The sequence below is a fragment of the Lissotriton helveticus genome, chromosome 4_1 (genome assembly GCF_964261635.1).
Source record: "Lissotriton helveticus chromosome 4_1, aLisHel1.1, whole genome shotgun sequence".
NCBI lineage: Eukaryota > Metazoa > Chordata > Amphibia > Caudata > Salamandridae > Lissotriton > Lissotriton helveticus.
Genome location: NC_136063.1, coordinates 671,226,916 through 671,371,094, shown reverse-complemented (window position 1 = coordinate 671,371,094; position 144,179 = coordinate 671,226,916).

Genomic DNA, 144,179 nt, shown 5'->3' with positions numbered 1-144,179 from the left:
CGGGTCAGTCTTATCAGCGGGACCGGTAAATGCGGTCTGTGTGGCTGAAACTCCGCGGAGTGAATGCGGAGTTGTAGGGAGGATGTGTAAAAACAAAAAACAGACTGGGTAACGAAGTGTATGGGTTTGGGTGTGGGAAACGAGGGTGGCCATCTTGGAAAGGGGATTGGGAACGAATCTTCCTATTTCAATGAAGTGGCACAAACATAATGACGATATCTAGCATGGCAGCAGGACAATGTCACAATGCATCAACAAATGCCCAAGGGCGGCATTATAAATAGCAGCTTAATTCGGTCCGGTCATTAAGACCAAAAGGTTTCTGTGATTGTAGCCTGTACATCCAGGCTGTTTCTCTCTGCAGTAGTATCTTGTTGTTGTCTTTACCTTCTCTTGGTTGGATGATTTCAAGAACCAAATATTTGAGTTGGGATATATTATGATTCGCTTCGTTAAAGTGAAGTGCAATGTTAGATTTCGAATTCTTGGTCCTGATATTGGACTTGTGTTCGTTCAGTCTTGTTTTTATTTTCCTACTTGTCTTTCCCACATATGTTTTGCCGCATGGGCACTTCAGAAGGTAAATTAAATTGGTCGAGTCGCATGTGGCATCAACAGACAATTTGATGTTAAACCCTCTCATGGGGTGGCAGATCGTATTACCTTTGATCACATTGTTGCAATTACTGCAATGATAACATGGTCGAGTTCCAGTATGGATGGTGGATGTGTTCGCATCAGCGGGCTTAGATAGGATTTCCTTGAAGTTCATTGGCCTAGTGTAGGCAAAGATCGGGGGATCGTGAAAGAGATTACCAAAATCCGGTTCTGATGACAATATTCGCCAGTGTTTCATGATGATCTGTTTGTACTGGTTGCTTGAGGTTGAATACCTTGAAACCAATACCATTCTCTGGCTTTCTTTTTTGGGTTTGCTGGTTAAGGCCTCAGTTCTTGAAATATTGGATACACGGTCCATAGCGTCTTTAAGGATGGTTTCAGGATATCCTCTCCGTTGGAATCTGGATGACATGTCAATGATTTGGTTCCTTCTGATGGTGGGATCAGAAACGATCCTGGTTACTCTTAGCATCTGGCTATAAGGTAGATGTTTCTTAAGGGAGTCACGATGGAAGCTGCTGTACAGTAACGCATTGTTACGATCTGTGGATTTCCTGTAGAGATCCGTCTGTATGCCTTGTGGGGTTATTTGAATAAGCACATCCAAGAAGGCAATTTCTTGGTGGTTAATGTTCCAGGTGAAATCTATTCGGTCGTCCTTAGTGTTAAGCCAGAGAATGGTATTGGTTTCAAGGTATTCAACCTCAAGCAACCAGTACAAACAGATCATCATGAAACACTGGCGAATATTGTCATCAGAACCGGATTTTGGTAATCTCTTTCACGATCCCCCGATCTTTGCCTACACTAGGCCAATGAACTTCAAGGAAATCCTATCTAAGCCCGCTGATGCGAACACATCCACCATCCATACTGGAACTCGACCATGTTATCATTGCAGTAATTGCAACAATGTGATCAAAGGTAATACGATCTGCCACCCCATGAGAGGGTTTAACATCAAATTGTCTGTTGATGCCACATGCGACTCGACCAATTTAATTTACCTTCTGAAGTGCCCATGCGGCAAAACATATGTGGGAAAGACAAGTAGGAAAATAAAAACAAGACTGAACGAACACAAGTCCAATATCAGGACCAAGAATTCGAAATCTAACATTGCACTTCACTTTAACGAAGCGAATCATAATATATCCCAACTCAAATATTTGGTTCTTGAAATCATCCAACCAAGAGAAGGTAAAGACAACAACAAGATACTACTGCAGAGAGAAACAGCCTGGATGTACAGGCTACAATCACAGAAACCTTTTGGTCTTAATGACCGGACCGAATTAAGCTGCTATTTATAATGCCGCCCTTGGGCATTTGTTGATGCATTGTGACATTGTCCTGCTGCCATGCTAGATATCGTCATTATGTTTGTGCCACTTCATTGAAATAGGAAGATTCGTTCCCAATCCCCTTTCCAAGATGGCCACCCTCGTTTCCCACACCCAAACCCATACACTTCGTTACCCAGTCTGTTTTTTGTTTTTACACATCCTCCCTACAACTCCGCATTCACTCCGCGGAGTTTCAGCCACACAGACCGCATTTACCGGTCCCGCTGATAAGACTGACCCGGTGAGTTGGATAAATCCTATTTTCCTTACAACCAGCGAACCGCGATACTTAATAGTGATTTAGCGCTCCATTTACCCCACGGGGGACTGTTAGCTGATTGAGCCGCTTTCCCGCTGCTCGCGAACCTTGTTACCAATCAATACCTGCTCTCGTGTTAAAACTCGAGCATTCTGCCGCCCTCGTTATTAAACCTATTTGATTAAGCCAGCATTACTCACTGTCTTATCATACCTCCATTTTTTGGTTTCACGTTCCCCCACTCAGGCTCCTCACACCATCATCTCGTTATTACGTTTATAGCCTGCTTACCTCACGTTTTGATGCATGTTGAATCAACTTTGAAGTGTATTACATGTTTGTATATCTTTTCTAAATGATATTGATGAGGCCATATATCCTCTTTGTTTTAGAGCTCCTTGAGAAAGGACAACATTGTCCGAAATGCATCGGAGCCATGTACAATTTCAGTCGTTATGAATGAATGGATGGTCTGCTAATTCATATGAACTCAATATGATTTATTGCAAAATTGGATTAAAAACTTACCTGCTACATTCAACTATGGAACTTTATTGATTACAGTTGCCTGGAAATCACTGTGTTGTCTCACCACACACAGTTCCACATAAGTGTGCCCACCACAGGGATGCGCCTACACCTCCGTAGCGCACTCAACTCTTCAATTATTCCAGGACGTACCTGAACAGTTATGCCGCCTGTAGGAGCACCTTAACCTTGATACTTTGTTCAACCTTCCTCAAACAAACTTTAATATATAGCTGTGCGCCACGCCCATTTCACTTGGTATACTTTCCCCCACTGTTCGCGGGGCGGGCAGCACGCACCCTACAGCATGCAGTACGAAGAGATATCCAAATCCACTGAAGCACGGGCAGAAACCCTAGCTTTTGACACAGATGCCACAGAGAGGATATACGCCTTGATTAACGATGATCTAACACAAACTGCGACCAGCAGAACGAAGGAACAATGCGTCAAGCAACTGCTTTACCTTTCAAGACGCCAAATTAACCAGAAACTACACGCAAACACCTTGATAAAATACCATAAGGTACTCCGCATTCCCCGTGGCCTACGGATCGCATTGAAACCGTCACTCTGTAAAAACTCCAAACAATTCATAGAGAGATGGAATGCAATTCTCAATAAGTGCAGCCTTGACTTGATTTTGCTAATAGTGGAGGAATTATCTGGCATATTAACTGATCTCACCCAGGAGATCACAACTCTTGAAAGTGAATTAAAAGAACTGAGTACCCCCGAAGAACTGAAAACTACACTAGAAGAAATTTCTGCTCAACTGGACAGACATACAAGAGAGATAAATGAGAGGAAGATACGCAAATTTCGACGGGACACCCTGGATTACAAGCTAGGGGAGGTATATACATGGGCTGACGTTTATGCGCAACGCCGGAGAAACAAACCTTTTAATCCCAACACAGATACCTCATCCTCAGGGAGTGACAACACCAACAGACCACCAAGAAGAACACCTGCAGGACCAACTACGTCTGCACAAGCATCTAGTGAAACACCTACAACTCAAAACCTCGACCTAACCTCCACTGAGTCTTTTTCAGGGGAAGGCACAGACAAAATCGCAGACCCTGACGGGGGAAGAGAGCTGGAAAAAGGCAACGGAGAAACTCAACAACCTCAGAAGCCCAACAAAAAAACCAGGAAGCACCGCTAGTGATCAATATCTCGAACACTATCCTGACTGAATATGAAACCAAGATTCTGCAAAAAGGCATGACTTTCGTTCCCACCAGTGACACCAACCTCCTTGAATTGGATGTCAGCACATTCAAACTTACAAGGAAACTTCGTCTCAAACATTTCTTTGAAAAAGTTTTAGACCCTGTCATCAATCCAAAACCTGATGAACTTCTGGGCTTACGACCCTCTAGCACGTTCATACCACCAGTCAGTCACAAGAGTATCGACACGTTCGAAACTTTAGTGAAACAAGACATCTCCAAAATTAACTTTCGTAAAAGAACTCACAAAAATATCACGACTAAAGACATGGACACACTCAGAAATATTGCTAAAAATCCGGCGATAAAATGTGTGAAAGCTGACAAAGGAGGCGCTCTTGTCATCCTCAATACGGATCTCTACAGACAGAGAATCACAGAACACGTGATGGATAGGAACATCTACTTACCTTTAGACGGTAATCCCACGCACGAGTATAAAAAGGAATTAGTGTCTATCGTTGACAAAGCCACCATTGATGGAGTTATTGAAGAAAGAACAAAAAGATACTTAATTGTCGAACATCCACGGAGCCCGTCAATCACCATGCTCCCGAAGATACATAAAAACCTGCTGGATCCACCATTTCGCCCAATCGTGTCCACCAGAGGCTCAATTCATGAGCCCACTGGCAAATTCATCGATCGATATCTGCAACCAATGGTTCAATCTTTACCCAGTTACATTAAGGACACCACACAACTGCTCAACAAATTATTGCAATTGAACTTTGTTGAGAATGAGAAACTGATACTTTGCACCGCAGATGTTAGAAGCTTGTATACCTCCATCCCACATGAAGGAGGCATTAACGCGGTGGAACAAGCCTTGCTTTCGTCAGGAATTAGTGATTCCATGAAACCTTTCATCCTCGAACTGATGGTATACACCTTGTACCATAGGTACTTTGAACACGACCAAACCTGGTACTTACAAATGTCCAGAATGGCTATGGGGAATTGTGCGGCTCCTACCTATGCGAACCTGTACATGGGTAACTTTGAACATAGCCACATTTATCAGAACAGAACATGGATGGACAACCTCAAACTCTACACACGCTACATCGACGACCTACTTTTCATTTGGAAAGGCTCCCAAGAAAGTCTAGAACGGGCCTTAACGGACCTTAACACTAAGGACGACCGAATAGATTTCACCTGGAACATTAACCACCAAGAAATTGCCTTCTTGGATGTGCTTATTCAAATAACCCCACAAGGCATACAGACGGATCTCTACAGGAAATCCACAGATCGTAACAATGCGTTACTGTACAGCAGCTTCCATCGTGACTCCCTTAAGAAACTTCTACCTTATAGCCAGATGCTAAGAGTAACCAGGATCGTTTCTGATCCCACCATCAGAAGGAACCAAATCATTGACATGTCATCCAGATTCCAACGGAGAGGATATCCTGAAACCATCCTTAAAGACGCTATGGACCGTGTATCCAATATTTCAAGAACTGAGGCCTTAACCAGCAAACCCAAAAAAGAAAGCCAGAGAATGGTATTGGTTTCAAGGTATTCAACCTCAAGCAACCAGTACAAACAGATCATCATGAAACACTGGCGAATATTGTCATCAGAACCGGATTTTGGTAATCTCTTTCACGATCCCCCGATCTTTGCCTACACTAGGCCAATGAACTTCAAGGAAATCCTATCTAAGCCCGCTGATGCGAACACATCCACCATCCATACTGGAACTCGACCATGTTATCATTGCAGTAATTGCAACAATGTGATCAAAGGTAATACGATCTGCCACCCCATGAGAGGGTTTAACATCAAATTGTCTGTTGATGCCACATGCGACTCGACCAATTTAATTTACCTTCTGAAGTGCCCATGCGGCAAAACATATGTGGGAAAGACAAGTAGGAAAATAAAAACAAGACTGAACGAACACAAGTCCAATATCAGGACCAAGAATTCGAAATCTAACATTGCACTTCACTTTAACGAAGCGAATCATAATATATCCCAACTCAAATATTTGGTTCTTGAAATCATCCAACCAAGAGAAGGTAAAGACAACAACAAGATACTACTGCAGAGAGAAACAGCCTGGATGTACAGGCTACAATCACAGAAACCTTTTGGTCTTAATGACCGGACCGAATTAAGCTGCTATTTATAATGCCGCCCTTGGGCATTTGTTGATGCATTGTGACATTGTCCTGCTGCCATGCTAGATATCGTCATTATGTTTGTGCCACTTCATTGAAATAGGAAGATTCGTTCCCAATCCCCTTTCCAAGATGGCCACCCTCGTTTCCCACACCCAAACCCATACACTTCGTTACCCAGTCTGTTTTTTGTTTTTACACATCCTCCCTACAACTCCGCATTCACTCCGCGGAGTTTCAGCCACACAGACCGCATTTACCGGTCCCGCTGATAAGACTGACCCGGTGAGTTGGATAAATCCTATTTTCCTTACAACCAGCGAACCGCGCTACTTAATAGTGATTTAGCGCTCCATTTACCCCACGGGGGACTGTTAGCTGATTGAGCCGCTTTCCCGCTGCTCGCGAACCTTGTTACCAATCAATACCTGCTCTCGTGTTAAAACTCGAGCATTCTGCCGCCCTCGTTATTAAACCTATTTGATTAAGCCAGCATTACTCACTGTCTTATCATACCTCCATTTTTTGGTTTCACGTTCCCCCACTCAGGCTCCTCACACCATCATCTCGTTATTATGTTTATAGCCTGCTTACCTCACGTTTTGATGCATGTTGAATCAACTTTGAAGTGTATTACATGTTTGTATATCTTTTCTAAATGATATTGATGAGGCCATATATCCTCTTTGTTTTAGAGCTCCTTGAGAAAGGACAACATTGTCCGAAATGCATCGGAGCCATGTACAATTTCAGTCGTTATGAATGAATGGATGGTCTGCTAATTCATATGAACTCAATATGATTTATTGCAAAATTGGATTAAAAACTTACCTGCTACATTCCACTTAGGTCCACACCACTTGAGTCAAGCTATCCAGGCTGATGAAGGCTGATAGCTAGAAACCGGTCCTTGGATGCTTGATTCCGGTCTGGGAAAGACTTGGCTTGGTACTCCACACCACTTAGGTCCTGCAGGGTCCCTTCCTTGTGCCACTCTGGTGATTACGTTGATTTTCAGGTTGTTTTACCTAAATAAAGAGGCACTCGCGGGGTATGAGCTATCCATAAATGTATTTTAAGTTAAACTCGGGCAGACAAACGTGTTTCATCGTAATGACTTGCTCAGTGTCATCCGAACTCCCGGTAGTGCCATGTTAATTACACACACTCAATTCATTGCAATAGAAAAGAGACACCTATTGTTCAAACTCCTGTTTTCAATGTGAAATGTTGCACTATTTTGGCATAGTCTATTACTCACACAATGTAATTAAAACACCCAATGGTAAAGACATTAAAATATGTCTACATACTCCCACGTATTCCCCTCAGATTAGCTGGCACAGAAATGTGTTTAGAGATCCCTGTTGCTATTATGTTTGCTCGCAAAATGACGGGGGACCAGATATGCTGCATCCTTATTACTGATGGCCCGCATATGCTCTAAAATGCGGACCTTAGTGGGATGTATAGTACTCCCTATGTATTTTAACCCACAGGGACATACTAAACAGTAGACCATATATGATGAAGTACAGGTCAAAAATTTGGTAATTTTTTTAGGTTTATCAAGACCTGATATTGTGTAAGACAATGTTTTCACAGTCCTGGCACACGCCTTACATTTTCCGCAAGTATAAAAACCCTTCAATGTGTTTAAAGAGATCACCGCTTCTTTTTCAAGGTGAATATCCACCAAATCATACCTGAGAGACCTAGCCTTGCTGAAAGGTGATAACGGGTGAGCTGGTATATCATGACTGATGACTTGGTCAGTTTTCAATATATGCCAGTTCCTCCTCATAATATTCTGTAAATTGGCTGCATTTTCAGAAATGGATGTGATCATTCTGAATTTGTATTTGTTATCTTTCTCTTTAGGAATAGATTTGAGCAGATCTTGCCTAGAAGACAAATTAACTTTTCTCAGGGCTTCATCTAAACTCTGCTTACTGTAGCCTCTCTCTTCAAACCTCGCTACACTGTCTTTGGTGGCTTGTTTTAAAATTATTATCCTGGGTATTATTTTGTTTGATCCTCAACAGCTCGCGTATCGTATACTGTTTATAAGTTTGTGGGGATGGTTACTGGTTGCATGTAATATAGAATTTCCTGCAGTGGGTTTTCTATATAGTCTCGTGCCCAGAGTTCCCTCCAAAACATACACTTGAAGGTCAGGAAAATTAACCAGGAATACGATCAACAACCAATAACCAGAGCGGTAAGCCTTTTCATGCATATGGGTGGCAGAGACATTTAATAGCGGCAGTGCGAGGGGGCACAGAGGCAAAGGTAGCTGTAAACAACGCTACGGGAGGGATATATTTTGTGAATGGGAGCGCTGCGTAGCGCCCCTTAACATTTTTAAAAAGCGAGCACTTGGAGATTCTGCAAGTGGAGGGGTAGAGTCTGGAACACAAACAACTACTCTACACTCCAAGTACAGAGCGCTGGAACGCCTATACGAGAGGGAAATCAGAAAGTGGTGGGAGGCAACCTCCCTCCAAAGTTACATCGATGAGAACAGGGTTCCGAGGGGACTCCGCATTTATACCGTGCCGGCATATGAAAACCCTGACCCCCAATTATTGCAGGAGTGCGTGGAGCACACTGCACAATCGAGTCAAGGCAAGCTAGTCATACTTGTACGCTTTGCGTGGAGTGATAGAGAAAAAGTCCTCCATGAAATTTGCAAATTAGAGGAAGAAATACTACAGGATGTGGACAAAGAAAAGCAAATGGAATTAAAGGAATCAATGAAAAAAAGGCTCAAAACTTACGAACAGAAAAGAAAACAGCGCAAACAGGAAAAGTATGAGCAAGATGAAAGGCATTATGCCTTGGGCAGAGTACTAACATTCGCAAAAAGATTTGATGTGCCCAGGACGGAGCTGTTAATGAGACGCAAAAGCAAGATAATGGAGTCAAGGGACACCTCAGAGTCATATGTCACTGACACTGAGGCATCAAATGAAGACTCAGGAAGCGCAGAAGCAGGACAAAGTAACAAAACTCCTTTTTTCGAGGAATTTCGGCTGATATGCCAATCTTGGCTGAAAGGAGCAAGAGGCAAACCACCAGATGCAAAACAACATGGCAAACAAGGAGAGGAGGAAGAGGGTGCAAAAGGCGGCAGATCACCACCGGTGACAAGGAGCAAACGCCTGAACAAAAGGAAGTAAGATCAGAAACCCTAGCCATTGTGAGTCTAACACCTATGATTTTAACAAAAACAGAGCAACAGGTTTTAAGGCTTGGCCTCGCGTTCTGTCCAAGTAGAAAAATAGAATATGCACAGACACGTATTGACCTATTTAAATTCACGCGCAAATTAAAATTGCTCAAATTTATCAAGCTAAAACCCATCATAAGTCTCCCAAAGAGAACAACTGGTGCGAATTCAAAACCAACCGATATTCTCATAGGTAAGGACTTGGCTACAATGCACACCTTGGCAAGCCTGAGTATGGAGGAAGAAGCCACGAGTAATGCGGTGGTGAACACACAACAAGTTTTCTTAACAGGTATTAAGCAATGCAGCAAAGTGAGCCCTTTCAAACCAGTTTCCGAGTTCCTGCCTCAATTGCCCAACGATGCTGTTGACATATTCGCTGAGGCAATGAATATCAAGAATAAATGAGGGGGGGAGCCCCTCTTGGCTTCAGCAAAAAAATGGCTTTCAGGAAGTGTTTTAAGTATAAGGCGTGCACTCATGGATTGAATTGCACACATTTGAAATTTTTTTTTATAAATATCCTCATGATCACAGGCTTTTAAAGTTGTAGTTCAAGTTTTGTGATCTACATGATACAATGTCCCTGTGAAAAGATTTATATAGGTAGTACAACTGTACCTGTATTCAAAAGAATATTGCAACATTGGAGAGCAATTGTCAACCAGGAAAAAACATATCCTATTGCCAGACATTTTCAAACTCTTCAACAAAGTGATCCCGCAGGCTTACAGTACAGTTGTATAGCCAAAGTACCCAGAAAGAAGAGAGGGAGAAATAGGGAGAAGGAACTCTGTAGACTGGAAATATATTTAATACTGGAGTGTGACAGCATGGATGATGAGTCAGAATGAACAATAATGAAACAAGAACAAGTAAGCACATTCAAGTACAATTTATTTTCGAGTCTCTAGTTGGATTTTTATTTTTTGATTAAAAGCGAAGGGAATAGTGAAAAGAAAATTGGCAAAGATGTTTTAGACATAGCACTTTATATTTAATGTAATACAGTGAAAAACTCTTTTAGAAACCATTGGTGTAATGGTATGGAAGAAGGAAGAAGGGAAATGAGGAAAGAAATGTGAATTTGTATGCAAAGTATATAATTTAATATTTTAAAGTGTATTTTGTAAAGTATATGATGATATTTATTGTGGTTTTATATATAAATAATATATGAGAGAGCACTTGCACTTTATAATTATCTAGTACTGTAGACAAGAATACTGGTATTCATTTAAGTGAAATTGAAATTAGTATACTTAAGCACTAGCACTTTTTCTAAGAGAGTACTGTATTGACAAGAACGTTAACACTTTTTTGTCGATTAGTTATTTATAAAGTAATTGTCTAAATTAAGCACTAGCACTTTGAAATGTTAACACTCTTTGCTGTATTAATAATTTTATATTGGTATTGATGAAAACAAGTGAAAACAGCCAAATGGCATATTCAAATAGAAAGAAAGAACGTTATTCTGAAATTGTATGCAAGTAATTAATTTTGCTGTTTAGTGTAAAGAATTCAGAATGATTGCCTAAATGAAACAGTTCTAGATTGGAGATTTTTTTTATTGTTTTAAACTGGTTTTAAATCAAATGAATAACTGGGAAGAGGTAGATTGCCTTGTATAACTCGTATTCTAACATGTTCTAAAGATGGGGCCCGTCGGGACAGTGCAATAATCCCCAGTTCACAAACAAACTTTTGTCCTTCACTTATGTCAATATTTGTAACGAGTATTTTATTGCGCTCCTACATCTTGAACAAGGTAGCGTCAAGCCGCCGAAATGCGTAGATGTTGTCATTTAAAATAAAATAAATCTGAGTGATTATTTATATATATATATATATATATATATATATATATATATATATATATATATATATATATATATATATATATATATATATATATATATATATATATATATATATATATATATACAACCAGAAAACCTTCTCCGATTCAAGAAAAGAAATCCGGGCCACTTGAAGATGCAAAGTGCGTTTTATTAGATGGCTCTCTCGACGCGTTTCGCAGGTGAAACCTGCTTTTTCACGAGACGGTTTCAAGCGACTCGTTTGGTTGGATATATATATATATATATATGTTTGTCCCAATGCCTGCTCGCACATTTTGAAGCAGACTTCAACATGCTCGGGTCTCTTGTTTGAAGTGTTTATTGTGTCAGCCACATACATTTAGGTAGTGCGTTTTGACTGTACCAGCTGTGTCTATATATATATTTCTATGTATGTATATATTTCTTTGCTAAAAGATAGTCGGACTCCGGAAGCCCAAAAATATCACCTCCTCTGTCCCCAACGTCAAGGAACACCTAGACACTCCTTGATGCTTCCTGATGTTCATTGGCAGCAAAAGAACCTCAACAACGTGTTTCGGCCATTAACCTTGGTTACAATGCGGAGAGGAAGCTGACATGACCATTTACCACATCATGGTCACTGACATCAACAACAGACTTGTGCTACAAATAGTGTGAAAAATGTTGGCAGCAGCCACCACCTTAGAATGTGTACAAATACTAAACAGTGAATAAGCACATGTAGATATACTTATTATACAGCATCGTTGGATCTGGACATCTCTTCTGCCGAGTCACCCCCAAACCTTTCACCTTTTTCCTTCCATTTCTTTGCTGAATTTGTTTTAGGTGGCCTTAGGATTCTGGGAAGTTTGCCTTTGCTAATCAGTGGTAAAGTGCATGTGATTTCTCCTTTAAACATGGTAAGATTGGCTTACACTTGTTTAGCCTACTTAGTTTACTTATAGGTCCCTCGTAGAGAGATATATGATATACCCAGGGCCTATAACTTAAGTGCTACGAGTGACCTGGCAGCACAAACTGTGCCACCTAATCAAGTAGCCCATTACAACATGTCTAAGGCCTGCCATTTCAGCCTAAATGAAATTGTAAACTACCAAATCAGCAATATAACCCTATTGACAAGTCTTGATATCCCCTTTCATTACATTTAAGTCACCTCTAAGGTAAGGGCATAATGCATTGCAATTAAAGGCGTTGGACATGTGCTTTGAAGATTTACTTGTCCTGATTGTTCTCTATTGTGAGGCCCACCTGTCCCACAGATTAACATTAGGTTGCCCTATTATGTATAATTGGGTTGCCTTATTACATTTGAGAAGGGCTAACTTTTGATTGTGGACAGATGAGAATTTCATGTTTGATATCTATGAGATTTGATTTTAAAATCCTCTGGTAAAGTCGTGTTTTAAATTACTATTTGGAAAATACCACTTTTGAAAGTTAGTATATTCCAACCCTCTGCCATTTGTGCCTGGTGCTTCCCTTGGGTCACATGACTGGGTGTACTTGGCAGTTAGGATTTTTTGTACTCCTACTAGAGAGTCACACAATAGAGGTAAATGTGCCATCGACTGACAGGATGGGGGAGGCAGGCACAGACCTATTTGCAACTTAATACGCTGTGCTCTGACTTCACACAGAGGGTTTGTCACCACTGCATTGTTCATACAGCGAGCTTGGAGCCAAGGCAGTGGAGTCAGGAAACTTCTAGGACTTCAAAGAGAAACCTCTAGAAACATATCCTACTTCGGGAGACACCAGGGATGAAAATGAGGCTCTCAGGCCCACTCTTGAGTTCACATACAGGACCTGCAGAAGGACTCTCAGGGGACTGCCTGCTGCTGTGGCCTGCTGAATACTCCACAAGACTGCTTTTCTGCATCTGGAAGGGCTGCTTTGATGCACAGAATGTGACTTGAACACTCAAAGGCCTGCCCTTCTGCTTGAGGCATGCTTTTTCATCTGAACCCAGGACTACCACAATGACTTCAAGGGATAGTTTGCCGTCCTTCTGTTCAGAGCCACAGGTTTATGACAAGCTCCCACCAAATTGAACCAGTACCTGGACCCAACCTGAGTGAGTCCTAATCCCCCAGACTGGTACTCTCCGGTCCTGGAGCCCTGATAGTGGTGCTAAATGTGCCCTGATAGCCAAAATACAACACTTGAGACTTAACAATTTTGACTGAAAACGTTTCTGAGAAATGAGGGAAGACTAAGTCCATCTTGTTTTTTGATGTGCCCCAGGTGCATCGCTGGTTGGCCTGACTTTGTGGGAGCTCCTGCTATGCTTTTTCCACAGCGGAAAATCCTGTTCAGAGTAAGTGTGGGCGAAATTTGCGAATTCTCGTTCCGCGAATTCACGCGAAAGCGAACTCGCAATCTGCAAAATTCGCGAATTCGTGCGAATTTGCGGATTTTTTTTGGGTGTTCGCGAGGATTTTTGCCAGTTTGCGAGGGCTTTTTACAAGTTCGGGAACGCAAACTTACTTGTGTGGTCGCGACCATGTTATTTCTACTTGTCCAGCCTGTTTGCGACCCTGTGGTTCATCGGGGCCACCCTCCAGTTCTTCACTGCCACCTTCTGGTTCATCACAGCACCCTCTGGTTCACCCCTGTCACCCTCTGGTTCACCACCGACACCCTCTGGTTCACCCCTGCCACCCTCTGGTTCAGCACTCACCACTGCCACACTCTAGTTCATCACAGCACCTTCTGGTTCACCACTGTCACCCTCTGGTTCACCCCTGTCACCCTATGGTTCATAACAGCACTCCCTGGTTCACCACTGCCACCCTCTGGTTCACCCCTGCCACCCTCTGGTTCACCACTGCCACCCTGTGGTTCACCACTGCCACTCTCTGGTTCATCACTGCCACCCTCTGGGTCACCCCTGTCACCCTCTGGTTCACCCCTGCCACCCTCTGGTTCAGCACTGTCACCCTCTGGTTCACCACTGCCACCCTCTGGTTCACCACTGCCACTCTCTGGTTCACCACTGTCACCCTCTGGTTCATCACAGCACCCTCTGGTTCACCACTGTCACCCTCTGGTTCACCCCTGCCACCCTCTGGTTCAGCACTGTCACCCTCTGGTTCACCACTGCCAACCTCTGGTTCATCACAGCACCCTCTGGTTCACCACTCTCACCCTCTGGTTCACCCCTGTCACCCTCTGGTTCATCACAGCACCCTCTGGTTCACCACTGCCACCCCCTGGTTCACCCCTGCGACCCTCTGGTTCACCACTGCCACCCTGTGGTTCACCACTGCCACTCTCTGGTTCACCACTGCCACCCTCTGGTTCACCCCTGCCACCCTCTGGTTCACCCCTGCCACCCTCTGGTTCACCCCTGTCACCCTCTGGTTCACCACTGCCACCCTCTGGTTCACCACTGCCACTCTCTGGTTCACCACTGTCACCCTCTGGTTCACCACTGTCACCCTCTGGTTCACCCCTGCCACCCTGTGGTTCACCACTGCCACTCTCTGGTTCACCACTGCCACCCTCTGGTTCACCACTGCCACCCTCTGGTTCAGCACTGTCACCCTCTGGTTCACCATTGCCACCATTTGGTTCACCACTGCCACTCTGTGGTTCACCACTGTCACCCTCTGGTTCATCACAGCACCCTCTGGTTCACCACTGCCACCCTCTGGTTCACCCCTGCCACCCTATGGTTCAGCACTGTCACCCTCTGGTTCACCACTGCCACCCTCTGGTTCATCACAGCACCCTCTGGTTCACCACTGTCACCCTCTGGTTCACCCCTGTCACCCTCTGGTTAATCACAGCACTCTCTGGTTCACTACTGCCACCCTCTGGTTCACCCCTGCCACCCTCTGGTTCAGCACTGTCAACCTCTTTGTAATCCTATGTTTTTCTGAACTTTTGTTTGCTTTTTTTTTCTTATTATCTATCTCTACAATTTCCTACATCTATATTTTGTGTTTTTTTTAAACTTTTTGTTACTTTATTACCTACTTCATTTCTTTCGCTCTCTCTCTTGTTTTTTGTCACACCTATTCTTGTTTCCTTCTTCTTGTGCCCAGGACCATGGCTAAGGGAAACGACAAGGGCAAGGGGAAGGGCCCATCACCCCGTACCCGACTCCCTTGCGGGCGTTTGAGGGGGGAGGAAGTCCAGGCCAGGGAGATCTTCTCTGCGGTGGAGGTGGCCGCCTTGATGGTTTTTGTTCAAGTCCACCTCCCTAAGACCGTGGCAGCAGGTGGGCGGATTGCTTCCGGTTACGGCCTCCGGGAGCGTCGCCAGCTGTGGGAGAAGGTGTGCCGGGCCATGTGTAAGGAGTCTGGGGTCCGGTGCACCTACCAGCAAGCGACGCACTGGTGGACTGACATCCTGGACCGGGAGCATGACATGCTCGACCTGCTAGGATTGGAGATCCCTGGCCTTGGTAAGTTGCTATTTAATAACTACTTTTTTTTCTTCTGCTCTGTTATATTGCTAATCTATTTTTTTCCTGAAGAGTACGAATGCTGCTGATTCGATTACATTGCAGGTAAATTAATGTTTAAATAGCTTCTGTCATTGCAGGTGCTCGCCTGGTTATTGGCGTTGCTACTACGCTTACTTGTTTGCAACCTTTTAGTCATTTGAGAGCATTACTACGTAATGCTAAAGACAGTAGACTCAAGTCTAGTCCTTCTTTGTACTCCTGCTGCTGCCACTTTGAAGAGATAGTGGTGGATTGATACATTGAGTATAATATTTATTACTTGTTATAGGACATTTGTTAGTGGTCTGCAATCATGATGACGGACTGTGTCTGTCACGCGACGTCTCGTGCTGCTGAGTGATGGCAGTTGTAGTAGAACCTATTTGTTGTTGATGTAGTTAGTGAATTACATAACTTTCCTATTAGGCGGTCTGCGATGCCTGCAATACTGTACTACTATCCTCCTAGTTGACCAGATCAGATGCAATTGTTGTTAATTTGTTTCCCCGACATAATTTTAGATTGTGTTCAAAGAAATCAAATATTTCCAAAAAAACAATCATCCGTGTTGTGTTTCTTTATTTCATGATCACCAGCACCTCCCAGGGGAAAGGCGCCGGCGGCGACTGAGACTTTGGTGGCAGAAGGTGGACAGGATCAGTCCCTTGCAGGCTCTTCTGCTGGCCCCAGTAAGTTGTTCTATTGTTACATTAATACTTATACTTCCCTAACTTTTACAGCTCCTATTCATTACAAACTGTTTCCTAATAATTCTATGTTTTACAAAATAGTCTTTGATCTTCTTCTAATGTAGACTACTTTCTACATTCTTATCCTGCCTCTACCATCACTCTCTGTGCTACTACTATTTACGATTGTTAGTCGGTCTGTGTAGGTAGCTAAGCTTGCCCATTCGGCAAACGGTGTGAAACAAAACTCTGATAAAGCAAGAGCTCCAGGCACTGAGAGTTGTCCTCTGGGTTGCCCTTGCTGTCTATTCCAGTCTTCTTAATGTAAGTGCTTTGACAATTTCCAACAATTTCCAACAACAAAATGTCATTGTTTACACCAAGTAAAAGGTAGCAGTTGCCTTTTTGATTTGAGAGGAGCACATCTCATACCGCTAGTGTTTCAGGGACTATTCTGCACACAAAGAAGTATGGACAAGATAAATAGGACATTGTTGATGATAGGTGCAGTTCGACTTTCGACATACCTCAGTCCGAACAGAAGTTGAACCCCCAATCCCCTGACCGACTATCTAGTGTGTCTGACCAATGATTTTACGACCCAGAAGAACAGAAGAAGACTACCGCCGAGTCCCAGCCTATCTGAGTCACTGAAACATGACTGCCAAGTGCAGTAGTTCAAACCTTTCCCCTCACTCACTCATGAACAAAAACCACACAGTGTTTGTTAGTTTTAAAGTTTTATTTTAAATTAAGAAATGAAAACATTATTTCTTTATTTTTAATAGCGTAGTATTCTGAGCGAGCAATGGTGATGGATGAAGATGACGTTAAAGTTTAAACAACATTCCCATGAATGAAATTAGTATGACTCAAACTTAATATTAGTTAACAGACACATGAAATTATTAGAATAACTGTGCGGGAGCCCCCACCTTCTTTAAAGTACTTAAAGTACTGCTGGTGATGACTTACTAGTAGTTGGTGAATCGTCTGGCAGAAGGGCAATGGAATCTTCTTTCTGTAATGAGAAAAATGGTGCACGTTAAGCAAGCATTAATCAGTTGTCATAAGAAGAAGTGTAGCATTTAATGGAATAAGCATATAAAAGGTTAACACCCTCCCCAAAACCGTTTTTTTTAATCCCAGTAATAAAAAATGTGTTATGTAACATTTTCTTCCATTACGAGACAAAATAGGGGGTTGTGTATGGCATCTGAAAATATGACATGTTTTTCCTAGACGTCACAACATCTGATGCGGCACAGATGACCACCAGTGCTGGGGCCAGAAGTGCGGAGGGGTCCACTCTGGATGCTGCGGCGCCAACAGGAGGAGCTCGGGGGGAAGACTCAGCGGCGGCGGATGGTGGTAAGTTATTATACTCCTTACTTATTGAATTTTTTTTGAGTAGGCTCGCAAAGGAGTGTATGATGTACTGTACATTAGTACACAGTACACTAGTATAAGTACACTGTACTGTTAAGAACAGTTACTAATTTAGAACTACTTTTTGGGCTATCACGGAGAAGACAGTCAACCTTGACTTGTAATAGCATTAGCGGCGGTACTTCTCGGGTAACCAATGGCCCCCTCTATTTCACTTCAACTCAGCTGGCACATTTTTATTGTGAAGCCAAGTCATATCAGATGTAGTTTAGGGATGTGAAGAACGAAAAGTTAAAGAAGGGTGAAACAAAGGACGAGCGAGTCTTAATATTTATGACTGTAAAGAATGGTTTTGTTGAATGCAATTCAACATAAGAAGACGGTGGTTTCCAAAATATAATGAAAAGGGTGTTAGTTGGTTGTTGACAAAAATACATTTTGGTACGTTTGAGACATTAAGAAGAATCATAGATATACTTTGGAAGCCTGGATGTTATCTTCTTTATCCTCCTCATCGATAGCAGAGGTGTATGATGTAGTAGAGCAGACGCTGAGTGGATGAAGTATGGCCAGTGGCATACTTCATCCACTTTATCCCCACCTGCATGCACTGCTTAAAGTACTGCGAGTCTGCATCATCATGGCCTGTGTCTGTATTTCTTGTGTGAAAGCTGAGTGAGCTGCCATTATGGCGGCTACCACAAGTTCACGTACCAGTAATTTCTTTTGCAAAACAAGAGATGAAAAGTAAAATAGGCCTTTTTTTCATTACTCTCTGACTATGTATGTAGTAGTGAGTCCACCCATAGTGCTGCTAGTGGAATTCCTGAAACTCCCAGTAATGTTACAGGCTTACAAAGATGGCGGAAAGATACATGCCAAAATGTTATACTGTGTTTGCTACTTGCTGGTGTTACTGAGTGTCAACTTTCCGTTGAATTATTTTGACTTTATGTTAAAGACTATTGGCTACAGTATTTTTTATTCTTTCTTCATAGATGCTACTCCAAAAAAGCTCACCCGCAAGGAGATGGCTGTCTGGGCCAGGGCCCGTAAGCTGGAGGCTATTTGTGCCGAGTATCGGCGGTTGTGGGCTCGGGAGCATGAGGAGACATCAACCTCTACATCCTCCTCCACTGCCCCCGGCTCCACCAGCCAGAAGCCTCCAGCCAAACGTAGCCGTGGCCCAACAGCCTCCCGACGCCGCTGCACAGCAGCAACAAAATCAGCGCCCCCCCCCCTCCAGATCCTGGATGGTTCGTGTGCGCCGGCTACGTGCAAGAGTGGACTACCTGGAGCGGTTGGGAAAAAAACATCAGCGTCAGCTCCGGGATCTCCGCAAAGAGCTGCGGGACGTGCAGCAACAGCTTTCCAAACTACGCCACCGGAGGAAGTGACTGTCCCTTGCCCCTTTTTTAAAGACTGTTGGGGGGTGGGAATTGGTTGTTTGGGAAAGGGGACTTTTTGACTTTTGGACATTGGTTGGGTTGGGGGGGTGAGTTTGGGTAATTTATTTTATAGTTGTGCTGACAACAACATGAATATATATTTCTTAATAATTATTTTTCTTACTAAAACACAGTATACGCGTTCATATATTATTTTGTGTGGGGGTTGGCGGTGGTTACTGGACGTTTGTTTTCTTCAAACTTACCAGCATGAATGAAACATCTAGTCCTGAAATGTACCAAAATGCAAGTAGAAAATTTAGTAGCCCTACTATTGTACTTTACTAGTAGTACTGTCAGTCTCTGCTCTCCTCCCAACTTAGTTCTCCTAGCCCATTATTCTACTACCTCTCCAATATGCTTATCTTACCTGTGATTTGTGTTTGAGAATCGGGGTAGCCCCAGGGCTGGCTGCATTGCAAATGGTGATTAAGGTTGGTTGTTGACTTGAATCCTCGACGGATGCAATATCATTGTTGTGCTGGTAGCAGTAGTGGTACACACTGGCAGTATCACCATATGAAAAAAAAGGAAATGAAACATTGAGTGGCCTGAGCGTAGCATTAGAAACAGTACAATAGATAGTACGGTACAGAACAGTGCCCTAAATTGTAGCCTAAGCAGTGCCAACGTAAGGTAAGCATTAAGCATTTGATTGTTCACGTCGTGTAGGAGGAGGATGTTCTTATCAATCCACGATGGCGCACATGAACTTCTGTTTGTACTAATGATTTTGGTTATTTTGACCTTATCCTCCCCAGCAAGTGTGTGGAATTTCTTGTTGTTGTCAGTCACAACTCAATGAAATACCACACAGCCCGGGGGAAGAGGGTTAGGGTTTGAAAACTGGATGGGAATGGGGTTTTTTGGGAAAGTTTGGTAGAGAGGAAAACAACACAGCATGGACAGTCAAACAACAAATGAAGAGAAACAAATCTTTGGATTTGAAGATATTGATAAATCTTTTAAGGGACATAAAGGAAGTGCACTACTGCATGCCAGAAGTTGTTTACTAAATGGATGGTTAGGTTACTGAAAAGTAGTGCTACTACTTACTGCAACTTACTAGTAACTACGAAGAAACAAGTTGGCAGTACAGGGGTGAAGTCATTACGCAATTTCACTTGCCTCTCTGCCCTCAGAGAGAATAAACACTTAGAACATTAAATTAGTGTTAAACATAGCAAAGACGTATCAAATAGCTGGAGTGATGAATTTGAAGCAGAGATCAAACAAACGCACAGAGTCACACTCGTAGAAGTAAGTTCAAGTTCACAAGAATATCATTTAAAAGATAAGGAGAATTTTTGATACTGTTACTGTTTTTTGTAGTTGTCCCGTTGAATTTGTGAAGTTGATGCATCCAGTAATTCCTCTTATTCGCGGTACTCCTTCATTCCATCGGATGCTCCGTAGATCAATCTTGGTGACCAGACACACTGTCCACTGCCTGCCTGATGCGGAATTGCGGATCGCTAATTGTCAGGCTGAGTAGTACATCGATGGCACAGGGTAAAAGCCTGCCTGTAATTGTTGATGGAAAAACACAACAGTAAGTGATAAATACACCTCAGAGAATAAAATATATAAGGTTCGCTGTGTAGTGCAAAAATTACACTTTCAGTTTCAGAGATGACAATCCCCAAAATCTAGAACACCCCACATTACCCTCCTAGAAACGTGCAGAATACTGATGCTACCTCGCAGAGGCCTAATTTCAAATCGTGCCAAAACGCACTCAGGAAGTATGCCCAAAACCCCCCTTTCCCACCATGGATTTTCTTCAAACCACTTGCAATCAAAATTAGACATTCCCACAAGTGTTCCAAGACCACACCCAGTCGTAAAAATCTTGAACACCCCCAAACACATGCAATACAATACTGCTAACCCTAACGAGCCCTAAGTTAAGAATAGTGCCAAACGCTTTCTTCAACTAGGCCAAATCCCCCCTTCCCCACCATGGATTTTCTTCAAACCACTTGCAACCAAAATTACACATTCCCACGAGGAGTTCTCTAAGACTCCAGAACCCAGTTGCAAAAATCTAGAACACCCCCAAACACATGCAATACTGCTGCTAACCCTAACGAGCCCTAAGTTAAAAATAACCCTGGGCGAAGCACTACGCTACGCTACGCTCGCGGAGTTTGCGAAGTTTTCGCTACTTCGCACTACGCAAGCTGCACGTAGCACAGTGCGAACATGCGTAGTGCAGCGGTCATTTTTTGCTTGTTCGCGGTCCTGAACGTCATGTTCGCGACCGCGAGCAAGCAAAATGACATCCCGGCGAGATTCTCAACGCGAGGAGGTCAGGTTTCTCATTGTGAGTGGTCATGCATGCTCGCGACCGCTCTCAATGAGAAACTACCTGTTCGCGTTGAGAAAGCTGCCGCTCGAGTAATAATCTACTCGAGCAGCAGAAAACTACAGCTCGCACTGTGCAAGATGCCGTTTTCAATGCTTGCACAGTGCCGGATGCTTGTCCGCACTGTGCAATCATTGAAAACGCATCTTGCACAGTGCGAATATGCTACTACGCAGCTCGCGTAGTGCTACGTGAAGTTCGCGTAGTGCGAAGTGCACTTCACGCAGCGCTACTTCGCGAACTACGCCCACCCTTAGTTAAAAATAGTGCCAAAACGCTTTTCACCATGGATTTTCTCCAAACCACTTTTATCCGGTATTAGGCCTTCCCAGCAATGCCCCCAGACCCGCCAACCCAGGCGAAAACAAGTTTCACACCCCCAAACAGCCAAAAAGCAAAACCGGAAAAACTAAGACTTAGAAAATTTCTGGCCTACCTGGAATTCAGTCCAAATGCGCTCTGCAGCTAGGCCCTAACTCCCCTTTTCCACCATGGATTTCCTAAAAAACAAATGCAATCAACATTAGACTGTGCCAGCAGTGCTCCCAGACCCCAAAACCCACCCCCAAAACCCTAGAAGCCCCCAAACAGCACCCCAAAGACAGGCAAGTGAGCAAAAACGCAAACACTTTTTCACCTCCGATTTTCTCCAAACCACTTTTATCCGGTATTAGACCTTCCCAGCAATGCCCCCAGACCCGTCAACCAAGGCAAAACCAAGTTTAACACCCCCAAACAGGCAAAAAGCAGAAATACAAAAACGGGCACTTAGAAATATTTTGGCCCAGTTCCAAAATCACTCCATGCGCCCTCTGCAGCTAGGCCCTAACTCCCCTTTGCCACCATGGATTTTCTTCAAACCACTTGCAATCAAAACTATCCATACCAAGCGTTGCTCCAAGACCCTCCAATCCCACCAAACACCAGGAACCCCCCCAAGCAGGCCCCCGAAAACACGAAAGTGAGCGAAAACTCTGAAAAGTGAAAAGAATTGTCACCATGGATTGGCTCCAAAACACTTTTATCCGGTATTAGACCTTCCCAGCAATGCCCCCAGACCCGTAAACCCAGGCGAAAACAAGTTTAACACCCCCAAACAGCCAAAAAGCAAAAACGGAAAAACTCACAAAATGTAGGCCTCATTTCAAAATCACTCCATGCGCGCTCTGCAGGTAGGCACTAACTCCCCTTTTCCACCACGGATTTTCTGAAAAACAAATGCGATTAAAATTAGACTGTGCCAGCAGTGCTCCCAGACCCCAAAACCCACCCCAAACGCCAGGAACCCCCCCCAAACAGCCCCCCCAAAAGAGGCAAGTGAGCAAAAACGGAAAAACTTTTTCACCATGGATTTTGTCCAAACCACTTGATTCCGATATTAGACCTTCCCTGCAATGCCCCAAGTCCCGCCAACCCACCCGCAAAAAAGTAGAAGACCCCCAAACAGGCAAAAAGCAAAAATACAAAACCGGGCACTTAGAAATATTTTGGCCCAGTTCCAAAATCACTCCATGCGCGCTCTGCAGCTAGGCCCTAACTCCCCTTTGCCACCATGGATTTGCTTCAAACCACTTACAATCAAATCTATCCATACCCAGCGTTGCTCAAAGACCCCCCAAGCCCCCCCAAACACCAGGAACCCCTCCAAGCAGGCCCCCGAAAACACGAAAGTGAGCGAAAACTCTGAAAAGTGAAAAACTTTTTCACCATGGATTGTCTCAAAAACACTTTTATCCGGTATTAGACCTTCCCAGCAATGCCCCCAGACCCGTCAACCCAGGCGAAAAAAAGTAGAAGACCACCAAACAGGCAAAAAGCAAAAATACAAAAACAGGGACTTTGAAATATTTAGGCCCAGTCCCAGAATCACTCCATGCGCGCTCTGCAGCTAGGCCCTAACTCCCCTTTGCCACCATGGATTTTCTTCAAACCACTTGCAATCAAAACTATCCATACCCAGCGTTGCTCCAAGACGCCCCAACCCCCCCCCCAAACACCAGGAACCCCCCCAAACAGCCCCCCAAAACAGGCAAGTGAGCAAAAACGGAAACACTTTTTCACCATGGACATTGTCAAAACCACTTGATTCCGATATTAGACCTTCCCAGCAATGCCACAAGACCCGCCAACCCACCCGCAAAGAAGCAGAACCCCCCCAAGTAGGCAAAAAGCAAAAATGGAAAATCTCATACTTAGAATATTTAGGCATTCTTTCAATTCTGTCCAAACGCGCTCTGCAGCTAGGCCATAACTCCCCTTTTCCACCATGGATTTCCTTAAAAACAAATGCAATCAAAATCAGACCTTCCCAGCAGTGCTCCAAGACCCCCCGACCCAGCACCGCAAATCTAGAACACCCCCAAAGAACCCCCCAAAAACCTGCAATACTGGTATATTCAAAACATAGCATGGACAGAATGTAGAACAATGTCATACATTCACCCCAGTACAAGGATCTGGGCCTAAATCCATTGTTGTTTTGCACTCCACACCACCCTGGGTTAGACACTGGCTATATGCAAATCAGCTCTGACCCTGTGCCTCATGGGAACAGTCCAGTCCGAACTACCAAGCCATGTCTTTCCCAGACCGGAATCAAGCATCCAAGGACAGGTTTCTGGCTATCAGCCTTCATCAGCCTGGATAGCTTGACTCCAGTGGTGTGGAGAGCCTGGGACTCACGTCTGAGCATACCGAGCCCACTCGGAGTGAAAATTGCAAAAAACACAGTTGATGGACAGAATGTAGAATAATGTTATACATTCACCCCAGTACAAGGATCTGGGCCTAAATCCATCGTTTTTTTCCACTCCACACCACCCTGGGTTAGACACGGGCTATATGCAAATCAGCTCTGACCCTGTGCCTCATGGGAACAGTCCAGTCCGAACTACCAAGCCATGTCTTTCCCAGACCGGAATCAAGCATCCAAGGACCGGTTTCTGGCTATCAGCCTTCATCAGCCTGGATAGCTTGACTCCAGTGGTGTGGAGAGCCTGGGACTCACGTCTGAGCATACCCAGCCCACTCGGGGTGAACATTGCAAAAAAACACAGTTGATGGACAGAATGTAGAACAATGTCATACATTCACCCCAGTACAAGGATCTGGGCCTAAATCCATCGTTTTTTTGCACTCCACACCACCCTGGGTTAGACACTGGCTATATGCAAATCAGCTCTGACCCTGTGCCTCATGGGAACAGTCCAGTAAGAACTACCAAGCCATGTCTTTCCCAGACCGGAATCAAGCATCCAAGGACCGGTTTCTGGCTATCAGCCTTCATCAGCCTGGATAGCTAGACTCCAGTGGTGAGGAGAGCCTGGGACTCACGTCTGAGCATAGCCAGCCCACTCGGGGTGAAAATTGCAAAAAACACAGTTGATGGACAGAATGTAGAACAATGTCATACATTCACCCCAGTACAAGGATCTGGGCCTAAATCCATGGTTTGTTTGCACTCCACGCCACCCTGGGTTAGACACTGGCTATATGCAAATCAGCTCTGACCCTGTGCCTCATGGGAACAGTCCAGTCCGAACTACCAAGCCATGTCTTTCCCAGACCGGAATCAAGCATCCAAGGACCGGTTTCTGGCTATCAGCCTTCATCAGCCTGGATAGCTTGACTCTAGTGGTGTGGAGAGCCTGGGACTCACGTCTGAGCATACCCAGCCCACTCGGGGTGAAAATTGCAAAAAACACAGTTAATGGACAGAATGTAGAACAATGTCATACATTCACCCCAGTACAAGGATCTGGGCCTAAATCCATCGTTTTTTGCACTCCACACCACCCTGGGTTATACACTGGCTATATGCAAATCAGCTCTGACCCTGTGCCTCATGGGAACAGTCCAGTCCGAACTACCAAGCCATGTCTTTCCCAGACCGGAATCAAGCATCCAAGGACCGGTTTCTGGCTATCAGCCTTCATCAGCCTGGATAGCTTGACTCCAGTGGTGTGGAGAGCCTGGGACTCACGTCTGAGCATACCCAGTCCACTCGGAGTGAAAATTGCAAAAAACACAGTTGATGGACAGAATGTAGAACAATGTCATACATTCACCCCAGTACAAGGATCTAGGCCTAAATCCATCGTTTTTTTGCACTCCACACCACCCTGGGTTAGACACTGGCTATATGCAAATCAGCTCTGACCCTGTGCCTCATGGGAACAGTCCAGTCCGAACTACCAAGCCATGTCTTTCCCAGACCGGAATCAAGCATCCAAGGACCGGTTTCTGGCTATCAGCCTTCATCAGCCTGGATAGCTTGACTCCAGTGGTGTGGAGAGCCTGGGACTAACGTCTGAGCATACCCAGCCCACTCGGGGTGAAAATTGCAAAAAACACAGTTGATGGACAGAATGTAGAACAATGTCATACATTCACCCCAGTACAAGGATCTGGGCCTAAATCCATCGTTTTTTTGCACTCCACACCACCCTGGGTTAGACACTGGCTATATGCAAATCAGCTCTGACCCTGTGCCTCATGGGAACAGTCCAGTCCGAACTACCAAGCCATGTCTTTCCCAGACCGGAATCAAGCATCCAAGGACCGGTTTCTGGCTATCAGCGTTCATCAGCCTGGATAGCTTGACTCCAGTGGTGTGGAGAGCCTGGGACTCACGTCTGAGCATACCCAGCCCACTCGGGGTGAAAATTGCAAAAAACACAGTTGATGGACAGAATGTAGAACAATGTCATACATTCACCCAAGTACAAGGATCTGGGCCTAAATCCATTGTTTTTTGCACTCCACACCACCCTGGGTTAGACACTGGCTATATGCAAATCAGCTCTGACCCTGTGCCTCATGGGAACAGTCCAGTCCGAACTATCAAGCCATGTCTTTCCCAGACAAGCATCCAAGGACCGGTTTCTGGCTATCAACCTTCATCAGCCTGAATAGCTTGACTCCAGTGGTGTGGAGAGCCCGGGACTCACGTCTGAGCATACCGAGCCCACTCGGAGTGAAAATTGCAAAAAACACAGTTGATGGACAGAATGTAGAACAATGTCATACATTCACCCAAGTACAAGGATCGGGTCCTAAATCCATCATTTTTTTGCACTCCACACCACCCTGGGTTAGACACGGGCTATATGCGAATCAACTCTGACCCTGTGCCTCATGGGAACAGTCCAGTCCGAAATACCAAGCCATGTCTTTCCCAGACCGGAATCAAGCATCCAAGGACCGGTTTCTGGCTATCAGCCTTCATCAGCCTGGATAGCTTGACTCCAGTGGTGTGAAGAGCCTGGGACTCATGTCTGAGCATACCCAGCCCACTCAGGGTGAAAATTGCAAAAAACACAGTTCATGGACAGAATGTAGAACAATGTCATACATTCACCCCAGTACAATGATCTGGGCCTCAATCCATCGTTTTTTGCACTACACACCACCCTGGGTTAGACACTGGCTATATGCAAATCAGCTCTGACCCTGTGCCTCATGGGAACAGTCCAGTCCGAACTACCAAGCCATGTCTTTCCCAGACCGGAATCAAGCATCCAAGGACCGGTTTCTGGCTATCAGCCTTCATCAGCCTGTATAGCTTGACTCCAGTGGTGTGGAGAGCCTGGGACTCACGTCAGAGCATAGCCAGCCCACTCGGGGTGAAAATTGCAAAAAACACAGTTGATGGACAGAATGTAGAACAATGTCATACATTCACCCCAGTACAAGGATCTGGGCCTAAATCCATGGTTTTTTTGCACTCCACGCCACCCTGGGTTAGACACTGGCTATATGCAAATCAGCTCTGACCCTGTGCCTCATGGGAACAGTCCAGTCCGAACTACCAAGCCATGTCCTTCCCAGACCGGAATCAAGCATCCAAGGACCGGTTTCTGGCTATCAGCCTTCATCAGCCTGGATAGCTTGACTCCAGTGGTGTGGAGAGCCTGGGATTCACGTCTGAGCATACCCAGCCCACTCGGGGTGAAAATTGCAAAAAACGCAGTTGATGGACAGAATGTAGAACAATGTCATACATTCACCCCAGTACAAGGATCTGGGCCTAAATCCATCGTTTTTTGCACTCCACACCACCCTGGGTTAGACACTGGCTATATGCAAATCAGCTCTGACCCTGTGTCTCATGGGAACAGTCCAGTCCGAACTACCAAGCATGTCTTTCCCAGACCGGAATCAAGCATCCAAGGACCGGTTTCTGGCTATCAGCCTTCATCAGCCTGGATAGCTTGACTCCAGTGGTGTGGAGAGCCTGGGACTCACGTCTGAGCATACCCAGCCCACTCGGTGTGAAAATTGCAAAAAACACAGTTGATGGACAGAATGTAGAACAATGTCATACATTCACCCAAGTACAAGGATCGGGTCCTAAATCCATCATTTTTTTGCACTCCACACCACCCTGGGTTAGACACTGGCTATATGCAAATCAGCTCTGACCCTGTGCCTCATGGGAACAATCCAGTCCGAACTACCAAGCCATGTCTTTCCCAGACCGGAATCAAGCATCCAAGGACAGGTTTCTGGCTATCAGCCTTCATCAGCCTGGATAGCTTGACTCCAGTGGTGTGGAGAGCCTGGGACTCACGTCTGAGCATACCGAGCCCACTCGGAGTGAAAATTGCAAAAAACACAGTTGATGGACAGAATGTAGAATAATGTTATACATTCACCCCAGTACAAGGATCTGGGCCTAAATCCATCGTTTTTTTCCACTCCACACCACCCTGGGTTAGACACTGGCTATATGCAAATCAGCTCTGACCCTGTGCCTCATGGGAACAGTCCAGTCCGAACTACCAAGCCATGTCTTTCCCAGACCGGAATCAAGCATCCAAGTACCGGTTTCTGGCTATCAGCCTTCATCAGCCTGGATAGCTTGACTCCAGTGGTGTGGAGAGCCTGGGACTCACGTCTGAGCATACCCAGCCCACTCGGGGTGAACATTGCAAAAAAACACAGTTGATGGACAGAATGTAGAACAATGTCATACATTCACCCCAGTACAAGGATCTGGGCCTAAATCCATCGTTTTTTTGCACTCCACACCACCCTGGGTTAGACACTGGCTATATGCAAATCAGCTCTGACCCTGTGCCTCATGGGAACAGTCCAGTCCGAACTACCAAGCCATGTCTTTCCCAGACCGGAATCAAGCATCCAAGGACCGGTTTCTGGCTATCAGCCTTCATCAGCCTGGATAGCTTGACTCCAGTGGTGTGGAGAGCCTGGGACTCACGTCTGAGCATAGCCAGCCCACTCGGGGTGAAAATTGCAAAAAACACAGTTGATGGACAGAATGTAGAACAATGTCATACATTCACCCCAGTACAAGGATCTGGGCCTAAATCCATGGTTTGTTTGCACTCCACGCCACCCTGGGTTAGACACTGGCTATATGCAAATCAGCTCTGACCCTGTGCCTCATGGGAACAGTCCAGTCCGCACTACCAAGCCATGTCTTTCCCAGACCGGAATCAAGCATTAAAGGACCGGTTTCTGGCTATCAGCCTTCATCAGCCTGGATAGCTTGACTCTAGTGGTGTGGAGAGCCTGGGACTCACGTCTGAGCATACCCAGCCCACTCGGGGTGAAAATTGCAAAAAACACAGTTAATGGACAGAATGTAGAACAATGTCATACATTCACCCCAGTACAAGGATCTGGGCCTAAATCCATCGTTTTTTGCACTCCACACCACCCTGGGTTAGACACTGGCTATATGCAAATCAGCTCTGACCCTGTGCCTCATGGGAACAGTCAAGTCCGAACTACCAAGCCATGTCTTTCCCAGACCGGAATCAAGCATCCAAGGACCGGTTTCTGGCTATCAGCCTTCATCAGCCTGGATAGCTTGACTCCAGTGGTGTGGAGAGCCTGGGACTCACGTCTGAGCATACCCAGTCCACTCGGAGTGAAAATTGCAAAAAACACAGTTGATGGACAGAATGTAGAACAATGTCATACATTCACCCCAGTACAAGGATCTGGGCCTAAATCCATCGTTTTTTTGCACTCCACACCACCCTGGGTTAGGCACTGGCTATATGCAAATCAGCTCTGACCCTGTGCCTCATGGGAACAGTCCAGTCCGAACTACCAAGCCATGTCTTTCCCAGACCGGAATCAAGCATCCAAGGACCGGTTTCTGGCTATCAGCCTTCATCAGCCTGGATAGCTTGACTCCAGTGGTGTGGAGAGCCTGGGACTAACGTCTGAGCATACCCAGCCCACTCGGGGTGAAAATTGCAAAAAACACAGTTGATGGACAGAATGTAGAACAATGTCATACATTCACCCCAGTACAAGGATCTGGGCCTAAATCCATCGTTTTTTTGCACTCCACACCACCCTGGGTTAGACACTGGCTATATGCAAATCAGCTCTGACCCTGTGCCTCATGGGAACAGTCCAGTCCGAACTACCAAGCCATGTCTTTCCCAGACCGGAATCAAGCATCCAAGGACCGGTTTCTGGCTATCAGCCTTCATCAGCCTGGATAGCTTGACTCCAGTGGTGTGGAGAGCCTGGGACTCACGTCTGAGCATACCCAGCCCACTCGGGGGGAAAATTGCAAAAAACACAGTTGATGGACAGAATGTAGAACAATGTCATACATTCACCCAAGTACAAGGATCTGGGCCTAAATCCATAGTTTTTTGCACTCCACACCACCCTGGGTTAGACACTGGCTATATGCAAATCAGCTCTGACCCTGTGCCTCATGGGAACAGTCCAGTCCGAACTATCAAGCCATGTCTTTCCCAGACCGGAATCAAGCATCCAAGGACCGGTTTCTGGCTATCAACCTTCATCAGCCTGAATAGCTTGACTCCAGTGGTGTGGAGAGCCTGGGACTCACGTCTGAGCATACCCAGCCCACTCGGAGTGAAAATTGCAAAAAACACAGTTGATGGACAGAATGTACAATAATGTCATACATTCACCCCAGTACAAGGATCTGGGCCTAAATCCATCGGTTTTTTCCACTCCACACCACCCTGGGTTAGACACGGGCTATATGCGAATCAGCTCTGACCCTGTGCCTCATGGGAACAGTCCAGTCCGAACTACCAAGCCATGTCTTTCCCAGACCGGAATCAAGCATCCAAGGACTGGTTTCTGGCTATCAGCCTTCATCAGCCTGGATAGCTCGACTCCAGTGGTGTGGAGAGCCTGGGACTCACGTCTGAGCATACCCAGCCCACTCGGGGTGAACATTGCAAAAAAACACAGTTGATGGACAGAATGTAGAACAATGTCATACATTCACCCCAGTACAAGGATCTGGGCCTAAATCCATCGTTTTTTTGCACTCCACACCACCCTGGGTTAGACACTGGCTATATGCAAATCAGCTCTGACCCTGTGCCTCATGGGAACAGTCCAGTCCGAAATACCAAGCCATGTCTTTCCCAGACCGGAATCAAGCATCCAAGGACCGGTTTCTGGCTATCAGCCTTCATCAGCCTGGATAGCTTGACTCCAGTGGTGTGAAGAGCCTGGGACTCATGTCTGAGCATACCCAGCCCACTCAGGGTGAAAATTGCAAAAAACACAGTTCATGGACAGAATGTAGAACAATGTCATACATTCACCCCAGTACAATGATCTGGGCCTCAATCCATCGTTTTTTGCACTACACACCACCCTGGGTTAGACACTGGCTATATGCAAATCAGCTCTGACCCTGTGCCTCATGGGAACAGTCCAGTCCGAACTACCAAGCCATGTCTTTCCCAGACCGGAATCAAGCATCCAAGGACCGGTTTCAGGCTATCAGCCTTCATCAGCCTGGATAGCTTGACTCCAGTGGTGTGGAGAGCCTGGGACTCACGTCTGAGCATACCCAGCCCACTCGGGGTGAAAATTGCAAAAAACACAGTTTTGCTCAGACGTGAGTCCCAGGCTCTCCGCACCACTGGAGTCAAGCTATCCAGGCTGAATGAAGGCTGATAGCCAGAAACCGGTCCTTGGATGCTTGATTCCGGTCTGGGAAAGACATGGCTTTGTAGTTCGGACTTTACTGTTCCCATGAGGCACAGGGTCAGAGCTGATTTGCATATAGCCAGTGTCTAACCCAGGGTGGTGTGGAGTGCAAAAAAACGATGGATTTAGGCCCAGATTCTTGTACTGGGGTGAATGCATGACATTGTTCAACATTCTGTCCATCAACTGTGTTTTTTGCAATTTTCACCCCGAGTGGGCTGGGTATGCTCAGACGTGAGTCAAGCTATCCAGGCTGAATGAAGGCTGAGAGCCAGAAACCGGTCCTTGGATGCTTGATTCCGGTCTGGGAAAGACATGGCTTGGTAGTTCGGACTGGACTGTTCCCATGAGGCACAGGGTCAGAGCTGATTTGCATATAGCCAGTGCCTAACCCAGGGTGGTGTGAAGTGCAAATAAATGATGGATCTAGGCCCAGATCCTTGTACTGGGGTGAATGTATGACATTTTTCTACATTCTGTCCATCAACTGTGTTTTTTGCAATTTTCACCCCGAGTGGGCTGGGTATGCTCAGACGTGAGTCCCAGGCTCTCCGCACCACTGGAGTCAAGCTATCCAGGCTGAATGAAGGCTGATAGCCAGAAACCGGTCCTTGGATGGATGATTCCGGTCTGGGAAAGACATGGCTTGGTAGTTCGGACTGGACTGTTCCCATGAGGCACAGGGTCAGAGCTGATTTGCATATAGCCAGTGTCTAACCCAGGGTGGTGTGCAGTGCAAAAAAATGACGGATTTAGGCCCAGATCCTTGTACTGGGGTGAATGTATGACATTGTTCTACATTCTGTCCATCAACTGTGTTTTTTGCAATTTTCACCCCGAGTGGGCTGGGTATGCTCAGACGTGAGTCCCAGGCTCTCCGCACCATTGGAGTCAAGCTATCCAGGCTGAATGAAGGCTGATAGACAGAAACCGGTCATTGGATGCTTGATTCCGGTCCTGGGAAAGACATGGCTTGGTATTTCGGACTGGACTGTTCCCATGAGGCACAGGGTCAGAGCTGATTTGCATATAGCCAGTGTCTAACCCAGGGTGGTGTGGAGTGCAAAAAAACCGATGGATTTAGGGCCAGGTCCTTGTACTCGGGTGAATGTATGACATTGTTCTACATTCTGTTCATCAACTGTGTTTTTTGCAATTTTCACCCCGAGTGGGCAGGGTATGCTTAGACGTGAGTCCCAGGCTCTCCGCACCACTGGAGTCAAGCTATCCAGGCTGAATGAAGGCTGATAGCCAGAAACCGGTCCTTGGATGCATGATTCCGGTCTGGGAAAGACATGGCTTGGTAGTTCGGACTGGACTGTTCCCATGAGGCACAGGGTCAGAGCTGATTTGCATATAGCCAGTGTCTAACCCAGGGTGGTGTGGAGTGCAGAAAAACGATGGATTTAGGCCCAGATCCTTGTACTGGGGTGAATGTATGACATTGTTCTACATTCTGTCCATCAACTGTGTTTTTTGCAAGTTTCACCCCGAGTGGGCTCGGTATGCTCAGACGTGAGTCCCAGGCTCTCCGCACCACTGGAGTCAAGCTATCCAGGCTGAATGAAGGCTGATAGCCAGAAACCGGTCCTTGGATGCTTGATTCCGGTCTGGGAAAGACATGGCTTTGTAGTTCGGTCTGGACTGTTCCCATGAGGCACAGGGTCAGAGCTGATTCGCATATAGCAAGTGTCTAACCCAAGGTGGTGTGGAGTGCAAAAAAACGATGGATTTAGGCCCAGATCCTTGTACCGGGGTGAATGTATGACATTGTTCTACATTCTGTCCATCAACTGTTTTATGCAATTTTCACCCCGAGTGGGCTGGGTATGCTCAGACGTTAGTCCCAGGCTCTCCGCACCACTGGAGTCAAGCTATCCAGGCTGAATGAAGGCTGATAGCCATAAACCGGTCTTTGGATGCTTGATTCCGGTCTGGGAAAGACATGGCTTGGTAGTTCGGACTGGACTTTTCCCATGAGGCACAGGGTCAGAGCTGATTTGCATATAGCCAGTGTCTAACCCAGGGTGGTGTGGAGTGCAAAAAAACCGATGGATTTAGGGCCAGGTCCTTGTACTCGGGTGAATGTATGACATTGTTCTACATTCTGTTCATCAACTGTGTTTTTTGCAATTTTCACCCCGAGTGGGCAGGGTATGCTCAGACGTGAGTCCCAGGCTCTCCGCACCACTGGAGTCAAGCTATCCAGGCTGAATGAAGGCTGATAGCCAGAAACCGGTCCTTGGATGCATGATTCCGGTCTGGGAAAGACATGGCTTGGTAGTTCGGACTGGACTGTTCCCATGAGGCACAGGGTCAGAGCTGATTTGCATATAGCCAGTGTCTAACCCAGGGTGGTGTGGAGTGCAAAAAAACGATGGATTTAGGCCCAGATCCTTGTACTGGGGTGAATGTATGACATTGTTCTACATTCTGTCCATCAACTGTGTTTTTTGCAAGTTTCACCCCGAGTGGGCTCGGTATGCTCAGACGTGAGTCCCAGGCTCTCCGCACCACTGGAGTCAAGCTATCCAGGCTGAATGAAGGCTGATAGCCAGAAACCGGTCCTTGGATGCTTGATTCCGGTCTGGGAAAGACATGGCTTTGTAGTTCGGTCTGGACTGTTCCCATGAGGCACAGGGTCAGAGCTGATTCGCATATAGCAAGTGTCTAACCCAAGGTGGTGTGGAGTGCAAAAAAACGATGGATTTAGGCCCAGATCCTTGTACCGGGGTGAATGTATGACATTGTTCTACATTCTGTCCATCAACTGTTTTATGCAATTTTCACCCCGAGTGGGCTGGGTATGCTCAGACGTTAGTCCCAGGCTCTCCGCACCACTGGAGTCAAGCTATCCAGGCTGAATGAAGGCTGATAGCCATAAACCGGTCTTTGGATGCTTGATTCCGGTCTGGGAAAGACATGGCTTGGTAGTTCGGACTGGACTTTTCCCATGAGGCACAGGGTCAGAGCTGATTTGCATATAGCCAGTGTCTAACCCAGGGTGGTGTGGAGTGCAAAAAAACGATGGATTTAGGCCCAGATCCTTGTACTGGAGTGAATGTATGACATTGTTCTACATTCTGTCCATCAACTGTGTTTTTTGCTATTATATCAATAGCAGATGATACAATACTGTCCAGTGAATATATTCTGGAGGACAGAGTCGTTAACCCATTGTCCACAACAGAAAGTGATTTTTCCAAATGAATACGATCAATTTCTCGTATTTTTTCTGCTGTTTCAATTTGCATTACTTTCCAAGCTTCGTTGTACTTAGCGTATATACCGGCCGCTATGAAACGTTTTTGACGCTGTTTGCGTGGTCCCATTATGAAATCACGCAAGTCAGCACCGTCTTTAAGTAAAGTCAAGTGTTGCTTAATTTCAGCCAGTGTGGATTTTTGTAGCCATTCGAGGCAGACTTTCCCTACACTGTATGTTGTAACTATCCCTGGATGTTGTCTCTGGGAGTATCTTGGGTCTGGCCAGGTCATTTTGAACCCCTGTATTTTGTTCAGGAATCCATCTTGACAGTTATTTGTGTCTGTGGGCCAGATCAACCATTTTTTCCAATCAGGATGTGTTCTGTTTTGGTTTATAATATGGGATACGTCCATCTCCATGTCTGTAGTGCTATTACTATCAGGTATGGGTTTTGGAATAGACGGTTTGGTTAAGTCTTTTATCTTAGCTAGGCCAAGACAGGATGTCTGTTGAATGGTGTCATTCAAGAATATTATTTGTTCTGGGATCATGCAGGCTCTAAATAATGCTTCTAAACCGTGGACCTGCCACTCTTTGGTACCCCAGATGGTTTGTGTCTCAATGTTGTTTTTCCAGAAATCAAAACCAAATGTAATCATTTTTTCATAAAATGTTTCTGAATAGATCAATTTAGTGTTAGTCAGCATTGTTTTCATGCCTGTCTTATTTAACATTTTGAAATTAAACGTTTCTGCATCACTTGTGTTAAACCCTGAGAAGTATGGGAATTTCTCACAGAATGTTTTCGAACTGCTTTTAGGTGGAGTTGCACAATGTTCCCATTGATTATAACTAAACACATTTCCAGGTTGAGCAGATTTATGCAAATAGTGATGTGCAAAGTGGTTGTAGCAGTACATTTCCTCATAATTTGATGAACCTTGTAAATAATCATGTTCTGTAAATTTTGCTGACATTACTAAATCTGACATCATATCATTAATACTTTCAAAGTCCCAATCATCAGAGAATGTACTCGGTTTTACAAAGTCACTTAATGAAACCTTGAATTGGTGTGGATATCTCAAGAGCTCAACCGGGCCACAGATTTCATAATCAGTTTTGTCCCATGCTACCCCACCGGATATTGGATTGTCTGTGACATTCACTGATGATAGTTCTCTTTTATCGATGTGAGATGACTTGTGTGGTTTTAGGACAAAGTTGATGTTCTGACTTGCTGTGTCCATTTTACTGTATTTTCCCTCAATGAATCTTCCCAAAGAAAGAACCATGATGAGCCAAAGCAGGAGGAAAAGAACACCTAACACAATCCAAAATTCAATCCATGGAGAAATCAGATAGGTTTCTTTGAGTTGATGAAAGAGTTCAGTTACTTTGTCTTTAAAAGATTTTGTTGCTGGTGTTTCGTCAGGTTCGCTTGGATCTTCAGAGAAGTTATCGAAATTGATGAAGTAGCCAGATGCAGTTCTGTCAATTGCTGGAATCGCTTCCGGATTTTCTTTTGTTTTTGGATCTTTCTTGGAGACATTAGTATTGTCTGAGGCTACATCGTTGTAGACTGGTGTTTCTTGACGAACTGTTGCAATTTGGGTTTCAAGAGGCACAAGTTCCATGGCATTGTTGCATAGTCCTTTTTTATTTACTGTAGGTTTATCAAATGTGATTAGTCTCTCAGTTTGAACCTCTTGTATTGTTGCAAATTTTGGTACTCTGCTATTTCTTGGGAGTCCACTTGGCCTACTACTTATTATTGGCCACATGATTGTGGTTTTACCAGGTCAAATGATACAACTCAGTTCTCCTTTTTACCAGCAAGGGGCGGTAGTATAACTGATCTTGTTCCGCTGACAGCTAAGACAGGTACTGCTTTTCTGTAAGAAGGTCCAAATTCCTTCTTCACCGCGATCTTCTCTCTGACCAGATACCCAATCTTAGGAATCTAGACAGGCCTTGCTGGGACAGGTGGTTTATCTTCAGTGGCTGTTGGCTGCTGTTTTAACTTTACGTTGCTCAGGTCTTTTCTTGTTTCATTTAAGTCCTGTAAAATAGCCAAACGATCTTTGATATCAAAACATTTTTCTTCTACCACTGAAGTCTGACTATCTAAGTCCTGAATATGCATTCTAGTACCGAACAATAGCTCGTACGGCTTGAAACCTTTTAGAGAATTTCTTGGCAGATTATTAAGACTACGTTGGACACTTGTTAAATGTTGGACCCACCCATCACCCGAACCTAATACCCTCGCTGTTATAGATTGCTTTATGTCCCGGTTTTTTCTTTCCACTACTGCATTTCCCTCAGGATGGAAGCGACAAGAGTACCGCAATTCAATGCCCATGCTCGTCATGGCCTCCTTATAAGCCCGAGAGCTAAAAGCAGGACCCTGGTCAGAATGTAGCACGGCAATTGCGTATATGCCGATATGGACTCGCAATCTTTTGTAACAGTTCTGGCGTCTGCCGAGCGCTGGTGTCTACATTTTAAGTGAATCTAGTCTTAAACATAAATGGGACGCATTTTTCCTGTTGGATTTTGCGTATAGATAGCATTATGCTAACTACAAGAAGGGCCATGGCAATACTCCGGTCGGTTCGCTACTGCGATCTCTGTTGCAGTTTGGACAGCTCATTGCAAATTTGTAATGTTGCAGGCTCATCCCCGGCCACCAGTATTCTGATTGTAATTGTTTCAGAGATTCCTTGATCACTTGGTGCCTTAGACCCAATCCCATGTGTGCGTCCGCTATTAAGAATACTCTCCTGTTCGTGTTTGGAATTACCCTATCCCCCACTCCAGGGATTCGACCAAAGGGAACGGAGTTTGCATCAATTATGTATGTATAATTAAGTGTATAGTTCACGGGTAGTGCTGCACAGTCGCCTTTTGAAGACGTTTATACCGCCAGCATGGTTTCCCCGTCTATGTATTTTTCTGAATGCTTTTTTGTGGCTACGGAAGCCGGATTAGTTGCTTCCGCTGTGGCTGTGTCAGCCAATGAATTCCCTGCAACGTGAACGCCATCACGCTGATGAAGTGTATGGATCACGTGAGTCTTTTGTAGTTCTTTCTGTACAAGAACTACCTGTTCCCAAAGCCTTTTATGCTTTATTGTGGCACCTGTGTCATCTTTGTAATCGTTTTGAACCCAGTTCTGCATGTCATTATTGTAAGATTTGACGCAGTAATGCGAATCGCACACTATTAGTGTCGGGAATTCACGATCCGCAATATCGAGCGCCATCTTTAAAGCTAGTAGTTCAGTTCGTTGAGCCGAACTATCTTTTACAGATTGAGTTATTGTGACCAGTGGTCTCAATTTTCCTTCGTGCAACCGGCATTTAACAACCGCGCATGCAGCATTGTAAGCTTGCTTACCCCCAACTGCGGGTTGTGCTGATCCATCTGTATATATTATACAGGCGTAATGTTTCAGAGGCAGAATTTCAATTGGCAGAGGACATTCTTCTTCATATTTTAGATTTTTTAGTTTTTTCATTTTCGGGTCAAAATAGTATTTCACGTCTTCTGCAGCAACAGAATTTTCCCATTGTATCCATTTTGGATCTAATGCCACGGCAGTCAAATTGCGTGGGCTTGTTAATGCCTCGAAGGCTGATTCTGCTGTTAAAACAGTTATCCTTTTGCCTTGGGCTTGGGCTCTTTCTTTTGCTACAGCAGTTTGAACCGCATTTACAATATTTTCCGTAAGACTGAATGTTTTTTCAGCTTGTGTGTACAAATGTGATTTGTAAGCTATTGGTACATTTTCTCCCTCATTAGAGGTCCGCATCTTCCTGGGATGACTCGGATTACAAGGTTGCGTACGTTTTCGCGAGTTTGTAATTTTGTTTTAGCTAACATGTCTGTTTGCAATGATCTCAAAATGTCTGTGTGTTTTTGGGTCCAATTGATTGGTTTGAAATCAGGTTTTATTAATTCATAGAGAGGTTTAACCCTCTCTGCATAATTTAGAATATATGTTCTTCCGAAATTCAGGAAACCTAGTATTGATTGTAAGTTCTTCAGCGTTTTAGGTGCTTGGAGTACAGCGCTTTTCTCTAAGAAATTGTCTGCTAGGCTTTTGCCTTCACTTGATAATTCATATCCTAAAAACAGGACAGTTAGATGGGCAATTCGTGACTTTTTGAAGTTGAATTTGTAACCCTCAGCTGCGAACCCAAGTATTATGGTGTTCACTCTTTTCAAGTGAGTATCCAGGTCATCATCTGTGAGATAGATGTCATCGACAAAGGATAATGCCTCATCATCATATATTTGTAGTAACTCTGTTACCCTTGCTGAGAATAATCCTGGGCTATTGTTGAATCCCTGTGGGAGTCGACAGAAATTTCCTGTGACCCCATTATTGAGAAAGCGGTCAAATACCTGCTTTCAGGTGCAATGTTTTGACAAAAGAATCCATAAGAGATGTCTAATGTCATTTTGTATTTTTTGCGCACGATGTTATTCATTAGTGCTGCACTGTGTGAGTTTTGTACTGCAAATGTTTTGCAACATGAGTTAAGGTGTCTGTAGTCCAATACTAGACGATATGAATCGTCTGGTTTGGAGACAGGAAACAAAGGATTGTTCATTTGTGAGGTGCATGTTTCAATCCCCCCCTGATATTCAAGTTGATCTAAGATCTCCCTGACTTGCTTTTTAGCTTCTTGTTTAATTGGGTACTGCCTTTGTGCAGTGGGTTGACATGTTAACTGTATTTTATGAGGAGGAGAATCCTCATCCCATCCTACATGATTTTTGTATAATGCAGGAGCTTGGGCTACTGCCCATTTTCTTGCATATGTATATTTTCTAGTAATCGGAATATGATTTGAGAAGGCAGGCATAATCATTTCTTCGCCATGAGGGCACTCCCTGACAAACTCTGGTGGCCAGTCTTTCTCAGCTAAAAGGATGTCATAGCCCTTGGAAAGGTTATCCCAAAATAGACCCCTTACTTTCCTAGTCTTATCTCCCTCTATACGTAAAGTTATCTTGTATATTTTATGAGGTTTGCTAACCCTGGTATCCGCAGTTTCCACCTGAATGTATTCATTCGTGTCCACTGTCTCCAGAAGATTCATCAGGATCTTGCGAGCTATGGTCACTTCTTCTGCGCTGTCTAGCATTGTCTGGGCCCACTCTCCGTTTTTCAGTTGTGTCCTCAGTATCCTCGGCATGTTTAATTATTTTAATACTGGCTACCTTCTTTCTTGGAAATTGTATTTTTTATTTTGAACAGGTTCCTTGTCTTTGGACTTGACATGCTCTTCCCTGTGTTCTGACCATCCTCTACTTTCCGATTTCTGCGAGGAAGTCTGAAAAGATCGAGAGGGATGTGTATCAATATCTTGATATCTATCAGGTTTTTTCAGATTATCCCTATTTCTAAGGTTGTATCTTTTCTCAGAGGGCTCCCTCTGGGGAGACTTGTGTCCTTGGTCAGGAGACCTTTCTCTCCGCCGAGGAGACCTTCCTCTGGACTGGAATCTTTTTTCTTTGGGAGTGGATTGTTTATTTCCATCCCAACTCTTTTTTGGAGTGTTTAGATTATTTTTAATAAATGTTTTTTCAGGATTTTCTGTTAGTTATGTTATGTTATGTTATGTTATTTGTGTCTTTTATAGCGCTCGGCTACTCAGAGAGTGTCCCGGCGCTTTATTGACAGCCTAAAAAAGACAAACACAACACATAAATTAAAAGAAAACGGGATCAACGGAAAAAAGGAATCTAGGAGGCAATGAGCCAAGTTTTCAGGCTTTTCCTAAAAGCCAGCAAGTTTGAGGTGCTGCGCAGTGTCAAAGGCAAAGAGTTCCAAAGCTGTGGAGCCCGAGACATGAAGGAAAGACCTCCAATATGGGCCCTCCTCACGCGAGGAACAGTAGCAAGAAACATCGACTCCGATCTCAGAGATCGTGACGGATGATAAAAGACAAGCCTCCTTTGAAGATACTTAGCCCCTGCAGCATACAGGGCCTTGTGTGCCAGAGTTAGGGTTTTAAAAACGATCCGCTTCCTGATAGGCAGCCAATGGAGGGACTGCAGCAAGCCAGAAACTCTGACTCGCCTATGCATGCCGAAAATGGCCCGCGCTGCCGCATTCTGGACCACCTGCATCCGTTGCAGGAGATATTCCGGCAGGCCAAGATATGGGGCATTAGAATAGTCCAGTCTTGAACCAATCAAGGCCTGTACCGTAGTCCTCCTGTGGTCCTCAGATAGCAAAGGAAGAAACTTCCGAAGCATACGGAGGAGACCAAAGCAGGTGCCAGTGAGGGCAAGGACCTGAGATCTTAAGGTCAGGCCGTTGTCAATTTTGACCCCCAAATTCTTAGCCAGCTGAGACGAACGCACCGGAGGAGACATGTCAGCAGGCCACCATACCTGCCAGTCCGGATCGGATTGACAGCCGAAGAAGAGTACCTCCGATTTATCTGAGTTGCACTTGAGGCTGTTCAGTTGGAGCCATTGAAAAACAGCCCCAAGGCACTCCCGGATACTCTCTCCATCAAAATCCTCCCCTTTCCGACAGGTAAAGAGCAACTGGGTGTCGTCGGCGTAGGATACGATCTGGGCCCCGAAAGACTCAGCCAAGGCCGCCAGAGGGGTCATAAAGATGTTAAAGAGAGTCGGGCTCAGCACAGAGCCCTGCGGGACTCCGACTCCCAATGGCGGCATCTCGGCAGAACTAGAGGAGGCCGAGACCGTTTGACGGCGGCCAGCCAGAAAAGATGTAAACCAGCTAAGCACCATCCCCCTCAGACCGATTTCATGAAGTCTGATAAGGAGACCCTCATGGGGGACGGTGTCAAAGGCCGCCGACAAATCCAGCATTATAAGCATGGCTCTGCCACCCGAGTCCAGTGTCTCCTTAATGGCTTCAGACACCTCCAGCAGCGCCGTCTCAGTGCTAAGATTAGGGCGAAAGCCCGATTGAGTGGAATGGAGTAGGTCATGTGATTCCAAAAAATTAGAAAGCACAGTGTGCACGTGCTTCTCCAAGATCTTAGCCAATGCAGGAAGGAGAGAGATGGGCCTATAATTGGCCAAGACCTCGGGATCCAAACCAGGCTTCTTAATAAGGGGGATGACCATTGCCTGTTTCCAGGCCGGTGGGACCACTCCTTGGCTCAGAGAGAGATTCAGGAGGGGATTCACCAGCGGATTCACCACTATCGCCATCTTCGCCAAAAATTTGGCCGGACATGGATCGAGCGGCGAGCCCGATTTGAGATTGGCCAAGAGTGTAAAAGACGACGGAGTAGAAATAGGCGGAAAGTCTGTCAGGACTGACCCTTGGGGAACCGATGGAACTGGTCCGTCCTCAAAATAAGGGGAAGCAACAAGCGGCCTCAATGGAAAAGAGTCCTGAATCAGCTTAATCTTAGTAGTGAAAAAGTATGCAAGATCCGATGCCCACGTCTCAGTGGGGGCGGTCTGGGTCACATTCGACCTTGGAGCAGTGAATTCCCTAACGATCGTAAAGATCTCTTTACAGGAATTCGAGGCTGCCTCAATCCTCCTGGCAAAGTAACTCTTTTTCTCAAGAAGGATATCTCGATGATAGGCCTTTACCATAGCTCTATATTCAAGTCTGGCAACAAGATCGTACTGGGCCCGCCAGGCCCTTTCCGCCACCTTGCATTGCCTACGAGAGGCAAGCAGCGCTTCGGTGAACCAGGGCGCAGATACCCGTTTGGACAGTGAACGCGAAGCCCTCAAAGGGGCCAAGTCATTCAGCCTGTCCACAAACCAGGCCTGCAAAGACTCCAGGTCCCTATCTAAAACCCCTGTGAGAGGGCAAGGATGTTCGCACAATGCCTGCGCCAACATTTCTGGGGTCACCCGATGGAATGCCCTTGACGCAGATCCTTGCTGTCTGGGGGCACTACTCGGGGGTTTCTTATTGGCCAGTATATAAAAGTTGACCAACCGATGGTCTGTCCACAGGACCGGCAAAAGTGCCGTCACCTCTATGGGGGACATAGAGAAAACCTGGTCCAAAGTATGGCCTTTATCATGCGTAGGTACAAAAAGATAGGGGGCTAGGCCCAAAGGGGCCGTAATGTCGGACAATTTGATCACATCTGGGTCCGAAGCCTCATCCATATGAAAATTGAGATCACCAGCCAAGATACAGTGGTCAGCTCTCAGGACCAGCGATGACATAACAGACTGGAGCTCATCAAAAAAAGAACCAGCTGGACCAGGGGGTCTGTACACTAGCAGCCCTTTCACTGACTGATGCGGCGCCAATGATAAAGAGAAGGCAAGGGATTCAGACCCTTTAATAGCCTCAGTGGGAATAATAGAACATACAACAGATTTCTTCACCACAAGTGCTACACCACCGCCCCTTCCTTCCAGCCTATCTTGCCTATAAATATCATATTCTGGAGGAATCGCCTTAGCGATATCAGGATTGGAGGAAACTCCTAACCAGGTCTCTGTTAGCATCAAGCACACCGGTTTTTCCATGGTTAAAAGGTCAAAGAGCTCCTGAGCGTGACTGTGCACCAACCTGGTGTTTAACAGCATACAAAGGTGCTTCACGGAGACCATCTCCAGAGTAGGGAGTGTCCGTGGCGCATTACCTGGCGACCAACCGCAGCCCGGGCATCTCCTCTTGCCCCTATGGCGGCCAGGAAACACCTTAAAACAAGCACACAATACCTTTTGTAAAGACCACAGCTTCGAAGATGTATAGCAGACCATAATAGCACCAGGTAAAAAATGGCGCACCAGATCCAAGCCTCCCGCCTCTCCGACCGCTTCCGGAACGCTGACGGGCGCAGACGGGCTGGACTCTGGCGTGACTCCGGCGAGAACGCTGCGCGAGAACGCTGCGCGTGGAATGGCTGCCTTATATACTGATCAGCGTGTCCTTATGACAGCTGATCTGCTACACATGAATGGCCCGGCGAGGAAAAACACTCACCCAAGATGGCGGCCAAAGCTGAAGGGAACCGGGACCCGCAAAGCGCAGTGAGAATTCCAATTATAGTGCAGGAGAGGGAGCGCGATAGTAACTAAAAGCAAGGTAGAATGAAATATGCAAAAAGCAAATAGCCAACAGGAATGTTTTTAAAAATGCTACCTCGTTCGTAAATAGCTCGCCCTGCAGCGCGCTATGCTATGCAGTTGGTATGTCAGGGTTAGGCGTCCGTTATAGATGAAACAGAATGGCCCGCCTAGAATGCCCCCTTATATACTGATCAGCGTGTCCTTATGACAGCTGATCTGCTACACATGAATGGCCCGGCGAGGAAAAACACTCACCCAAGATGGCAGCCAAAGCTGAAGGGAACCGGGACCCGCAAAGCGCGGTGAGAATTCCAATTATAGTGCAGGAGAGGGAGCGAGATAGTAACTGAAAGTAAGGTAGAATGAAATAAGCAAAAAGCAAACAGCCAACAGGAATGTTTTTAAAAACGCTGCCGCGTTCGTAAATAGCTCGCCCTGCAGCGCGCTATGCTATGCAGTTGGTATGTCCGTTATAGATTTTGATAGAGTTAGTTGGGGTTTTACTGGTATCCCACCCAAACTATCTCTTCCTAGTTCTTCATAGGATTTTTCTATGATTCTGGCAAGTTCAAATGGTTGTCCTGCTATATCTGTTTCTTTCAATTTCTGGCGAATCGCCACAGATGCTGCTTCTCCTTTTATGTTGGCTAATAATATAGCCGAAACCTGCTTGAAGTCTTTCAGTAATTTCATACCCAGAGTTAAAGCAGGTTCTGGACTGTATTCATTTTGAATCTGTCTTAGTACATCTGGTATTACCGCCATGGACGGAACACCAGGTGTTTTTGTATAGATGGAAGCAAAGACTGTTCCCCAGGTGTCACAGTCCTCCACATGTGGTGCGATTCCCATTGGAAGACAGATAGTCAGAATTCTGTGTTTCTCAGTAGGGGTAGTATCAGGAAATACTGCCTCTATTTGAGTGATCTTTTGTGCTAGCCAGAACGGAATTAGTTCCCGTTTTGTTGGTACTTTACCAAGACATGATTGTATGTTCTGTGGTGTAATTTTGTTTGTGTTCCCCTGATGAGGGGTCAGCTGTGAAATGTTAATAGCTGGTTGGACTGTTGAAGTCCGCATTACATATTGGACTAATTGTCTATGTATTTTAATTAGTATTTTTAGCTGGGCTAAAAGTTCCCGGTCTGACATTTTTTCGATGTCTGGATGTGGTGTGCAGCTGGCTAGAACCGGCCACGTTGCTCCTGGTCTACCTAGTGGACCGAGCCTGGTGATGTGATGTGATTATTATGTTTTAGGGCGCCTTTAAACCAGAGCAGGTGCTCTTGGTAATTTAATGGGATTTCAACCTCCTCAAAAGGAGTGTATACATCCGGAGGTTCCTCTATTTTGTAATAGTGGAAGTCGTGTGTTACAGCGTTTGTTGCCGGAAAGTTTATTCATGAATAGAATACCTCTGTCTGCCGATATTCATGGGCCTCTACCACGAATATGACTGTACCACCTCCTGATGTCAGTTCATTTTCTATAAGTTTTATAGTTATAATTCTTCTTATGTTGACCGGAATGAGTAAAGCATTCGGGTCATTCTGTTGGAGACTTGTGTCTTCTAACAACAGTTGAGACGCTGTAGCATCTCTTTCTTCGTCTCGGTCAGGCATTTTACTGACAGAAAGTTTTTTTGTTGCAGATCAAGTTTCAAGAAAACAAAGATTAGGTGCACAATATTTTGGAACACTGTATCCTTCAACGTTGACTAAACCAAAAACTATACATAGGAATCTCTTCCTACTAAGTTCCGGCGGATTTTAACCTTTTACTCACTCCAGACGTCTTTTGGAGTATTTACAGGAAAAAGGGTCTGTGTGAAAAAGCATGACTGAGTTACTCTAACGTCTTGCGTTAGATTTATCGCCTTACCAAACATTGGGCGCCATGTAGTGTAGTTCCTATATTCCCAATAGGCTCTACGCATTGGAATATTATAAACAGCAGTGTAGACGTAGGACTGAGGTCATCTAGGTCTCTACTGGCTATATTAGACTTAAGGTTTGCCAGCTAGCTCAGAGGTCACTAGAAACTTTCTCGAATAAACGAGGAGGAGTTTAACCTCCCTGGATAGACAAGAAGGGATTAGCTTCTGACAACCATAAAACGTGACAACTTTGCTCCCTCAGAATAAGAGTGTATCTCTAGAGTCGTGTGAAAACAATAGACAGCTATTTCACTCAGTCAAGTGTGCATACTTAGTTTCACCAGAGTGCAGAGAAAAGAGAGACGGGCGTTTTCAATAAAAGGTGTAATTTATTGAGCAGTCTTCTTTCTCATGCAAGAGAAATGAATTGCCACAATTGCAATACTCATAGTAAAGTAAAGTGTGTACAGTAAAAGGAGTATTATAAAATAATACTGTAAAAGCATTGATATGGTTTCTTAGCCATATGATACTTTAAAATAGATAAAGTATATACATACATATATACATTGACTAACGTACTCAACTGGTGCTTCTAAATACGCCTACCCCGGTGTACCTGACCTAAGCCTAATACGTGGGAAGGAGTAAGTAAGTAGCAGTTTAAGTTAAGTTGGTTTTGCCAAGAATATGACTCAAGAATTCTCTGTAAGGGTTTAGTTAGCTCCGTACCTGGGTAATAGAAAGCAGGAGGTCTGGTATCTCTCTCTCAGGACTCGATATCCCAGCAGCCCGCGAAGGCGGTTGAGAACACCGGAGCTGGATTTCTGGCAGGAGAAAAGACAGCGTCTCTCTCAGTGCGTCAAAGAGGAGGGGCGGCGTCCGTGGGCTCTCGCATCAGCTGGGCTCTCGGGCAAGTAGATAGCCGCTCTGCTCCAAACCACCGTGTGTTTGCTTAAGGCAACGTTGGTATATTTATACCTGAAAGGTGCCGGGTTTGACGTAAGGCTGGACATAAGACGTCAATAAAGATGTCACTAAGAACTGGCCGTTCTTACAGTGCTTACAGGAGTTCTAGGATGAAATAAAAACAAAAGCAATGGGGATGTCCCAGGTTGCTGGAGGTTTGGTTTGTTTAGAGAGCTCGTTGTGCTTTCTAGGAGTCCGGGGAAGTAGCCTTGCTTAATGTGACTGCACGGGCTACGACTAAATATGGATATGATTCTTATGCCTTTATAAGGATATTATGTATTATAGCCATATAAGGGCATAAATTAGGAATATCAGATTAGGGTCCTAGATAGAAACACAATAAGTTATTTCAGTCCCACTTGAGGGGACTTGTCTACGAAGACAAAGTTTATTTTTTCTCCATAATCCATCCATCTGCCTTGAGGGAAATGGATAGGGGGAGTCTGGAGGAGGAGGATAGAGGAGCATGATTGAGTTGTGAACTTGTGAACATCAGGAATGCAGACTGCGGCACCTTCAAATCAATAAGGAAAATAAGATGAAGACAGTGCTGATGATGGACTTGTTGTGATTAGGTGATTAGAGTTTTGTTGTGGTAAAAGTTGCAAAACAAAGAAAGACACACAGGAATAAAAGTGAATAAGGACGAGAAAAAAGGAAGTAATTTTCAGGCCTCGGTGGAGCTCGTCCTCAAAGTCTATGAATTGAGACGGGAGCAGATCAGGTGACAGAGAAGAACTTCCGTCTGCGTCACTAAGTCGGTGTCCTCTTCTTCCTGCGTGCATTCACGTATTTTGTAATTAGGTGGTATGAAGTGCTGATTCATCTTGATTATTGTTAACCTCTCCACATTTTTGGGCGAGAGGCGGGTCCTTTTTGAAGTTACAATGGCACCAGCAGCACTGAAAACATGTTCAGAAGACACGCTTGCGAGTGGGCAAGACAAATAATTTAGAGCCAGGTTGGTGATCAGTCGCCATCCATCCCTTTTCCTATACCAATACACCAATGGGTTCTGATTAACACAGAGCGCTGTTGGGTCATCCAGATAGGCCTGCACCACCGACTCAAGGTTCTCCAGGGTTGCTCCACTTTTGCGTACAATCTGTGGCCTTTGCAGCAGTGGACCGAGCAAACTCATGCTGAGTTAGCCAATCCGCTTCCGACAATATTTTTTTTGGGCCTGGTGCAGGTAAGGATGATGATGACACGGTTGCTGGTGTCATTAACGGCTGTGAGGGGAAGTGACTCACTTCGGCCACGGATTCAGAAGTGGAACTTGATGCCGGATGGCCTGCTGATTCAGTTGTACTTGTGCTGTCTCCTTGCAATTTCTGCTGCTCTTTTTCGAACCGAGTGGCTGACACAGCGAGCCAATGTTTGTACTTTGAAACATCTTCTTCATCAAAAGGAATGAATGCTTTACTGGCCACTGCCTTTTTGTACCGTGGATCCAGAATAGTGGCCCAAATGTAATGTTGTTCTGTATGTATGTTTTGAAGCCTTTCATTGTGAAGTAGGCACCTTAATAACTTCTCCGCCAAATCATATGCTTCTCGCTTTTCACCATGATCTCTGAACGTTGAAGACACCTCCTTCAGTTGGTGCTCTAGCATGACCAACAATGGGATAGCTTTGCCCAAAGAACAGCCCTCCCTGCTGACTTCACGTGTGAAGACCTCAAAAGGATGAAGCATGTCTGTCAGGCTTGCAATTAGCTTCCATTCCTCCAACTCTAGCCTCATTTCTTTCTGAGTAGAACCCAGTTTATAGCCATACTCATTTATTACCCCCCACTGCTCAGACAGACGCTCAAGCATGTAAAAGGTTGAGTTCCAACGTGTTGCCACCTCCTGGATAAGTCCTTTGACTGGCAGTTTACGTTCATGTTGAAGGCTCCTCAGCTGGTTCCGGGCCTTAAAAGAATGGCTGAAATGTGTGCAGATTCTTTGGCAGATGGTCAGTAATTTGATGACTGTTTCTTCTTTTTTCAAGAATTCTTGCACCACGATGTTAATACAGTGCACCAAACACGGCACTCTGAAATATCCACCATCAGTCACGGCCCTAACTATATTACTGCCATTATCCGTGGAAACATAACCAACTATGCGATTTCTTGGATGCAGCCATTCCTTGACATTCCTGTTAAACTCCTCCAAAAGGTTAGCTGCAGTGTGAGATTTCTCCATGGCAAACATGCCTACTGTTGCATGTTTGCGAGTAGCATGAAAAACTTTCTCCGTGTCAACACCTGCTTGTTTTAACTGTTGTGTGACTCCTGCAAAAGAGACCCAGTGTGCAGTGATGCACATGTAATCAAGGGCTTGGCAACTGGTCCACATGTCTGTTGTCATGTGGATAGTGTGAACAGCACTCTTCAGAATAGCTGCGCCAATCACCTCCAGCACATCTTGATGTAGTGCTGGAACAGCAACCCTGGCAAAATAGGACAGGCTAGGAACCTTCCATTTAGGGCAGACTGTTGCCACAAGTTCTAGAAACCCCACCCCTTCCACGAAAGAAAAAGGGAGAAGGTCCAGCGCTAGCATTTTAGCCAGTTTTGCGTTATACAGACGTACCGTTGGGTGGTTGCGTTCAAATGGCGCCTCCGACCAGAACAATCCGCTAATGGTGGGCTGGACCATTTTACGTGATGATGATGATGACTTCTTCAAACCAGTTAGGCCCAGTGATGTAGTTTTTCGCATTGGTGTCTCTACCAGACTCTTAGTGTGCCTCATACATGTTGCAGGGGTAGAGGGTGTGGGCGATACCACTGCAGTGCTGTTGCTAAGGGTACTGGGTGTACTAGAAAAAATGTCTGCCGCTTCTTCACTTCCCCCTGCACGATCAGCCTCTCGTCCTCATCAGATGCAATATCAAGGGATACATTTAGATTTGTTTTTGTTTTGGCTTCCTCGATCTTACTTAGGTGCTTATACCACTGGATAGGATGGTGTTGTTTGAGATGACCTCTCTTGCCTCCAGTACCATAGTTGGTACCAAGCTTACCCCGACTAACTGATACTTTACAAATCGAACAAACGACCATGTTTTCTGCGTTTTTGCTAACAGTGAAGAAGTCCCAAACTGGGGACTGGAAATGTCTGCTGGTGGTGGAGATGCTACTTTGACTTTCAATGCCAGATGAAGTGGAGGATGGGCATGGCTGAATTTGTTTCTGTTGTTCACTTACAGCACAACTACTTGAGGTCGAGCTGGATGGAGGTCCCTGCCGGCCCTTCTGACTAAAAAAGATGGAAGCTGTAGGTCGTGCTGGTGTTGTAGTTAACTGCGTTGGTGGTGGTACCAGTGCCACGCCGCCCACATCCACATCTCGCTCAGCAGCCGTTCGGGATAGGGTGAAAATGTCTGTCTGCTGCATGCCCGCTGGGGCTCTCAGACTGCATTTGTGGGTTCCAATCAGGATGAAGGTCATCGGAATGAAGGGGGCTTGAAGAAGAACTTGTAGTAGTAGTAGCCCTCCTTGACCTTTTTCTTGCAGGGGATCTGGAAGACAATGGATCAACATCAGGAGGAGTGGCTTCCTCGGATGATACTTCCACTTCAATATCAATTTCCTGATGTGCCCCTACTTCTGGAGGAACAAGCGTTGTAGGCAGTTGTGCCACTTCATGACCCTCTAGTTGCACCTCTCCATGCACCTGTCCATGCGCCTCTCCTTGCGCCTCTCCTTGCGGCTCTACTTGCGTCTCTCCTTGCCCATGAACTTGCGCTTGTACTAGTTGCACTTGTGGTTGTCGTTGCGGCTGTGGTTGTTGAACACTTGTCAGCTGAGTTACACCCGGCGTTAATTGGATGGTACTTTCTTGTGATGAGCCAACATCACTGGTCGATGGTGATTGAACAACCAAAGTGGCTGTCGCAGCAGCACTCATGGTCTTGGACCTACCTTGGCGTGGTGGCACTGAGCCCAATGAAGCGGAGGTGCTGCTTCCAGCTTGGTCCCCGGCGGACACCGCTGCTGCTGCAGGCGTAGTTTTTTTCCCAAAAAAGGTGTCGGTGGGCACACCAGTCTCCTTGGCAGGTGGTGCCACTTGCTTCTTCTGCTCCTTCTTACTGGCAGTGGCACTGGCAACTTTTTTCGCTGAGGCGCTACGGCCACCTTTCTTTGGGGCCATCTTCAGATTTCAGAACAGCAGGCTGCAGTTGCACGAGTTGCAGAGTTATCTTGTCTGTGGCCACACGTGACATCACGTGACGTTGTGCTGCACACACCACAACAGGACTTCTTCCTGGCATTGGTGGTTCTCTTGTGCACCTAAAAGCAATGGAAGCCAGAGGAACATCAGTTAAACACCCTAAAAAGTCGAAAAACAGACAAAAAGCACCCCAATCCAATGCCATCCATGCCCTCAATGATGTTTAAAATCAAGACACCTCACAGAAAGACTAGGTCCATGCACCACTGAGTACCCCTGGGCATAATGGTTGAAAGCAAGGCAAACTGGGTGCAGGCCTGAGCACACTGCTTGGCTTCAAAATGGCCCCTTGACCCCCACCACATTGCCAGGCCCTGTCTGGACCAGGCCTCCAAATGGCCCCCACCCACATGGCCAGGCCCCAACAACACCCCACAAAGTCGAAAAACACACAAAAATCACCACAATCCAATGCCATCCATGCCCTCAAGGATGTTTCAATTCAAGACACCCCACAGAAAGTCTAGGTGCATGCACCACTGAGTACCCCTGGGCATAATGGATGAAAGCAAAGCAAACTGGGTGCAGGCCTGAGCACACTGCCTTGCTTCAAAATAGCCCCTTGACCCCCACCACATGGCCAGGCATGCATTAAAAACAAACAGTGAATCAAAGACAATTTAGATAGAGAATAATAAATGGGAACAGCCGACATTGCACAAAACACAATATACAGTAATATCATAATAATAAATAATAATAATAATTGAATTTATAAAGTGCCTGGTTACACTGTACTAGTGTGTCCCTGCGCTATAGAAGCCAACGTCAGAGCCAGAGCACCTCTGCTGCTGTTCATTCCACCAGCCCCAAAGACTAGCCCCTCCCTTCTCTTTGGGGAATAGGTGAGTTTTTAACTCTTTGCGGAATACCAGTTCTGACGTCTCCAGCCGGAGATTCAGAGGAAGTCTGTTCCATTGTTGGGCTGCTAAAACATGAAAGGAATGCCCTCCCATTCTCACTCTTCTGAATTTAGGAACCTGAACCTGCCCCGTCCCGCTAGATCTCCGCTGTCGGGTTGGGTGGTACGGGGTTAACAGGTTGTGGAGGTAGGTGGGCCCTTTCCCCTGTAAGATTCGGTGGCCAACACATAAGGTTTTAAACCTTACATGTTCCTTAATCGGAAGCCAGTGTAGTGTTCTCAGTGCCCTCTTCGAAGGTGCTCTCTCAGGTAGCATCAAGACCAGGCGTGCAGCCGCATTCTGTATGCGTTGCAGCCTCTGAGTGCACACCAAACATTAACAAAAAAGACGAAAAAGAAAAGCGCCGACGCGTCATCGCTTTTCTTATTTGTCTTTTTTCTCTTTCTTTTTTGTCTTTTTTGTTAATGTTTGGTATGATATTACTGTATATTGTGTTTTGTGCAACGTCGGATGTTCCCATTTATTTTTCTCTATCTAATGTGTCTTTGATTCACTGTATTTTTGATGTATTTTCATGGATGAAAAATTTTTCTTGCATATATTTTTTGACTTATAAAAAAAGATAAAATATCTTATAATGATAAATAAATAAATTATCAATTCAGCTATTCTGTGGGCGAATGTCTTGACATATTGGGGCTATTGCCCTAGTGTTAATTGTAGTTTGGGCCATCCTTTGATGTTCTTTAGTTTACCTTTCTCCCTGGTTGGATGCTCCATAAGAATTGGTTTCTCAGGGTCCCTCTTTTGTTAATCTAGCCAATCCCCTCTTGTGTCCGATTCGCACTCCATTGCAGTTAGATATATTTTTTTTACTTTTGCCCGGTCTCACATGACTAGATATCTGCAGTTGGCGTGTTGAAATTTTAGGTGTTAGTTTTTACTCCAATCTACTGATTATTTTTTTCATTTTGGTGTCAAATAATGTATTTAAATGTACTCTATTTTTCCAATTTTGTACAGATTTTTCTTGTATTGCATTTTCACTTTATTACTGATCATGTGTTGCATACTTTGCACATTGCCTCTAAGTTACAGTTGACTGATTTTTGTGCCAAGGTACCTAGGGTTAAGCATAGGTTAATTTAGTGACTTTTTTTGCTTCACTTTGCCTGAGATTGCGGCCGTTGCTAGAACAGGGATCACACTCCTGTCAAACCAACAACCCAATTTCTCACAATCGCTATCCAACTATGACAGCTGCCCTAGAAAGCTGCACTGTGGACAAATGGGAGATGCACCAGAAAATCATGAGATGGAATTTTAACTTCCTCAGATATTAGAGCACTGCATCCTCAGTGATGCCTGTTCAGGCTTTGGTCAGGTTCAATTCCCTTGGCACACCACACAGTCTGTTGACTTTTGCCTCCCATCACGCTGCATAAAAATGTTCTTTTCACTTGTGCCTGCCTTTGAACAATGCCTTCCCAGGACATATATCAAAATTGTGAATTGATCCCCTTCACTCTTAAAAATGTGGACATCCACATGTGTAGACTATAAGAAAAACTGATTTCCATTTCCTTATGCTTATGGGTATCACTGCCATACTGCAGTTACACTCACCACTATTTAAAATGGATGCCCTCTAGGACGGGCATTGCACTTAATAAATCACCAAATTATACGACACAAAAAAACAGAACAGAACCTTTGGACATTTTCCAGATATCATACCAGTTTGCCTGCATTTCTTCCATCACAGTTTTAGCTCAGCATCCTGACTGTGTATTTTTAGTGTTGGTGGCATTTTCAAACCTTTTTTTATATTTTGTACACAGAAACATGTAATACAGATAATTCATTTTATTAAAGTTTATTTATAAATATATTATAGAAAGTTTTAATAATCAAATGAAGAAGATCTTTCAATAATTTTATAGCGATTGTATTAGATTAGGTTTATTTTGCTATTAATTACCTTGATTTCTGTTTGAAAGTATGTTCTAACTCTACCCAGGGCAAGCATCTAACCCCATTGCACATGGCTTGTCGATAACAATGGAGGCTAGATACATCAACTCCATTGCACATGGTGTGTTGACAACTAGGGAGGCTAGATGCAGGGTGTGAAACCACGCCCCTTTGTTCATAGCAACAGGCTGTGCACATGGAGGGGCTGGCAGCAAGGGGATTGAAATTGTGAAACAGAAAAATATTTGAGTTAAATGCTGTGTATCATAAAAAAGGTGCATACAATATTGACTTATTTGTAAACAAACCTCAAACATTCACTCAAAAACTATAGCAGAGGTGACATTATGGTTAAGAAATAAAACCTAGATAGAACCAAATGTGTCCGGTGGTTAACTGAGCCAGCCATAACTTCACATTGAACTGATTGTGGCCTCCTACATGATGTTACAGGTGACCTCTCAAATAATGTGATTGAAGATATCAAGAGTACCATCAAATATTACTTCACCATAGGCATGAGTTCCTGGCATCATCATATACACAGCGCGGCTATTAGTCACCCAGCTACCCAAGGTTTGCCACCTCAACCTGTGCCAGTTTTAAACTGCAAATCTGGTCTTTCAAAATTCCCCAATTGACGATGCCTAAACATTCCTTTTTAAATATCAGTAGGTCAGTAAAAATTAGTAGACCTTATTGCCCATGAAGGTTGCAAATATTTAAAAGTACGGCGTGTAAAAATTTACGTTGAACCTGTCCTGACAGTGAAACAGCCTCAAAATGATTTTGACTGTATCAAGGCTGGCTACTGCCATATGGAAATCATAGGGCTACATTGCTACATTTATTAAATTCAAATTTTGGATTTATAGCAGTTTGAGAACATTTTATAAACTACTGAATACTAAGCAAGGATCATTTTAATGGCTTCAACATTAAGAGTTATGGGAAAGTGATAACAAAGAAAACTACACTTCCCTGAGTCCGTAAGGAAATGTGACTGCTTGAAATCATATGTACAGCAAAGAACAGAGAGGAAACTCATCAACATGAGGAGAATGCTGCTGGGTGACAGTTTTTCCAGTTTGTCCAAGCAGGGGTGGAATCAACTAAGGCCTCCAAATTACCTCACAGTTCAGAAGCCAAAAAAAATACAGGCTCCTGAACCCGTACTCCCCCACATGGACACATAAAAAATCTTTGGAAAAAGTAAGTATTTCGATATGCACCTCAAAAGGATGTGGGCTAGTCATATTAATTCATCTTAATGTACATTTCTAAGTTTGTTTAGATTTTCTAGTGAATGAAGAGCTTCAGCCCAGACCCCATAAGGTGAGACAAAATGACTACACATCAAGGAATGTAAGGTGATGGATAAGGGTCAATACAAAAACGGATACCCTCTTTTTTTTTGTTTAAAATGCTTTATTGAGATTATAAAACAATGTAAAACATCAGTAATAAGATCGGGAAAAATTTATAAGATGGAACGTGTAAGAGAGCAATATTACATAATGTCCTTATGAAATAAAACTGTACTTAGTGAAAATGCATTTTTAGAAATTTTTCGTAAAGAGAGGGAAAAAAGAAAAAGGAGAAAGAGAAGGAGAGGAAGAGAAGAAGGAAGAAAAAGAAAAAGTAGGAAAAGTAAAAGAGAAGAGTCCTAAAAAAGAGAGCAAAATAGAGAAAAATGAACACAATGCAAACCAAAATTAGATTACAATAAGTAATATTGCAAAATTGTAACGAGAAAAAGTTTAGTTGACTTTCTAGATAAAAAGTTAGTCAAAGGTAACCACAATAAGTCCCTTTTAATCAACAAAGGAGTGAAAGTGGCATATGCTCAGTCCATTCTGTGATAATGACACAATAGATTCCACCATGCTTGAAAGGAAAATGTTGAAGTGTCTTTCCAATTAGAAGTAATAATCTGAAAAGTAATGGCTAGGAATAAATTGATAAAGTTACCAGCATCTTTATGATTTTCAAATGCGGCGGAGAGATTGCCAAGGAAAACATGTGCAATGTGGAAAGGAACGTCTGACGAGAGAATATCATTTAACTTAGACCATATTTTAGACCATAACTCGACAGTAGAAGGACATTGGAAGAACATATGGAGAAGGTCACCCGTAACATGGGGGCCTGACCAGCACTTAGGGGAATCAAGCAGTTTAAATCTATGAAGGTCACTGGGGGTAATGAATATTCGATTGTAAAAGTAATATAAGGTCTGCGTCGTGCTGGCTGACCGGAAAGTGGTATGAATCTTGGACCAAAGGATATCCCAGGTGCGTACAGAAAGATCAAGGCCTAAATCTTTTTCCCATAGTAATCCCAAAGTAGACTCAATTCTGATTGCTGGGGGATGATATATCAACTTATAGATGGTAGCTGCTTTAAATTGGGTGGAAAAGTCAATGAAGGTAGAGGAAGGAGAAGAGAGATCGGAGGAAGCAGTAGGAGAAGGATGGGAAATGATAACAGGTGAGGACATCTTTGAGTGTATCATAATTGGAGGAATAATGTCGGGAAATGTTATAAAGGGATTGGAGCTCAGAGAAAGATAAGAAAGTCTCATCTTTAATCAGATGTTGGGGAGTAGTGATCCCTTTATCTAACCACCCCTTCCAAAATAGGGCGCGATTATTAATCTTAAAGTTTTGTTGTACCAAAGAGTAAGTGAGCAGCAAGCGAGGAAAGAACTAAAGCCTTAGAGTGAACGAGAGTGGGAAAGGACAAGCGTTTAAGAGGTAAGGTGGCTCAGATGGCTGAAAGAAGAGAAAAAGGAGAACATTGTGCCAACTCTAAGGTGCTCCACGCCATACATGATGATGTATTGGAGTCGGACAAAAAAAGTCCAAATCTGTTTCAAAGAGAAAGCTGAGTGGTATCGTCTAACATGAGGAAAATTAACACCTCCTAAATCTTTAGGGAGCTGAAGATGAGCAAGTGAGATTCTAGGGTTGACAACCATTTACCCAAACCGATGTGGTAGGTGAAGAGTATAAAAGCTTTATTAATTTAATGATAGTTCGTCTGCACCGATGCCACTTCAGAGACCCAAATATGAAACCCCAGCTTACCCTATCAAAATCTTTTTCAAAGTGATAGCTGCAATAGGGGAGTCAGATTTTGAAGCTAAGTGTATATTATTAAGAATGGTACGAGAATTGTCTGTAATTGAACGTCCTTTCACAGAACCAGATTGATATATGTTAACTAAATTGGGAATAACTTTGTTAATGCGGAGGGCGAGAAGTTTAGCATACATTTTACAATCAGTGTTGATTAAGGAAATTGGTCTATAGTTCTTGTACAAAGAGGGATCTTTATCCTTTTTGAGTATGTGACACAACATTGCTTGCGTAAAAAAACCCTGTGATTCGCCAGTAAGCAAAAAGGAATTAATCAGTGACAAGAGATGAGGGATCAAGAAGGCTTTGAAATGTATAAAAAATCGAACAGAGAAGCCGTCCGGCCCTGGAGTTTCATATTTCGGTAATAGGGCTAATGCCTCCATAAGTTCAGTAGCAGAAATGGGAGCATCAAGAGAAGTAAGATCGGGAATGTTGTCAGAGGATTTAGGAAGGTTGTGGAAGAAAGAATCAATAAGATCAGAAGATAGGTAGGTTTCGGGGGTGTAAAGAGAAGAATAGTATTTTGAAATGCAAATAAGTATGGAAGAATCTGAAAAATGCAGAGTTCCTGAGTCGTCTTTAATAGCAGCGATTTTTGATTTTTGATTCTTAATCTTAAGATAATTTGCTAGGGATCTACCTGCTTTATTGCGACCGCCATACATTTTGGCGTTAAATTTGAGAAGGATATGGCTGGCCGAATCCCAAGAAAATTTGTTATATTGCATTTTGGCTTGAATAAGGAGAGGTAAAGTATTGTGACAGTTGGTGGTAAAATATTTGTGCTCCAGGGCTTTAATTTGTTTAAGAAGCGATAGTGAATGTGAAAGAGATTTCTTTTTTTTCTGGGAAACAAAGTCAATAATAAAACCCCTAGCAGAGGTTTTGAAGGCATCCCAAACAACATGAAAATTAGAGACGGAGGTAAGGTTCTGTTGGAAAAACTCCTGGGCAATGAAGAGATACATCCACACCATTTGGACCATAAACATTGCAAAAAGATAATTGGTGTTTATTAACTGTAACAGCTAAATAAAACCATCTACCATCATCATCTGAAAATTCATTTTGTAGTAAAACATTTAAAGATTAATGAAACAGGATGATCACACCATTCTTTTTAGGAACAGCAGGCGAGCAAAAGATTTCACCAACCCAATTTTTACGTAACATAGATAAATCTTCGAGCTAAAGGTGTGATTCTTGCAACATTGCAATTTGACAATTCAGTCTAGCAAGGTGCGATAGAACCCTTTGTCATTTGATGGGATTACGCAGACCCTTAACATTCCACGTTATGATGCATAATCCTTTCATGAGTTTGAGAAATTATTAGATAGAGAGTTGAAAGAGAGTTTATAAGAAGGAAACCCATTACCAATGACTAGCTGAGAAATAAGGAAAGAAAGGTTAGGAAATATAAAAGGATTATTAAAAAATATGAAAGAAAGAGAATGGAAAGAGATGGAAGAATCGTGCAGCATAGAAAAAAAAAGTAGGGAGATAAAACTCCAGAGATTATGAAGTGAAGAAGACAGCAACTAATGGAGAAAAGCATGGTGAAAAAATAAAGAGAAAAAGAGACAGGGAAATTTGAGGATTGGATGAGCGTATGAGGACCCAGAAAAAAAAGAGAAGGAAAATGAGGAAGGAAGAGGAACAAATACCAGAGAAGAAGAAGGTGGAGGAAAGGACTCCACCTAAGCAGATATCCAAAAGAGGATGGCCAAAAGTCCCAAGACTTTAGCCATAGGGTGAGACACAAGAGAAAACATAAAAAAAGGCCATGGGGTGCGGCGAGGAGCAAGACACCACGCAGAAGAATACGACGAGCAAAGATAAGTAATAAAATGGGACAAAGAGAGGGAGAGGAATGTTTTAATTATGAAGAAGAAAGGTAAAAGAAGTAAATATAGAAGGGAATTATAAAAGGGAGAATAAGGGAGGCTTACCATACACTGGGGAAAACAGAACCGTGGAGAATACAATACACACAGGGTGTACATGAGGGCAACGAATGGAAGGGAAGTCGTCGACCACAGTGGGGGGAACAAACCTAGAAAACACAAAAGAGGATAAAGAAAACTATGTTAAACGATTATGAAGAACATAAACAGAGAGAATAACACACTTGAGAACAATGAGTTATTATCAAGGCTTGCTAAGTTCCATTAATTCTCCTTTGTGGATAAACTTTGGAAGTTTAACAGGATCCTCAAAACTCAAAGTTCTGTCCTTATAAGTAACTTTAAAGAAACAGGGGTGGCATATACCATAGCGTGCATTCATTGAGCACAATGCAGGTCTCAGTTCAAGGAATTCCTTCCGACGAATGGCAGTCGACTTTGCGACATTTTGACTGAAGAAGATTCTGTGGCCAGACCAGAAGATGTGTTTATGTTGTTTTACAGCATTGAGGATTGCAATGAGGTCTGAATAAAGAAGGAAATAGGCAATGATGCCTATGGGCTTGGAAGAAGCAGAAGCACTCTGAGGCCCAAGTCTATGTGCCCTTTGGATGTTGAAGTCCATAGTCTTTGGAAGACCAACAAGTTGAAGAACCTGAGTTTTCAGGAACGTGATCAAGTCATTACCCTCAAATTTCTCCGGCATACCATAAATACGCAGATTATTGCGTCTGTTGCAGGTTTCCAAATCCTCTGTGGTCTTTTTCAGTTGATTGACTTCTTAAGTAAGAGTTTCAACTCTAGCAACGACATCTTTAGCATCGCTGACCTTCTGTTCAACGTCTGAGAGTCTAGAATCAAGCCCAGTCCACTTGTCTTCGATACGTTGTAGTGTGGCAGCAGTATCAGTCATAAAAGTCCTGATTAGGCGCAACACCTCCATAATGTCCTCCAGTGTAAGAGGGAGAGATGACTTGGAGAGCGAAGGAGGATCCTTTTTAAGCTGTTTGCCTGGTCCAGCATTAGCATCCTTGCGCCCACCAGTAGAGGGACCCTGAGGTTTATGAGAGTGATCCATATTTGCTTTAGAGCTGGGGTAAAAAGAGTAGTGAATAACCGTCAGTTATTGTCAGGATGGCAACAATAAAACCAGCAACAGAAACCCCCAAAATACCTGCAAAATGGCACCATAAAAGAGTTAGCAAGACAAAATAATAAAAGTCACTGGAAGAGGTGCATTAAGACATTACCACCACCTCCAAAGTGGAGCAAGAGGAGGTATTACAATATACGTATGCAAATCCTTGGTAGCAGTGATATAACCGGTTAAAGGAGATAAAAGCCTCAGTTGCGCTCCAAAAACCGCATAATCATGCAAAATGAAGGAGGAGGAAGGGTTTAGGAGAGAGGAGGTGGTGTTGGAACATCACGCTGACTGGAATTTCAGCATGTTGAAGAGAGGAGCTAAAATGGCGGCCGCAAGGTCGCTGGAAAAACAAATGCGTGGAAACTAGACATTCAGACCCCAAAAAGTTCTGATACTTGCACAACGTTGTCCCCATTCATTCCGACGTTGGAATCCACCATCGGAGTAAAGTGGCAAGTTCCGTGGGAGGTCCCTGGGATCTCAAGCACTGCTCGATGAGACGGAGCTCCTCAGGAGGCGGCCAACTTGCGTCGCCGCGCCATCGCCACGGATACCCTCTTTAATTTATCTCTTCTTACAGAGCACCCGGAATAACAAGTAAGGACTGGTAGGTGCATGCACCTCATCTAAACAAGCAAAGCCATCATCATACTTACCAAAGACAATATTATTTGGTTCCTAGAGGCATACCCGATCAAGTTTTCATCACCAAAAAAGATCTCTTGAAACATTGTACCCCACAGAAATCGAATCGCGTTGTTGACTAAACATAGGATATCTTAAGTGCCTTTTAAAGGACATAAATTCATATATCATTCCAAGGACACCTGAGCCAGCAACTCCTTTCTCACCTGACAGGCTCCCCTGAGAGTTCAGAATACTGACAACTTAAACAGCAACTAAATTAAAAATGAGAAAGAAGCAAACTCATAAAAGTATTATAAAATAGGCTAATGAACCCATTGATCAGTGCAATGTAAAAACTGGATCCAGGAGCCTTCCAATACGGCCACACTATGTGCCGTACAAGGAAAATTAATGTTGTTTGCAAGTGCTGCTCAAAGGATGCTATGCTTCCCTTAATTCCCACGTCCCTCCCCATGTCATCATATACCTTGGTGACACTCAGAGGGAAGGACATGTGCAGGAGAAGGGAGACTACCCTCGACCCCCTGGCAAAGTCAGAATGGAAAACTGGTTCATAGCCAAAACAGCCCAGAGAGGCGCAAAGGGGGTCCAGAAAGTGTGTCTCCTGTAGCAGGACGACTGCAGGGTTATAGCATTTAACAGAGCTCAAGACCGGTCAAGAAGACCATTATCATTCCAGGAGATGATGATAATCATGTGGGGTGGAAGAGTGACAACCACATTGCAGATGATGACCTATTAGAGGAGACAGGTTGTACATAGTGCCCCAAAGTGGTGTCAAGAAATCCAAGGTGTCTTGTTGGAGAGATTGTAGGAGGAGTATCTGAAAAGCAAAGCAAAAACAAACTGATAACAATATAACGATCCCCCAAACACCAACATAAATCCGCCTCCCAGCTCCCCACCCTATGCTTCTACAGTGGAAGCATCTGTTGCCTCTAAACAAAACACATGAATCACAAAGGGAACAAAAAGAGCACAGAAAGACTTGGGAGGATGCAATGGCAATTAGCGCCACCTGTACATCGAATCATGTGCCTGAAAGCGATAGTGCAAATTGCTCAGTACAAAAAGTAGACAATTATACATTAATCCCTCATTTTCATTCAGTCTCATGAGAGTAGTGCATAACACTCACATTACCCTCCCTCCGTCCCTTGCAGATGCAGAGCTAAATAATACAATTTCACTCTGAAAGTCTTCAGTCTGTTTTGCCTCACCACAGGCCCCCATTCTCTTCAAAATGTGGAGATGGGAAGAGGAATCTTTAGGCAAAGAAGTCAGGAACACTGTCCAAGGAGCCAAATAGTTGTGGGGGGGCCACCAAGGTGTCATCATGTTTCCCAGAAGCTGGAACTCCCATCACTGGGGGTTCACTCACTGAGGTTCCAATTTCTGGCCAGGCAAGCCCCAGCCTTCAGGATCTGGAGCGCATCCTACGGGGACCCCGGTTGGGAAGGGGCTGGGAGCAATCTGGTGGTGGCAATTGCCTCTGATCCTATGGTTCAGCAGGACGCAGAGGGGTTGCTCAGCAGTCCATTTTCAAGCCTGTTTCAGAGTATCAAAGAAGTAGGTTAAGGTTTGGAAGATTTAAAGCACTGAGTTTCTGTTTGACTTCCTCAAAGGAGCAATGCCTCTGCTGGAACATGTTCGTGTATTATGGAAAGATCATTATCTTGGAATTCGAATGTTGAAGATCCAGATGATTGTGAGCCTTGCAGAGGATGGTGCTGCGGTCCCGGAAATGAAAGATGCATAGAATCACTGGGTGGGGCTCCCGAAGGAGGCCTCTTAGTCAGGGTCTCGTGTACTCGTTTAATTCTGAAACAGTTTAACAGTTTATTCAACAGTACCCATGATCGAAACCAGTTTTCAAGACCATTGTTCAACTCTAGGCGTTCCACAGCCTCAAGGTGCGCAATGAGATGCAGGATATTGCACTTGGAGTGGTTCTCAGTGTCTTCCGCTCTTTAATCCAGGGTCGCCACAGAAGCCATTAGTTTGGATATTTGATGTTTAAGAGTCACTATATCGTCTTACGTTGCGGAGATCCTCATCTTGGTTTCAATCACACTTTCGGCCACTTTGCATAGGTCCTGGCACAAGAGCGAGAGGTCTATTCGGAGTCCTTCTACCTTAGTTTCAACCGCCTCCCTCGAATTGTGGAGAACCTAAGGATTGTGTCCAGATATGCAGCAGGCTGAGGTGGAACTGTGGATGGAGGCCCTCTACTGCATCAGGGGCCTTGCAATTGCATCATAGCCGAGGAAGCCGACAAGACATGTCTAGCTTGTGGGAAGGCGGGAGCGGGTCACCAAATGCATGGCCCAGGCATACAAGGTGAATGCATGTGTTGGGAGGAGACTGTGCGGAGTGCTGTAAACAATATGGTTGCATACATTTTCCAAACTGCCACTCAGGGACTGCAGAAAGATAGTGACAACAAGAGCAGCAGTCTACTGGGGGAGTAGTCATAGTTCCCTCAGAACATCAGGAACAGGGATGTTCCCTCTAAAGGAGGCACTAACAAACATTGTGCCAGCCAACCCCCTGTGGGCTGCACAACACACCTCTTTAGGTCCACCAGCAGCTGAGCTGGGGACACTACTGTACCATACACACATGAGACACACCCAAGGTCTCATCCAGCAGTCAACAGGGTGGTACTATTCTGTTAGTGTGAGCTGCTTCCTTCTTGGTGCACCACAGCCACCTGCCTAAGGCATTCAACAAAGGCAACACCCGGTTGTTCACGATGTAACAATGATGTGATCTTTCCAGCACCCCAGTACTGTTTGCTGGGCCACATGTCACCCCGACAGGATACATGTTGGGCGAACTCCTGCATTGTTAGTCATATGGAGAATTCACCACTGCCTGGGCCAGTTACATCAATCTTCAGAAAGGATTGAGGAGCTGAGGGCCCTGATACATTGCCAGGAGGCCCGAGGTGCATGACCCCAGCTGTTGACAGATAAGGCCCACTGCTGTCAGCGTAGCCTCCCTGAATGGTAAATGCAGGGCCAAAACTATAAGGGGGAGGCTCCCGGGAGCCCACTGCCCACCTCATCTTGTACAAGGGGAAATGTCCCAAGTCTCCACCCACGGTTCTTAAGCCGGGTGGGTCCTGCTTCAGATATGGCTCCAGTTGTGGGGCCAGGGCCGCTCTCCAAAGGCGCACTGCCTGCCCGCTCCCAGCAGGTCCTCCTGGATGCAGGGTAGGCTTTTACAAATGTCCTGCCTGGTATCATCAGTCATCGAGAGAGTTCATAAAGGATGCTTGCTTCCTGGGAAGGGGCAGCATCTGCAGGCTGTATAAGGGCCAAAGAGGAGGAATATTGTGGCCTCCATTTTCTTGAGGTTCTGCCACATGCTCTGATTCAGCAGCGGGGCTTAAGCAACGTTGTTGTCACTCTAGGAGAGGAGACCAAGAAAGGGGTCATATTTCAGCTGCTGTCAGGCAGGATGCGGTAAGATACAGGTGAGGCAATGGGAGCTTTGTTAAGGCTAAACCACCATCTTGGCCTCCATGGTAATGCCCCCAGCATGCCATCAAATGTATCTAACTATACTTGAGCTTTTCATCTTTTCATCTTTTCCATGAAGGTTTTTCAACAAAGTCTTTTGCAGACATATTTTGTACAGTAACTCCTGTCTTAAGGATTTGGTTGACATCATATGAGAGTCCATACAAATCACTTTCAAACAACAGATGAAATACATATGGAATACTTTGTCGTAATCTAGGATCCTCTAAATATAATCTTGTCGCTGTATACACTGCTGTAGGTATTTGCACAAGGCAGTCAACATACCCTCAACTTACTCCAGGTGGAAATAGTTGATGAAAACATTGAGTCTCTAAACTGTTCTCCAAGTTATTCATTGGAGATCCTTTACCTTGTTTTATCTGATACAGTTCAATGGCATCCCCCATAGCATCTTTTGGATGTAGTGCTCATATATTTCTTCTGATCTACTTCTATCCACTTTTTCAAACTGTCCACTTGAGGACATCATTTTTTCCTTCATGTAACTTCCATGTTTGAAAACATCTCCATCTTTATAGTACACATTATCATCTTTAAGATACAAAATATTCTTCATCTTATTTACATCCACTGGTTCCTGAGAGATTGTTTTTGCTTTTTGAGGGCATGCAATTCACTAGAATACCAAGCGATTCTTCCAAATCTCTCTCTACACCCACAGTTTCAAAATTACATTGAAAATCTAAAGGTAAATACATGACTCAACATTTAAGCCCTTTCTACAGCTCAGTGGGTGGTAGTTTCCCAGTCTTTGGTTCCATACAAACTATTGCTTGAATAAGCATGTATAGATCATAGGAGTATTTCTTCATAAACATTCAGATGTCAAAGTTCCTCTGGAATTTCGAACACCTATAACTAGTTGTATATTGCCTTGGCAGGCATTTTATTCTCCTCTAATTTTTCATAGCAAAACTTGCACATAATCGGGCTTGTCAACAAATCAAAATGTTCCTCTACAAATATATACACTGCAAATTCTAGCCATGTTTTCTTCTTCGGTTTTTAAGCACACATCAACTTTTTGAATGTAGCCTTTGTAGCGGGTGTGCCAACAACAAATACAAACATAGGGGGTCATTACTATGGCTGACTGACTTAAGTCTATCCGAGATCATCACAGGGATGGGGACCAGCAAGTGCAATTACAGTGAGACCGCCACTGTGGTGGTCGTATTGTGCATGTTTACTATTGCGGCAGGTGCTGTTGGCTGCATCACCCTCCGCAATGGTAAAAATACATGTTGTGCATTTCCCTGCACTACGTGGCAGGCACCCCACGGTGCCTGCCACTTGGTGCAGGTAAATGATGGGGGCACCATGGGTGCCCCCCAAGTGCACAGCTAAAATGCCCCTACAAAAGGGGAACCTGTAACTGGCCCCCAATGTACATCCCAATCAGCCTGTGAATGGCGGTTGAACCACCATACACAGGTTGTGTTAAGTATCAAAATAAATAGTTTGCACTTCAGAGCAATTGCTTTATCAGCCACACTCTTCTTAAAATATTGTTTTTGTTTCAGTGCTGCTCTTATCCTATTATGCTCCTTCATTTTTCATACCAATTTTTGTATTACCCTACTGCTAATCATTCCCATTCGTGTTTCTTTAAATTCTGTATGTCTCCTTGTCAAATTAGGTGTTTGTTAAAACATTTTTTGCTATGAAATTGGCTTTCACATTTCCCTTTGTAAGTTGATTGTAATCCTCTCTTTTTATTCAAAACCTTTCCAAATCTTTCATTTTTCCAAATGCTGCTTTAACAAACTCCTTAGTTTTTTTTGCAGCAGCTCCTTTTTTCCAGTATGTTCTCCCCATCATGTCTTTTTTTTGCTCTCACCTTTAAGCACATGGTATTGTTTCTTCTGTTTTTTTCTGCTTTGTGTCTTTCTCACCATTGTTAATCCCCCTCTTTAAACAAAAGTAGATATCTGAAAAGCAAATATAGAATACATTTAACTTTATATTACATATTAGTAGATTACGTACTATAAGCAAGTGAGTAGCTTCATAAGTGGTTATCTTAGTGTGTAAGTGTTTGAATATGGGTGTATAAATGGGTATGTAAAAGGCGTTACTTATGAGTTGGTGACTGGGTGTTCGAGTGGGGTTGAGTAGATATGTGAGTGATTATATCAGTGACTCTCTAAGTATGCCACTTGATCTGTAAGTATCTATGTGGGTGTGTGATTGGGTGTGCTACTGAATATATGGGTGTCTAAGTGGGAATGTAAGTGGCTGCATGGATTGGTAACTGGCTGTGTTAGGGGGTTTTTGGGTGAGTAATTGTGTGCGCAAAAGGCTCTACTAGAGGTGGATACATAAGTGCTGTGTGGATGTGTGAGTTGATGTGTAAGTGTCTCTGTCACTGTCTGGGTGTTTGAGTGGCTGATTAGGTGTATAAATGCATTTTTTAACTGTCTGAGAGCTGGGTACATGAATGGCTGTATAGGTGTGTGTGTCATGTACTTCCTACAAATCTATGTAGGATCTGTACATTTAGACATCATAAATTAAGGAATTGGTGTCCAGACTGATTCCAGACACCCCCAAAGGATATGTCAGTCTGTACATCAGCTATCTCACAGTTCCACTATGAGCTCCTCTTACTAAAGAGCGAATAGCTTCTGGCAACTATCGAACATGACATCTCTGACCCCTCAGGGATTGTTAAACAGTACAGTACTTTTTGCTCATTCACTCGTGCTTACTTTGTCTAAGAGGGCCATACAGAATAAACAGTGGGGACGTTTTCAATAAGCATTTATTGAACCAGCGTCATTCTAGTAAAAAATGTGTGTGCTGCAACAACCATTAGAGACATAAAAATATATTTAGTTATAAGCACCAGCAGTGTAAAGAAAAGGTAGAATTCCAACATAGTGCTAAAACAATGAATATACGCCGGCATTTAGATACATAACAGTAATAATGCGTACCCCTATGATGCAAACCCTAGCTAGTTGTACCTAAGTCTACTTAGCATGTCTGTGTGTGTAAAGCCAAGAATCCCCTTAGACTAGAGCCAACTCCATTACCTGATGTGGGAGAGCAAAGGACCGCGTCTGGGTCTCCAGATGGACTTCCCTCAAGGGATGTCAGACCACTGCGTGCTGGAGTGTCTGTGTGCAGGTACCTCAGCGTCTCATGTCAGCATGTCCGCATGAAAGTCTTTCTCCTCTGGTTTGTCCAGCGAAGATGTGCTTATATACGTAAAAGGTACCATCAGGGTTTTCTACCTAGATATGTAGTATGGATATCTCAGCCAACGAAGACGATAGTGGTGACCGTCATACATAGTTAATATGCATAAGATGGTAATCCTCCTGTGATACTGAGAATCCTCATGCATAGTAAATTAGGCTAGATCTTGGAGTAAACCAAACAACATTTATTCAGCACCCAACTAGGTAAAAGATCAGCGCCGGACCCATTATGTAGAAGAATGGTCGAACAAATGTAGGTAAAGGGTCGTGCAGCTACCTAGGCCTTTATTGGTGTTCATTGGGGTTCATGACAGTACCTGTCTGGGTCAGTGAATTACTATGTATGTGGAAGTAAAGGTGAGTAAATGCTTGTGAATGGTTTTATGGGTGTGTGACTGAGTGTGTCAGTCACTGTGTGGCTATATGAATAAAGGGTTCATAAGTGCTTTTATGGGAGACTGAGTGTGTAAATACTGCCTGACTGTGTGAGTCAGTGCAAATTACATAGTATTAAACTACATCCTGTAAGCAAGCAGCCATATCTAATTTCCAGCACATTTATTCGTACTGGCTTAATAAAATAACTATATTTTCAGTGGAACAATTCATCTTTCTCCTTTGCAGCTCACTATATTTTTTGTTAATATTCTCATCTACCCTCCCTGTTATTGTGCCTTTTACTGTAGTGTCTGGAAGCTACACTTTCTCTTTCAGCATATATACACTCGTAGTTGTTTTCCTAAATACACTGTTTTATAGTACAACGTAATTAACACACCTGCAAAATCTCTTCACTGTTGTCAAACTTTTATTTTAATATATGTTCATATCTGTTTCCACTGCAAATCTCAAGTCAGAAATCTATCACTTCCCTCCCACTCTCAGTACAAAAGTATCAATAATTGCTACCCTTCCCACTGTCATTCTACTCATACACCCATCCATAACAAATCACAGAGTTGTTTTTATGTATTATTTTTGTTATGCTATTCCTAAATGGTCACTATTTTAACCCATTCCATGTTTACTATAAAGAAGCACAGTTTGGCAGGGTTTTTTTGTGAATCTGCCGCTCCACCGTGGCACAACATCTGTGATGGATCTGCAGATCCACAGTAAAGTGTAATGTAGTTCCTATATTCCCAATAGGCTCTGCGCATTGGAATAATATATACTATAGATTAGACGTAGGACTGAGGTCGACTAGGTCTCTATCAAATATATTAGACTTAATTGTGAGTGCCAGCTAGCTCAGAGGTCACTAGAAACATTCTCGAATAAACAAGAAGGGATTAGTTTCTGACAACCGCATAAACATGACAACTTTGTTTCCCAAGAATAAGAAATATATCTCTAGAGTTGCGGAAACAATAGATAGTTATTTCACTCAGTCAATTGTGCATGCTTCGTTTCACCAGACGTACAGAGAAATAGAGAGAAGGGCGTTTTCAATAAAAGTATTTATTGAACAGTCTTCTTTCTCATGCCGAAGAAATTAACTGCTACAATCGTAATACTGGTTGCGAAGTACAATGCGTACAGTACGAAGAGTATTATAAAATAATACTGTAAAAGCATGATATGGTTTCTAAGCCATAAAATACATAGAATACATACATTAATAAATAAAGACTAAAAGTACTCAACTGGTGCTTCTAAAATACGCCTACCCCGGTGTACCTAACCTAAGTCTAGTACGAGGTAAGAAGTAAGTGGGGTGTAGCTTAGTTTCAGTATTCTTTGCCAAGAATCTATCCAATAATTCTCTAAGGGTCTAATCAGTCTCAGGACTCAATTTCCCAACAACCCGCAAGGGTAGCTTGGAAACACTGGAGCTGGATTTCTCGGCAAGAGAAAAGACAGGGTCTCTCTCAGTGAGTCTGCTGGAGGGTCGGCTTCCTTCGGCACTTGCTGCGGTGAGCTGTGTTGTGTAGGCTGATTGTCGAACTGCTCCAAATCACCGTGTGTTTGCCTGGGCAAGTGTGGGCTTATATATATACCTTGAAGGTGCCGAGTTTGACGTAAGGTTGGACATAATACGCGAGCCGTTTGCACAGCTGCCTTCGCGGCATCATCAGCCAATAAATTCCCTGCAACGTGAATGCCATCACGCTGGTGACTCAGTGTATGGATCACGTGAGTCTTTTGTAGTTCTTTTTGTAATAGAACTACTTGTTCCAAAAGCAATTTATGCTTTATTGTGCCGCCTTTTAAACCATTTTGAACCCAGTTCTGCAGATATTCATTGTTAGACTGGACGCAGTAATACGAATCTCACACCGCGATCGGTATTTTCAAGCGCCATCTGAAAGCCTGTAATTCAGCTCGCTGAGCTGTACAGTCTCCGAGTGATTGAGTTTTAGTGACCATAGGTCTAAATTTATCTTCGCGCCAGCGACCTTCAACAATCGCGCACGCAGCACTATTGGCTTATTTACCCCCAATTGCGGGCTGTGCTGATCCGTCTGTATAAATTATACAACCGTAATGTTCTAGTAGCAGAATCTCGGTCGGCAGAGGACATTCGTGTTCGTATTGGAGAAAATTCTTGTGTTTTCAAGTAGGGGTCAAAAACGTATTCAACGTCTGTTGCAGCAAGAGAATGAACCCATTGTATCCATCTTGGATGTAAAGCTTTAGCATTTGGAATGCTCGCTTTCGTTACTGCCTCTAAAGCAGGTACAGGTGTAACGATCATTATGCGTTTACCCTGGGCAAGAGCTCTTTCTTTTGCTACTGCAGTATGAACCGCTGTCAGAATCTTTTCTGTAGAAGTGAATTTCATTTCAGCTTGTGTGTACAAGTGTGATTTGTATGCTATTGGTACCTTTTCACCTTCATTAAAGGTTAGGTATGTGTGAATCCAGATCTCCCTGGGATGATTCGGATCACAAGATTGCGCACGTTGTTGCGTGTCTGTAACTGTGTTTTTGTTAACATGTCTGTTTGCACTGAAAACAACATTTCTGTGTGTTTTTGAGTCCAATTAGTTGGTTTGAAATCAGGTTTTATTAGTTCGTAGAAAGGTTTAACCCTTTCTGCGTAATTTAGAACATAAGTTCTTCCAAAATTCAGGAAAACCAGAATTGACTGTAGGTTTTTCAGCGTTTTTGGAGGTTGGAGCAGCACACATATCTCTAGAAAGTTTGTTGCAAGGCTTTTGCCTTCACTTGAAAGTTCGTATCCTAAAAATAGGACGTTGAGGTTGGCAATTTGTGATTTCTTAAAATAGAATTTGTACCCTTCAGAGGCGAACCCAAGTATTATGGTGTTCACTCTTTTCAAGTGCACGTCCAAATCATCGTCCGTAAGATAGATGTCAAAGACATAAGATAATGCCTCATCATCATACGTTTGGTAGTAACTCTGTTACTCTGGCTGAAAAAAACCCTGGATTATCTTTAAATCCCTGGGGGAGAATGCAAAATTGGTACTGTGTCCCCATAATTGAAAAGGCTGTCAAGTGCCTGCTTTCTGGTGCAATATTTTGACAGAAGAAACCGTTGGAAATATCTAATGTGGTTTTATATTTTTCCACACAATGTTATTCATCAGTGCTGCACTGTGTGCATTTTGTACTGCAAAGGTTTTGCAACAAGAGTTTAAGTGTCTGTAGTCCAAAACTAGACGATATGTTTTGTCTGGGTTGGAGACAGGAAACAAAGGATTGTTCGTAGATGAGTTGCATGTTTCAATCACCCCTTGGTATTCAAGTTGATTTAAAATCTCCCTGACCTGTTTTTTAGCTTCCTGTTTAACAGGATATTGCCTTAGCATTGTTGGTTGAGTTTTTAACCGGATTTTATGGTGTGGAGAATCTTCATCCCATCCTACGTGATTTTTGTATAATGCTGGAGCCTGGGCTACATCCCATTTTCTGGCATAGGTGTATTTTTTATGAATTGGAATGTGATTTGAGAAGGCTGGCATAATGATCTCTTCGCCAATGGGGGCACTCCCTGATAAAGTCAGGTGGCCAGTCTTGTTCATCTAGAAGAATGTCAAAACCCTTAGATAGCTTTTCCCAAAAGAGTACCTTTATTTTCCTAGTTATGTCCCACTCCATCCGGAGTGTTACTTCATATAACTTATGTGGTACACTAACCCTGGTGTCGGCAGTTTCAACTTGAATGCATTCATTCAAGTCCACTGTCTCCAGATGATCCTTCAGGATCTTGTAAGCTATGGTGACTTCTGCTGAGCTGTCTAGCATTGTCTGGGACCACTCCTCGTTCTTGAGTTGTGTCCTCAAGATCCTCGGCATGTCTGATTTTTAGACTTACTACCTTCTTCTTGGTGAATTGAGTTTTCTTATTTTGTGGAACGTGCTGTTCGTCTTTGGACTTCACGCGTTCTTCCCTTTGTTCTGATCGTCCTCTTCTTTCAGATTTCTGCGAGGAAGTCTGAAAGGTACGAGAGGAACATGTATCAGTATCTTGATATCTATCAGGTTTTCTCAAATTATCCCTATTTCTGAGGTTATACCTCTTTTCAGAGGGCTCCTTTTGAGGAGACCTACCTCTGGACTGAGAGCGTTTCTCTTTAGGAAGTATCTGTTTAGTATTTTCCCACTTCTTTTTAGGAGTAGTGAAATTATTTTTAATAAAAACCTTTTCAGGATTTTCTGTTAGTTCGGGTTTTACTGGTTTCCCCCACAAACTATCTCTTCCTAGTTCTTCATAGGATTTTTCAATAATTCTTGCAAGTTCATATGGTTGCTCTGTTATATCAGTTTCTTTTATTTTTTGGCGGACTGCCACGGATGCTGCTTCACCTTTGATGTTAGCTAATAGTTTAGCCGAGACCAGTTTGAAATCTTTTAGTAACTTCATACCAAGATTTAAGGCAGGTTCTGGTCCGTATTCATTTTGAATCTGTCTTAGGACGTCTGGTATTTCCGCAATAGACGGAACAACATGCGTTTTTGTGTAGATTGAAGCAAGGACTTCACGTGCAGGACTGTGACCCCAAGTGTCACAGTCCTCCATGTGTGGTGCGATCCCTATTGGTAAACAGATTGTCAGAATTCTGTGTTTTTCATTAGTTGTACTATCGGGAAATACTGCTTCTATTTGAGTGATTTTTTGAGCTAACCAGAACGGAATTTGTTCCCTTTTTGCGGGCAATTTACCAATGACTGATTGTATAGTCTGTGGTGTAATTTTGTTTGTGTTCCCCTGTTGAGGGTGCTGTGGATTCCTTATAGTAGGTTGGACTGTTAAAGTCTGCATGACATATTGAACCACCTGTCTATGTATTTTAATGAATTGTTTTAGCTGAGCTAATAATTCTGGACCTATCATTTGTTCAATGGCAGGATGTGGTGCATAGCTGGCTAATTACCGGCCATTTTGCTCCTGGTCTACCTAGTGGATCAAGCCTGGTAATCTGATTTTGATGTTGTAGGGCGCGTATAAACCAGAGCTGATGCTCTTGGTAAGTTAGTGGAATTTCAACGTCCTCGAAAGGAACGTATTCCACTGGAGGTTCCTCTACTTTGTAGTAGTGGAACTCGTATGTTACTGGATTTTCTGCAGGAAACAGAATCCATGAATAGAATACTTCTGTCTGCCGATATTCATGTGCCTCTATAGCAAATATTACTTTACCACCTATCGATGATACTCCATTATTTATAAGCTTTATAGTGATTGTTTTCCTTATATTTACCGGGATGAGTATAGCATCCGGGTCATTCTGTTGGAGACTTGTGTTGTCTAAAACTGCCTGAGCTGCTGCTGCTGCAGCTCTCTCCCTTTTGTCGTCACTCTCCGTCATTTTGTTGACCAAAAGTTTGCAGAGCAAGTTTCAAGGAAACAAAGATAAGGTGCACAATATTTTTGGAACACTGTATCCTTCAACGTTGAACAAACCAAAAAACTAATACATAGGATTTTCGTCCTACTCAGTTATGGCAGATATTATATCCTTTTACCCACTCCAGATGTCTATTGGAGTATTTTACGTGAAAAATGGGGTCTGTGTGAAAAGCACGACTGAGTTACTCTAGCATCTAGCGTTAAATTAGTCCCTTACCAAACGTTGGGCGCCATGTAGTGTAGTTCCTATATCCCCAATAGGTTCTGCGCTTTGGAATAATATATACTATAGATTAGACGTAGGACTGAGGTCGACTAGATCTCTATCGAATATATTAGACGTAATTGTGAGTGCCAGCTAGCTCAGAGGTCACTAGAAACTTTCTCGAATAAACAAGAAGGGATTAGTTTCTTACAACCGCATAAACATGACAACTTTGTTTCCCAAGAATAAGAAATATATCTCTAGAGTCGTGGAAACAATAGATAGTTATTTCACTCAGTTAATCATGCATGCTTCGTTTCACCAGAGGTGCAGAGAAATAGAGAGACGGCGTTTTCAATAAAAGTATTTATTGAACAGTCTTCTTTCTCATGCCGAAGAAATGAACTGCTACAATCGTAATACTGGTTGCGAAGTACAATGCGTACAGTATGAAGAGTATTATAAAATAATACTGTAAAAGCATGATATGGTTTCTAAGCCTTAAATACATAGAATACATACATCAATAAATAAAGACTAAAAGTACTCAACTGGTGCTTCTAAAATACACCTACCCCAGTGTACCTAACCTAAGTCTAGTACGAGGGAAGAAGTAAGTGAGGTGTAGCTTAGTTTCAGTATTCTTTGCCAAGAATCTATCCAATAATTCTCTAAGGGTCTAATCAGCTCTGCACCTTGGTTTAGAATGAAGGAGGTCTGGTATCTCTCGCTCTCTCTCTCTCTCAGGACTCAATTTGCCAACAACCCGCAAGGGTAACTTGGAAACACTGGAGCTGGATTTCTTAGCAAGAGAAAAGACAGCGTCTCTCTCAGTGCGTCTGCTGGAGGGTCAGCTTCCTTCAGCACTTGCTGCAGCGAGCTGTGTCGTGTAGGTAGATAGTCAAACTGCTCCAAACCACCCTGTGTTTACCTGGGCAAGTGTTGGCATATTTATACCTTGAAGGTGCAGAGTTTGACGTAAGGTTGTACATAATAACTTCATCAAAGACTCAGTTCTTTGAAAACTCCATGAGTTCTTGGATAAATCAATATTCAAGCAAAGGGAGGTCCCTGAATGCTGAAGGTGGGTTTGTCCAATAAATCGTTGTGGATTTTTGGAACTAGTGGAAGTAGCCATGCCGTATTTGGACAGCCTGAGCTATGTCCTAATATGGTTATGATTTCTATGGCTATATAAGCATATGGTTATTTATACCTATATAAGGGCATAAATCGGGAAAATTACACTAGGGTCCTAAAATGCTCTACAACAAGAGCCCTGAAAAGCATTCAACATTCTGCTGTTAATACTTTTCTTTTATATTTGAGTTTGTTAAATATTGTCAATTACAAGACATAAACTGCTTTCTGAGCAATTTGTGTACACCAGCCTGCTTTTCGGTATCACTCTAAACTCACATTGTTTTGGCTCTGTTTCCATAGTAACCATGTTTTCAATAGTCTCTGCTTACTGGTAGTTCTAAAACACTTTCTCTCAACAGCATACTAGCTTTATGTTAACCGTAGCATGTGTGGTTGACTGTTTGCAATTCCAAGCATAGCCAAACAACACAACTTGCTTTTGTTTTTCACAAGCCAATCACAGAGTTAGTCACTTTTTTCCATTGATCAGTGTCTGGATTCTGGGCCAAAGTTTTGTGTCTTGGGCCAGAGAGAGTGCTACAAAGAGTGGCATTAACAGGGACCTAGGTTTCCAAACCAAAAACATACATTTAATACAAAACAATAACATATATTGGTATGTCAAATTGTGTGCAAGTGGTTTTCTGGGTCTCGGAATGGATGTGAGACTGGCTGTATGGCTGTGTGAGTGGGTGTCTGAGTGGTTGTGCAAGTGTGTAAGTGTGAGTGTGTAGTGGGCATGTTAGTGGGTGGGTGTGAAAAATCTATGGGGGTCTATGAGAAGGTGTGTGTAAGTGTGTGAGTGTGTTTGTGTGTGCCTGTGTGGGTCTGTGAATTAATATGTGACTGCTGCTCTGGGTCTGTAGGTGAGTATGTGAGTGGCTGTATGAGGTTGTAAATCAGTTTGTGAGAGATTTCTGAGTCTCCGGGTATGTGAGAGACTGCATGGGTGTCTGAATGGGTGTAATGGTTGTGTGAGTGTTTTTCTGTGTCTCGGTGTGTGAGTGGCTCCATGGGTGTGTGAGTGGTTATGTAGTTGTGTAAGTGGGTGTGTGAGTGGTTGTTTAAGTAGATGTGTGGGTTTCTAAGTGGGTGTCTGAGTTTGTCTTAGAGTGGCTATGTGAGTGGCTGTATGTGAGTGGGTGAGTGAGTGGGTGTTTGGGTATATAAGTGGGCATGTGAGTGTATGATGGGTGGGAATATGAGAGGGTGTGTAAGTGGCTGTGTGGGTCTTTGAGTAGGTGTGTGACCGGCTGTATAAATGTGTATGTGGGTATGTGAGTGGGTGTGTAAGTGTCTGAGTGACTCTGTGAGTGGGGACATAAGTGGCTGTTTGGGTATGTAAATCAGTGAATGGGTGTAAGAGTGGCTATATGGGTACCTGAGTGGTTTTGTGGGTCTCAGACTTGGTGTGCGAATAGCTGTATGTGTGTTTGAGTGGTTGTGTGGGTGTATAGTGGATGTATGAGTGTGTAAGTGAGAAAGTATTTAAAATATGAAGTGCTCCCCCGGCATTGTAATAATGAAAGGGGGCACACATCCCCCCCTCTTGGAGCTCATGGATGCCCTGGAGACCATTACCTGCCTGGGGCTTCTAGAACAAAAAATGCAGGGGAGACCCATATAGCCTGCCCCTGGGACCACTAACTCCCCAGGGCTTATTTATTTGACAATGTGGTTGCCTCTTGGAACCCCCAGCCCCGGGACTGCCACTTACCCAAGGCTTTCAGTTTGAAAAAAGTGAGAGTCCACTAAGACCCCCAGAGCCCGGGGCTCACCACCTCACTTGGGCAAATAACAAAAAAGGAGGGGGGCCGTGAACCCCCTGCTGGAGCCATTAATGGCCTGGGGACTGCCATTCCCCAGGGCCGGCTCCTACATTGTCCTGGGATGCCAACCCCAGGACATTGCAGTTTTCTATGGCTTGGTGGACGTTTTTTCCACTCCCGCTAAGCCACAGCAAACTCTACTCTACTTCTAACAAGCAAGAGCATAACAAATGCTCTTGCTTCATAGAACAGAGCAGAATTGCTTTTGGACAGAAGGAGCTGCATGTTCGGCAGCTTCCTCTGTCCAAAAGCAATGCTGGATTCCACATGACGGGAGAGCAAACAGGGACCTTGAGGCCCCCCGTAACCCCAGTTGAAAGTGGGTGCCCTAGAGACACCTACTTTATATGGCCAGGCCCGGGTGATGAGGTCCCTGGGGCCACATTTTGCACAGGGAGGGTTGACATGCAGCCCCATCTTTACAAAGGTTTGGCCCCAGGTCCCTGGGGCCAAAATCAGCCCAGGAAGTGGTACCGTACGGCCCCTCTCCCCAAAAATAAATAAACAAAATAAAAAGGGCAGGTCGCAGGAGATGGGGTCGCTGGCCTGCAATCGACCCAGGTAGGGGGTCTGCTCAGACCCCTCCCTGTAACTAAAATAATACAAAAAGGAATGTCAGGCCCCATGGGTGCCTCCAGTAAGTCCTACACTGCGGAATTATTGAAAGGTGATTGGAGGCCATGCCCCTCCTCCACCTCTTGATGATGTCACTGACATTTACATGAGTGTGGTAATATGTGAAGTTACAAGCAGTGCATTGCAGGGTCATAAGTTGTAGTTAGCTCAAGTAACTATAACTGCTGAATTTGACCTGTATTGTACGAGTAAAATCTGAGCCTGTCTGTAACGACCCAGTAACTTTTGTTATAATCAGTGGGTATATAAATTTCCCCATGCTTTTTTCACAGATTTCGTTAAGCAGAGCTACTGTAAAGACTGCTAAATGTAATTAAACTAAATTTGGCGGGAAACTAGATCTTGGCCCACAGATTGTGCTTTTTGTGATTTGTTGTGAATCTGTTCAGTAGTTTTTGAGAAATTAGGGGTAAATAATTGTATATCTGGAGGGTTGGGTTGGAGGGACTATCATGAGAGTGTCTCAAACCAAATACAATGTTAGTGTTCTGGTTGGTCCAGCCAGCTTTTTTCCCTTTGGCCAATTCACTTCAACAAGAGTCTGACTTCCACAGGAGTGAGTTCTCTGATTGTCTGCCAGCCACATGAGAAAATTGTTGCTGACAGCCAATACAGAATATAGGCACTTATTCCCATGTACTGAATTTTAAAAAACTAATAATTATAAGATGGCAGGGTAGGGATACCCTGTCACCCTAGGTCCTATAGTAGGATTCAGAGGGACCCCCGAGACCAACATACACAGAAATTGCATTATTTACTGCAATTCTGAGGGACTCCCACAGGATCACTGCAAAAACAAATAGAAAAAGAAAATGTGGGCTGCTATTCTCTTCATTGAATATACGGGAAGGGGCCATGAATAGAGACCCCCTTCCTGAGCTAAATTTTGGGACCCGGGAGCCCCATCCCTTGGGGTTAGTACAGCTCTTGTTAGGCCCAGGGACCCAATCCCCTGTGGATGATTTCAATAAAACATTTGGGAAGGACTGCCTCGTCACACTCCCTGAACCTTTATAGGTCCCAGGTTCCCATTCCTGAGACTGAAAAATGTTTAAAGGGTGGAACATGTCCCCCCTCTCCCTGAGCCTTTTCAAGCCCCAGGGACCCCTTTCCCTTGGACCATCTCACTTACTGTGTATCAGGGAGCTCATTCCTGGGACACAGTAGTTTTCATGATCCCACCTGTATAGGTAAACGTATCTTTGCTCACCTCTGGCGGGAGCATTTCCAAATCTACCGCTTTATGGGAGAAAACATGAGACCTTGCTCCCAGCCAGGGGGTGCTTTAAACATGCTTTTGCCAGCTGGAAGCAGACTTGTGTTCTGTTTCCATGCCCGCACTCCTGGGGGTAGGGAAACAGAACACTTATTGCCCTGGGACATCCCCTGCAGCCCCCAATATGGTGGTTGGTGGGTGCTTTGGGTGGGCACTGGGGCACCAGCAATTAAAAATGCAGGCACCAATAAGATGCATGATAACATGTGGCTCCATCCCCAGGGCTACATAATATCATAAAGGGGAGGGGCAGTGTGGGCTTTGTGTCAATGGAGATGGGTCTATAAGATTGGGGAAGGGACCACTTGCTCCCTCATCTTTTTAGTATATTTGGCCTGAGGGAGGGGGTCTCCAGGCCGAGTAGGCTCAGGGAAAGGAGCAGCCTTGCCTTCTCCCCTTTATGATAACATGCTGACCCGGGGATGGTGTCCCCCGGGCCCGATAAGATTTGAAAAGGATGGCTGCATGACACCTCTCCTGTTTAATTGTATTTTGTTTCAGGGGACGGGTTCCCCTAGGGACTTTTACGAGTCGCCGATGAGGGCCACTCAGCCCCTCCCCTTTTTTGTTGTATTTGGCCCCAGGGGGCTGGGTCTAGGGGGGCCTATTACATATTGGGGTGTGGACTGCATGTCTCCTTCTCCTTTAGAATTTGGTATTAGGGGATGGGATCCTCAGGGCCCAAGAAGGCTTGGGCAGGGGGGAACCCAATTCCTCCCCTGTTTAACTGTATTTGTTACCCAGTGACTTTTAAGTCTTGGGATGGGGCCACCTAGTCCCCCCTCCTCTTTTTATTGGAAGTTGGCTCCATGGGATCGGGTGCTTCTGCCAATTAAGGTTTGGGGAGAGGGGTCAATGCCCCTCCCCTTAGAATATCTGTTTTCACACCAGAGACAAGCCAGGCCCTGTGATCAACCCCAAGCCATACACAACTAAAGGCCCTACATGGTATAGGTTTGCTGCCCCCAGGTGGTTGCCTGTGCGGAGTTGGATGCAGGGGCTGACTACAAGGCAGGGCCTGCAGCCAACCCCACACAGTTCAGGACAAAAGGCCATCTGCAGCATGGGGCTGGCAGCGCCTTCGAGGAAGTTGCCTCCCTCTGGGTGGTTTGGCACAGTCCAGGCCCTGTAGTCCAACTTCTTCTGTGCACAGTCAAAGGCCGTGCATGGCAAGAGGTTGATATTACGTATGGTAATAAAATGTAACTTTAAAAAGAAGAAAAAAATCACTGAAAAAACAAAGGTTAAAGTGACATTATAGTTAGGGGAATATGTCAATGACTACATTAACATTTTAAACAAAAAAAACACAGAAATTCAACAGTTATAGTTAGCAGAGTTAACAAAAACTTGCACCCCACCATGCACTGTTTATGACCTCACATATTACATCACTCATGAAATGTTTATTTACATCATTTATGACATAACCACAGACATCGATTTGTGCAAAAAAATATGACCGACCATGATGTAGCATGAGTGAGATACAGGAAGTGGATTGGGCCCGGTCATCGCTTACCTTCTGACTTAGAAGAAATTTTTATAGCAATTTCTGAGAAGATAGAAGTTCAGCAGGGCAAGTCTGCAGTTAATGTCCGTGGAAAAGGCGTCATCTTCGGGGAGATGCTGGATGAAGTTGTGGTAAACGTTCTGACTTAGTCTCTTTTTTGGAAGTTGAGTACTTCAGCTGGAAGAGGTTGGAGGCTGTAGCCACTGAGGGCTTTACAAGTCCTTATACCCCCTCTGCGAAAGGATGACTGTGCAGGATTTAATGCTGCAGAGAAGAACGTGAGTTCAAAGCAGACTACAGGCAGCAGAGCAATCTTTCGATGTGCAGCCAATTAGTCATCTGAAGTGCACAGCAGGTCATGACGGCATGCAGTCCTCTAAGAGTTCCTCCTCTGGGCCAGAAACTGAACTGAAGAGTGGGTCAAGGGTCCTAATTTTATGCCTGGTGCCTTCTTTGAAGTAGCAGATGTTTCTAGAGAATTCTCTTTTAACTGTTTGAAGTTTGCTGCCTACCTTTCCCTGGCTCCTAGCTGGTTGCATGAAAAATGCAGGGTGGGAAGTCTTGTGTATGAAGGCAGAGCATAGCCTATTAGTTTGCAAGCGGTGCCAGTGACAACCCTCCCAGACACACCTAATCCCTCTATTGTGGGGCTGTCTGGGAGGAATAAACAAAGTCTAACTGCCAATAACACACACTCAAACATGAAATCTTTACCAGTTCCCAATCAAATGTTATCACTTTATAAATGTAATAAGGCAAACCAATGGTATTCTATGGGACAGGTAGACTTCAACGTAGTGAAATAGAAATGTAGGGGTTTTTCACTACCAGGACATGTAGAACTTAAAATTACGTGGCCAAACTTTTAATAACAATGCATCCTGCCCTATGGGCTTCTTAGGGCCTACCTTCGGGGTGAATTATATGTAGCAAAAGGGGGATTTTAAGTTTGGTAAGAGTTTATATTGCCAAGTCAAATTCAATGTTTAAAACTGCATTCAGGCTGCATTTGCAAACCTGGGGCATGTTTCAAAGGGCTACTTAAGTGGGTGTCACATTTCATGTACTGGCCCTTGGTATGTTGTATACCACTTTACTAGGGCTTTTAAATAAATTAAATATGCCATTGAAGGCAAAGGCCAATTTGACCCTATTTTAGGGAGTTAGCACAAGCACTTTAGTGCTGTTTAGCAGTGGTTAGGTGCGCAGGGTTCTAAGGTCAATAAAAATTAATTCAGCAACAATAGGAGGGGTGATGGCAAAATGTTTGAGGGTGACCCTGCAGAGAGGTCCAGGTCCACTGGCATTGATTTTGATGATGCGAGCTATGTTTATATTATCCCATACATCAGAGTGTGTATAGATGACCATAAGCAACAGCATACTCTTTGGAAGCATGAAACAGCTTCTGGACAGACTCCAAAACCATTTAGAATGCCATAGGCAAAACTCATTCTCAGCCTACCGTGTCACACCCACATTACACCACACCTCAGGAAAATCCACTGGGTCACCATACACAAACACACTCAATTCAAACTCCTCGCACACACTTACAAAGCACTACACTACATAGGACCCACCTGTGAAGCACCTGAATACCCCCATGTGTGATTAGCGCCCTTTACAAATCTGCATAACATAACATACTACAGTGTGCTGGATTTATTCGTTTAGTGAAGTGATGAGTGAGATTATGATCAAGTTCTTCAAGTTGACTAAGAGAAGGTGAATTTGTTGTACTTGTATATGCATGACATGATGCTGGACGATATGTCCTAGGGTTCTCTTTTTGTTTTGATGGATGATACTGCATCGTGTGTGGTGAGAGTTAAAGAGTTGGAGCTATAAGCCCCTAAAGCAAATCAGAAGGCAATGCAAAAAAAGAAAAGTCTTGATTTCTTAAAAATGTCACATGAACAATATTGGGCATATTATATCTTGAACCTTTTTAAACACAGTGCGTAAGTACTGATTGTGCCAATGCCCTTCATTTGTAAAAGCTTGTCAATAAACAAAGGATTTGGTGCTGAAAAAAAAGAAAAATGTGAGCACTAGTGTTGGAAAGTTATCCTGTGCCCTGGGCACCCCCCAACTTCTTGCTGACTGGTACTGGTGGTAATTGACTCTGACTGGCCCTGGGCTCTGCTTAACCAGGCCCAAGGCCAGTGCTATGTTGAAAGAGACACTTATAATACAGTGAAAACACCTACATACACTAGGGTACACTATTGGTTGTGGTATCCTAGAGATTGGCATGACCAACCCTATAAGGCCCTAGTACATAATAGTGTTAGAGCAAACAGTCAAAAGATCCGGGTTAAATCCATCGTTCTTTTGCCCTCTATGTCACCCCAGTTTAGACCTTGCTGTAACACTAATACATAATTGGGCAGGGAGATTGAAACTACCTCTAAGTCCCTAATAGGGCATGGCAGTTTAGAGGCCTGCAGCCCTTTCTGCGCTTGCATGCATGCACTGCTAAAGCCTGAGGTCAGTTTAAAAGTGGCTCTGTGTTGCAGGACTGCTTCTAAAAAGTAAATTGTACCCAAACTCGACTTTGGTGATTTGGGCATTCAAAATGGATAACCTACAATGTATGGCCATATTACGTACCCCCAGGGACTTCCCTAGGTGTTCCAAGGATGGGGGGTCAGGTATTTATAAGGGGAACCCTTATAAATGAGTTTTATATGCCCTGAGTTAAGTGAAATTGCACATTTCACTCACCAAATTGTGATAAATTGCTGCACAAAATCGACTTTGGTGCTAGGAGCACCGTTGACGGAGGATATACCATATGTTTACACATTCAGAACCCCTAAAGTCTCCCCTAGATGCTCCAGGGGTGGGGGCCCATAGTCAGAGTTCTTATAAAATATGTTGTTATAAGCCCTGGTGGTGGAAAAATGGCTCAAGTAATTTTCCCCACAGCAAATCCCCTGTCACATAGGTTAAAGTGGGAAGAAGTTATTAACTAATAGATCCTGCTAGGAGAATGATAAAAATAGCAATCAAAGACTTCCCAGAGTTGCATTAATAAATCCAACAATATGATATTGTTGAGTTTCTCCTAAAATGTTCAGACAAGAAGTTATAAGACTTTCTTGTTTGTATGCCCAGATTCAGCCTTTAAGTCGTCAGTCCTGATTGGTCAGATTTAAGTGGATTAGCCAGGCTCCCAAGAAGAGGTAATAAAGAGCCCTTGCGGTTAACCAGCTCTGCTAGTAGGGCAATTTTCTGTTACACAGGAATGCCAGAGCATGGGGAGGAGTCATAAACATTGGACTGAAGGGGAAGATACCAGTGTCATTTACAACTCTACTCTTTTTAACCCAGCCATATGCTAGGCTTAAAGAGGCAATGAGTAGATACTAGGGGGAGAGACTATGGAGATTAGTCATCCGTCATCCTAGGGATGTGTTTATCCAGCTCATCACTCCCTGCTGGAAAATCAGCCATGATGAATTTGGAAAAATTGGTGCGCTCTGGGACAAAATAGTGCCACTTTTTGCAGGATGTGGTCAACCCTTTGGGTGGTACTCTGCCCCACATTGGACAGGAGTGACCTCCTGCTCGACCCTGAGAACTTGGAATACGTATCTGAGAGGGGTAGACCCTCTCAGATCTGCTGCTTGAAACCTAAGAAAGCAAGAAGAGCCATGCTGAGAAGTTTGATGTACAATCACTAAGGCCTGCCCTCTGAAGATGGCACCTCGTGCACCATCTGGATCTACAGCCCTGTGGACTACCTTGCTGCAAAAAGACTAAAGAGTGGACTCCCTGCAAGATACAGGTTAACAAAGCTCACCTTGAACATCACCACCAAGAATCCTCAACCTGGAGCACTTTCAGTGGATTTGTAAGGGTTTTGTCCAAGTGGATTGTGGGAACTGAAGTCCTCAACTTTCAAGAACCATCTTGGAGCTTGCAGACCCTTAGAGTGAGTTTGAGACTCTTGGGGACCCTTTGGGGAACTTCAAGAAGACATTCCACAAGTTTAGAGAACTTTGGAAAAAAGTTCTATAAGTAGATGGACTCAACCTGGCTAGCTAAGCCACCTGCCTTCAACTGCGAGTCAGCCTGCTCTACAGGTTCATCCCGCTGAAAAGCTCCGTAGGTCCTGCTTCCAGAGTTTGACCGGGAGTAGGCAAAATCCAAGGTAGGCGAACCCTCACTGAATCTGGCCTGGTGAAGAGCATCGAGGGAGCCCGCAAGAAAAAGCTCTGTAAAAGTTTCTACATCCCAATGAAGAAAAGGTGACTGGTAGCAACCGCAAAAAGCCAAGCCACCTGCCTTCAACCGCGAGTTGGCCTGGATCCTTGGTTTGTCCAGCTTTATGCTCCGGAGATCAGACTTTCATAAGTTTGACTGGGAGCTCGTCACAAGGCAACCCGGCGAAGCTTTACCAAATCCGGACCGTCTGAGAGCTCCGAGAGGCCCCAGGAAGAAAAGCTCCAGAAAAGTTTCTGAGTCAGAGGGTAAAATCTTCGACCGAAACCTATCAAAACGGGTAGCCGCCCAGGGCTCCATCGCGGTCCGCCTGAAACTTTGACTCTGACCCGGTCTATCGTGACCAGATGTCCCAATAAGGCGCCATAGGTTTCTATGTGCTACATAATGCTGAATCTTGAAAATTCAAATCTCCGGTTCCCTACATTGGATTTTAGTCATTTTTGTTTAATTTTAAAAGTACAAATATTTCTTAATTTTATAAATTGATTTTGGTGTTTTATTGCGCATTGTTGTAATTATTTTATTGAATTGGTGTTTTTAAATACTTTACATACTTGTCTTTGAAGTTAAGCCTGCCTGCTTGCAGCCAGGCTACCAGGGGTTGAGCGTAGGAATAATTTTCTAAGACCTATTCTGAGCCCTAGACTGTTTTAGTGGCCTTCTTGCCAGTGGCAGATATACATTTACCCCTACTAACAATCCACTTTCCAACAACTAGTATACCATAATCCTTTGATTAACATTACAAATGTGGGAAAAGCATACATGGGATGAATAGGTGAATAGTCTTGTGTAGTATCCTCAGGTTGTACATATGTTCATTTACCCCTCTGCATCTAGCTGCTCAGCCAGTGTGAGCGTTCTAGTTAGATTGTTAGTGTGAGTGGAATGTTTGGGTGCATGAGTGTTGTCAGATAAGGATGGGCTGAGCAGCTAGGAGGCTGCTTCTGGTGTGACTTATGGTATCTACATCTTAATACACTACTTCTACTTCTACCTGGCCTGGTCTACAGTGTCTACTTATGACAGCTGAACATGTGGGACCAGCCCAGTACAATTATGGCGACGAGGATGGGATACTGATCGCGAGACACCCGTGGCAAGATTCATGGCAGTGCATACCGGAAAAGCAGCAAACGAAGTCCATCGCAAGATAAATTTACTTCCTGCATCATGAAATATCCAGACTGAAGATGACAGGCCGTACAGGAGACGCATGCCGGAAGGCTCACGGCGTGCTCCAGCTCCTAAAGGTCCATAAGCAGCATCGATGACAATGAAAGCTGAAGACGTCATGGCAGATTGCTGAGAAGCTCCGCGCGACACGCTGGAATAGGCAAGTTGCACGAGCCAATTTTATATTTGAATTCGAAGTGTAACTGACATTTCCAACTGGGCTTAAGAAAACATAACAATTAATACATTTTGGACTCCAGTTTGATAAATGTCTTTTTACACTAAATATGGCAGAAATTCTGGGATCTAAATTAAGATCATCTGTAACTTTCAATACGTCAGTAGACAAACAAAGCAGGCAGAAGCTCAAGTAATCCTCACACAGGTGCTACGCTAGCACAAGGGAGAGCACATAAAGACAGTCAGCAATACAACATTTTGTGTAAAACAAAGTCAAAGAACTCGCACTGGGGCATAAATACAGTCGGATACTGAATACCTTGGTTCGGTAGACACAGTACATATTACTTGTTTTTCCCTTGACGTTGATCATGGCAAAATGGAACCAAGTAGAAATTTAGTTTTTACTGCAATATGTAGGCCCACTAGATGATGAGATGACATCCATTAAACAGGCAGACACTGTTCAGTCAGCTCTACTGTAGCTAGAAAACACTTCCAGAGCCCATGCAGTATTAAAGTATATTTTGAGTGCACAGCCACAAATTGAAAACTGTATGCCTTTCTCCAAAAAGTACATATTTAGCCCCGCACTGGTGAAACAGCCACTGATTACCTTGTTTTCTGATGTATTGTGAACATTTCTTGTTTCAACATAGGCTTTTGTTGTGGCATAGTAGAGTTCAGAAGAAGCAAAAACATAGACAGCTTGATGACTTTTTACCAGCTGATGAAAGTACTGCAAACACAGCACGCCTGGTCTTGGGCTGTCTGGTGTAGTGGACACTGGTGGGGCAGATAGGCGTGTTTGACTGGTTTCTTGCCTGACAGGTATATTTTCCTTTAGTTACTTGAGTCTTGAAGCTCTTCATCTGTTCTGTAAATGTAGTAGGTACTTAGCTCCAGATTGGGAGGGTTTCTAGTCCCATGACTCAGTTCACATATTTTATCGCTGCTTAGGGATGGGAGTGGGTTTTTAGTCCCTTGACCCCATGTTCGAGATATTTAACACCTGCCTAGGGATGGAAGTGGGTTTTTAGTCCCATCACCCCACGTTCGTTTTGAATGGGTATTAGCCCCATTTCTCTTTTTAAAGGGGGTGTCAGTCCCACCTAAGTTATTTGTAGATTAGGGTGTTAGTCCCAAACAATTTTTCACTTTGGTTTTAGTCCCATAGTGTCCCTCACATGAGGGGTGGTGTATTGGGTTTTCGCCACAGTCTTCTCACATGAGAAGTACTTCCTTGGGTGTTGTTCCACTCATTGTATTTTAGTCTGGGGTTATGTTTTTCCCCTCACTTTTGTCATATTTGTCTTGCTCACTTGTAGTATGTGAGCTCTTCATTCACTACTTACTTATTTTTTTTGTTCATTAAAGGAGGAGGATAGTGTTAGTATTTTTCTATCTCTATCGCTTTCTTCTTTCTTTCTTTTCTTGGTTGTCTGTTTTCCCTCTTGTGATGTGATTTCACACTCATCCCTGGGTTTACAGATTTCTTGCTACAATTGTATATTTTTACTGTGTATAGTTTTTCCCTTCATTGTTATTTTCTCTTTTGTTTTTCATTTCGAGAGGAAGAGGATAATGTAGTATCCTCAGGTTGTACATATGTTCATTTGCTCCTCTGCATCTAGCTGCTCAGCCAGTGTGAGTGTTCTAGTTAGAATGTTAGTGTGAGTGGAATGTTTGGGTGCATGAGTGTTGTCAGTTGAGGATAGGCTGAGCAGCTAGGAGGCTGCTCCTGGTGGGGCTTATTGTATCTACATCTTAATAAACTACTTCTACTTCTACCTGGCCTGGTCTACAGCGTCTACCTATGACACCTGAACATGTGGGACCAACCCACTACATGTTGTTATTCTAAACATTAATAAATAGACTAATGATGTTAACTTTAATTCTTTGAATTATTTCACAAGGAAGTTCCTGGAATATTTGAGTTTGTTTCCACACTTAGACCGATGACACCTAGGTGATGTGCATCCAAACTGTGTTCTTGAGATGCACTCCCGGATGATTCACAATTGTTTAAACTTTGACAATTCGAATACAATAAACTCTAGAATATCTCTTTGGGTAAGAGTAGGGAATTTGAAGAGACTGTCAGTCCTATCTATAATTTAGCTTGACAAAGCAACAAATCAATGGTTCCAGTTAAGGTCTAAAATTGTTAAGACGTTTAAGCACTTTGTCTCAAAAACACGAGGCAACAAAAGCCAGAGTCATCATCGACTGAAAGAGTGATTAATGCAGTTTTCTGAATTTCAAAGAAAAATATCACGAAACGCCAAGCAGTCAAATGCTCAGGTCGCACCTACTGTTCTCTAACTGCCAGCCCCGGGAAAATCAAGCACTACAGGCTCACAAGTGTGAAGTTCAGAGTAATATATAAGTGACTAGCAGCCCGCCCCGGCCATGCCCGGGGCAGAAGGGGGCTGGGGGCTGCATTTTGTGCTTTTGTTTAATGCCGGCCGGGCCCCCCGCCCTCCCGCCCGCCCCGACATTGCCTATACCGCTGCCCGCCCGCCTGCCTCCCGCCCGCCTCCCGCCTCCCGCCTCTGCCTAGCAGGTTGCCTGGGGGCAGAAGGGGGCTGGGGGCTGCATGTTGTGCTTTAGTTTAGTCCCGGTCGGGCCCCCCACCCGCCCGCCCTGACATTGCCTATACCGCTGCCCGCCCGCCTGCCTCCCGCCCGCTTCCCGCCTCCCGCCTCCGCCTTACCTCAGCCGCGCTCCGGACTTAGCCCCCACTCCCGGGCCCCCGCCCGCCCCGACATTGCCCGGACCGCCTCCCGCCTCGCCTTACCTGAGCTGCCGTGCCACTCCTCGCCGCATGTCGCCGCTCGTCACCGCTCCTCCCCGCCTGTCGTCATCACGCAGGTGTAGGTCGCGGTCAGCGCTACGTCGCGGACGGCGCTTGTTTTAGGGGACTACTTTGTTTTTAAACTTTAATTTTGTAATTTACGTTTATTTTTTATTTTATGCAGCCTATGTCCATCTACACACCCTGAGGAATCCAACAATGTATTGGGTATGTGGATTGGCGCAGTGGTTCCCGAGTTTACCTTGGCAAAAGGTTTCTGTTTTGTCTTTGTAATAGTAGTATAGATAAGGTTAGCAAATTTAACAATTCTAAAAAGTGATAGACATTAGAAATGACTGTGGGAACTGGAACACTTTAATAAAAAACTGAGATAACTGAGGTTGTTTTGCACACAGATAAGTATCATATTTTTCTAGAATGCATCATTATTGGAACTGAAGCATATCAGACCACAAGCTTTATTAAAGTTAGGAATTTAGGAGGTTAAACACTGTTTTGACTCAAGCAACTGTAACGTTCGTTTGACACCTGCAGCATCTTTGTTTTTGTTTAAGATAAAAGGTAAGTGGTCGCAGGGGCTTCGATAGGAACGAAGGGCCATATGTAGGTAGCCCAATACCGGTCGGTAACAGCCGATATTACCGGTATTTAGGGTTTGAGATGTAGGAGGCAGGTTTAAGGATTCGGTAATTACCGATTCCTTAGTGGATCAGTAAAATACCAATTCCTTATTTTAAGGAATCGGTAATTACCAAATCCAAAAAGCTATGTAGGAGGCACTCAAGTGAGTGCCTTCTTGCATTCGGAATTCGTTATTTACCACCAACTTCAAGTTGGTGGTAAATATTGAAAACCTTTAAAAAAGCAATTTTGTACTTTTTTAGAAAGTGCCATTTGGCAGACATACATGCCATTAGGGCATGTATGTGTGCCAGATGTGCACACATGCACGATTCAGGGGTGCAACAGGGTGTCAATGTGACACCCTGCCACCCTTGAATATGTGCCCCCTATTACCGATTTGGTACTTACCGAATCAGTAATAGTGAATGGCTTCCCATTAATTCCTCTGTGCCTCCAGGCCCATAGGAATGAATGGGAATTACAGAATCGGTAAATACAGATTCTTAAATACCGAATTGTATAGATTCAGTAATATTTACCGAATTGTTTTCTACATACCATTTACCGATTCTGAAATACCGAATTGGTAAAATTTGGTATTTTAGAATCGGTAAATGTAGATTACCTACATATGGCTCGAAGTAACAGTTGACAATCTATTTTTATTAGCCTCCAAGTTTTAAACATCCACATAGTGCTGAAATTAGTAGCATATGTTAAGTGCCGATGCAATGAGCTCGAAATAGTAATAACATTTGTATGGTTGGCTGGGAAGTGCCATTTATATCCAAAGCATAGACCGCTATTTAATAATTAACCTTCTCTTCAGTCTGGCAGGGTTTTCTCTGATGTTTCAATATTTTAATACGATGACTTCTGCTGGTGATTCAAGGCACCCTCCTTAATAATTTGGCTTGACACATCTTTCTAAAGAAAGTGGGCCCCTTGCGCCCAGTGGCGGCTCCTCCACTAAGGCTAAAAAGCATTCCTCCACTGCTCGTTGAGCAGTGCAAAATAAAAATAAAAGTATGTTAAAAATAAGTTATTATCATATTTTATTTCTTAGCGGGACTCCTACTCTAGCCACGTCGGGCGGGAAAGGGCTGGGCTCCCCCACGTCACAGGGAGCAGGAGTGGTTTACACCCCCTTCCTAAGTGTACATGACGGCTTGGTCGGCCCTCTGGGGTAGTCAAAACAGTCATGCGCAATTGCTCAGCCTCCCAGTGACTGCCTGAGTGGCCTTTTTGGCCCCTCAGACCAATCACGATGCTGCTCCTGCAGTGTTGCGATTGGCTGGTGGAGTCTCAGAGACAGGGTTCTTCTAGTGCTCTGCAAGGACTATGGGAGAGATGTGCAGCAGCGGCAAAGAAGGTAAGTTAATTTAAAATTTTCATATCATGCCTCTCCCTGCCCACCCCCCCCATCTCCGTACAGAGGCAGCTGTCACTGCTTGGGCCACCGAAAAGTCACTATTTGTAATGTTCCGTGGCGCAGGAGCTTATGCCATATGTACGAGGCTTCACTGAGCCACTTTTTTTGGCTCAATGCTGAATCATGAATATCGATCTATTTAACACAGTTTTCTGCATTAAAGGGGCATGAGATGGGTATTGCTGGGGGTGTTCACAGCAACATCTATGACTTTTTGACACTGCCCCAGGTTTACGAGAAATCGTAACCCTGAGGCAGCGCCAAAAACTTAAACCTCACCATGGGAGGCGTAAGGAAGGCACAATGACGAGAAATATCTTTATTTCTACTTGTTTTTCCTTTTTCTATGTATGCTGTGTGAGAAGTTGGCCTGATATATGATGCTCACTAGTTCTAGTGATCACCTTGTATCAGTCCAAACAACCCTTATGGTGATTGGTTGTAAGTCAACCTTATAGACCAGCTATCCTAATGGTAGCATGGACAAAGCAGTCTTAGGCTAAACTCTTTTGGCATGTGAAGCCAGCTGTTTTACCACATATAACCCCTCAAATACCAGATGAAAGGATACCACACAGGTCGTTATGAAAATAAACAGTATATTTATTTATAACACAACACCTCTGAACTCTTTATGAGGTCAGAGGGCTAAGCACATGACAATCTCTTAGGAAAAATACGATAAGTTGCACAAAATTACAATGGTGCCCTAGGGGCACGGCAAACCATGTACTAAGTAAATGGTATAAGGAAATCAATAGAAGAAATGGAGCTGTCCAGAGGCTGTAGGTTCGCTGGGACTACACTATCCTAACCACAAGTAAGTAATAGGAGGCCCACGGAGCGCGTGTGCAGAGTGTGAACTCACACGCGGGATGCGGAACAAAGTCAATGGACAGTACAGTTTACGAAAAAGGTAAGTACGGACAGTCTTTACTATCTAGGACTAAAACGACAGGAAATCTGGACACTAGGAGAGTTAATCTACCCTTGAGCACCGAAATGCTCTTGTTGCCTCACCCACGGACTGCGGGTGCATAGGTGTCAAAGTGTGTCGGGTTTCCGCGTCGAAGTCAATGGAGCCTTGAAGAAAGATGCTGCAGGCGACCAAGTGGAAGATGTCCGGTGCGATCCACGGGTGGATCGAGGAAGAAGAGGACCTGAAAGCAGAGGGGACAATGTTCAAAGTCACTAGCCAGTGACCGGAGTGGAACCAGGAAGGAACCAGATGTCGTCAGCGCGATCAGGTGAAGAGTGGACGCTTGACTCTGCAGCCACGTGGACCAGGAGATGTCTTCGATGACCAGGATGGAGGCAGGAGCTGTCCCACGCAGGCTCTCGCTGTCGTCGGTGTCTGTTCCGGATTCGGCATCAACAGGCCTTGGCAAAGGCAACCCACGCGGTGAGTGGAAAAGGCGTCTAGGAGAGTCCGGGGTGCTCCTCTTTTGGAGGGGAGCAAGGGCCATTCTGGAGCAACCCGATCAGCAGCGAAGATTTCAAGGATCGTCGTCTAGGAGGTCACTAGCCAGCCGGCAAGTGACCAAACAACACGTCGAGCAGCAACCAAGCAAAAGGGCCCCACGCAGATCTCGTGGATGCTGGAGGGCTGGTCTTCGGTGGAGGGGCTGCTCGGGGCTGGGGCTTCTCAATTCCCAAAGCACTTGGTCGAGTTTACCTCGGAAGTCGTGCTGGAAGCGAAGTGCAGGTTGTTTTAAGATTGCCGGTCCCACGTGTCTCGTCGCACCCACGGATCTCAGCTGTGCTGCAGATGTGAGTTGAGGTCGGAGAGGTCTGGGAATCCGGGTCTCGTCAGGCTCTGAAGTCTGGATCCTCGAGGGAAGATGACAAAGGGAAGCTGCTGGATGCTTGATGGTGCCTGCAGTTGCAGGGTGGACACTCCTTGCCCACAAGGGAGATTCTTCAGTCTTCTGTGGAGCAGAACGTCGAAGTCCAGAGTTTCTTCTTGTAAAAGTGGTTCAGGATAATCTAATTTGGAATGGGACCAGCTCCTACCTTTATTTTCCTAAAGGGGGGCTGCACTTCGACTAGGTCCCTCCCATGGGTGGGACCAGGAAGGGGGGTGGTGCCCCAGCGACTGGTTTGAACCGGTGTATGCACAGGGCCCTTGTGTGCCCCAGGCATGTCTCATTCCTTTCAGGCCGGTCCTACCCAATACACAAGATCCTGTCTGGGGTGGTGCTAGCACCTCCCAAGGCAGGAAACCCTTTGTCCAAGCCTCCCTCGCTGGAAAGACTCCCAGCAGCAGGAGGTCAGACTTGTGTCTGTGGTGGCAGCATCCATTTTGTGATGCTGAGGCTCGAGTTAACTTTAACCGGGGTTCACAGTTACATTCATGTCCTGTCCCTCTAGAAGGGTGGAATGCTACCCCCGTCGCCAGAACTGGTGAGGGGGTAGTATTCCAATTCGTATGACACCTTACTCGACATGTTTTGATAATGCTATACCAAAGTTGGCATTCAACTGCGAGGATGATAATGCACTTAAGAGTATATGGTATAGCGTTATCATGGAACAGCTATTAGGACTTGGTTCCGCAAGCTGCAGATGGGCTCAGCTCATGCCAGAGCACCACCTCACATAATTCCAAGCACTCTGCCCTCAGGAATGATAAGGCCTGCCATAGGAGTGACTGATAGGAGGATATGTGTCCATTTTAGGGTTAGATATAGGTATACTATATCTACAGCAAAGGGTGATTACACCACCTTGCCCCAGCTGTCTTACCAGCCAGTTGTGTCTGTTTAGAGGGCCAGCCAGGGGTGGCATAATACATGCTTCAGCCCCTGGTAGGCCTTGGGTTCACCTATGCCTTGGGTACCTAAGGTACACTGTACGGATGTACGTTGTTACAACGCAGGTTGTAACAACGCATACCTTTACCACGCGGCCGCTACAACGCAAGTCATTACCACGACTTGCGTTGGAGGGCGCGGATTTAGGATTTTTATAATTTTATATTCCAACACCAGTCTTCGTGGATACTAGGGAAGGTGTTGGAATATAAATGTATAAAATTCCTTATACCACAGCGGCCTCCAGCGCAAGTCGTGGTAACGACTTGCGTTGTAACGGCCGCGTGGTAAAGGTACCGCGTTGTAAAAAATTTGTGGTAAACGTTGTTTACCCTACTGTACAGGGGCTGATAAGGTGTCCCAATACCAATTGGTAAATACACCTAAAGTACATGGATGTCAATTTAGAGAGAGAACAGCGAGGCTGTGGGTCTGATTAGCAGGCCCACAGCCAAGGAAAGTCATAAACCAGTGAAGCAAAAAGCAAAAATCTGGGGTGACCATAGGATTGCAGACCCTACTCTCCTACATGCTGCATTCTGCAGCACAAATAGAAAGAGGAAAAAGCCTCTTATGATTGTTGTTGTGCAGGAAGGTTTCCCTAACTGCACAAAAATAATAATCCCAGCAACGCTGTTTAAGTTTACTTTTTTGCATAGTTAATTAAAACCATTGCAATAGTAGCACTACAAAATTCATAAAACATAGTTGTAAAAATCATTTAAAAGCCAAAGATGGAAAATTCATTACAGTTAAAACACAGTTAGGTTGTGCTAGTTAAGAAAAGTTGGAGTTCTTTGTAGTTGATTTAGGGGTTGTAAACATGAGGGTTCTTAGCTTTAGTTCTTGGCCCCCAATCTGTGCCCTTTTTCCAGTGGCTTGCATCTTGTGCTGATTTTGGTTGGTTTGCAAAGCCTTTTAGTCTCTCTAAGCGGTGAGGCCTGATCTCGCCTGTCTGTCGTTCTGCAAGCTTTTCTTCTGGGCCCTGTGATGGGGCTCATGTTGGGGACTTTTTGCTTTATTGGGATCAAACTTGAGGCCCCTGAGTTACACCTCTCTCCACTTGCCTGCTGTAGCATTGCAGGTTCACTGGGTCGGTCCCTTATTTCTCCCCTCAATTCTGGTCTGTGTGTTGACTGTCAGTTGGAACCTCTGTCAGATTTTATTGTTGGCATAGTGGTTGTGGTTTCTTGTCTTTTTACTTCTTTTTGCTCTGTATTGTCCCTTAGTGGGGGTTCCTTGTCCGGTTCCTTCCCCTGTTTCCGCATGTGCCTTAATTTCAATCTGCTGTTTTGTATCTGTTCCCTGTACCATGAGATGTTTGGAATTGCCTGTAGCGGTTGAGCCTGGTTTATTAAACGTGCGTCTTCAAAGTTGATGTCATATTTGTTCTGTGGACCTGGGAAGATAGGGAAGTATTTCATTACTTGGGGCTTTTGATTACGTCATTTCCTTTTTTGTTGGTGACGTTGTTTGGCATTAAGTTTAGGGAGCCCTCCATCATCTTGTCTACCCGTCATCTCGATGTCTGCCTCTGGCTTGCCTTTATACGTGTTACCAGTTGTTTTGCTTTTTGTTGTTCCCTCCGAGCTGTTGGACATGCCCTTGTTGAGTTTCCTGTTGTTGCATATTTAATATGCTTAATCAGACCACTTAGCATTGTGGGCAAAGTGGATAGTTTGTCAACAACCTGCTCACATTTGCAGCTGAGGTATGTGTTTGAATGCGCTCTTGTTATCAGGATATTTAGGTTACTCAGTTTTTCATCAATGCCTGCAGTGAAGACTGCCAGTGTATTCAATAAAGTTAGTTGGATCTCCATCTGTTCGGACTGATATTGCAGTGCTTTGACAGCTAATTGTATTGTATTTAATAGTGAGATTCAAGTGCCAGTGTTTTGTTCCTTTCTATGCTCATTCTCCTTTGTGCTTTTATTGTTTTGTTCTGCTGAGGAAGAATCCCGGAGACACTCTTGATGAGAGTCTTGAGGAAAGTGCGCTCTTTGTGCTTGGTCTGAAGTGAAAGTGGCAAGCATATCCTCCCATTCTTGTGTGTTTAAGTAGGATATGGTTTCCCTTCCCTTCGCTTTCTGGCTTAGATCTGGCACCACTGTGCATAATCCTCCATGTTGGATAGGCACACTTCCTTGAGCCAGGGGTTGTGGGATTGGTGATTTTACGTTTAAACAATTTATTGCTTTAACAGGAGTGCTATGGCTTCTTATTGTCATGTTGGTTAAGGGTCTGGAGTTAATTTCAGTATTTTGTACCCCATCTTCTCTCTCTAAGTCTGTGCTGGTTTCACTCTTGCTCTTAGATTCTTCGATAACACAGTCTTTAGCTCCGGCATTTTCAGCTGTTTTTTGGGGGTTGTGTTCTGCAATCGTGCTATTCTGAGTGCTGCTATGTCGACTAGGTTTTATTGAGGGGTGTCCTGAATTACCAGGCATTCCTGCGAAAGCCGCGGTAGATGAGGTGCCTGCCTCTTTCGCCCCAGCCGGGTGTGTTGGTGATTAATATTTAGACATGAGTTGCTGGCCTTGTTGCTGTAATGGTCTGTTTTGTCTAGGGGCGGCAGGCTTAAATCGGTCACCTGCATTTGACGAGGCAGGGGTAGAAGTGGCGAATGCAGGCCTTTAAGGGAGGCGTTGCTAGAGAAAAGAACTGACCCTGCATCCTTTAGAAAATTAAACTTTGTATAGATCTTGGGTTGGTAAGAGCATACAGCGCTGCTTGATAGCGTCCTTGCTATTATCTCCTTCTGGTCCCGCTCAATTGCAATGAGTTTTTGTCCGGCGTTATCCTGAGTGCTGGGGTTCTGTTTTTTTCCTTTTTAGGTCTCGCCTGTCAATGCGCATTCGCATTGAGCGGAGCGAGACTATAGGGGCTTAAACAGAGTTTAACCACACTGGCGATTTGATGAAGTGCATGTGCGCTTTTAGCTCAATGCGCAAGCGCAATGAGTTAAAATGCACGTGCACAGCATCAAATCGCCAGCCATCTGTTGCCCAGCTTGGTGCCGCCAGCAGCTCTTCCCGCTCCACCCCCTGCTGCATCAAAGGCTTTCACTGCCGGCCGGCCGTGCTTTCAGTTTCCCGGCCTGGCGTTAAAGCCTTTAATTGCTTTTGCCTGCTGTAGTTCTTGTTTTTGTTGATTCAACGTCCGTCCCGCACCACCTCCTGCTGCGTTTCCTGCTAGTCGGCGCCAGTTGCCATTCGGTTTAAATGAGAATACTTTGACTTTGTTCACCATTAATGCGTTTAATATTCCTTGCGTAGCAGTCTCTTACAAGTTTGTTTCCAGTTTCACATTTCATTTAAGTTATAATCTTACCCAGTGATCACAAGCTTGTCCACAATTACTGAATGGTGAGCCAGCGCTCTGACTCGAACCTGTTTCCTGCAAACTCCGAAACCTCCAACATTTGCCTTTTGTTATAAATTCGCCCGTAAGAACTAAACCGTTTTTATTACAATTATACAGCTAAAGTTTTCTTTTGTGCTAATTATTTTTGTGGGAACAACTATTAAGCCAATAGTCATGGCTGCTTGTACGTGTAATTTAACTTGTGTTACATATATGGATGCACTGACAGGAGTACAAACATGTCAGTTAGGCGGCACACTATGCTAAAACCAAATTTTTCGCTCATTTGTGTTTTGGAAGCGTTTTTATTAGTTGCGAATGCCTTCCATATGTTGGATCATTCTTAGCACTACACTTTACTTAAGGCTTTAATTGGGTTGGGTCCAAGCAGGTGCAGGAACATGTGCCAATCGGGCTCTCCGTTTCTACCATCACCCTAGGGGAAAAACAAGATTTTAACTCCACAACATTTCAGGGTTTTACATTTTATTATGTTTTTGGCCAATTGTAAGTAGCGCTAACTCAGGACTAATGTATTGCACCGGTTTGCATTATTTGTGCATGAACAACTATTGACAAAGCCAATGGCCATGGCTGCTTCTATGTGTATTTTCGCTTCTGTTACATATGTGGTTGCTCTGACAGGAGTAGAAACATTCCAGTTCGGCGGCACACTATGCTAAAACCTAATTTTTAGCCTATTTGTGTTTTGGAAGCCTTTCAATTAATTGCGTATGCCTTCACTATATTTAAACATCAGTAGTACTACACTTTACTTAGGGCTTTAAGTGGGCCGGGTCCAAGAAAGTGCTGCAATGGGTGCCGATTGAGATCTTGGGGCTTTAACGTTCACAAAGCCAATAGTTATGGCTCTTTTGTAGATGTAATGTTAGTTCTGTTATATATCTGGTACTAACAGCAGTTACAAAATGCCAGTTGTGCAGTACACTATACTAAACACTAATTGTGAGCTTACGTCTTTTAAGCCATGCCATTTCTCCTACCCCTCCCCAGCCGCCAGCACCTCCCCTCTCTCTCACGGCCGCCAGGCCGTGTTATTTTTTCAGCCTCCCCTTTTTAGGTCTCGCTTGTCAATGCGCATGCGCATTGAGCGGTGCGAGACTAAAGGGGCTTAAACAGAGTTTAACCATCCTGCGATTCCGTGGCGATTCCATGCAGTGCCCGTGAAAAGCAAGCCCAATGCGCTTGCGCATATACATAAAAAGCGCGTGCACATGAAAGCGACAAGCCTTCCTCCCACGGCCATCCCCAGCGTGCGCTGCGCCTTAGGCATTTCTCCTCCCCTAATTTATTCACTGCCCACGGCTTTCACTTTGACGGGCGCCAGGCCGTCTCTCCCCTCTAACACCTATTTCCTAGCCTCTCTCCCATTGGCTCTTCAGTTATTGCACGCTCTTTTCAGCTGACTCACACCGCCTTTCTCTCCAGCACGCTACCACGCAGTTCGCAGCCTCCCTCCCATTGGCTCTTCAGTTATTGCACGCTGTTTTCTGGACACTCGCGTTCATTACAGCACCTTTCTCTCCATCACGCTATCACGCATCCCATACCCTCTCTCCTATTGGGTCTTCACTTTCTGCACGCTGCACATGTATCCAAGCACACTGAATGTGTGTTGTTGCGCACAAAAGTTGAAATGCACATAAAAGGCATTTAAAAATGCCATGGAGACTACGTTGTACGTTTTTTTAATTGCACGCATTCTTACTTTTTTCTTACGTTTTGCATTAAGCATTTTTTTCGTGCATAACTAAGTTTGTTTTCCGGAAAAAAAAACCAGCCTCTGTCACACCCAGCTGGCACCCAATCCATGTCCCCCACTACATTCATACATCCACCCACTACATACATCCATTTCTCCCAATACATCCATCCATCCATCACCCGCACACCATACATGTCACCGGAGGGATGGCTAGCTTTAGTTAAAAACATACTTGTCTACAAATAAGATGAAACACACAGACTCACTCCCATTCAGCATGCCCAGTCATTCCACACCTCCCTCTCCAGCGTGCAAGGGATCAATGCTCTTACTTTATATTCTATCTACAGGCTTGCACGTAAAAGGTAATTACTTTGTCGGCGTCATTCAAATAAAGTTTGCTTAACATATTTTATGTTTTGCAACAAGAACTGCATGCAAATTGTTTAAAAATGTGTTTTAGGTCATAAGGAAGCTTTTTTTTATCCCTTTTTTTCCACATATTTTACGTTTTGCAAGCACACTTGCACGTTAGATGTTAAGCATTTCTTTTCGTTCATAAGTAAAAGTTTGTTTGCCGACAAAAAACACACAGCCTCTCTCCCACCCAGTTGATTTGCCGCACACAGCCTCTCTCCCACCCAGCTGGCTAATCCCATTTTTTTTCACACATTTTACAATTTGCAAGCACTCTTGCACGTTAGATGTTAAGCATTTCTTTTCGTTCATAAGTAAAAGTTTGTTTGCCGACAAAAAACACACAGCCTCTCTGCCACCCAGTTGGTTTGCCACACACAGCCTCTCTCCCACCCAGCTGGCTAATCCCATTTTTTTCACATATATTACGTTTTGCAAGCACACTTGCGCGTTAGATGTTAAGCATTTCTTTTCGTTCATAAGTAAAAGTTTGTTTGCCGACAAAAAACACACAGCCTCTCTCCCACCCAGTTGGTTTGCCGCACACAGCCTCTCTCCCACCCAGCTGGCTAATCCCATTTTTTTTCACACATTTTACAATTTGCAAGCACTCTTGCACGTTAGATGTTAAGCATTTCTTTTCGTTCATAAGTAAAAGTTTGTTTGCCGACAAAAAACACACAGCCTCTCTCCCACCCAGTTGGTTTGCCGCACACAGCCTCTCTCCCACCCAGCTGGCTAATCCCATTTTTTTCACATATTTTACGTTTTGCAAGCACACTTGCACGTTAGATGTTAAGCATTTCTTTTCGTTCATAAGTAAAAGTTTGTTTGCCGACAAAAAACACACAGCCTCTCTCCCACCCAGTTGGTTTGCCGCACACAGCTCTCTCCCACCCAGCTGGCTAATCCCATTTTTTTCACATATTTTACGTTTTGCAAGCACACTTGTACGTTAGATGTTAAGCATTTCTTTTCGTTCATAAGTAAAAGTGTGTTTGCCGACAAAAAATACACAGCCTCTCTCCCACACAGCTGGCTAATCCCATTTTTTTTCACATAATTTACGTTTTACAACCACGCTTGCACGTTAGATGTTAGGCATTTTTTTGGGTTCATAAGTACAAGTTTGTTGGACGAAAAAACACACAGCCTCTCTCACACCCAGCTGGCACCCCATCCATGTCCCCCACTACATTCATACATCCACCCACTACATACATCCATTTCTCCCAATACATCCATCCATCCATCACCCGCACACCATACATGTCACCGGAGGGATGGATAGCTTTAGTTAAAAACATACTTGTTTTTTTCAGCCCCTGTTGTGCCGCCCGACTTGTTTCTGTTTGTTTTCGCACCTCCCCTCTCTCTCACGGCCGCCAGGCCCTGTCTCCCTTTATTTTGAATTACCTGATAACAGCGTTCATTTTCTTTCTTTTTAGCATCACATGGCAGTCTGAAAATAGAATTCTTAATCAGTGTTGCATTCCAAATGATATAGGTGTCACATTCGCGAAAGTTATAACTATTGGCATTTAAATGACAAAGCTATCAATTTAGCTGTTTTAAAAACCAACAAATAAATAAAATATTTGTCATTTACAAGACCAATAGCTCCAACTTTTCTAATGCGAGACCTATTGCATTTCCAATGCTTGTTTCCCTTTGATTTGGGCGGCATAACCTTTCTCGTTCTTGCTGACCTCATTGGGCCACCTGGGACCGTTGGATTCCGGAGGAGTTACAGCCCTCCAGGAGGGGCATAGCAGGGGCTCGACAGCTGACCTGAAGTACTCCAGTCACTGTCTGGCAGTGATCGTGGCGTTTCCTTCAGTGCTCTTGTTCTTACTCGCGGCTCACTCGCCGCCGCTGCATACACCGGCTCCACTCTGCACCGGCCCCTCCTGTTGCACCAGCGTGGCACTAACGTGGCAACACCGCAACGGCTTCAGTTGGACCTATTTACAGTTCGGGTCCCGAGCTGCAGCTGCCTCTGTTGATGCCGCTGCTCTCCTGTTCTCCCACTTTCACTGCAGTTATCGCGCAAAACCCTGGACTGGATCACTGGTTTTCTTTATTAATTCATAACCAGGGTGTCGTGTCCCTGCGGGGTTGCGCACATAGACGAGCGAGTGACCTAGGGGGGCACTCTTGATTTAGAGCAGGCTGTGCTCCAGCCACCCCTGCAGCCCAATCCAATCCATTGTAACCACTGACTGCAGCTGCCCAGCACTTCAAAGGCAGTAGCAGTAGCCATAGCAGCGGCGCTCCGAGATGCTCTGTTGTTGAAATGCTTATAGTGGTCTTAAATTCTTGTTTTAGAGGGCTGGATGGTAAGCTCCACAAACCTTTCTCTACATGGACACTTTATATCGTTATATCTTTCAGTTTGAAAATGCTGTTGTAATGTTTCCATTTATATGTTGTTGCCTTTCTGAGTATCTAAGTATCCAACTGAAGTTGATTGTCTTATCCGGATCAAGACTTCCAAAATTTACACAGTCAGTTGCAGTCAATTGCAGTCGAGGCAAGTAATAAATCGTTGGCTTTTATTCCTAAATTTACTGACCCCTACAACTACCCAGCTAAGACTGCTGCGGTACTAATCAAGCTACTGACGTTAGTGTTAGTGGTGGCGTTTCCATTAACCTGCACTGCCCGTCTCACCATGGGCTCCCAATTACACCCACTGCACTCTCGTCACGTCGCCGAGTCGGAATCCAGCAATGCTCCGCTGGAGGCCGCGAAGCTGTGAAACCACTGGAAGCCACGAAACCGCTGCACCGGTGTTCAGCTCGGATCAGATTTCAACTGTTAGCGGCGGCGTTCCCAGTAACTGGCGCCTGCACTGCCCATCTCACCATGGGCTCCCGACTGCACCCACCACACTCACCACGGAGCGGGTCCTCAGCAGGGCTTCAGCCGAAACAGGGGCAGGGACAGCCACGTCACGTTGCCAAGTCCAAATCCAGCAATACTCCACTGGAAGCCACAAACCCACGGCACCGGTGTTCCGCTTGGCTCAGATTTCAACTCCGATGGCTTTCTGCTGGGCTGGGTGGTGCAGGGCTAACTGGCTGATTGCTTGCTGCACTCACTGCACTCTCCGTTCAGTGCTCAACTCTCACTCTCGATTGGAACCAGAATCCGTGATTGGCACAACTGCACCAAAATAATAATCCCAGCAACGCAGGCACCCTTGCACCATGGTGCAAAGGGGCATGCATTGGCGCATGGCAGCCCATTGTGTGCCAGCACAGGGGAAAAGGACAGGAATGCACCATATCTACATTCCTACCCTTTTTCTTCACCATACAGAAGCACAGCATGAAGGCCTGTGAAGCTGCCCAACAGTGACACCTCATAAATGAGGCCCATGGTGCTTTGCAGATAATGATAGTAAACACTTTATTTGACCGACAAACCAGCAGTAGCGGTCAGCACATTTAATTGTGGTGAGGCAGTGAGGTGATGGCAGGGCGGGCTGGGAGTTGGGGAAGTCACAGACAAAGGGAAAAGGAACATTTAATAGAAAAAGCGCCACTTACCTTGCGCTCGCCGCATCGCTGATTCAGCAAATCGGCGATGTGGTGAGCGCAAGCGAACTGGTTTTATTTTTATTTAATGTTACTTATCCCGTTGTGTGTTGACTTCCCTGACTCCCACCCCACACGTGACGAGCCCCACCACCCCACTGCTCTTACCTCTGTCAGTCACCACTGCAAACTGGGCTGTTTCTAAATGGGAAAGTGCATAAACCACAGGGATCCATCAGTCAAGTGTCCAGAAACCTCTCTGAAAATGAGGTGAATATTTAAAATTAGATCCATGCTGAGGTATTTAAGTATATATATATTATAATCTTTGAGATTTTGAAGTCGCCAAAGCTATTTTCCATCACATAACCCAGACTGCATTTTATTTCCACACGGGAAAGGTTTTCAGTGGCAATCAACATTGGTTTTCTAGAAAAAAAAGAAACCAAACAGTGGCAGTTAACCCTTAGGGGCTGATTATGATGGCAGAAGGCCTGCCACCAACAGCATGTAGGTGGTGGACCCTCCACCATCGAACTGCGATTTCCTGCATGCCAGATTACTATGGCGGAGGAAAACGTGGAGGACAGAAAGACCGACTGCCACAGTTCCGACAGGCGTTGATTTTCCGACTGCCTGTCGGAGCAGCTGCATTGCCCAGCATGGTGGCGGTGCCTATCAGGCACTGCCTATGGGATTATGAGATCCCTTTTCCGCCGGCTGTTTTGCAGAGGTCAACCCGCCACGAAACGGCAGGTGGAAACGTAGCAGGCCCCCCTTCATCCCTGGGCCTGGAGCTAGAGCACTGGTGGCCAACTATGGTGTCCCCCTACATTTCCCTGCACCATGTGGCAGGCACCGCATGGTGCCTACCACGTAGTGCAGGGAAATGTCAAAGGTGCATTTTTAGCATTGCGGTGCGTGCAGCAGCTAGCACCACCCGCCGGAATGTTAAATATAGCAGATGCAACGGAATGACAATGGGCCTGCCCACAGTCTGTGAGAGATCAGGGAGGGGCTGCTGCAGCCTCTGGAGTTCAACAGAGAAGTGCGAGCTGGCCCCAGATAATTTTTAATCTCTTGGGACTTCTTGCAGGGAACGCTGTAATTAATGCCCAAAACTAAGGACAAAAGGCGTCCGTAAAAGGAATGATTAAGTTCAACGCACATCACACCAAAATGACGGACGGTCCGTGAAATTTACAGGCGGTGTGTCACCTTACTTGACGTTTTAACCTGCACTATTACATTTTTAAATTTCTTTGCTTCCACACACATACATATCTATTGCCATAATATTTAATTGTAATGTTTCACGTTACCAAACAACATTCCTTTAAAGCTAAACCTTTTGGCATTGCCAATGCTTGTTTGCAATTTGCAAACATTGAAGGCAGAAGACATGGTTTGAAGCAAAAGCTTTAAGCAGGTCATTGTGCATGACTCTTGCAGACTATGTTCTGACCAATCTGGAGCAACTATGAGGTACATTTTGGAAAAACAATTTATGGTTAATTGCGGTGGTAAATGATACTATCATGTCCTAGATCACTGATTTCATTCCTGGTCAGATGGTAAAAAGAGCGATCATTATCACATTTATTAGAAACATGAAAAAAACAATTTGGAAATTTGTGCTGAACACTCAGAGATGGGCAGGGGCATGGCCAAGCTGCCGACCGTGATGACTGCGCACTGTGAAGCTCCGCCGAGCAACCCGCAGATATTCCATGATCTTGCTGTAATGTGGTCCAATTGACGTAGATGATGACCAGCGCTGTGTTTCCACAATCGAGGGGAGCAGGTTGATCCGATGCGGTCGCCACATACCGTGGTTTGACCGCCCCGTCCAAGGCCTGCACACATCCTGAGGTGGATGTCACGTCTGAGGCGCAGCAAAATCGAGGCCACGGCTGGTGGCCTGGTCGGCTGAGGCGTCGTTGTGGACTGTGCCCCTTTAAGCGAGTTTCACCGGACGGCTTCCTGGATCGTCGACAATTGCTGTTCTGGGCCCCACCTTCCCCTCCCCCTCCTCCCTCCACCATCATTGCCTGCAGCGAGCTCGGAGGTGCGGTGCCTCTGGCTGCAAGCGTCCTGTCTAGTTCAGGTTCTGGAGGCCATGCAGCGATAGGGGCAGCAGGTGAGCCTGTAACCCGGCCGCAAAGCCATCCGGGCAGACAAGCGCTTGGGAGGGGGGGCCTCACAGCAGTGGGCCTCATGTTTTACACTAAGTAGGGCATGTTATTAGCCCTGTCTGCTCATGGTTTCGGCAGTGCACCCCTTATTATTCGTGTGTGCAGCGCCTCTCTGGCTGCTCCCAGTACTGATTTCACGTCTAGGGCACTGCCTGGCGACCCACTGTAGTGCTGGATCATATCCCCTAAAAGGAGGCTGTATTTTTTTAAACATCCTGGTGCAATAGCATTGCTCTTAATTGTATTGCTCCTGTGTCACCTCTACACCTTCAGTGAAAATATTGCTGTCTCATCCCTTAGTTTGCAGAGTACTGTGAGTTTTGGGGGCTATGGCAACTGGGCGTTGGGCAGCCCGCCGCTACTTGCCAAATTCTGCCTCGTCACCCCCTAGCCTCACTTGGATGATATTCAGTAATTCTTTCTGCCCTTGTTTGCCTTGAGTGCCGGGTGGCAGGAAGCCAGGGCAGGTGCATGCTGTCGGATGCGGGCAGAAGGGCATGGGTCGTAAAGACCCGAAGCAGCGCACCTTACATGTTCCTAAAGTGGGAGACATGGGCCCCAGCACGGAATCAGCCATGGTTTCTGGTGGGTCGGTCGCAGGCCCAACAGCTGATCGACCGACTGGTTCTGAGCCTTAGATAGTCGATTTGATCATCTTTACAAGCGATTGAACTCCTTATGGACCAGAATTGTCAACCACGACAAACGGCTGGACACCGTGGAGGGGAGGGTCTCCTACCTGGAAAATGGACCCGCGTAGTCGAGCGGCAGGCTAAAAAGAGTTGCAAAAATATTAAAGGATGTGGCCATCAAGAACGAGGACTGAGAATTGCGCAGCAGGCACAAAAAACTCCTTATCCTAGGTGTCCTAGAGTCTACCATCACCGGTCGCATGGACCAGTTTGTGAAACAGCTATTAGCCGACCTTTTTTGGCATGAAACCTTTTCTTCATTGTTCATGGTAGAGCGTGCCCACCGCTTGCTGGGGCCCTGGTCTAATCCTGGCTGTCCCCCCAGACCTATAATTGCCTGTCTTCTCAATTTTCTGGACAGGGACACTGCGCTGTGACAGGCTAGGGAGAAAGGTATCCTCAACTGGCAGGGCTCTGTCTTGCCCGAGTACCCGAATTTCACATTAATGGTCCAGGAGGCGAGACGAAAATATATCAGCGTGAAGTCCACACTTCAGAATCTGGGTCTAAGATAGGGGCTATGATATCCAGCGCGCCTTCGAGTTGACACTGATGGTTGGTCCCGAATCTTCAAATCTCCCTTAGCAGTTCAGGACTTTTGTAAAAATGATAAAGGTGTCCGTCTTCAGCATAACAAAAATGCTCCTAGATCCTCTCCTCCCCGAAGCGGCTCCGCTGTGAGTGTGGATCTCTTCTCTTCGGAATGACTAAGTTCCGAATCGCAATATTTGATTCGACTTTGCTCTTTTTGGATAAATTGCTACTGAACTTTGCCTGTCACTTGCTGCTGTAGACATGTATTAAGTCAGGTTATTGGCGTGGTGTTGCCACCCCCTCTGTATGATCACTATAATGTGGTGTTTTTTTCAATGGTTTGCAATTGTGATATGTTTGCATGGGGTTGTTCAACATCTCTCAAATAGGGTTTTTCCCTGCACACTATGTGGCAGGGATGGGTGGGGGGTGGGGGAGGGGAATTTGCTCAAATCTGTTTCACGTTTGTTATGCTTTTTCTTATCAGAGGTACACTTTGTCACATGTACGCCATCTATACTTTACATCCAGTATTTAGTTGTGCACTATGTCAACTGTAGATAATCTGCCCACTGTCTCCAAACTCAAGCTCATTACGTGGAACAATCAGGGGTTAAACAATCAATCAATCAATCAATCAATCATACCATTTGTATAGCGCACTACTCACCCGAAAGGGTCTCAAGGCGCTCGGGGGAGAGGGTCTGTTACTGCTCGAACAGCCAGGTCTTGAGTTGTCTCCTGAAGGCGAGATGGTCCTGGGTCAGCCGAAGGTGGATGGGGAGGGAGTTCCAAGTCTTGGCCGCCAGGTAGGAGAAGGATCTGCCTCCGGCAGTGGCTCTTCGGATGCGTGGCACGGCGGCGAGGGCGAGGCTAGTGGATTGTAGCTGGCGGGTGGGCGTGTAGAATGTCAGGCGGTCGTTGAGGTACTTGGGGCCCAGGTCGTGGAGAGACTTGTGTGCGTGGGTAAGGAGCCTGAACGTGATCCTCTTGTTGACGGGGAGCCAGTGCAGGTCCCTCAGGTGGCCGGAGATGTGGCTGCGTCGGGGGATGTCTAAGATGAGTCGGGCGGAGCCGTTCTGGATGCATTGGAATCTTTTCTGTAGCTTGGCTGTGGTTCCGGCGTAGAGGGTGTTTCCGTAGTCCAGTCGGCTGGTGACGAGTGCCTGGGTGACCGTCTTCCTGGTTTCGGTCGGGATCCATCGGAAGATCTTGCGGAGCATGCGAAGGGTGTGAAAGCATGATGAGGAGACGGCGTTGACTTGTCTGGTCATCGAGAGGGAGGAATCCAGGATGAAGCCCAGGTTGCGTGCGTGGTCTGTGTGCTTGGGTGCGTTGCCCAGGGCGGGGGGCCACCAGGAGTCGTCCCAGGCGGAGGGCGATGGTCCCAGGATGAGGACTTCCGTTTTGTCTGAGTTCAGTTTCAGGCGGCTGTTCTTCATCCACTCGGCGACGTCTTTCATCCCTTCGTGTAGGCTGGTTCTGGTGGTGTTGGGGTCTCTGGTGAGGGAGAGGATCAGCTGGGTGTCGTCGGCGTAGTCAATGATGTTGAGGTTGTGTTGGCGTGCGATGGTTGCAAGAGGTCTCATGTAGACTAGACGTAGAAGAGGGCAAGAATGGTAGAAATGTACTCCATTATTTGCAACGCCATGGTATTGATATCACTTTTTTGCATGGAACCCACCTTCCTAAAGCTGGAGTCACCCCGTTCGCCACCTCAGGAGACCCGCATTGATATTTTGTGGGCTACAGCACCTATGCACAAGTCACCGTAATTGTAATTCACAAACTTCTGCCGTTTCAGCTTCATGAAGTGCTTAGTGACACAGACGGGAGATACGTTATGTTCTCTAGGCAGTTAATGGGATACCGCTTGTCTTTGGTGAATTTATATGCTCCCAACACAAACTGCCCAAAATATTTTCACAATGTGCATTCGCACATTCTACAGATGGGGTCCAAGTTCATCTGTATGGGCGGTGATTTTAATCTACTAATCGATCCACACTTAGATAGCTCATCCACTGCTACAGACACAAAACCACGTTCACGGCTCGCTTTAGTGGATCTGTGTGACTCCATCGGGCTGTGTGATGCTTGGCGCCATTGTAATACTTCCTCCCCAGAGTTCACACATTACGCAGCCCAACATGACATGTGGACCAGGCTGGATTACTGGTTACCAATTTACTCACCTGCTGTGAAGCTATGACTCTGCTTCCCGGAAGTTATTCAGACCACTCCCCAGTTGTCTTGGAGCTTATGCTTCCTAGACCAGAAGGCGTAGATAGGCAGTGGAGATTTCCAGGGCTGGCACTGGGTGACTGGGTTTTCCACTCTGAGATAAAGGAAGCTATAGTAGAGTATTTTGATCTTAACATGGGCTTGGTATCCACCTGGGCGACACTGTGGGAGGCATTTAAGGCCTATATCCGTGTGGTCTGCATTTTAAAGCATGCGGGGGTTCTGAGGTCTATGATCATGGGCATTGAGCACCAATTGACACAGCTGGACAGGGAGCAAGTCTCCCATCTGGACACTGCTAGATTTAACTCCCAATTGACCTTGTTCATTGACTTTCGAGATACTGCCGAAAGGGAATCTCTCTTTTTGACTAAATATGCCACCGCTCGCAAATATGGGGAGGGCAACAGACCAGGTAGGACATTAGCTAGACTTTGAAACCTCAATCTAGTCGTGCCTACATAACTGCAATCCGGTCCCTAGATGGTCAGGTTTTGACTAACACATCAGACATTCATGATGAATTTCTGACATACTACATTAATTTATATCCCGGAGAGATGGAGATTGTTCTGCTCAAACAGATTATTTAGCTGAGATTGCCATGGTCAGGTTGAAAAACTATATGCAGGACTTCCTGGCGGAACCGTTCTCTAAAGAAAAACTCTCCAGTGCAATTGATGCCATTAATGGATCCTCGGCCCCCGGGTTCGACTGATTCACTGGTAATTTTTGTAAAGCATACAAAGATCTTTTGACCCCAAATCTGCTCGAAGAGTATAATGAAGCCCTTGAATACGGTGAACTCTCCCCCACTCTGATTGAAGTTGTAATAGTTTTCCTTCCAAGTCAGGCAAAGACCTGATATCTTGTGGGTCTTAAAGACCCCTTTCCCTCCTGAATTTGGACTATAAAATTTTGGCCAAGATGATAGCATTGCGGTTGGCTCTTTTACTAGAACGCATTATCTACAGTCAGGGTTTGCCCCCCACAGGTCCACTGCCCTCAACCTGAAAACCCTGATTGCGGCCTTACACAGAATTTCCCCTGATGTCCCAGCAGCTGCAATGCTACTCAACACAGAAAATGCATTTGATTCTCTTGAGTGGCCCTTTTTTCTGGCAGGTATGCACAAGTTGGGTATGCCAAAATGGTCCATTGCTCTTACTGCACTATTATATAACAACCCCACTGCTAGACTTAGATTGAACGGTACTCTATCTCGCTCCTTCTGCCTCTCGCGTGGAACCTGACGGGAATTCCCCCTTTCACCTCTGCTTTTTATTCTCGCAATGGACCCCTGGTCAGACACTTCCAAGAATGTCATCTGTACAGAGTTCTGCAATTTAAAGCAGGTCCCTTGCTCATATCCTTCTATGCGGATGACATTATTTTATACGTGCAGGCTCCAGAGGCAAACCTTGGGCCCCTTATCCGGTAGATCATTAGATTCGGTACCCATTCGGTCGTGTGTATAAATTGGGGAAAATCTGTTGTTTTTCCGCTTACCAATGCACTCAGAATTAGGAATGCGAATTCCCCCTCTCCTGGTGCTCTGACATTACAAGGTATTTGGGGATCAATATTCACTCTGAGACTGACCAGATTATTGCGCGGAGATACCCCTTCGGGAGTCTAGTCTGGCGCTTTATAAGCATATAAAATAAAATAAATATAATTAAATTATGGCCCCGCAGTACAAAATCTGGAGGAGCAAGTTGACAGATGAATACGCCTTCCTCTTTCCCTTGCAGGGCGGGTTGCATTGGTTAAATGATTGTCCTGCATTGGTTTTTATATTTATTCAACAATATCCCAATCACCCTTACCAACAGTTTTTTTCTCACACTCAGATCACATTTGATTAAGCTTATATGGGATGGTGGGAATCCCAGGGTGAGTTGGGATGTAATGACTTCACCTTGTGAGAGAGGTGCTTTCGGGGTCCCTAATCTTCAAATGAATTACCTGGCAGCACAGTGCAGCTTTGCCCATTCCTGGTATCACCCTGACACCAGTCTTCCCTATTCAAGGCCTGAGGCTGACCTGTTTTTGCCCACGCCCTTGCACGCAAAGTTGCCCGGGGTCACCCTGAAGATCCCAATAGCATCCAAACAGTCTCCACTACCAGCTGGGCGTGGCAGAAATTAGTGTGTGTTACAACTGATTCGGTGCTGTATTGTCCGGATATCCCACTTTTGAAAAATGTATGGATCCTCGTCATGACTGAAAAAATAGTCCAACAGACGTTAACTACATTTTCAATCATTAAAGTGGGTGATCTTTTCCCTGATGGATATGTCTTTGTTGGAGGCGAGGATGACAGGTTCCTTGAGGCTACGTTCATGGACCGTTTCATGCACCGGAGAGTGCGTAGTGCGCTCCGGTCTCTAATCGTCAAATTCCCATTGGCTCCAGCTGAGTTTACCCTGTTATCCATGGTCATTACTACTCCATGTGGCGAGCGGTTAGTTTCCTAACTTTACAATACTTGCATGTCTTAGGTTCCTCGCAGAAATGACAGGATAACGGAAGCTTGGGGGACGGACTTGGGCTATCTTGTTTCAGATCCTCATTGAGACTTCTGCTGTGCCCAGACTAAGGCGGTCTCCATCAAGAGTAAGCACAGGTTATTACAATTTAAATTTCTATGGAGAATTTACTTCTCCCCAGAAAAACTGCATATCATTGACCCTAATAGACCACACTCTTGTAAATGCGATGCCCCTCATGCCGATTTTGCGCATTTGGTTTGGAACTGTCCCAAGATTGAGGCTTATTGTAGATCCGTATGCAAGGAAATCTCTACCATGGCTGGGCTGGAGGTCACTCCGAACCCAGAATCTGCGTTATTTGGTTATGTGCTTGACTTCCCCAAAGTGATTCGGAAATTCATGTCTATAACCTTCTTGCTTGCTAAGCGAGAGATCTCTCTTAGATGGGGCTGTAAGGGTATTCCCACAACCAAAGCTTGGCTGCACCGTCTTGCTCACTATAACACCCACAGCAACGTGTATGCTGAAACCTTGACAGCTGCGTCCCATCCAAAGGATATATGGGGCCCCTTTAAAGCTTATCCTATTGACACTGCTGCACTCCATCCCACTCAAACACCTGATCGGTTGGTCCCCACGGGAATAGGATAGACATTGATCAGATCCTCAGTAGAGTTTGTGGTTCGAATTGTCCTGTAATGTTGCATATATTTGTCATATTATTCCATGTCGCTATGTCAGGACATTCATGGGGTCCTGGATTGTACATGCTAAATGCATATGGGGTGTCGGGCAGGGGTAGTGGGTCAACCTCGAAATTGTGAAGTGTACTTATTGTTTTATCTTACAATTGTCAGTGGCACTGTGAGTGCTTACTTTGATTGTGTATGACTTATGTGTACTACATCACTACTGTATTTTTGAAAATGGGTAAATAAAGTAAAATAAATCAACACAATCTGGGATGAGGAACTGTGCTAGGGAATGAGGCCATCAGAAGCATGTCCATATAGAGGGTGGACCTCTCTATCCCGTCTTTAAATCCGATCCAAAGTACATACATCACTTGATAGTCTAAATTGACAATCTCTGGGTTCAGAAATTCGACTACCTTCGACTACCCGAAGTATATACCTCTTCCTATTATCTAGTTTGTCCTTATGTTATATAGGTGAGCCTAACGTTAGGCCTGGACTAACCCTCTTTTATTATTGGGTGTGACACAAGTTTGTGAAGGCATGTCAGCAGGGGTGGGGGGTGGGAGTTATTAAAAAGTATATTATTAAATAGATAATTAATTAGGAAATTTCAAAAGAAATTACATATTATAGCATGAAGAGACTTTATGTTAACATGATAAACACTGTACCGGGTACCAGAAGTCATGGGACCAATGTGGTCGAATGAGGGCACGATGTGTACTGTCTGTTAGAGAACTTGGATGCTACCTTGTACATATATATAAGCACATGCTAAGCTATAACTGTGACACTGGACATTTACTCCTTTTGTACGGATTCCGAAAAAAGTCAATAACGTTTGTTTAAAAAAAAAAAAAGAGGGTGGACCTCACCAAATTAGCATTACCACTTCCACCTTGTCTGAATTCAGCTTTAAGCAATTATTTCTCATCTATTTGGCTACTGATGTCATCAAGTCATTAAAGTGGCATTGTGGCGGGGCGTGGCTTGGATGCCGCGCAAGATGGCCGGCTAGGGACGGAGCTCCGCCGCATCGATCACCTCACAGCGTGTTTCTCCGATGTAAACGGGACCGCTGTTGAGCACCGTCGCCGGATTTGGCTTGGGGAACGTTGGCGGAGTCGGCGGAGCGGCTTTGCAGCGCTTGTGGTGCCGTTTTCGCCCCTCTCCGCGATGTTTTCCCAGCCCCTCACGGAGCCGCCATTTTGAGGCTCTTCCGAGTCTCGGAGCTTCTGCTGTCAGGCGCTGCCTCTACACGACGTGTCACTGGACACCAACGACCTATAAGACGCCACATTCATTTCAGGGGTGAGAAATTCATATACTGCGAATGACTCTTTTACTGCATTTTTCTCTCCTCTTCCACATTGGAGGGCACGACCAATACGCAGTTTTCACGGCGCGCCACCCCCTGACAGCTGTGTTTTTTCATATCCTAACATGCTCAACACCCTGAAATCCTTTTTTTCCTACGTGCTCTTCCTCATGGCGCTATAATAACAATTTTCTCTGAGACTCTTTGCTCATTTTTCATGCGCCTCAGCTACTTCAGGATGCCCTTCCATATGCTCCCATTCTAGTCATCTTCTCTTCTGTACTCACTACCCATTTCACTCTAATTCCCTGACGCTTTCTCAAATCAGTTACTTCTTGGTGCCTCGCCTCTCTCTAGAGATATTTCTGGAACATTTCACACGCACCTTTAGTTGTTTCTCAGGGAATTGAGATTACGTGAAGCACGGTCAGTCATTTCTACGGTCAGAATACGCAAATCTCAATTTGTCTTCACACCATCGGGGAGTGCTTCAGGGGCTTCTTCATCTGGTACAAATAAAGCCAACTCATCTATGAAAATGACTTCTCAAAAATTTTCGTTGGCTCATACTAACACCAGTAAGCCTCCTCCACCTGCTCCAACGGGCAAACGCCCTAAGCAAAATTCTCCTACGCCAGAAGACAATCCTTCAACTTCTCCTACTGACCAAATTCTAGAGGAACTGCGAGCGCTGCGCCCATTTATTGAAAAAACGAGTACAGATATGCAGCTTTTAAAGGATAAATGGGAAAATATGGACGTCCGTCTTTCTAATGTTGAACAGCACCTTCCTGAAGTTCAATCCAACACACAACGTATAGACACTTTAGAAAAAACTGTCCTCTCACTGCAAAAACATACAGAAGATTTGGAAAATCGCAATAGGAGGAATAACCTCCGTATTTACAATTTGCCGGAAAATCTTGAGGGGGACAATCCAGTGTCTTTCTTCACCACTTTCTTGCCGAAACTTCTGGACCTACCACCGTCCACCTCCATTAGTATACAGAGAGCCCATAGACTAGGTGCCAGAACGGGATCCTCCTCAAAACCTCGTGGAGTCATCATCTTATTTCTGAAATACACAGATCTCCTATTGATTCTTTCAGCTGCGAGGACTAAAAAACAAGTGTCTTGGCAAGGACACCGAGTATATCTATCCCAGGATGTTTCTAATGTCACTGCCTCCAGACGTAAAGAATTTCTGGCTATGCGTCCTTCTCTGCGCTCCCTGGGAGCAAGATATGGCTTGTTTCACCCTTGTACTCTCAGAGTCACCTATCGCGACAAGACTTGGTCATTTCAGGAACCTGGAGAATTAAGAAACTTTCTTCTTCTACACAGTGAAGAAGGGATGGACGCCTCCTCTTCTGCTTCGAACAGTGGCTGAAATTGGACTTTTATTGTCTACATGCTTGTTCTTCTAATGGTTTCTCTTTGACTTCATGTACTTCTCCATGTTCCTCTTTTCCGTTTTCACATTCTCTTTTTGCGTATCTTTTCCCTTTTGTCTTTTTCTTGCGTCTCCTATATATATCTCTAATTTCTTTTTCTAATTTCTGGACCTGTACTTCTACGTCATATGTTCTGTATGTTAACAATTTTTCCTTTTTCTTCCCCAGACGGATATGTATCGGATACTCCTTTCAACATCTTGTCCCATCCCATGTTCCTTTTTGTGCGGTCTCGATGTGGTTTCCTCCTGATCCTGGTCCGTACGTCTTGTAACGCATCACCACCTCCCCACCTTCCCTTTTGTATACTTCCCCCTTCAGGTATGTTTACTACAGTCATCCTTTTGGATTTGTACTGTCTGCTATGCCTTCTCTCTTTCCTTCCTTCTTCCTCCCCCACTGATCTTCTTTCCCTGTTCCTACCCCTCTCCCCCTCCCTTTTCCTTTTTCTTCTTCCTTCTCTACCTGTTCTTTCTTCTTCCTTTTTGAAGAGTTTTATGGTTACTATTTCTCTACAGTTTGAATTGCTCGATGTACAGTATGTTTTTGCAATTCCCGGTTTTGATCAGTTTAATCAGCTTTCACCTTCAAAGTTGTTTCATGGAATGTGAAAGGATTTAATCACCCTATCAAAAGGCAAAGAGTACTCTCCCACCTCTCCTCTTATAATCCAGATATTGTCCTTATTCAAGAAACCCACCTATCTGATATTGAATCTTTAAAGCTAAAACGATTGTGGGTTGGAACTGTTTTATTTTCTCCTGCTTCTCAAAAAAAGAATGGGGTGGCTATTTTGATTCATAAACGACTCCAATGTAAAGTAGTTCTAGAAGAAAAGGATGATGAGGGGCGTTGGGTTTTGGCTAAACTAATAATTAATAATATCCCACTTACGATATTCAATGTTTATGGCCCTACATGTTTTGACTCCTCTTTTTGGCCCTCCATTACAGCAAAATGTATTCAATATAAAGACGATTCCTTTCTATTAGGTGGAGATTGTAACCAGATCGTGGACCCATTTTTAGACCGTAGATCCTCTGTTCGTTTTTCCCCTCACAAACCACATAAGCAATTCCTTGACACTATCACTCAAACTCATCTTGTAGACTCATGGAGGCTCACTCACCCAGATGTTATGGATTTCTCCTTTTTCTCTCCTCCTCATGCTTCTTTCTCCCGCTTAGACTATATTTTTCTATCTTCATCTCTTTCTCAACACCTTATCTCCTCTTCTATTGAACCGATTGTTATCTCTGACCATGCTCCTATTATCACTGTTTTTGACCTTCTTCCTCTAACTCCTAAATCTTCTCGCTGGCGTTTTAATCCTTCTCTTCTTGTTGATCCTCTTTTTTCTTCCTCTTTTCGCTCTTTTGCCTCTGAATTTTTTCACCTCAACTATACACCTGATACCCCCCCTCATATTCTTTGGGATTCTTTTAAGGCCACAGCCCGAGGTTTTATTATTGATTTTGTCTCTAAAAAGAAGAAAAAATTCCTTCAAGAACGTAAAGTTACCCTTGCACATATTAAATCGATGGAACATCATTTCTATACTTCCTCTACTAAGATTATGTCTCCTGAATTACTTAAAGCTAAGATAGCCTTTAACAAGCTTACCACGGACTCTGCTTCCTCTTTTCTCCTCCGGAGCAGCGCGCGATATTATGGAGGTCGAAATAAATCAGGTAAATTATTAGCTAACTATTTAAAATCCCGTAAAGAACGAACTAATATTGACTCTATTTATTCCCCCTCTAATTCTCTTCTTCATACCGACGTAGAAATTTTAGAACAATTCCACTCTTTTTATGAGACTTTATATACTCCGGAAAACCCTCCCACCCCAGAGCTTATTCAATCTTACTTTGACAACATACCCCACCCAGATACTTCCCACCTTAATTTCTCGGACGTTGATTCTGACCTCACTATTTCGGAACTATCCTCTGCTCTTTCCTCCCTCACTAAAGGCAAAACTCCAGGACCTGACGGCTTCCCAGTTGAATTCTACCTACACTTTTCAGACCTCCTCTTACCTAAACTTCTATCTCTCTTTCAGTCTTTTTGTTCTACTGGATCAGCCCAAGGCTCCTTTCAAGACGCTACCATATGCCTTATCCCTAAAGATGGTAGGGATCCTAAGTTTTGTAAAAATTACCGACCTATATCTCTCGTTAATGTTGATTATAAAATTTTTGCGAAATTACTAGCTCTTCGCCTTGACCCGCTCCTACCACATCTTATAGGGAAAGAACAATGTGGCTTTGTTAAAGGCCGTTTAACATCGGACAACTCTAGACTTTTCCTTAATGTTTTAAGTAAAGCCCCTTCACTATCACTTCCCCTTGCAGCCATTTCAGTAGACGCTGAGAAAGCCTTTGACCGGGTTGACTGGTCCTTCCTCATGGCCTCCTTAAAATGGCACGGCTTCCATCCCAAATTTATTTCTTATATTTCTTTGATATATTCTATGCCCAAAGCCTCTGTTCTCGTTAATGGTCAACTCACTTCCCCATTCATACTCCAACGTGGCGTTCGTCAGGGCTGTCCTTTATCACCTCTTTTATTTATTTTAGCACTTGAGCCCTTCCTTACTTCCATACGAAATAATCCATCCATCTCTGGTTTCCCGTATGGTAAACACCATCTTAAATTGTCTGCATATGCTGACGATATCCTTTTATTTATTTCAGATCCGACTACCTCTGTCCCCGCTTTATTAAACGAATTTGAGAGATTTTCCTTGGTCTCAGGTTACAAAATAAATTCTGACAAAACAGAGATCCTTCCTTTAACCAAATTTTGCCTTCCCCACTTTTTCACAGCCACTGGCTTTGCTTGGAATTCTACAAAAATTAAATATCTTGGTGTTCTTTTCTCTAGCTCTATTTCTTCGTCTATTCAACTCAACATGAATGCAGTCATCTCTAGAATAGACTCATTACTCTCTTCTTGGAACCCACTATTTCTTTCCTGGTGGGGCCGTCTTGACTCCATCAGAATGATGATTGCCCCTATTCTGATCTACTTATTGTCCATGCTCCCACTTCGTATTCCAACCTCATATTTCCGTCGCATTGATTCTGTGTTGTCCAAATTTCTTTGGAAGCAGAAAAAAGCTCGCATATCGCTTTTACACCTACGTAACTCTAAACTTAATGGTGGCACCAACTTTCCAGACTTTCGCCTCTACCATAAGTCCTTCTCCCTTCGACAAGCCTCCCGTTGGTTATCTCAGGAACCCTCCCCTTTTTCTCCCCTCTGGCTTTCTGTTGAACATGAGTTATTGCTCCCATACTCCTTCCAAGAGGTAATTCGCTTCACCTCTAAAGCCCCATGCCTTAATCCCCTTCTATTCAAACATACTTCTTCTCTTCTACGCCCTTTAGTCTCCCCTACCTCCGTATCACAGGAATCCTTCCTACTATTGCCTATATGGTACAATTCACTTCTTTTAATCAATAACAGACCTATTGCATGGCCCTCATGGAGAGCGAAAGGTATCATGTGGGTACATCATCTTTTTGATGGTTCATCCCCTTGCTCATTTCCTAAATTTCGCTCCCAATTCCACTGCCCTCCTTCTTTTGCAAAGAAATTCCCTATCCTTATGGAAACCATTCTAGATCGTTATTACTCTCTCCCTTCTGCAGACCTATCAGCCTCGTCTTCTTCTCTACTTACTGTTCTTTCTACAATTCCTAAAGCTTCCATCATTTACCGGTACTTCTCAGCCCCCAACCCAGATCGTCTCAAATCAAAATTGGAATTGTCTTGGGAAACGGATTTACATTCTTCATGGCCGACTTCTCTTTGGGACAAAATATGGGCCAGATCCTTGAAGATTTCCCGTACTGCCTCTCTCACTCAATCCCTATTTTTCTTTTACCACAGACTATACCCTTCTCCTCTTTCTATCTCTCGTTTTCAACCAGATTCTGTATCTACTTGTTGGACCTGTAATGCTCCCTCTGCAGATCTTTTGCACCTCTTCTTTTTCTGTCCTTCAACTCGTATTTTCTGGTCTCAGTTATTCTCTCGCCTATCTCATATCTTTTCCATCTCTATTCAATTCTCCACTTCTTTTGTATTTCTTGGTAGCCTTTCAGAAGATTTAGTTCTCCCCCCACACTCTCACGGTCTTTTTGACCTTATGCTGGCTCTTGCATTACAACATATAGTCTCTAATTGGAAATCTTTGAACAAATTGTCTTTAAATTGTTGGTGGAATCTTGTATGTCAATCACACAGACTTGATGTTGCCTTTGCTTCCCCCTGCAAACCTTCCCGAAATGTTGAACTTTACTGGCTACCTCTTACTCTATACTTAGATCAATCTGCCAAAAAGATTTACTCTCCACTTTCTTCGGATAATTTCAAACCCCCCTGAACACATGTACTCTTGCCTGTAGTTTTATGATATTTTTCAGTTATGATATTTTTCAGTTTTCATATTGTAATTATTTAGCTTTATATTGGTCTCCTTTACTGCATGTTCTTCATTCAAGTAATTACTGAATATGATGGTTTTTACTGTACTTTTTGATTAACACTTACTGTATTTTCTATATTTACTTACCCATCTTCTATGATCAATACCAGGTTTTCTTTCCCTCTCCTCCCTTCCCCCTTCCTCCCCTTCCACATAATTCAAAATGCTTTGTTTTTCATTGTGATATTGGCTGCCTCTATTTACTTTATTCCATTGTATGCCCTTTTCTCATATTTTGCTGATGTCACCTTATTGTAATATCTATTTTCCTTTAATAAAGCTTTCAAACATAAAAAAAAAAAGTGGCATTGTGGCAGAGATGCATGCTATTCATCTGATACTAGTTTACTTATGATTCATATAAGACAACACGTCCATAATGTGGGAATTAATAAGATGTTGTCAACGAAGAGACATAAATGTTAGACCAAGACAAAAATGTAATTACCCTGACCTAAACGGTGAAATTTCAGACATTTTTATACTACGCTAGGTATGCAAAATTCCTGAAATGATGCCATTATGTCAGTTTGCATAACCATGATGCCTATCTATGCAACATTTTATAATTGGTTCAATTTGATCAACCAGAACGGGAGCAGAAATTACACTTTTCTCACTTGAATATAGCGCTAAATGATGGTTTCGTGTTTTGCATAATTTTACACAATTTTGTTGAATTTCCCCAACATTTTGTGTAGTTATGAGACAGCAAATTTCGTGAATTTCATAAACACCTAGCAAATATTGAATAAGAATGGATTTAAAGAAGAGACCTGTGGACTCCAGATTAGAATATGTAGATGTGTATGGTAAGCACCAAGACTGCCTTGCTACGGTTTTGAAGAAAAGATTTGAATTAAACCAGGGGCAAATCTTTTACTATTATCTCACAGAGCCGAGAAGTTAATATAGTATGAGATACAGTATCAAAGGCTGTGGACAGAAACAGGAGACTGGGTGCTGTGTCTCCAACCTTACAACCTTATTTGGGATCATCCACAGTTATGCATGACAGCAAGAATGGGTACTTTTCTTTGTGCCATGATATGTTCTTAATCCTGCCTGAAATTCATTCAGCTTGCTATTGGTTTTAATAAACTGAGAGAGCTGGTTATTAATTTTCTCTGCTACTTTAGACTTAAAAGATAACACTAACATTGGTTCGAAACTAATAGAAATGGAAGGATCTACAAATGTGTTAGTGCTATCCTTCTTCTAATTAGCAGGAACTATGGCTGTGTAAAAAGAACAGTTTATTATCTCGGCCAGTTTCAATGCCACTGGTTCCAAACCAATATATTAGAGTTTTACAGGGCAAGGATTCAGGAAGGGGTCAGATTTTACATTTAAGACTAGCCCCCAGATGCATCAAGAACCCATTTTGCTATTCCTTAATAGCAAAAAAAAAGATTCGCTATTAAGGAATAGCAAAATGCAATGCATGAATAAATCACTAAAAAAATAGCGATTTCTTAAAATTCCTTAATTGCGACTCGCAAATTGCGAGTCCCAATTAAGGAATACCTCACCATTCATTCCAATGGGCCTAGAGGCCCATAGCAATGAATGGGAAGACATTCTCAATTTGCGAATCGCAATTAGCGAAATTGAGAATGGGATTTCAAGGGTGCAGGGGTGTCCAAAGGACACCCTGTTGCACCCCTGAAATTGATCTGTGCACATATGTTGCGCACACACATGCCCTTAGGGCATGTGTGTGCGCAACATGAAACTTTGAAAAATGCACTTTCGTGCATTTTTCAAAGTTTTTGCAAATTACCATGAAGTTCAACTTCATGGTAATTTGCGATCCCTATAAGCGAAATCGCTATTTCTTAAACTTTAATGCATTGCATTTAAGGAATCTCAATTTGAGATTCCTTAAATGCAAGTAATCACAATTTTGCGATTTCCTAATTTGCAATTTTTGCATTTGGGATGATGCATCCCAAATGCAAAAATACCCGTCGCAACTTTGCGAGCGGATTTTACCTTGATGCATCCATGCCAATGTTGTTTATCTCTATTGTTGATACTGATGTAAATTGGGACAGTAAATTAAACCCAATATTTTCTTAGTTGTCTAACTTAGATTCAAATGTGGCACTCATCACAATATTAAAAACTGTTGATGACTGAAGAGTAGTGTGAATTAGTTTTATCTTAGTAAGAAATATATCATCAGTGATTCACAACATTCTAAATTTCAAGAACACTAAATGGGTTAGATCCAGACGGACTGGATAAGTGGGGTGTGTGTTCTCTCAAGGGAAATACGTTATAAGAGAAGAGGTAATCAAATACATTTAAGTATTGTAAAGTTTGAAATTAAGGACAGAACATATTGACAGGAGCAGGTTGGGATCAGGAAACTGAACGTCTTCAAAAGAAAACTATATGCTAACACTAGCACTACAACAGGAATGCAAGGGAGATGATAGGCAAACTTTCATAAATGATAGATTGTACTCTCTTTTGATTGCAATCTCTTTGTGCAGTGACAAGATCTTACAAAAAAGCAATTAGTAAATTAATCTCACAGAGTTAGGGGAGTCACCCAGCAGCTCTTATGGTGAAAGAGCAGTGGGTTGTTCTCTGTACCAGAGACACAATCCTCAGAATCTAAGCGGCACTCTTGGTTGCAACTGTAATCAAGATTATAATAGAAACATGCACAAATCCAAAGGATAGCAGTGGAGGGAAAACAGAAACATGAACTGAACTCAGTGATAGGCAGGACTGGAATCAAGGTCAGGTTTAGGACTAGAATATACAAACATAAGGCACGTATTTTCAATGTAAAGGGCAGAGCAGGAAGAGTGCAGACAACACTAGGAACAGCGACTACTACAGAAACAGAGAGGCAGGAGAGAACATTTAACAGAACAGACCAGAAAGAGTTTAGGGAAGACTAGAACCATTGACTACCAAACAAACAGAAAGGAAGAAAGGGAAGCGATACAAAGAGAGACAAAAAGCAAGATTCCGCTTCCATGACCCAAACAACACCAACCCATCAAATCTAACCAAAAGTGTGAACAACCTTGGCCTCACCTAACACATTATGAACCACATGCACATAGCGGGGCACACATTGGACCCCATTTTCATGGCCAGCAATGAAATCATATATAGCCACTCCTCCAAAATCAACTGGTCCGACCACTCCATCATCCACTTCTACATCATCACCACCCCCATCAAACAAACCAGCTCCTACCACAGTAGCTAAATCAAGGTCACAGAAAAACTATGGACCAACACCATTCCCACCTGCCCACCAGACACCACTGCCACCCTCGAGGGAGGTAGCTGTCAACAATTTCTACACCTGGAGCACTGAATGCGCTGACATACTTGCACCCTTCAAGCCTTCAAGACAAGACAAACCACCAAAACACACCAGCTGGTTCACTCCTGAACTAAAATCCCCCAAACACAAATGCAAATGACTGGAAAGGATCTGGTGCACCAGCAGGGCTCCCAGCAACCGAGCCGTCTTCAATTTGGCTCCGAATGAATGCCAACTACTTCTAAATAAGACCAAAAAGGATGCCCTTCAGCATCATCAAAGAGTTCGCCAACCCCATAGCAACTGAGAACACCATCTGCAACATCCTCACTGAATTCTTTTACAGAACAATCAGCAACATCATTGAACACTTTGCCTCGAACTGCCCAACAACACCCTCAAATAACTCCTCAAAAGGAAGCAACTCAACATCGACCATGATAATAACTACTTGGAATCAACCAACCATGCAGACCATTGCCACCATCATGAGTTCAATTCAATCAGAAACACCCAAGGACCCCTGCCCTCACCACATGTTCAACCTGGGAAGCAATACCATCAGTAAGGAACTCACCACAATCCTCAACTCATCAGTCACCTCTGTCTCCTTCCAAGAACAATGGAAACATACAGAAGTAAAACCTCTGCTAAAAAAACTTACCTCAGACCCGGAAGAACTCAAGAACTACCGGATCATCTCCCTGCTCCCTTTCCTAGCTGAGGTTCTGAAAGAAGCAATAAACAGCTAACTCTCCAACAGCCTGGAAATCAACAACCTTTTGGATCCTTCCAATCTGGATTCCAATTGCAGCCACCAATGACATTGGAGCTGTCCTAAGCTAGGGAAAAAACACAGATCTATTTCTCTTTGACCTCTCTGCAGCCTTAAACACGGTGCCCCACTACACCCTCCTCCAGATGGGTATCCAAGTAAATGGACTCCACCAGATGGGTATCCAAGTAAATGCCCTCAGATTGGTTGTTTCCTTCCTCGCTGAAAAAACCCAGAGTGTCTGCCTTCTGCCATACACCTCAGGCCCAAATAACATCATCTGTGATGTTCCTCAAGGATCATCATTAAGGCCAACCCTATTCAATTCTTCCATGCCTTCCCTGGCCACCCAGCTCAAATCCTATGGTTTGAACATCATATCATACTCTGACCACAATAGGCTCACCCTTCCCTGATCCTCAAACCCCTCTGAAACCAAAGCCAACTTCCACAGGTGCATGACCAGTGTAGCCAGCTGGATGCAAAATAAATGCCTGAAACTCAAGAACAATAAAACAGAGGTAGTCATCTTTGGGAGCAGCACCTTCCTATGCCACTCCCACAGAACACACCAGGAACCCCAGCATCATACATGACAGCAAATTCAAAATTTACAGATAAAAGCTGTCTCCTCAGCCTCCTTACTCCATCAACGCATGCTACGAAAAATATTAAAATGCCTTTCCATTAGCACCAGATGCACCATCACCCAAGCCCTCATCACTAGCCGCGTGGACTATGGCAATTTCCTCTATGTTGGCATCACCACACAACTGCTGAAAAGACTGCAAACCATTCAAAATGCAGCAGCCAGGCTCATCCTCAACTTCCCAAGAAGAGCCCACATAACCCCCCTTACCTCAGAACACTCCACTGTCTCTTCGTCCACAAAAGGTGGCATTTAATTTTTTTTACCCAGGCCTACAAGGCCATACACAACAAAAGACCAGCCTACCTTAACAACAGACTGAACTTCCTCCAAACCGAATGACAATGACGCTCTGCCCTCCTCTCCATCACTTACATGCCCCACTTTAACAAAAGCAGAAGTGGCAGCAGCACCTACTTCTACCTGTCTGCAAAGACCTGCATTATAATTCGTGTCCTCACCGCTATTTAGGCGGCCCTGACCCTCGTATCTTATAATTGGTGGGCGCCATCTTGGGTGGGTCTAGGAAGCGCTGCATTATCGGGCGCTCTAGTAGGCAGGTGGAGCAGTCAGAGGCAGTTCCCGGCTTCGTGGCTTTTCTTATAAAACCGGTTGGAGGTAGGAGCTCTCTCTTGTTGGCTGCATGATACGCACTTTGCGCTGGCTTGAAGACGCGTTCTGCGCTTTTAAAACTCCAGTTTTTTGTATTTCATTTAGTTTTTTATTTTTATGATAGTTACTCCCTGCTTTTAAATCACTGTCCGCAATTCTGCATTATAATTCGTGTCCTCACCGCTATTTAGGCGGCCCTGACCCTCGTATCTTATAATTGGTGGGCGCCATCTTGGGTGGGTCTAGGAAGCGCTGCATTATCGGGCGCTCTAGTAGGCAGGTGGAGCAGTCAGAGGCAGTTCCCGGCTTCGTGGCTTTTCTTATAAAACCGGTTGGAGGTAGGAGCTCTCTCTTGTTGGCTGCATGATACGCGCTTTGCGCGGGCTTGAAGACGCGTTCTGCGCTTTTAAAAGTCCAGTTTTTTGTATTTCATTCAGATTTTTATTTTTATGATAGTTACTCCCTGCTTTTAAATCACTGTCCGCAATTCTGCATTATAATTCGTGTCCTCACCGCTATTTAGGCGGCCCTGACCCTCGTATCTTATAATTGGTGGGCGCCATCTTGGGTTGGTCTAGGAAGCGCTGCATTATCGGGCGCTCTAGTAGGCAGGTGGAGCAGTCAGAGGCAGTTCCCGGCTTCCTGGCTTTTCTTATAAAACCGGTTGGGGGTAGGAGCTCTCTCTTGTTGGCTGCATGATACGCGCTTTGCGCTGGCTTGAAGACGCGTTCTGCGCTTTTAAAACTCCAGTTTTTTTTATTTCATTTAGCTTTTTATTTTTATGATAGTTACTCCCTGCTTTTAAATCACTGTCCGCAATTCTGCATTATAATTCGTGTCCTCACCACTATTTAGGCGGCCCTGACCCTCGTATCTTATAATTGGTGGGCGCCATCTTGGGTGGGTCTAGGAAGCGCTGCATTATCGGGCGCTCTAGTAGGCAGGTGGAGCAGTCAGAGGCAGTTCCCGGATTCGTGGCTTTTCTTATAAAACCGGTTGGAGGTAGGAGCTCTCTCTTGTTGGCTGCATGATACGCGCTTTGCGCTGGCTTGAAGACGCGTTCTGCGCTTTTAAAACTCCTGTTTTTTGTATTTCATTTAGCTTTTTATTTTTATGATAGTTACTCCCTGCTTTTAAATCACTGTCCGCAATTCTGCATTATAATTCGTGTCCTCACCGCTATTTAGACGGCCCTGACCCTCGTATCTTATAATTGGTGGGCGCCATCTTGGGTGGGTCTAGGAAGCGCTGCATTATCGGGCGCTCTAGTAGGCAGGTGGAGCAGTCAGAGGCAGTTCCCGGCTTCGTGGCTTTTCTTATAAAACCGGTTGGAAGTAGGAGCTCTCTCTTGTTGGCTGCATGATACGCACTTTGCGCTGGCTTGAAGACGCGTTCTGCGCTTTTAAAACTCCTGTTTTTTGTATTTCATTTAGCTTTTTATTTTTATGATAGTTACTCCCTGCTTTTAAATCACTGTCCGCAATTCTGCATTATAATTCGTGTCCTCACCGCTATTTAGGCGGCCCTGACCCTCGTATCTTATAATTGGTGGGCGCCATCTTGGGTGGGTCTAGGAAGCGCTGCATTATCGGGCGCTCTAGTAGGCAGGTAGAGCAGTCAGAGCCCTATATAAATCGAATCCATGGCGCGCAGCGTGTGCGCGCAGCGTGTAAGCCGTCGCTACGCCGGAGTCACGCCAGAGTCCATCCCGTCTGCGCCCGTCCGCGCTAAGGACGGGCTGGACGGCTGGCCGGCTGGTTATAATGAGGTGGGCCCACAGACCGGTAAGTACTCGGCACAGGAGATGTTAAGGCTTAAGCCCTTAAAATCATCGTGTTTCCATCGAAGCTCTCCTGAAGACCTTCTCTCCTCTCCGCACTGCGGCTGTTTTATTTCATGCCCTAGTGATCCTGGTCTCCCTCCCTCCACTCATTTACTATACCCCCAGGTGGATACAGGAATTAACACGAGGCAAGAAGACTGTATTCTTGTTAACGCTCGCTCACTCATTAAGAACAGCATTATGTTCAAGGAGCTTGTACTTGACAGAAAGCCGTCGCTGGTCTTTGGCACGGAGACTTGGGCTAAAGACTCCTCTGGCCCTGACCTTATTAACACACTCCTGGAAGGGTATGGTCTGGCGCGGCATGATAGAGTGGGCAGGGTGGGTGGGGGGTTAGCTATTCTTTACAAGGAGTGCTTCCATTGCCTTATCACTTCGGTTAAGGTTTCTAGGGATAACTTTGAAGCACTCTATTTCTCCTTGACAGGCCTCCATAAATTTACATTTAATTGACTTTTGATATACCGCCCCCCAGGCCCTAGAGCCGACTTTGGACAGCAATTGCTCCATACCCTAGAGCCTTATTTTGGCTGTGACAACCTAACGGTTCTGGGAGATTTTAACTTCCATCTTGAGCTGTTAGAGACCCATGACACTCTCTCCCTGCTAGATGGTATGTCAGCTTGTGGATTTTCCCAATTGGTGAAAGCTACCACTCATCGAGCAGGACATACGCTCGATGGAATTTTTTCTAACGATCCGAGGCTGACAGTAAAAGATCAATTTTTTCTGTCATGGTCTGACCATCTGGCCGTACCATTTACTCTGTCCTGTCCAATCTTGGATGGTTTTAGAAATATTCAGAGTAAAACTGAGCTACACAGGAATCTGAATAATATTAAGGAAGGTTCCTTTATACCTTGGATATCGAGCATGCCTTCTTCTTTGGGGGACAATGTTCAGTCAGCTGTCCTACAATATGACAAGACCATCACTGAGGCTTTGGAAGTATTGGCCCCGGCACGGCCATGCTATTCTGCCAGAAAAAGACCTTCAGCCACGTGGTTTACGGAGCATTTAAGATTACTCCGACAAGAGGTTAGGAGACAGGAGCGTTTATGGCACACCAGCTGGGATTTAAGGGATAAGGATACCCATAAGATCTTGATAAGAAAGTATAAATTGGAGGTTATCAGGGTAAAACAAGAATACTTCACTGCCCTGACTTCCTCACTTTCTTCTCCTAAAGAGTTCTTTAGGATAGCGGATTCCCTTACTACCCTTCAGATCCCCGATCCGGTGATTGCGTCCCAGGAGCTCTGTAACAACATAGCGTCTTTTTTCCAGACTAAGATCCTGGACATTTATACTGCTTTAGAGTTACTGAGACCTGTTACCGCTAAGCCTGTTGTTCCTGTGGCTCTGGACCCTGCCTTCTCGAAAGAATCTCAGGTTTTTTACCTGGAATCCTTCCCTTCTCTCTCCCTACATGATGCAGAGACACTTCTGGATAAAATCAAATCTGCCTCTCCTCTGGATGTCTGTCCGCTTAAGATCTTGAAGCAGTGTAGGAATTCTCTTTTACCCCCTCTGGTAGACATCATGAAAAGGGCCATGAGAGAGGGTATTTTTCCTCAACAGTGGAAAAATGCAGTAGTAAGACCTCTGCTTAAGAAACCCTCTCTCGACCCTGGGGTACTAAAGAATTTCCGCCCCATCTCACTGCTCCCAGCCCCTGCGAAGATGCTAGAAATCCATTTGAACAAACATCTTGTTGCCTTCATTGAAAATTCTGGCTGTTTAGATCCTTCCCAGCATGGTTTCTGAAGGGAACATAGCACCGAGTCTGCCCTCACAATAGTACTGGATTATATCCGTATGTCTGTGGATAGGGGACAGACCTCCCTCCTGATCCTCTTAGATCTTACAGCCGCCTTCGATACCCTTTCTCCCTCAGTTTTAACATCTCGTCTGAGGGAGATTGGGATTCAGGGGGAGGCACTAGCTCTTCTTACCTCTTTCCTAGATCAACGAGAGCAAAGAGTGAAGCTGGGCTCCTTTCTATCTCCATCCCTATCTGTGCAATGTGGGGTCCCTCAAGGGTCGGCGTTAAGTCCGACCCTTTTTAACATCTACGTGACCCCCCTTGCCAGACTAATTAGATCTTTTGGGATGGAGGTAGTTTCTTATGCGGATGACACCCAGATCCTCGTCTCTCTCTCCCAGCCAGCTTCTCCGACAGCCTCCAATTTTAGATCTTGCATGGAGGCTGTCGGACAGTGGATGATTCACAATTCGCTAAAGCTGAATGGGGAGAAGACGGAGGTGATGGTGTTTGGGGATAAGGAGGAGGGATGGTCAGCCGATTAGTGGCCAGACCCACTGGGAGCATGCCCTGTCCCTGCTGCATCTGCTAAAAATCTTGGGGTAGTGATTGATCCTACCCTCTGTATGCGCCAGCAGGTTAATAGGACCATCTCTACCTGTTGGGGTATCCTCCGCATACTGAGGAAGATCAGGCACTATCTCTCGCAGCAGGCTAGGAAACAACTGGCAGTCGCTCTAGTGGGCTCTCGTCTGGACTACTGCAATGCGCTGTATGCGGGACTGAACAAAAGTCTGCTGCAGCGCTTGTAGGTGGTCCAGAACGCAGTGGCAAGGTTTGCTCTGGATTTACCTCGAGGTATCTCGGCCACCCTGGCCAGAAAACGACTTCATTGGCTCCCTATGGAAGATCGTATCGTGTTTAAGGTGTTGTGCCTTATCTACAAGGCCCTAGCTAAAAATAGCCTTCTAGGAATTGGATCTATCCTGTCGCGCTATAGTCCTTGTAGGACTTTACGCTCCTCAAGTAAGGCCTTTTTATCAGTCCCGCGCATTCGAAAAGCGAGATGGGGCGGTAAAGCTTTTTCCGCCTTGGCACCTAAGTGGTGGAATGCCCTCCCGGGGGAACTGAGGTCTCTCCCTACCCTGCAGCTATTTAGAAAGGCCTTGAAGACCCGTCTTTTTGCACGCGCATACCTGTAGCCTGATCTGCCATTTTTGATTTGTTTTGTTAGGCGCCTTGATACCTCAGGGGTTTAGTTGCGCGATATAAATTAATTTCATTTCATTTCATTTCAACAGCCTCCCCCTTCACCTCTGGATGTCATCATTCATACAGAATTTCAAAAACGTCCTAAAAATGTGGATCTTCAACTGACAACTCCTAGCAGCAGCACTCCTCCCCCAGTACCTGGATACCCTCATGGGTGATTAGCAGCGCTCTGTAAATAAATGATTGATTGAATGGTTCGCTACTATTGTCTATGAGTGAGCACCACATTTTTATTCACCAGTTAAAACATATCTAACATGTTTTTTTGAGTGGCCATTTCTTCTTTCTTCGGTGTCTCGTCCGCATTTGCCACTGGAACGCAAGACTGCCTGGTGGAAGCAGACATAGCCATCAAAACTGGCCTGAGTTTCCAAGCCACCCCTAATGACAATGTGCAAAATCCTTGTTTTCACATGGGCCCATTTTGCACTGATTTCGAGGAATTTGGCCTAGATCTTTTTATAGAAATAATTAGTGGTTATGAAAAGCAAATACAAATCATTAAACACCCTTGAAAAAACTAGGAGCCTGATTCACAAAGGTAAACTTACATTTTAGGTATGTTTACTCTTTTTCAATATTCACTGAAAAATAATGTATTAGTAACTTTGGGCCCTTGAGAATGCGAATTTGCTAAATGGTATGTATAAAGAAAAATCTGGTGCAAAACAAGGAATCGCAAAGTTTGCGATTCCTTATTTTGCAATTGCATTTAAGGAATCGCAAATTTTGTGATTCCTTAAATGCAATGTAAGAAGCAAAAAAAATTGCAAAATGTCCTTAAGGAATCGCAAATTACCACCAACTTCTAGTTGGTGGTAAGTTGCGAATTCCTTGAAAAATGCAAATTTCTGCATTTTTCAAAGTGCCATGTGACGCATATACATGCCCTTAGGGCATTTATGTGTGCCACATGTGCACCCATGCATATTTCAGGGGTGCAACAGGGTGTCCTTTGGACACCCCTGCACCCTTGAAATTATTCTCAATTTGCAATTAGCAAATTGCGAATCGCAAATTGAGAATAACTTCCCATTAATTCCTATGGGCCTCCTGGCCCAGAGAAATGAATGGGAAAGTATTCCTTAATTGCGATTCGCAATTTGCTAATCGCCATTAAGGAATTATTAAAAATCGCAAAAAAATTCGATTTTGTACATACATACCTATTTGCGATTCTCAAATAGCGATTTCTTAAAAATCGCTATTTGAGAATCGCAAATCAGGTTGATGATACATATAGCCCTTTATGACAGCGGAGACTTCACTATAGGGGCCGTGAACTGTGGAGTCTCCACAGTGATAACGTTACTATTAATTAAAGTGTTTGTTTGTGAATACCGATAAAGAGCAAACTTAGATAAAAGTGTTTGTGTTCCTTTGAGACTAGGGCTCTTTAAGCATTGAAAGAAGCCAGAAAGTTTCACTACAACTGAACATTTAACAAAGGAGAAAGAAAATGTCATTAGTTGAATTGAGTAGGAAGATAGTTACTGTTGGTGAGCCAAGAAAATAATCATGTGCTCTGCAGTTCACAAAAGAAGCTGAAGGTCATGCTGGAGGCAGGGATACGGTATCCATGGAGCAGCACATTTGCTCTTCCACGGAATAATTAGGTAATTATATACATTATTAGTGGCTGAAATTTGGGAACTTGCATGCAGTACAGACATGGAAAAGAAAAAAGAAATGTGTAGTTTCTTTTGATTATACAGGTACTAGATCAGCAACACTGAGTGGTATTTATTATAGCAAAGATTATGAATTGCTTTATATGTATGAGGTTTGTATTGTTCGAATAAGACCTGGCAGATAGGAGTGCTTCGCATCACAGAGTTATGAAGAAAAAATGAGGCGACACATATACAAAGCTTAATAAAGGGCATGCAGAGTCATGCATATTACTCTGGGGAGAGCATGCAGGGAGGGTATTGACTTCATGAAGCATTGTACATTTGCTGTGTTACTACAACATAGAACTGAACAGGATATTTCAGAAAAATGCAAATGCGTCCTTTGACCTCTGTAGATGTTCTCCACGCTACCACTCAGATTCCCTTTGGTAAGGCTGGAGAGAATCTCGGACCATTTCCAGGGAGGGATTGCCCTCAAATGAAAGTGTTTGTAGGTTCTCAGTCACATACGAAGTAACAAGCTTTGCACTGCCTACATTACAACGCTGGGGTAGGAATTGCGGCAAGGAACTTCTCTGAACTTGTCAGGGAGAAATCGGTGGTAGTAAAACCATTCACACCTGCTATGATTCTTTTTGTTGATTCCTGATTGATGTAACTAATGGCATTTTGAGCCGCGAACAAATATTTACATCTCAAAATGTCCTTGTGAGTTGATCCCTGTCTATACATATTTTATACATATTCCATCTTTTTCAGTAAATAAGTCAGTTTTTTCTTGCAAAATGCTGTGACATTGCAATTGGATTGTCATGCTCGTCTTTATGAAAAGTAATGATGGGCAAAACTGTTGAGATTTTTGAGTAGCGGGATTTCCAACTGCATATTTGTTTTGCATTTACACAATAGAGACTATGGCCCTAATCCGGAGTGTAGTAGTTGTGCAAACCAGGGCTTGCATAGGGACTTGCAATCCAAGTTTTGTGGTAAAAGCTACACCACCCAATTACTCTCTGCTAAATCTCAGCAGGTCAAATCTATAGAAATGTGTCAGGGAAGTTGTCTGGAAAACATTTAAATATATGCTAATAGGTACTGTAAGCACAATAATATTTTGCATGCATTTCTTAATTAACCACTGACAAAGTCATAAGTAGGGTTTTCAACTTCACCTATTGAATACCCCACTCGGGGGCACCTCTAGTTAGCTTCCGAGTTTCTGAGGTTTGCCAATGGTGGAATGAATGCATATGTTTTTAAGGTTAGAAAACCTACGGGTGCATTAGAATGTCGGGCGGTGGCACCACCACAGTGCTGGCCGTACGGAAAAAAAAAATTTCCACCCGCGAGCAGCGGTAAACACGTCCGCCATCAATGTGTGCCTGCCACCTCGGCAGAGTGAGCCAATGGAGACTCACCACCGTGCAGAATGACGTCCGTCCTGCTCCACAAATTAGGATGCCCCGAACAAGCAGATGCACCGCAGCTGAAACGCAGCACAATCAGAGATGGGGGAAGCACCACAGCAGAGCGTGAAACCAGAGTCCCGGTCCCCTCCACCCGGTCACGACCGCCATGAACCCCGCTCTACACGTGTTCCCGGTGCTGTACCTGCTACATCACGATGAACTCATGTCCCGCCGCGGACGCCGCAGTCATGCAACTACACAAATACAACACACAGACTGACACAGGGTCCAAATCCACAACAGCCACCCTGCTGGGGCAGTAACACATCCACAAGGGCACCCACATATGACCCACCTGCCACCAAGTCACCCCTCTGCATCCTGGACACACATCTTCCGTGATCATGCACCAATGTCCCGGTCACGTCACCGCAGTGGTGAATACAAGGGAATACATGCACACAATGCAGAAGGCAGGGCGAATTAAAGGCATAGGCAGGGCACCAAGACCTCAGGGACACGCCTCCTTGCACCACACATCAGCGCACCCCATGAAGAAACAGGCCATGTCCCCATCCTGTGCACAACAACAAGCCAGCTGAATCCACACCCTGCACCACACAACAAACAACCAGGGAGACAGACACTGCAGGAGTGGCTGCACAGGAAGACACAACACACAGTACAGTGCCAAGGGAACACACTCACCACAACACCACCACACACATGGAAACAAACATGAGCACAAGCACCAAATGAACACCTACAAGGAACAAACATACACATGGACACACAGTCTGCACAGTCACACATACATACCACACACAGACACCCACAATGACAACAGCAATGGAGCACAACAAATCAGCAAGCCAAAGTGGAATGTACACAAATGGAAGGCCATGGAGACACACAACAACCATGTGCCCATCACATGCAAGACAAGGAACACAGAACACCCCCCTCAGACCATCAAACCACACATGGCTGGTACAGTCAGTGAAGTCAAACCACAGGCCCCACAGTGCAACAACACAGGGAGACAGCAAGGTATACCAGTTAAAGGCACAAAGGAAGGCCTGGAAGTCAAACTGGGAACAGCCACACATGCATACAACCACCTCACAGGAGTACACCACCAGCACAACACACAGGGCCTATATACATACTCCATTACTGACAAACACCAGGAGGAATGTACACACATACCCCCTCACCACAGCAGCACACAACACCAGTGCCACACACACTGAAGGCTGCCAATACTTGGCAGTCCATACACACAAAAACAAACACACACCCTGGGTGTAGCCACAAACATCACACACAGGGATGCCAAAGCATATGTCTGCATAAAAACATCACACAAACACATAACCCAAATGAAACACACACAGAACCACATCAAAAACAGACACACCCAGTCAGCCAAACTGTGGCAAGGCAATGGAAGCACAGACACAACAGGAGTGCACAACCTCATTACTTAGGAACAAAGCACACACAACATCCCCCAAATCACACAAGAAGTGCACCATCACAGTACAACACAGCCACATTAAACTAACTACAGATGCACAGGCCAAAGAATCTGAACAAACACTGCAGAACATCAGGGGATGTACGTCAGGCAATGTCAAGGCCACATACACACAGCACTGTATGCACAACAAGCGGTGTGTGCACACCAAGCAGACCAGTCACACACAGACATGAGTGACACAACACCAACCTATACAACACAAACACAACAGCACACCGAGGAAGTGAAGCAACAACAGAGCCAACACACATACAACCAACACAGCCACAACAGATGCACAGATCTGGGACACATAGCGCTGGCCAGCACACACAGCTGAACAGCATATGAGCAACCATGACTGCCAAACAGCACAAGAACACCACAAAGGAACAATCAGGGAAAGAACCTGAGTGGTACATAGCCCTAGCCCAATAAATGCATCTCACAGCACAATGTCATAAATGAAGTGATGAGGAGGCACATACACACACACAAAGCAAGGGGTCAACCGACATCCAAGTGAAGTGTACTGCACGTCATCAGTGGACATGGAAGGAATGCACAAAACACAGTCAGAGGGAGTCCAGGCCCACAAAGAGTAGCACAAGAAGCACATATAGAGGATGGCATTACACCACACACACCATCAAGTTCAAGTTCAAGTTTATCATTTGTATAGCGCACTGCTCACCCAGAGGGTCTCAAGGCGCTTGAGGGAGGGGGGTACTTTACTTATCGAATATCCAAGTTTTTAGTTGTTTTCTGAAGGAGAGGTGGTTCTGTGTAAGGCGGAGGATGGTGGGGAGAGAATTCCAGGTCTTGGCCGCTAAGTAGGAGAAGGATCTTCCCCCCATGGTGGATCTATGGATGCGCGGAATTGCGGCGAGGGCTTGATTGGACGATCGTAGTTGGCGGGTGGGGGTGTAAAAGGACAGGCGCGTGTTGAGGCATTCGGGTCCTAGGTCGTAGAGGGCTTTGTGTGCGTGGGTGAGGAGACAGAACGTTATTCTCTTGTTGACGGGGAGCCAGTGGGGGTCTTTCAGGTGACCGGAAATGTGAGCTTGGCGGGGGATGTCTAGGAGGAGTCTGGCTGAGGCGTTTTGGATGCGTTGGAGTTTTTTCTGTAGCTTGGCTGTGGTTCCGGCGTAAAGGGGGTTTCCGTAGTCCAGTCGGCTTGTGACCAGTGCGTGGGTGCCCGTTTTTCTTGTTTCGGTGGGGATCCAACTGAAGATTTTTTTGAGCATGCGTAGGATGTTGAAGCCTGATGATGAGACGGCGTTGACTTGTCTGGTCATCGAGAGGGAGGAGTCAAGGATGAAGCCCAGGTTACGTGCGTGGTCCGTAGGTATCGGTGCTGTTCCCAGGGCCGGTGGCCACCATGAGTCGTCCCAGGCAGAGGGGGATGAACCTAAGATGAGGACTTCCGTTTTGTCCGAGTTCAGTTTTAAACGGCTGTTCTTCATCCACTCGGCTACTTCTTTCATTCCTTCATGTAAGTTGGTTTTAGCTGTGTTTGGGTCTTTGGTGATGGAGAGGATCAGCTGGGTGTCGTCTGCGTAGGAGATGATGTTGAGGTTGTGTTTGCGCGCGATGAATGCGAGGGGACTCATGTATATGTTGAAGAGGGTGGGACTGAGTGATGATCCTTGTGGTACGCCGCAGATGACTTCGGTGGCCTCTGATCTAAAAGGGGGGAGGCGGACTCTTTGGGTTCTTCCGGCAAGGAACGAGATGATCCAGTCCAATGCTTTTCCTTGTATTCCGACGTTGCTGAGGCGTTGTATAAGGGTGCTATGACAGACTGTGTCGAAGGCTGCGGAGAGGTCAAGTAGGATGAGGGCAACTGTTTCTCCGTTGTCCAGTAGTGTTCGAATGTCGTCTGTTGCTGCGATGAGGGCGGTCTCGGTGCTGTGTTTGGCTCGAAAGCCGGACTGTGAGGGGTCGAGGGATTTGTTGGATTCGAGGAAGGCGGCAAGCTGATTGTTGATGGCTTTCTCAATGACTTAGGCAGGGAATGGGAGGAGCGAGATGGGGCGGTAGTTCTTAAGTTCAGTGGGGTCTGCTGTGGGTTTCTTCAGCAGGGCGCTGAGTTCGGCATGTTTCCAGCTTTCCGGGAAGGTAGCGGAGTTGAAGGAGCAGTTGATGACGTCTCGGAGATGGGGAGCGATAATTGAGTCTGCTTTGTTGAAAATGTGGTGGGGACATGGGTCGGTTGGCGATCCTGAGTGGATGGAGTTCATCAGGCGGATGGTGTCTTCAGTGGTGATTGGGTTGCAGGCGCAAAGGTTGTGAGAAGGGGGTTTTAGTTCGGAGGTGGGTGGAGTGGACTGGTCTCCGGACTGGTTTTCAAAGCTGTTATGTATGTCAGCGATTTTGTTGTGGAAGAATGAGTGTCAGGTCCCCCAGATTGCAGATAGGTTTGGTAGCGCAGGAAAGACCCAGGAATGCTGATTCCCATGCAATAAATATGACCTGGTCCGAGTTAACTCGAAAATGGCGCCGGAGTAAGCCGCCAGAATCGAGTGACTATTAGCGTTCTAGTCTCTGCAGAGAACGCTAGCAAATCCTGGTGAGGCGCGCGCGCTGCTTGAGAACTGCGCACTTCACCGAGGATTTGACCGTGTTCTGAAGCATAACCTGAAGTGTCCGTAAAACAACAGTTTTTAGAATCCAGTCAGTATCTGAAGTACCAACCTGAAGTTAAGAGAATTTCGAGGTGTTTTTGAAATCCTTGTCGCCTGAGAAGACGTTCGTGGAGAGCTTGTCTCCGTGTGCTTGAGGAGATTATATCGAGTCACGAGTGAGGCTGCCCAGCTGTCATGAGGAGTGTTCAGGGTGACGAAAACCAGAGCTAAGTGACTTAAAGATAAACTAAGTCAGAGAAAACTAATGTACCGTTTGTAAATTGAATGTAACAAACTATGTTAGGAGCCAATTCATGTTTGAAGGAAATAAACGCAGAAAAGTCTTTTAAAACTCTGAGAGAAAAAAAAGGAATAGTTACTGTAAAGAGGAAAAAACGTTTTTTGATTGCAAGACGAAAATATTAATTGGGGAAAGGCAAATACTTACCAAGGTCAACAAGAGTCTTTATTCAGCAAGCATAACGAACTGTTTATATGGACAGAACCTGAAAAGATAAAGAAGAGGAAATAAAGAAGGATTAATGCAAATAAGAAAAAACCCAAGGCAAGCACAGTAAGTGAGAAAATAGTTAGATTACACTTCAACAAGAATTATTAAGAGAGTAAGGCTTTAACCAAAGAATACCCATATATAATACAGGTGTGCAAGAAAAGAACATAACAAGAATAAGGCAGAGAACAGGAGATATAAGAAAAGAGATTAAAAAGAAAAGATAGATGAGTAAGTAAATTATTAGAAGGGAGTACAGGGCAGGTAGGAGTAAATAGTGATTTAATAGGTGTTGTCTCTGAAATTGCAGACAGAAGTCTCCGGCCTTAGAATAACCGCACGTATCGCACCTATAAAAAAAAAAAAGGAACACACACATAAGAACTAGAAGAGGAGCAGAGTTCTGGAAGTCATAGGGTAAGATAACGAGAGATAAGAGTTTTTGAAACAATTAGAAGAGTAGAGTAGAAGTAGATTAATTTTGATGCAACTCTTGTTCACAGGTCTTCGGCATTAGAGGTCTGCAGGACGGACTACCGAAGAAACCCACCAGATAAGTCTCTTCTCGCTCTCTTTTGTTATTTTATCCAATTTCCCCCTTCCCCCGTAATAGCCTCCCTAGAGACTTGTTACATCAAGCTCTGGGTTGCTGTTGGGGTGGATTTGGGAGTCAGCATCTCTGTTCCTGTGTAGTAAGAAACTGTCTAAGAGCCTGACAGAGTGAAGTGCCCAAGTTGCTTTTTACACCCGAACAGAGATGGCAGAGGGAATAGATTTGCAAGGTTTAGGAACCATATTAGATACCATACAAAAAGAGTTGAGTGCAGTCTGGGAGGAGAACCAGAATCTTAGAATGGAGATAGTAAACTCGAGAAAAGAAACTGCAGAATTAGCGCAAAGGGTTAGACAGTCTTTTGGTCCTGGGTCAGACACTCAAACTCCTTTATTAGAAGGGACAACAAGAACAACTACTCAGGTAATTCATTCCCTATCACCCGTCATTCCTTTAGCGGCACCAGAGCGTTTTAGTGGGGATCCACAAAAGGCCCAGATATTCATTACCCAATGTTCATTGCATTTCCTGTGCCGCCCTTCTATTTTCCCAGATGCGCAGTCTCGAGTTGCCTTTGTGCTATCATACTTAAGCGGGGATGCAGCTTCTTGGTCTTTGCCTTTAATTACAAAGAATGATCCAATATTGCGAAATTATGAGAATTTCAAGGAAGAGTTTCTTCGTATATTCGACAGAAGGCGAATATCTCAGGCTGTTGACAACGAGTTGCTTGATTTGAAACAGGGGAATCGTGATGTGGTCTCTTATTTGGCTCAATTCAATAAGCTTGTGGTGGAAACCAACTGGCCAGAGAGTAAGAGGGCAGCAGTATTTTATCGCGGGTTGAAGGACGAATTGAAGGATGTGTTAGCGGGAATACCAAACAGACCCACAGAAATCTCCGCATTGGTTGACTTGGTATTGGAAATCGATTTCCGTCAAGGGGAAAGAAAAGGCGACAGGAAAAAAGATTTCAGATCGGTAGTTCCAAGATTTGATCGAGTCAGGTCGGAAGGAGGACGAAGTTATGAAGGATCACAGGGTGTTGAACCAATGCAGATCGGAACAATACGGGGCCCACTCTCTAAAGAAGAAAAGGAAAAAAGAAGAGCCAACAATCTTTGCATGTACTGTGGATCTGGAGGCCATTTTGTGCGTAATTGTCCGAAGAAACCCAAGGTGAGCTTCAAGCCGAAGGAAAACTAGCAGCACCACCTGTTGGAGGAGTTGAACAGGTGGATGCGATCTTGGACCAAACTCCAAAAGAACATAGAGTGGCAAATATCCTGCAATCCGCGGCTCCACATTTAACCTTATCTATGGAAATCAGATCCCGACACGTGACGCTGATGGAAGTCTCAGTGATGGTAGATTCGGGAGCAACCGGAAATTTTTGTGGTCTAAAATTTGCGAGTAGAGTGGGAATCAAGGCCATCAAGAAGTTAAGAAGTGAACCAGTCAGAGCGGTGGATGGCACCAATTTATCTTCGGGTCCGATCGTCAGCCACACGGAGTTAACACATCTGATCTCTAATGACGGACATGAAGAGAAAATCCAGTTTAACTTAATAGATGCTCCCCAATTCCAATTGATTCTTGGACTCCCTTGGCTCACAGAGCATAATCCGAACATTAACTGGAGTACAAGGACCATTAAAATGGAGTCGAGCTACTGTTTTGAAAATTGTTTTGGAGGTCAGCAAACAGAACGAGAGATAAATCCTGCACACTTGTTATGTCAGACCGAGGGGTCCATCTGTGTGATCCATGTACAAGAAATACCTGAAGAATACCAGGATTTCAAAGATGTCTTCAACGAGGTGGAGGCTTGACAACTACCACCACACAGACCTTACGATTGTAAAATTGAGTTGGAACCGGGTTCGAACTTGCCTTGTAGTCGAGTATATGCCCTTACGGAGAAAGAAGATCATCATCTGAGGGAATATTTAGACAAATATTTAGCAAATGGGTTCATTCGGCCCTCGCAGTCCCCAGTCTCCTCGCCTCTATTTTTTGTGCCAAAGAAGGAAGGAGATTTGAGGACTTGCATCGATTACAGAGCGATCAATAAAATCACCAAAAAGAATCGTTACCCATTGCCCTTGATATCAGTTTTACTAGACCAAGTGAGAGGGGCACAAATCTACACCAAGTTAGACTTAAGAAGGGCATATCATCTAGTGAGAATGAAAGAGGGTGATGAATGGAAAACAGCCTTCAGGACAAGATTCGGCCTATTTGAATATCAGGTTATGCCCTATGGTTTATGCAACGCACCCGCAGCCTTTCAGCATTTCATAAACGATGTACTAAAGGAATTCATCGATCAGTGTGCCATCGTGTACATCGACGACATCCTGATATACTCAGTAGATGAAGAAAAGCATCAGGATCAGGTTAGAGGGGTTTTACAAAAGCTAAGAGAAAACAAACTGTTTGTAAAGCTAGAAAAATGCACTTTCGGAGTGGTTCAGGTCGAATTTTTTGGTTTTGTAATCTCGCCCACCGGCATATTAATGGACCGAAAGAAGATCGAAGGTGTGACTAGTTGGAAGTCGAATAAACAAAGTGGAATCCACTCAAGGTGATAGTGATCTCTAGAGTGATGGGGAACACACAATGTTGTTTAAATGCCCCTCACACACCAACAGGCCCCTTGGTGTCATGCTTCATCATTGGGGCCTTCGCACCCCTCTACGGAATGCGGCGTGCTACGACTCGCGAATACGCAGGAGCACTTGACGTGAACTAAGTGTGGGGGTGTGTGTTTATTACAAAAGAGTGAGTGAGGTGAGGTGAAAAAAGGTGAGTAGTTAAAAAATACCTGGCACGTGGGAGTAAAAAACTTTATTAAATCCCCGGCTGGTATTATTAAAATGAAAGTACTGGACTTCATTCGAGCCGCGTTGTGGGAAGGCAGGCGATTAGCTGTTGCAGTAACCGTTTTCTGATTAAGAAAGGAAGGATTCCCCTATACGCTAAAGGCTCATGAAGTCCAGTATTTGGGAACTCTAAGTTCTGACGCCAATTGGGCGCAACGACACTCACTTACATTTAACATTGTGAGGAACATTACACATTGTGGTAATTTATTATTTTCACTTTTACATTTTACATGTGAGTAAGGGGGGTTAGTGCATTAACCCTTGTCCTGAAGAAGGGGGCTTTGACCTCCGAAACATGTTGACTTTTAATACAGTGGTTTGATACCCTAACACGTATCTCCTAAAACCACGCCCTGCACTTTCATTTTAATAATACCAGCCGGGGATTTAATAAAGTTTTTTACTCCCACGTGCCAGGTATTTTTTAACTACTCACCTTTTTTCACCTCACCTCACTCACTCTTTTGTAATAAACACACACCCCCACACTTAGTTCACGTCAAGTGCTCCTGCGTATTCGCGAGTCGTAGCACGCCGCATTCCGTAGAGGGGTGCGAAGGCCCCAATGATGAAGCATGACACCAAGGGGCCTGTTGGTGTGTGAGGGGCATTTAAACAACATTGTGTGTTCCCCATCACTCTAGAGATCACTATCACCTTGAGTGGATTCCACTTTGTTTATTCGTATGACTCGGGAGACTGAATCCACTGACTCTCTCTCTCCCCCCTCTTGTTAAAATTTTTTTACTAATTGGAAGTCTCCAGAGAGTGTCAAGGAAGTGCAAAGTTTTATTGGCTTTGCCAATTTCGACCGGAGATTCATAAGTGAGTTTTCGCACAAGATTTTGCCTCTCACCCGGCTGTTGAAGAAAGGGACTAAATTTGAACGGACAACTAATGCAGAAGAGGCTTTCCAATCCCTAAAAGAAAGCTTCACTTCAGCCCCAATCCTACAACATGCAGATCCAACTGAACCTTTCTATGTGGAGGCGGATGCCTCTGACCAAGCTGTGGGAGGAGTCTTATCTCAACGAAGTAAGTCAACGGGGCAGCTACATCCAGTTGCTTACAGATCAAGAAAATTAACCCCGGCAGAAGTTAACTACACCATAACAGAGAAGCAGTTGTTGGCTGTAAAAGATGCATTCAAGGATTGGAGACATCACCTGATGGGGGCACAGCATCAAGTCACCGTGTACACGGACCATAGAAATCTAAAATTTCTGAAAACAGCGAGGACCTTGACCCCAAGACAGTTGCGATGGTCACTGTATTTTGCTGATTATGACTTCGTCATTACTTATCGACCAGGGGCCCAAAATGGAAAGGCAGACGCTCTATCCAGAATTGATACTGAGAATCAAAAGACACCAATAAGAGATCAGTCAATTATTCCCAGTGAAAAAATTATTGGAGCAATCACTTCAGTTGATCTAGAACAGAGCATCTCGGAAGCAATGGATGAAAAGGCCATGGAAGATTGGGCAAGGAAGGAAGGAGGAGAGATTCGTGATCAGTTACCATACTACCAAGGAGCCTTGTATATTCCCACCAAAGTATTACAGCAACAAATTATGAAGGAATGCCATGATGAGAAATTAGCTGGACATAAAGGGGAGGCAAAGACCAAGGAACTGATCCAGCGACACTATTGGTGGCCTGGAATGTCTAAAAATATTGAACAGTATGTTAAGACTTGCGAGATTTGCGCTCAGGGAAAATCTGAAAGACAGGCCCCAAAAGGGTTGCTTTTACCCCTGCCCACTCCACCCCATCCATGGCACACTGTCACACTGGACCTCCTCACAGACTTACCTCTTAGTCAGGGTTATAACACCATTTTAGTAGTGGTAGATTCTTTTTCTAAAATGGCTCACTTTACAGCTCTGAAGGGGGTGCCGACAGCTAAACAATTGGTGGCTCATTTCAGTGCTCAGATAGTGAGAATCCATGGTATCCCGAAAATAGTGATAACTGACAGGGGTCCCCGGTTCATTTCCCATTTTTGGAAATCATTCATGGAGGGATTGGATACTGAAGTCCGGTTTTCCACCAGTTATCATCCAGAAACTGACGGCCAAACCGAGAGAGTATATCAAGAACTTGAACAGTACTTGAGATTGTTTCTTTTGAAACAAGGAGGTAATTGGTCGGACTACCTATGGGCTGCAGAGTTTGCCCATAACAATGCAGAAAATGTTTCCACTGGGTTTTCCCCTTTCTACATGAATTATGGTAGGCACCCAAACTCAACCCTCAGACAAGTGGAAATCTCAGTCCCAGCGGTAGAGGAGGTAGTGACACAGTTAGAGCAAGTGCATCAGAGTGCAATTGAAAATCTAAGAAAAGCTAATGAAAAATACAAGGTCTATGCAGACAGGAAGAGACGTGTAGGGCCTCAGTTGGAAATAGGAGACAAGGTTTGGTTAAGTACCAAAAATCTAAGACTAAAAGGGAATTGAAAGTTTCAACCGAGGTTTATAGGTCCGTATCAGATAGAAGAAAAAGTAAACCCGGTGACCTATCGAATCCAATTACCATCCAAGTTGAAGATCCATCCAGTTTTCCACATATCCTTGCTAAAAAAGGCACCAGAGAACTTGCGACAAGACTTACCACCGAGATCTCTGCAACTAGAGACTGGTACCGAGTTTGAAGTCAAAGAGATTCTTGACTCAAAAAGATTAAGAGGAGAATTGTATTACCTAGTAGACTGGAAAGGTTATGGGCCTGAGGAAAGATCTTGGGAACGAGAAGAAGACATTCATGCTCCAAGATTGGTTAAGGCCTTTCATCGACAATTCCCAACCAAACCTCGGAGGGGAGAATCTACCTTGTTGGAGGGTACTGTCAGGTCCCCCAGATTGCAGATAGGTTTGGTAGCGCAGGGAAGACCCAGGAATGCTGATTCCCATGCAATAAATATGACCTGGTCCGAGTTAACTCGAAAATGGCGCCGGAGTAAGCCGCCAGAATCGAGTGACTATTAGCGTTCTAGTCTCTGCAGAGAACGCTAGCGAATCCTGGTGAGGCGCGCGCGCTGCTTGAGAACTGCGCACTTCACCGAGGATTTGACCTTGTTCTGAAGCAAAACCTGAAGTGTCCGTAAAACCACAGTTTTTAGAATCCAGTCAGTATCTGAAGTACCAACCTGAAGTTAAGAGAATTTCGAGGTGTTTTTGAAATCCTTGTCGCCTGAGAAGACGTTCATGGAGAGCTTGTCTCCGTGTGCTTGAGGAGATTATATCGAGTCACGAGTGAGGCTGCCCAGCTGTCATGAGGAGTGTTCAGGGTGACGAAAACCAGAGCTAAGTGACTTAAAGATAAACTAAGTCAGAGAAAACTAATGTACCGTTTGTAAATGAAATGTAACGAACTATGTTAGGAGCCAATTCATGTTTGAAGGAAATAAACGCAGAAAAGTCTTTTAAAACTCTGAGAGAAAAAGAGGAATAGTTACTGTAAAGAGGAAAAAACGTTTTTTGATTGCAAGACGAAAATATTAATTGGGAAAAGGCAAATACTTACCAAGGTCAACAAGAGTCTTTATTCAGCAAGCATAACAAACTGTTTATATGGACAGAACCTGAAAAGATAAATAAGAGGAAATAAAGAAGGATTAATGCAAATAAGAAAAAACCCAAGGCAAGCACAGTAAGTGAGAAAATAGTTAGATTACACTTCAACAAGAATTATTAAGAGAGTAAGGCTTTAACCAAAGAATACCCATATATATTACAGATGTGCAAGAAAATAACATAACAAGAATAAGGCAGAGAACAGGAGATATAAGAAAAGAGATTAAAAAGAAAAGATAGATGAGTAAGTAAATTATTAGAAGGGAGTACAGGGCAGGTAGGAGTAAATAGTGATTTAATAGGTGTTTTCTCTGAAATTGCAGACAGCAGTCTCCGGCCTTAGAATAACCGCACGTATAAAAAAAAAAAGGAACACACACATAAGAACTAGAAGAGGAGCAGAGTTCTGGAAGTCATAGGGTAAGATAACGAGAGATAAGAGTTTTTGAAACAATTAGAAGAGTAGAGTAGAAGTAGATTTATTTTGATGCAACTCTTGTTCACATGTCTTCGGCATTAGAGGTCTGCAGGACGGACTACCAAAGAAACCCACCAGAAAAGTCTCTTCTCTCTCTCTTTTGTTATTTTATCCAATTTCCCCCTTCCCCCGTAATAGCCTCCCTAGAGACTTGTTACATCAAGCTCTGGGTTGCTGTTGGGGTGGATTTGGGAGTCAGCATCTCTGTTCCTGTGTAGTAAGAAACTGTCTAAGAGCCTGACAATGAGGCTAGGGAGCCGCAGAGGTCTTGGGAGGGAGTGATGTCGTTGGTGCCGGCGGTGGGGTTGGTAAATTCTTTGACGATGTTGAATAGTTCCTTGCTATTGTGGGTGTTGTTGTCAAGTCGATCCTTGAAGGCTGATTTCTTGGTGGATTGGATCAGTTGGTGGTGTTTGCGGATGGCGTTCTTGAAGGTGGCCAGGTTGTCAGTGGTTGGGTTTTTTCTCCAGGCTTTCTCGAGGGTGCGACAGAACTTCTTGGATTTATTAAGGTCCTCGTTAAACCAGGGGGCTTTTTTGCTAACTTGCTTGATTTGATGTTTTTTCAAGGGTGCTT